Source organism: Adiantum capillus-veneris, chromosome 14 (assembly GCF_014529385.1).
Source record: "Adiantum capillus-veneris isolate H3 chromosome 14, ASM1452938v2, whole genome shotgun sequence".
In the NCBI taxonomy this organism is placed as follows: Eukaryota; Viridiplantae; Streptophyta; class Polypodiopsida; order Polypodiales; family Pteridaceae; genus Adiantum; species Adiantum capillus-veneris.
In genome coordinates this window covers 135,986,054-136,130,232 of record NC_140944.1, presented here as the reverse complement: position 1 = coordinate 136,130,232, position 144,179 = coordinate 135,986,054, and the positions used below count along the sequence as shown (strand labels likewise).

Below are 144,179 nucleotides of genomic sequence, written 5' to 3'. Positions count from 1 at the left end.
GAGGGGAAATTGGGGGCAACTGGCCTAGGAGCCTGCCATGTGTCCATTTCTCCCTCTGGGGAGAGCTTGGGAGTGTGTGTGTGTGTGTGTGTGTGTGTGTGTTTCTCTCTCATCCCGTACCATTAGGGTCACCCCCTCCTCCCTAGGGATGTGGGAAGCCTTTTTAGTCTTCCCATGACCATCCAATTTTCCCCTACTTTGGCCTTTGGACAATTGATTTAAATTTAGGAACTTTAGCCTATGGAAGTCTTAATGGAGTTGAACCTTAGGTCTTTTAAGCCCCATTGAAGCACATTGATCTTTTGCGGACTGTCCCCCTTTGGATCCCTATTTTCTCTCCATTGGATCCTTGGAGAGACCAGTCTAGCAGCCTTACCAATATTCTAGCTTTTACTCCCCTGGTATTTCCCTTATTAAATGATCAGTTTAACATGAGAAAATCATTTGGGAGAAATTTGATGTTAGTTTTTATGACACATCTATATTTATTTGTTGATCTCTTGCTGGATGTTGTACATGTCTCTCTATTTGGGATACACCACTATTTGCATCAATGAATTTCTCAACTTGAACAGCCTATGGAGCGCCAAATACATATAGGCAAACCCGGTTTTTGAAGGCGGCGCCATATCTGACAAGATGTCGCTCCTGAAACTCTCGTTTGATGCTTCTTGCAAAAGGTGGTGGTTATCTTTGTGACATCCTACACAATAGGATGCACTTAGGGGAGCTTCCCTATCCTCTCCATGATTAAATCAAGGCAATGAGTAGTAGAGGGGGTCCAATCAATGTTGGGAAACGTTGCTGACACGATGTCACCCATTACCTTGCAATATAATGTATTGATCACAATGTGTACCACATTTTCTACACCAACCTCAATGATAGCATGCATGATGCGTTTATTTAAACTAGCATGTGATATGTTTCCTGCCTTCCCTACATCCACAATGCACAAAAAGTAAGTCCCAAGGTAAGATGACACAATATATTGATGATGTGTCATCTCCGTATGTCACTCCATCATTTGAACTGATGGTGCACCTTGAAGTGTGTGTGCACATGTGTGTGTGTGTGTGTGCGCGTGCAAAAATGGGAAACAGAGAAGAAGAGGACACGCGTGTTTGGAGGGGAAAAACTTACCTTGTATATGTGAGCCCCTTATTCTATTATGTATGTAATTGGATAAGTGAAGTGTGGGTAACGCTTGGCCTAACCAATCACATGGGGATTTACCCCAACAATCTCCCACATAAAGGCCAATGTGGCTATGAGGGAGAAAACGAAAGAAAACTGTACAAAACATGTACAAGGTCATCATCAAGTATGACCTCAAACAATGCCCAGTGGGTCACTGCATTTGTGTGTATCTAGCTCATATTGTAGAGGAAGTATAGATCAATCGATCACATACTCCTCATCAAAATCACAAACATCCCGTAGGTATCTCATAATACGCTACAAAGTGCCCCCATGCTCAAAGCCAATATCATCCATTGCACGACTGCTTGCTCCCACTGCAAATGCACCCATTGCAAATGCAATCTCGGGTCTCGAGATCAGTATCTCATACATGAGACTCCTGAATGCTGATGCAATCCTTGCAATCTTTGCCAACTTGACCATCTCACCCCAATGATGGCAATCATCGTGACACCCTGACTCCGATCCCTAGAGTCCATCCTCGTCTCCATTGCATATGAAATGCGTACCAAAAGCATATATCTATCTAGAATTTTGTGTGTCAAGAGCAATATCTAGTTCCAACTCACATGCATTAGCAGGCCCATCACAACTGAATCGTCTACATGGCATATGATGTCTCATAACTAACTCTTAGAGATCAAGCTCTACATCAAACGTGATACATGGCGTACATCTTGCAACACGTATGATGCACCACTCAACAAGGATAATTTGTCATCTCTTGCGTCGACTATGTCATGCATTGAACCATCAGCTAGATACACACATCCAAGTATACCACTAGCATATATACTAAACCACTCACGAATTGATGTGACATGAAATCTAGTATCCAATGCAAAGATAATGTGTCATCAATCTACCTAAGAAAGTCACGAATAAGCATGGAAGCAATTTTGACATCTCACTAGCCTTATACACTACCTCTTCTCCCACGTCGCTTGAAGTGATAGTGTAATGGAATTTGCCTATTCAATTTGAGAGTAGCGGAATTTAATGAGAGTATTTTCAAGAAATGATTTTGTGAGCATAGCGGGTAGACATAATTGAAGATAGCAACATAATCATAGCAATTAGTTAACTTGGCATAGACAATACTTTTGCAAGAGAGAGAATTTAGAGAACATGACAACAGTTGAGGACCGGATTTATGTGGAGCCGGTCCCCCCTCCAATAGGCATTTGTATTATGATTTCTCCCATAAAGAGAGACTTGTTACAATACATTCTTTGTGTTCCTTGTGACCTAGGTGAAGCAATGAAGATGGAAAGCTTCATGCATCACCATCATAGCATAACCTAAACTTGAAGAAAGCTTTAACTATACCAAGCCTCAGTCCCAAGACCTCAAACACCTTCGAAGGTGGAGAGAGCTAGCAGGGAACGAGGGTAGGGAAGAGGAAGAAGAAACATTTCATACGAGAAAGAGCTAGTTCCTCACTTATCATAACTCTTGTGCTAGCATACATAATAGCATAGTAATGAAGAAGAAATAGATGGCAAGCTCAAGCATTGAAGCATGGCTCTTGGATGGATTTGCACTCCATAGCCAAGAGTGTTGGTGTAGGCTCTCAACCTCTACTTGCTTGGAGAAAGAGAGGGAGCTCTTGCACTTTGCATAGTACACAATGAGAGTGTTTGTGAGTGTGTGTGGGTGAGTATACCCCCTAAGCACCCCCCTAGCTTACTTGGGTCGATCCCCCCTGGTAGCTCATGCTTGAAGCTCATTGGACCCCTCCAGGCCTAGCCAATCACAAGCAGGAGCCATTACAAGCAACAGGGATAGCCTTGGGACAAGTGTCCCCCTTTCCCCTTTGAGAGAGAGGACTTGATAAATGCAAAATCAATTAATTAAATATCCTTTATTATCATTGGACCCCTTGGGTGGCCAACCAATAGGTTTTAGGCACACCATGAGGGCAACATGAGGAGGAACTTGACAAGTGTCCTTGCTGCCTCTTCAAGCTGGGGCTTCCCTTGTGTGTGTGTGAGTGTGTTCTCTCTCATCCCCCCCCCCCCCCCCCCTTGTAGGCTCGCCCCCCTCCTTGTAGGGATCTTTTTGACTTTGGATGAGCAAGCCCCTTAGTCATCAAGCATGACTAAGCACTTGAAGTAGGGGGTGTTCCCACAAGCATCTCAGGCAAGCTTCTCAAGGCACCTCAAGCACCTTAATCATGCACCAAGTCAAGAAACTCAAGCATGGAGCCAGTCAAGCACCTCAAGCATCTTAATTAAGCACCTCAAGCATGACAAGCACCTCAAGCAGGACAAGCACCTCAAGCACGACAAGCACCTCGAGTTTGGGCCGGGTTCCCACCTCAAGCTCAACCCTAGCTTACCTAAGGTCAAAGGACTTTTACACACATTATTGGAGGTCTTCAATGAAGCTAACCCTAAGGTCTTATGCTCCATTGGTTAGCCTTGCTCTTGATAGACCATCTCCCATTTGGGCCCCTTTACTATTGGCCCCGTGTTGAGATAGATCTGTAAGCACATATCTATATCTTAACACTTGTTCCTGTTTATTCTCCCACACTAAGTGATCAAGTTAATATGAGAAAATCATTTGGGTTGGTTAGATATTAGATTTTATGACAGATAGCATCTCACATCAATCAAAGTAATTGCGCCTGTCTTGTGTTGCCTCATCTGCCAAAAACAATGCTTGCGTACATGCCCTGTATGAACACAATACCATCATACAACGTCTCTGAGTCTATGAGATCATTCTCTTACTGTAGGCATCTCTCTACTCCTCTGCCAAAATCACTGCACAATCTCTTCCATAAATCTATAGTTGTACATGCATCCAAACTGATGTGATAGACAAACTCACCAAGGTGCAACATGATCATCAAACGTGCAAGCTCATCCAAGTCTTTCCACTCATCATTAGTCATAGAATTTGGCCTATCATCCATGCCCAATAGTGGCCCAAATGAGTCAATGCATCATGCATAACGTGCTTTCCAATGCTCAAAGTTTGAGCCATTAAACCTCGTATGGAAAAGCATAAACTCTGACAATGATTTACTTGCCAAATCCATGGCGATTACCTGTGAACGAGATAAACACAAATCGATCTACTAACAATAGCCAAAGCTTGGCGAAATGAAACACCAAGCACTGCCAAAATACATGAAGTAGATAACTCCCAAATTGTGCCGAAATTGTAGAAATTTTCTTCTGCAAAGTTGTAGAGCATGCAAAAAGGTCAAGAGCCGCGAGAATTGACCTGAAATGTTGATTCTAACTAGGAGAAATTTGATATGTAAAAATCTATAACATGTCTTATACAACTTGTAGGCAATCTCAGCAATGTAACTCAAAAATCGGTGATAATTTTGAGAAAGAATTCTTTTGCAAAATCAAAGAGCACAAAAAATCAATGAAGAATTGTGAGAATTGGGATGAACGGATTTTTGAGAGATGAAAAAGATATGTTAAAAAAATGCTGAATTTTTTGTTGTGTTTTGTCTGCTCCCATGGTGCTCTCCAATCCTGATGCTTTGATACCAGTTGAAGTGCGAACATGCACACGCACGCGCACCGTGCGCGTGCGCGCACGTGTGTGTGTGTGTGTGAGAGTGTGTGTGTGTGTGTGTGCGAGAGAGAGAGAGAGAGAGAGAGAGAGAGAGAGAGAGAGAGAGAGAGAGAGAGAGAGAGAGAGAGAGAGAGAGAGAGAGCAAAAATAGAGAAGAGAGAAGAAGAGGAGACCTATGTTTGCAAGGGCAACAACTCACTTTGTATATGTGATCCCCTTATTCAAGTACCCAAATTATTTCCATCTAGCTTTCATTTGCAGAAATGCACTAACAATCATTGGGGAGAAGGCCATCATTGTGCGCATTTTCTTACACTCCATGTCTTTATGGGAATAACTTGAGCACTATACTTCACCATCCGTTTCCCTTGGTCAATCCCTAATATAGTAAAGGAGAGATGTTGCACTCAATAAGAGTGCGAGTATTTGTCGATCCTTGACCCAAGACTTAGTATGTACATGCGAGTGCAAGGTTTTCTAACAAGGTCCATTGGCATCCCCCATATCATTAACATGTGACAAAAAATCCTTGTCCTCCTCATGACATGGACCCTCTTCCTGCTAGCATGAGGCCGTGAATTAAGCTCAAAAGTTCTTGTTGTCTAATCTCGTGTGGACGTGTCCCCAAGATCTCCAAGACGAGCATCATGAGGAAGATCCTATGGTGTATAAACCTATGCCGTAGGTTGCTTCTACAATCATTAGAAATTTTCTACAGTCAACTGATCTTTCACTGTGGGAGGCACATTCTTGCATGTTCCACAATTGGCAATTATACCTATTCATGTCAAGTGTCTGACAATGCGAGTGATAGTGCTCGTACACTTAGCCCACAATACTTGCATTGCCAATGTCAAATACGTGATCCAAATTGGCATGATGTAGTCATAATATTGAGATCGTGCGCACACACACACACACACACACACACACACACACACACTAGTAAAACATGTTTTCAATCGAGTCCCACAAAATTCTGGCTATTTGGTCTTGTTGATACTTGATTCTTGCATTTTATGAGAATAGGGCTATCCCTCTGATTGTAGACTATCTTGAAGATCGAGTTCTTCTTGGTTCAAACCTTGAACTGGATCCCTACACATCTTTATAAGGTATGTCCATTTTCCATATGTTAAGACCTCTCATGTGTTTTTTTTTATGTGAATGCCCCTAGGTTGGGCTCTACTTTACCTTACTAGTTCTTGGTTTTAAAGCCTCCTTAATAATACTTTCCTAAGGGAATTATCCCCTCCCTATAATCTTCTGGCCATTCCTCCTTCTAAAGGTACTCTTTTTTGTGGGATCCTATGGCCCGTTGTAAATTTGAGAAGGCTTTCAAAAATATCCCATAGAATTTGCTTAAGGGTTTTTTTCTCCCCTCCAAAAAATACATCACAGTACTATCTTTATTGGAGTTTCTCCCCTTGCTTCACTTTTTTGATTGATTCTATAAACCCTAAGAGGCGAGCTTATTATTAGGTGGGAACCTTGCCTTGGGGCGTCATTCTCTTGGTCCACCTTTAAATACCTCGGCCTCTACTCGTGGCCTTACACAGGCTTTCTTTCAGAGTTGATCTGCACAGTGGTGTCTATCCTTGAGAGATGCTCTACTCTACTCATTATGCATGCCTTGAACATTTCTCTCTCCATCTGCACAACCGACTGGCCCCTCCCCCTCAGATGTGTGCTATTTTTCATTATTGCCCCTTGCTTTTAATGAATTTAATTGTGATGGGCATCCTTTCTCTCGACCCCCTCACTTACATTCTCTTATGGCTATGTAGTGGTGCACTAAGCTGTCTTCCTCCCACAATGGACCTTTTAGATTTTGAAGGCTATGTTGATGGTTTAGGCATCTTCTCTCTTGCTCTTATCAAATCATGTTGATCTTATTGTTATCTTGTCTCCAATACACTAGTTTTTCACTTGCTCCCTTGCTCTTATCAAGGTCTGTTGATTCTATTTTCATCTTGTCTCCAATACACTATTTGATCTAGCTTGAAGCTCACGATGGTAGGGTCTTATCTTACCAATAGTTCTTTGGTTGCCTCATTTACTCTTTGTTTACTATTGGCTTGTAATGCAGCTAGACAAGCTAAAACTGTGCAACGTGAGGTAGTGGATTCAAGCATTCATGAGATCACTACCTCTATTTAAGGTGAGGGATCTTTGCCCCTCACTTAGACTTTAGGTTTTTTGGTTTTCTTGTCTTGTTAGAGCTAGAGAGAGAGAGAGAGAGAGAGAGAGAGAGAGAGAGAGAGAGAGAGAGAGAGAGAGAGAGAGGGGAAGCATGGTGTGTTGTTGTTGTCTTGCTAAATTCTATATATATTGGGCCTCACCACTCTCCAATATGCATGGAGATTATGGAGAATGCCTCGTCTTCATAGGTTTTTCCTCAAAATTTGGTTCATGCATTAATTATTTGATTTGCTAGCTATTTCCTTACTCTAGGAGACTACGTAATAGCTTGTTTTGGCTTTTTTGAAGGTCAAATCAGGGAGATTCATGGATTGACTTGATTGCACAATTTTGATTGGACTTGGAAGCCTACTCACTTTGGGTCTTCTAATTGGTTATTCCTAGGGGAAGGAAGTACTAGAATCTTAGTACATTGTACTAATTGTGGCCTTAATTCATTTTTCTTTGATTATTTTCATGCATAAGAAACACTTCATATGATAGTTGACCTAATTGTCTTAGCATTTTGCATGTTGTTGTCTTTAAAATTGATTGTGTGGACGGAGCCGGTTGTACTCGATTGGTCTTAAGTAAAGGAAAAACAATCATTGCCCGCTTTCTGGCGTCTTTTCCCCTTCCCTCCCCTCTATTCTGTTGCTCTTATGTCCGCGGTGTCAGGTGTGTGTGTAGGAAAGTGTGCCCTCATCAAACCGGCATTGTATCGTGGCATAGAGAGAGAAAGAGGATCTTGGTGTGTGTTGGAAGCTGTGGATTGTGCATGTGGCGGGTGTGTGTTGAGTTATGATTGTGTAGAGGGTGTGTCGAGTTGAGAGGTGTGCAGTCGTGGTTTTCTAGTAGAAAAGTGTTTTTTGGAGATGTTTTCCGAGAGGACAGGGTGATGTGAATACCATGAGCTATATAGGGGCAAGTTTGTGTGTGTTGGGTGTGTTCCCCCATTCCCCCTCTCCAACGTGACATCTTTTGTTTGGATTATTGCAGTGACTTAGAAGTAGCATGCCATGAAAGAACCTATAGTGGCATGTGTTCTGTAACCTAAGCAATTGGGACTCTTTCCCAAATCCAATCCTTGTAGAAGTAGTCTCTTTCATCATGTGCTTAAACCTGAAATACTGTAAGGATGTCGTCTTAATATTGTATGCACATTGTTTCCCTCTTACAATAATTGAAAGATTACCTTTGCATATTGATTAACAGTCTCATCTCTTACAAGATTGATATAAGCTCATTGCTATTTAGTTGTTCTCCCTCTTACAATAATTGAAAGATTACCTTTGCATATGGATTAACGGTCTCATCTCTTACAAGATTGATATAAGCTCATTGCTATTTAGTTGTTCTCCATTACCACAAACAATTTTTCCCATCACTTTCTATTTTGCAAGGTTCAATTGCAAATGCCTAGGGCGAGTTGTAGCAACTTCGAAGACCACGAGGGAAACAAGCTCTCTTATCCATTGAATTGAAGATCTCAGTACACCCTTGGCAATCGAGTGGTTGTGGCTTTCTAGCTGGATGAATAAGCAGGTCCAGTAGTTGTTGGTCAGAGGATAATAAATAGTGCTAGGGCAATCTTGAAGTAGAATTGGACTTTGTCTACAGTAAACCACTTCAAAATACCATTGAGTTTAACATGTCCACAAAACCAATTGACATCATCGACTTTCCCATCCATGGTGTTTCATTTGGTCTTTCATTTATTGCTTCAAAGGGGCATGTATTTTTGTTTTGCAGATGAAGTGACCACCTCATTTACTACACCTAATGATAGTTGGATACTTCATTTTATTTGTATAGGTTTCACCCAACAATGACCATCATATGTTTGCTCCATTCCAACCATTTTGGAGACACCATTTGAAAGAGGTGGCAGCTCGTAGATGCAATTACCATTATATTCTTGTGCCACTTCATTCACAAGTTCCCTAACTGTGCACCTTGAAATCATATTGCTTAACTTGGGGTATTGGTTGCTATTGAGTACTATGTGCTCTAGAGTACTCTGTACTAACTGACTATCTTATAAAATCCCTAGAAAAATGTGGTCCATGTTTTCTTCTTTGATCCAAACTTCTTCCACAAAAGCTTTGCAATAAGAGGAAGAATCTTGTGCATTTGTTCTGTTTTGACCTTATGAAGGGCTAGCATAAGGATTTTTTTCTTCAAATGATGAACTGTCAGAGAGCTCTACCAACTCTCTATTTGGAGTATTGGAGACCAATTTTCGCACATTGTTAGATGAGCCCTTATTTATTATTGAGGGAAATATCCTAGACAACAATGACTCCAATACAAATTGGAACTAATCCCCAAATAGCACACCATCTTTCACTTGGGCTTGAATCACCCTCAGGGGTATACAAGATTGCAAACATTTCACTATTATTGCATCCCCCAAAATCTCTAGTGTTCACCATTGCAAAACTTGTTATGGTTCACATCCAATCCAAAGTAACGAAGGAAGAGAAAGTAACTATTCTTGCAAGCCACATGGGTTGCTTTGTCCTATGAAATCTGTAAAATCTCCACATGTACAAATTGGAGTATTTGCAATGTGAACTTCATAAAACTTGCCTTGAACTTTAGAACTAGTTATACCAACCAAAAAAATTTGATGCATGTGAACCTTAACAACAATGTGCCCCACAATTTGAGCCTCCATTGAAATTGTTGAGGCTATTTGCTTTGAGGATGTAATTGAGATGCCTGGTCGATGACACACACTATGTGATTTTGTCATTGTACTCTTCTTCATTATGTATCCTACACCTCTAAAGTCATTAATTCATTTAGTGTTAAGTTTTTTCCCTTCTCAATGGGCCATATGCTTTGTACTCTCACTAGGCACTATGTGATGGTGTTACAAATCTATTGTGTGTGATCCACATTCTCATTGCAAAATCACATGAATGGAGCATTTGAGCCTCTTCTCATTGCATTATCTATCATGATCCCCTATAATGATGGTGCTATTTCCCCTGTACGGATGGTTTTGATGTTCTTTTTTCTTTTCTAAGCTTATGCACCAAACCATCCTTAGCACTATATTCTAGTGTCCTTTGATATGCGATGAATTGCCCACATTGTCTTATGTATTTCAATCTCCTCTGCCATAAGTCCCTAATTGTATTCTTTGCATTGTTGAGTGGTCATTCCATTTGTTGCTTGTGTACCTCTTTGATTCCTAAGAACATTTTGTGTCAGGTATTCAGGTTGGTGTGAAACATTTTCTTCCTTTTTGTTGACATGACCTGTTTATTTTTTCTTCCTAGATACTATAACATTATCACCTTCAAAAAATGATCATTGATAGAGAAGAGTACCTGTAATGGAAATTAGAGAGAATACTATTGCGGAATTACTTTGTGAGCATAACGGGTGAACATAATTGATGGTAGCAACTTAAACATAGCATTTAGTTAACTTGGCATGAACAATACTTTTGCAAGAGAGAGAGTTTAGAGAACATGACAATAGTTGAGGACCAGATTGATGTGGAACCGGTCCCCCCTCCAACAGGCATTTGTATTATAGTTTCTCCCATCAAGAGAGACTTGTTTTACAATACAATTTTTGTGTTCCTTGTGACCTAGGTGATGCAATGAAGATGGAAAACTTCATGCATCGCGAGCATAACATAAACTTTGTGGAAAGCATTAACTATCCCAAGACCTCAAACACCTTCGAAGGTGGAGAGAGCTAGCAGGGAATGAGGGTAGGGAAGAGGAAGAAGAAACATTTCATAGGAGAAAGAATTAGTTCTTCACTTATCATCACTCTTTAGCTAGCATACATGATAGCATAGTAATAAATATGGAGAAGATGGCAAGCTTAAGCACTAAAGCATGGCTCTTGGTTTGATTTACATTCCATATCCAAGAGTGTTGGTGTAGGCTCTCAACCTCTCTACTTGCTTGGAGAAGGAGAGGAAGATCTTGCACTTTGCACTTTACACCCTAAGAGAGTGTGTGTGTGTGGGAGAGTATACCCCTCACGCGGGCCCCCTACTTGCTTTGGTCGACCCCCCCTTGTAGCTCATGCTTGAAGCTCATTGGACCCTCCAGGCCTAGCCAATCACAAGCAAGAGTCATACCAAGCAACAAAGGTAGCCTTGGGACAAGTGTCCCCCTTTTCCCTTTGAGAGAGAGGGCTTAATAAATACTAAAAAAAATTAAATCCACTAAATTATCATTGGACCCCTTGAAAGGCCAACCAATAGGCTTTAGACACACCATGAGGGTAACCCAGCTAGGGGCTTGACATGTGTCCTACTTGCCTCTTGTACCAGGGGTGCCCTTTCGGAGAGAGAGTGGTCAAGCAACCACCACCCCTTCTTGCATGGCTTGCCCCCTCCTTGTAGGGATTAGACTTTTGTGCCACCTCAAGTCCCTCAACCTTGGGCCTAGTTCTCACCACAAGCTCGGCCCTTAAGCCCCTCAAGCTTGGGCTGGGTTCCCACCTCAAGTACAGCCTTAGCATCTCAAGCATGACAAGCACCTCAAGCATCTTAATCATCAAGCACTTCAAGCATCCAAGCATCTCAGTCACATCAGGCATGACAAGCACCTCAATCTTGGGCCAGGTTCTCACCTCAAGCACAGCCCTAGCTTACCTAAGGTCAAAGGACTTTAACACTAACTATTGGAGTTCTTCAATGAAGCTAACCCTAAGATCTTTATGCTCCATTGGTTAGCCTTGCTCTTTGATATACCATCTCTCATTTGGGTCCCTTTACCATTGACCCCGTGTTGAGATAGATCTATAAGCACATGTCTATATCCTAACCCTTGTTCCCATTTATTCTCCCATAGTAAATGATCAGTTTAATATGAGAAAATCATTTGGGTTGGTTAGATGTTAGATTTTATGACATTACCTCTCTCTTGAAATCATAGTCGTACTTGACTATGAGGTAGAAGAGATAAAGCCTTAGTCATTACTCAATATTACTTAGCGGGCAGAGGATCCCCTTTTACCCTACGACATCTTTCCAAGATGGATGACTAATCCATTTGGTGCTTGGGAGACATAGGTGCCGCAAGCATGTCTGCTCTTTAGTCCATTTCATTCTCCCAAGTAGAGTGACAAATTCTACTTGGTGTTTGAGAGACGTCGTCATCACAAACATGATTTTAAGCATGCATACTATTAAAATTTGTGCACAATAAAAAGAGACTAGTCTTATAAGTCAAAAACATTGGTCATTTAAAAGAAATTTGTACATGTGCTTACTCTAATGTAGCATTTTAAGCATTGACAAGGTTCATACTATCCTTAAGTTGTATTCCTTGCATCCATCTAGCATCTTCAAAAGGATAATTTTTGAACTTAATAAGATACCGTCGGATAATCTTACCATGTCGTAGTACCTTGTCTTCATGCCAAAGAATAGCTTCGGGTTGTAGCACCTCTTCTTGATCTTCAACTTCAGAAAGGTCTTCAATAATTGGTTCACTTGGTGGCTCTCCTTTGTAGGGCTTAAGTAGGCTCACATGAAAAGCATTGTGTATGAGCCAATGGTTGGGCAACTTGAGTTGGTAAGCCTTCTCATTGATAGGCTTCAAGATTTGGAAAGGACCATAGTATCTTTTTGCTAGCTTAGCATAATACTTTTGATGGCCCGTAGGATTTATACCCGTCATTTGCCTTAATTGAGCCTTAGGAAACTTAAGTAAGACCCAATCATTTTCTTTGAATGTTAAGGCCCTTCTATGCTTGTCAGTAGCAGCTTTTTGCCTTTGTTGAGAGATGGATATAGCCTCCTTAATCTTTTGAAAAGATTCTTGTAGGTCACGGCTATACTCATCGGCAAAGCAAAGATCTTCCCATGTACTTTGAGTAGCAAGGGAATTTTAGGTCTTCCCTCAATGATCTCAAAAGGTGCTTTTCCCATATAAGTATGCACAGTATTATTATAGGCATACTCTACAAGAGCTAAGTACTTTTCCCATTGTGAGTGTTGATCTACTTCTGTAACATAAGTCTTTAGTAGATCGAGTATCATAAGATTGGCTATCTCACTTGGCCATCCGTTTGTGGGTGATAGACCAAAGAGAAATTCAATCTTGTTTCTAGATTTTCAAAGAGACCTTTCCAAAAATTACTGGTCATTCTAGGATCTCTATTTGACACGATGGATGTTGGTAATCCATGGTGTTTGAAAATCTGTGATATGAAGAGAGTTGCCATTTTGTGTGCCTTAATAGTCTTTTGATAGGAATAAAGTGTGGTTGCTTGCTAAACTTGTGGACTATTGTCTATATTCTCGTATTTTCATGGATAGACTTGGGTAATCCAAAGATGAAATCCATGGATATACTCTCCCATGGTGAATTTGGGATAGGCAATGGCTAGAGTAATCCAGGTTGCTTCCTTCTATCATACTTGGTCTTTTGGCATACTACACATTTTGAAATATACTCTTGTATGTCCACTTTCATGGTAGGCCAATAGAAATACGTCTCTACTCCTCAAAGAGTAGGCTGAATGCCTCTATGCCCCGCATAGGGAGGAGCATGGGATTCATACATAACTTTCTCATGAAGGGAATGGTTAACACATAGCTTTTTGCCATGGAGAAGATATCCATCTTTCAAGGTGAATGGTTCCTCTTTCTTCCCCAAAGCAAGGGCTGACATTATGTCTCTAAAGTCAGGGTCAGTAGCATACTCATCTATCATAGAAGATAGATCATTGTGAGTAGCTATAGACACCACATTAACTTTTGGTCATCGTGAAAGTGCATCCGCCACAGGATTGTGCTTACTAGTAATGTGAGCAATATGGAAATTAAATTACGAAAGAAAATTTGCCCACCTCATTTGTTTGTCGGAAGGCTTGGTTTGCGTCATGAAATACTTGAGACTTTGGTGGTCGGTTCGTAGAATAACCATCTTGCAAGGTGAATGGTTCCTCTTTCTTCTCCAAAGCAAGGGTTGACATTATGTCTCGAAAGTCAAAGTCAGTAGCATACTCATCTATCATAGAAGATAGATCATTGTGAGTAGCTATAGACACCGCATTAACTTTTGCTCGTCGTGAAAGTGCATTGGCCACTTGATTGTGCTTACTAGCAATGTGAGAAAAAAGGAAATTAAATTGCAAAAGAAAATTTGCCCACCTCATTTGTTTGTCGAAAAGCTTGGTTTGCGTCATGAAATACTTGAGACTTTGGTGGTCAGTTCGTAGAATAAAAGGAGTCCCCAATAAGTAGTGCTTCCATGTGTCTAGGGCATGTAGAACAGCTAAAAGATCTTTCTCATAAATGCCCAAGCCTTGTTCATCGTGTTGAGCCTTCGCCTCTCATAACTATGGCATGCCCTTCTTGAAGCAAAACTGCTCCAAGGCAATCACCACAAGCATCACATTGGGACCTCAAATGGCTTTGAGAGATCCGGAAGCATGAGGACTGCTTGGGAGGTATGCTTCTCTTTGAGCTTGTCAAAAGCATTTTGCTCCTTAGAAGTCCATAAATACTTAACGTTCTTCTTTGTTAAGTCATGTAATGGTCCTGCTATTTGAGAGAATTTTGCTATGAACCGTCTATAGTATGCACACATACCAATAAAGCTTCTTAGCTCATGTAGATTCCTTGGATTAGGCCATGATTTTATTACCTCTAACTTTGTTGGATCCATATGGATACCATCTTGAGAGATAATATGACCTAAGTATTGAATCTCTTGATGAAAAAATTCATTTTTCTTTTGGTTGAGAAAAGGCTTGTTCTCCCTCAATGCTTGAAAAATCACTTGGAGATGTTGCTTATGTTTCTCCAAAGACTTGGAGTAGATGATGATATCATCAAAGAACACTCCATTGAATTTGCGGTAGGGTCTAAAATTTTTCTTCATTAGATGATTGAACATGGTTGGTGCATTAATCAAGCCAAAAGGCACTAGTCGAAGAGCGAACAGCTCTAACCAATGTGATTGCCAAAATGGAATTGGAGCTGGTCTCTTCAGATAGCTGATTCCAATGTTGGAATTTATAGCTACTGGTTATGTCGTCAGTTTAGTTAGTGAGACTGGAACAGAGAACTGATGGGACTGAAATAGATAACTGAACTGGAATGTTATACTAAAACGAGAGACATACTGAAAGACTGGAAAGAGTATTTGCAAATTCAGATTTATAACTCAAGGACAACCAGTACAATGTATAATGGGTTTAAGCTCAAATGATTATAGAAGTAATGATTACAGAGTGAAGCTAGAGGCGAAGAGCTCGTAAACCCGAAAGTGCTTAGAAAGCTAAAGCCGAAAGACAAGCAGCTACAAAACCAAGAAGCCCAATTACAATGTAGCGGGTCCTATTTATAGCTCCAAGGAGTTACTACCTTAACTACCTGCTATGATTATTGCTAGTGTGACTGATCCGCTGTTCGACCTTCTAAGGGACAATTCCCGCCTGTTGGAACTATCCTCACCTTCTACATCGTGTCTTTGATAGTGTCCTCTTTGTGGCTAGCTTCTCAAAGATAGTGCAAGAAAGCAAGGAGCTCCTATTTGTGTTAGGAAAAAGGCAAAGCTCGGGTCATTGGTTTAGGGCAGCCCTCGCCATCTGCTCGAACCTTGCAGGGTGAAGGATTGGGCTTTTGATAATAATACGTTAGTAGATACTTCACTGATGTAACCATTTGGCACTCAAGGCTCGGCATGAGCTTGAGACTGATTTGTACCTTTTTGGTGGCATTCTAATACAATCACTTACATTTTTTAGTTTTGAAAAAAAATAAAAAATTTCTTTGCACCATGCACTTTGCAAATGCAGGCAGTGATTTTTTTTTGAAGCAATTTCACGCAATAAATTAGTAAAAAATTATAAAATTTATCCAAAAAATTATAAAAATTATATAGCAAAATAAACACAACCTTCAACACTTATCAATGTCATTAGACCTTTAAATCAATCACTCATTAGTGTGCTAATCAAATTTGAACCGTTTTGGACCGTTTTTTAACGTTTTTGACTCAATTTTGACCCCAAAATTTTGTCTAGTTAGTGGTTTCATTAGAAAATTTTTGCATGTTGGCCAAATAATCACAATCAAGTCATCATTTGAATCATTTTATTTGCACATCAATTCATTCATTCAACTCAATTTTCAAGTGTGTAAATATGCACAATTAGCACGCACTTAACAAGCTTACACACACATAATTCTAGAGAAATTTTGACGACATAACAACATAATTTGAAAATCAAAACCATATACCATAATCGATTTAACAATCAAAAACATCCAATTGCTTCACATCAATTGATTGGCATCAAAATAGCCATACATTTACACTCAAATGTGTACACTTTGCCTTCACATAAGCACACACTAATGCACATGAAATTGCACCAATTTTGATACACTTAATCTTCAATAAAAACCTACACATAAATAAATAAATGAGTGGGTTATTGCACTCATAATTGCATCAAGAATCGCAATATGTGTGTACTTAGCAACCACTTAACCGCAATTCACCTCCAAACAACCAATCACCAAAGACTTATGGGTAGCATCAAATCCATGAAAATTAAACATATTTGAACAATGAACATACATCTAATGCTTAATTTATCTATGCATAACATTAAAATCACATGCATTAGTGAGTAATTAGAGAAGATAATTAGTTTTAAAAATCCCTTAATTACACATTTAAAATCATCAATCCGTGGATGGTAGCGACCCGGCTAGGGCATGGAAGCATCACACATAGGTGAGTGTGTGAGAGTAATGAGGAAGAAAAGAGTGGGGACATCATGAGAGTCCATCTAGATTAGAAAGAAGAGAAAACTAGCGAAGGGACTAGTGTCATGAGAGTCCATCTAAATCATGAGAGTCCATCTAGAAAGAAGATAAAACTAATGGAAGGATTAGTGTCACACACATGCTAAACCTTATCATAATCACACATTGATCTTTGTTGCATTTTCTACTCATGCTTGTAAGAACACTCTAATCACGAGCTCACCTAAGCTCATGGGGTCACAAGTAGAGAAGTGTATACACGAATTCTAATCTACACACTAATCTAATCATGCACACAACACCATAACCAAACACACAATAGGCAGTCAAGCAGTTAGAGGGCGATTAGTTCTTAATACACACAAAAATCAAGACACTAATACACAACTTGAAGGAAAAGAAAAGAGAGAAACAATAGGACACAACTTCATAGCTTGCTTAACGGGTTTGTGAAGAGAGTACATGCAACTCCAAGACTCCACCTCCATGGCCTCCTCCTTTTTCTTCTCTACTTTAGGTTTTCTCACAAAATGATCTCTCCTCTTTCACATGACCTACAATAATGGCCGCCTACCCAAGGCACATAAAGTAAAATAATAGATACAATCTAGAACTTGTAGAGAGCCCATGAACCTATACATGGTAAATGGAAAAATATGCTCATGGAGAAGAGGTGAACGACTACTAGTGTTGGACACTGCCAACAATCGTTGGGTGGTAGCACTCCCTACTCAAGTAAGTTAGAATGTTGAGTTTTGAGATAAAGTGTTGAAAAATCAAACTCCACTCTTACCAATGTACTAAGGCCTAGTTCTCATTCTATGGGAAACTCCTCCAAGCATGGTATATCCATATGACATCATTGCTAAGTTCATCTTTTATTTTCATAATTGATTATGCAGTTCCTCTATTCATTTGTATATTACCCCCCTACTCTAATGAAAACAATCCAGTTTTTTAGTCTATCGAGTCTACGTTTTGATAACATGGTATCAAAGAAGATGATGGATAGTGCTTGCCACACTTAATCGTGCTATGCATTGTGGACTCGGAATGAAAACTCCGCTATATGGTTACTCTCTCAATAACATTCTTAGGGTGATACAAATTTAATTTTTAGTGTCATAAGCCCCATGTTTAAATGTCTTGGATAAATCTTTGGTAGTGTGATTCATCAATATTTTTTGTGATGCAATCATACACAAGACCATGCAATGTATGCGTTCTCTTACTTTTACTGCCCTACACAGGACTAAAGCACCTCAAGAAAGGAGTTTGTCCCATGTAGAATCTCTTTTGGTCAAATTTTCCACACTTAAGATAGTCATTGCAATACTTCTAGTAGCCATTAGAAAATGCAAATGGAAATATGTTCCCCCTTGTTCTAATGCATCATGTCCCCCAAGCGGCCCTTTTCCCATGAACTTTTCCAAAGTTCCAACAAAATTGGATTGACATCTAAACCTTCAACTACAACTAGTACATTGAGCTTTAAAACTTCAAGTGGTAACTCTTTTGGTGAATTATTGAGTGATTTCTAGGCCTCTTGTTGCATATCTCTTGTCACCACCCCTTTGCATTCGAGGGAAGAATCTCTACTTCAATCGTGAATTTTTATTTTGCATGGAAGTTTTATGTGATTGTGATTGTGTGTGTGTGTGTGTGTGTGTGTGTGTGTGTGTGTGAGAGAGAGAGAGAGAGAGAGAGAGAGAGAGAGAGAGAGACTTTATTATCATCCTTGAAGGTCAAATATGACACCTATTGGACTAGAGATACATGTGATGTACTATGTGTAGGCTGACCCTCGATGCTCAAGGATCATGATGATGAGAGTTCCAATTGAGAACCCACACCGTGGCTAGGTGAGGAAAGTATGTAGGTCTAGTTCATGGGGCTAAAAATGTGAAGGAAGCAAGTTCAAATGTGAGTAACGTGCGGTACTTGGACTCAAACTTGTAGAGAGCATAATGTGCATTGTTTAATGGTCTCTTCTCCATTGCCCCAATGCCTTGCCTCACATTGAAGAGAGTGGAAGCTAAGGTAAATGGTTTAGATAGTATGTATTTTTTACAAGGGGATATGTTCAAGCATATAAGGGTGAGTAATGTTTCCTCTTTTGGTGAAGAACATGGTTTTGTCATAGTTGGGGGCAATATTGGTGGGGTGAAGTATGAAGCATGACCCATCAAAATTTCTCCAAAGTAGTAGTACATTGGAGTTGTAGAAAGCTTCATTCACATGGGAGTCTATTGAGACATCAAGCAACAAATGTAATGCATCCCATCTCCCAAACCACTTTCTTTATGTCTTGCATTCATCTTATGCTCAAGATCTTGCTTTTATGTGTCTTTTGACTTTTTTGCTTATTACTTATGCTTAAGAAGTAGGAGCATATTTCATGTAGAATTTCTTTGTGCAATTGCTTGATGAGATCATAAACCAAACCTTTGTTTCCCTCCAAGAATGATAGCCATGGGATTTTGGAGATCCATGGTTTATGATACATTATGATGTATGCAGCCATCATTCAACATATCTCTCGTGAGCATTTGATAGGAAATATGGGCAAACCTTCATACTGTTTTTACCATTCCAGTGAGGGTGCTGAGGATAATCTTTCTCATCTAATCTTTCATTGTCTCTAGGACCTGGCAAAGGTGGGTAATTCAACCAGTTGTGATGCCTCTTTTGTAGTGTCCCATGTTGATTCCAAGTCCTTACTAATGGCACTGGGCAGAAGGTGACATCTTTCTCAAGTGGAGTGGGCGACCTCATCATGTGAATTCACCACTCAAGATGTTTTTCGAGCCATGCCATTCTACATTTTGGTTGTTACTCACTGGGTTGAGCTTCGGACATCTCTTTCTCAATGGCAGCTTTTTTGCGAAGACACTCAAACCGAATCATGGGAGTGGGAGAGATCAAGTATACTAGTCTTTGTTCAATGTAGTTGGCAAGTGATGTAGAATCCTAATCTCCCATCCCAGTGCTCTCTTCCAGTGTTCTTCTTCTATTCTCGCAATTCATTCCTTCATTTTGTTGATGGACATATCTATCAACTTGCGTGCCTTTTCAACAAGAGTTTCTGGCACTGTTGGCTTGCTTGTGCCCCCTACTCTTGCCTGGTGCAATGCTTGTCTTAGGGGCTTCTTGGGTTGTGTCCATGGTAGCTTGTTGTTTGTGTGTGTTTTGACCACTCTGTGGTGCTGTATAAGCTACTTCAAAAGAAGACTTTTTTTGCTCTGGTTGTGGTTGTCCTTGCTGTCCTTTAGATTCTCTCTATGTATACCCATGGCCCCAATGGTCATTACGACCATGATTATCCATTTGTGTAAACTCTGGCTATATGTAGTTGAGCTTTGCTTGAAGTGCAGCCACCAAGGCCCGTAGGTCTTCATTTTCTTTCTTGAGAGCTATATTCTCTTTTTGGAGATCTTATTCACGTGGTAATGCAGTTGTTGTGGTGTCTTGTGGCATGTATTCTTGAACCCAAATAGCTCTTTCCACTTCAATGATCCTGGCATTGGCATATGAACTTGTAGCACCTGTGTCTGCAAGTTGAGTCAATCAAGCGTTGGCCTTGATTTCTCAACAATGCTTCTTTGGGCGATTAATTCCTCTTCTAGGCTTTCCAATTGCACTTCCGCTATAGTTAGGTGGTTCTCAAGTGTATTTGCATGTTCTATCATGTCCTTGAAAAATGCTTGAAAATACTTTATCACACTTTTGTGTGTATCTATGGCTCTTTGAACTGTAGCTAAGACTTCATAAGCATTTTCTAGCTTCCGTTGCTGCGGTAGTAGTTGGGTCTTGGACTCTTGCACTTCCTATCTTACTACTTGAACCTTTATGATTATTTCTTCTTGCTCATTTCACAATATGTGCAGCTCAACGGCATAAGCTTCTGTTAGCTCATTTTGTAGAGCTAAGATGGTGTTCATGTCTTGAGTGTGTTCTTGCACTACCATCACCTGCCACCCTTTGCAAAGCTTAATAATAAGGGGCGGTCATGATCTATTGTTGGGCTGAAGCTTCCAATAAGTAAGAATATCACCGGTTACTTTTAGAAGAGGGAGCTTTTCTTACTTGTTTCTTATATCATGGCTCGTACTTACTTTGATTGAAATCTTTACTGAGATGACTTGTCATACCACTACTTACATGAGCTCAGTTGGTGTGCGATGATCGCTAAGATTTTTGGTATATGCTTCCACATTCCAATCTATTCCAATTTTCATATCAAACAGGTCATTTATTTTTCACTTTTTTTTAATGCCCTGCCTAGTCCATTGGTCACGGACACACAGATTCGTCGATTTAGGCAGTGTGTAGATACTCGTCCTAGTACAGATCCGCCGATTTAGGCAGCACATTGATACATTCCGGATTCATGGTTTTTACACAATACCCAATGCAGATTTGCCAATTTAGGCAGCATTGGTGTAGATTCGCCGATTTAGGCAACACCAATCACAAAATCATGCTGCAGTGGCTGGCCTTCGCTGTAACTGGCATGATTTTGTTACCCGGGGATTTTGGATTTTGGATTTGAAATGGATATATGTTGGTAGATATTTGGACTCGGATTTTTTGTGTGGGTTATCACGACACTATTTATGAAATTGGATTTGAGATTGATGAGAATTGATTATGATGATGATGAGTGTGACCAATGATATCCTGATTCATCAGGGTATGACATATACTGCTTATTCTAGTGGTATGCGACACTAAAATAGATAGTATGTGGATGACGGCAAGCATAATCTATGCTATTTAGTTTAATAATTTTTTTCTTCTACTATGACATGTTTATAACACAGAATACTAATCACTATTTTTGAGAAGTATTGTTTGCAGATTTTTATCTTCGCAACTGAGGACAGTTGCTTTCCAACAAAGAGGTATGTTATAGAATTGATATTTTATTATTTATCGTAGCTGACAGGTAGAAAAGACTTGACCGAGATAAGCTATTGCAAAAGGATATCATATTTCATGTACATTTTATTATTCAAGTGCTCTTTATGAGCTTTGGCCATTTATGATCGGCCGGCCAGTTTGTAACCAATTTGACCATTCAAGAAATCTATAAAACAAATACGTGCAAGAGGGAAATGGTCACTCTTGCACGGGGGGAGATTGCACCCAGTGTCTGTGTATTCTTCTCTCCTCTCTTCTCTTCTCTCTCAGCGTGCCGGCGTAGCACTCCGCTCTAGGAGGTGCACCTGTACGTGGTTTTCCTACTCTCTGTCGCCCGCTGTCTTTTCTCTGTTCGTGTATAGCTTGGGTTATGTGCTTGTGGATCTGCCAGGTATGCATATTTATCGTTTATTGTTTGTAGTGCACGATTCTCGGTATTTTGCAGGGTTCTCCGTGCCTCCGTTTGTTGCTTTGACCTCTGATTTGCTGTAGAGATTCATTTGTGGCCTTCATACTGACCAAGTTATGCTAGTTAGCGCCCATTCACACGTGAGATCTTGACTTGGCTTGATTTTAGTCGTTGTTCACACGCTTGCACATGATTAGAGCCCGATTTGACATATTGACTGATTTTTTATCGCGACTTGGACAAAGAGACAATTTTAGAGCTTGTTCACACATAGTGACCCCAACTTAGTGCTTGGCTAGCCTTTGATTGTCAAATTCCAAAAAAGTAGCCAGTGCACTTACATATAGACCTCCTTCACACCAGATTCGACCTAGATTGGCAGATTTTGGCTATCATGGATCAAGAGGCTCTATTTGATAGACTATTGTGGGTTCATGGTGAGTTGGACATGTGGCCTATATACACACACATGTAGATACCTAGTATCCAGCTCCAGCCCACAGACTATCAGACACATCGTTTTTAGATGCTTAGGGCCCAAGCACATTTGACCTTGCTAGATCATGTTCTTGATGGTTTTGGTACATCGTACAGACAAATGATGAAGAAGATTCCATAGCATGTCACGCTAGCCCTTTGTTTACCCAGACACCTTTGAGCTACCACGGATTGTATCTTTGGACGTGTTTGAGACTCGACCCTTGTATGTTGTTGAGGATCAAAAGATGTATATGACGAAGAAAGTTAGATTTGGAGAGTACCCTCCTTATGACACGGCGAGTGCTACCCAACCAGGTTCCTTACAGGATACCTATAGGAGGATTTATGACGAGGCTACCTATATGTTGTTGTGTGGACTATGTTATTCCCCTGCTCAGAGTACTGCTACTGAGCCTATAGTAGACCCAATGACTACACCCTCTACATAGCCAACATGACTTAAATCAACTCCAAGATTCATATCATCCACACCATCTAGGAGCCAGAGCCTTACTAGTGCACTTTGTAGAGATAGACCTTTGTTGAGATCTTGGTAGAGACGAGGCCAAATATGAAGGGTAGGAGCCAGAGCCTTACCAATGCACCGCGAGAGTTCCCATTGTGGGTGCTTTTCTTTGAGATCCGGCATACAAAATAAGCACACATGCCAAATGATTTTGAATAAATGTTGAAAAAAAAAGGGGAAAAAATGACATGAAAAAGACTTCCATTGAGCTTCAACTGCAAAATTCAAGCTTTTGTTTGGAGTTGTGAGAGTTAGTTAGCTGATCAATGTCAAAAGACACAATTCGGAAATCTTGCATTTATATAGATTTCCTAAACTTAGCTAGTGCTAGAGTGAGTGTTTTAACCCTTAGTCATAGCTAACTAATTGATAGACTCATCCATAAGCCCAAAACTCTTGATTAATTAATTTCAACAAAGTGCAATTTATTTGTCCTTCATGGCAATGTAGCATTTCATAGTTATTTGCGTTCACTCATTTCCACATTGCTTTGGTTTTGTCAGGGATGACAAAGCTTAGAAAGGGGGGAATGTTGGTAGCATTCAACACCAGTAATCGTTTACCTCTTCTCTATGAGCATATTTTTCCATTTACCATGTATATGTTTAGGGGTTCTATACGAGTTGCAAATTGTATCTATTATTCTACTTTATGTGCCTTGGGCGGTCGGCCATTTGTTTTTTAAACCCTATGCATATAAGTGAATTGTAGGTCATGTGAAAGGGGAGATATCATTTTGTGAGAAAACCTAGAGTAGAAAAGAAGGAGGAGGAGGCTATGGAGATGGAGTCTTGGAGCCACATGTACTCTCTTCACAAACTGGTTTTCCTTCAAGTGGTGTATTGGTGTCTTGATTGTGTGTATTAAGAACTAATCACCCTCTAATTGCTAGATTGCCTATTGTGTGTTTGGCTATAGTGTTGTGTGCATTCGTGTGTAGATTAAGATTCGTGCATAGATTGCTCTAATCGCTCTCTTATCGTAACCCATGAGCTTAAGTGAGCTCGTGATGATTAGGATGTGCTTACAAGCATTAGTAGGGAATGCAATGAAGATCAATGCGTGATTAACATAAGGTTTAGCGTGTGTGTGACACTAATCCATTCCATTAATTTTCTCTTATTTTTCTCATTTTCTTGGGCACTACCACAATCGGTGAAACCCAATCTGTGTGCTCAATCTCGTAGATTAATTTTGCTTCCTTAAGCTTGTTTATCTCCTCCTTGACCTTTTTAGCAAAGGTTTTGTTACATGTATAGGGATGTTGTATACAAGACTTTGCATCTCTCTTAAGGGGTATCATATGTTGACAATTGCTTGAATCTACAGCCTTAAGGTCCTTGTATGACCACGCAAACACATCTCTATACTCTTTGAGTGTGGATATTAATAGCCGCTCTTCCTCCTCCTTGAGGTCAGTGGCAATGTATGCGGGCTTTGGTTCCTCTCATTCAGCTAAGTCAATGCGCTTTATGACTTACATAGGGGTTTATTTGCAAAATAAGCAAAGGGTAGTCTTACTACATGTTAGAGACATGAGTGATGTCTAAACCCTTAAATGCGATAGAAGCGTACATGATATAATTGTAGACCCAAGGTAAAAACCTCAAGGGGAAAAAATTGTTGACTTTTCATTCGTGCAATGCAAGCCTTTTTTTTAATAGAAGAATTATGAAAGATATCTCTTGGGAATTTTGCAGCTCCATCATCTGTGATCTCTCTATCTTCAATGCTTATATCTACAATTTCAATTGCTTGCTTTCTTTCTTGCACAATATGTGCCCTCCCTCAAGCAAGGAATGTTTGATAACTTGTGTTTGAAACCACTTAGCTATGCCATATATGCCAGGTTGAGCCTGTGAAGTATCTTCTAGAAATTCACCCTCTTTAGGGTGATGGAGCCTTGAAAATTAAAGAGTCAACATTACATTGATTAAGTGAGCAATTTTGAAAAGTAAATCTTTGAAGAACTTTAGTTTGCTGCATTAGAGTTTGTAGATTACAAAGCACAATTCTTTTGCCTCAAATTAAAAGGCTAATAAGGACTAAGAATCCATGTTCAAATCACTAGGACTTTGTTAGTGTACGAGTTATGCCCACCTATCAGTTTTGCCCACCATAATGTATGTTGCATAATTTGTAAGGTCCCCATATAGAGGAGAAGCCAATAATACACATATATTTGGTGGATTCAAGCTTGCACACTAATGGGGTCTTTATTTGTCATCATGGATGGTATGGAGAAAATATTGGTCCCCAACCTTGGGGCTTAGAGGCACAGTGAGTTGCCCCGATTGGGGGGTCTAGGGGTCAGTGGCCCCCTAGGCAGAGGTTCAGAGGCAATGGTCCTTGATGAAAATTTTGAGGGAATATTCTTAGAATAATCCCTATTATACTAGACCATATGCACATGCCTTTATTGCTATGGCCAAATGCTTGAATGCTTCAAAGATGCGGTTGTTCTGCTACTTTGAACATGCTTTGGGTGCTCTTTTGATACCTTGGAGCCGAGGCCTTAGAGCCAACAAATAGCTTAAATGAAAGAGAGCTTTGGGAGCTGAACTCAAGAGGGTGCAAGGCCAAGGTGTGATGCCAATGTCGAGGGAGCTCATGGGCTTGGCCACCAAAAGGAGGGAGTAAAATGAAGCATGGGAAGGTGCCCTTGGGTTTGGTGGAGCAATCGAGTGAGGGTAAGTGAGAACAATTGCTGATAAAAATAAATCCCAAGATAAAACAAAAAAATTCAATAACTTGAAAATAGGGTTGCAAGGCCATTGACAAGCAGGGTGAGGTAGTGATGGGATTATAGGGTGGAGTTTGTGAAGGCATAGGCGTGTGTGGTGATGACAAGGAATGATATTTTATGTTGATGAGCTTGCAACGGGCGACGCAAAACAGGAGCTTCAATCGTAGGCTGCAACGAGATGAAATGTTTGTAGGCGTTAACGGGTAGCAAATGACGAGGCTTGTGAGCCTTGGGTTGTGATTAGCAAGGTTGTGGGCTAGAGGTAACTGTGTCTGTGCAAGGACATTGTAGTAGCGGTGGGACGATGATCTGAGCACTGCGTTCCAAATGATGATACATCAAACAAGGCTTGCAGTCTCTCAAGGACATTGTAGTAGCTGTTGGACGATGATCTGAGCATTGCGTTCCAAATGATGATACAGCAAACAAGGCTTGCAGTCTCTCAAGGAGCAGTGTGAGTAGCAGATGGGATAAAAGCTGCAAGTTGTGGCAGGCCAAATGATGAGTGTGAGCCAAATGATTAGAGTTAGTGTATTCAATATAATGAAAATGAACTTGCTTGATTCATTAGAATTGAGAGAGAAATTACAAGCTTGGATAGTGGCCATTTATAGGCTCAATGTGGAGCAATGTTGTCTCGGGGTCCACAAGGGTCAACACCTATGACATCTCTGAAAGGGATAAAACCAAGACAAAATGTCAATCGTGGGAAGCAAGTGATGCAACTAGGGTATGGAGGCACGCCAAGATGTTTTTAGGCTCTTGTTTAAACACAAACACACTCCACTTTGACAATCGATGTGCACTCTATCTATTGAAATCTTTGATTCTCTTCTTTTGTCCTCTCACCTATCCACATGAAAATCCTTGAGCAATTCAACTCCGACTGATTTCAAACTTCATAAGCAACTTACTGAGACTGTATAGAATAGTTTTGGGTTGTTAAACTTGCAATACGACATTGGAAAAAAACATGATTTTCTTTTGGCTCCCAGATGCAAGTCAACTTTTGGATTTCAACCGTGCCTATTAGGTTCTTCTAAGTGCCGGGAATCGCGTGCAATTGACGAACTTTCAAAATGACACTTGGACTCCACTTAGATATAGAGAAATATCACCTGGAAGGTCCTAGATGTAGACGATCGATTCTCACGTGACGCTTGCAATATAGATGTCCACACGTAGAGCTTGACAACACAAACACAATGATGCCCTCAAAATTCCAATGCGACAACCGGGCGGTGCAGTGTAAGCAATTGAAATACACAGTACTAAAGAGATGGCATATGATGTACTGAGAAGATCCTTATCCGCTCATTTGTTCATAGAAAACGATTGTTCAAAAAAACTTACCATGTTGCCTTTCATACCCTGGCTCCGAGTTTTACATTACAAAAGCTAGGCTTGCAATAATCGCATCAGAAATCACATTTTTGGCCTCAAAATACATTTGGGTAACAGATACAGGTTGTGGGAGAGATGTCACTATCAATTGGGATTGCCATTACAATTACATGAGGGATGCAATAAACTAGAATCTTTGTTGGAATCTTCCAAAACTCATCCCCTCCTATTTCATGTCATCCTTGACATGAGTCAGAATCGAGGTTGGTGGCGGATGTAGGGTCATTGTTTGAGGTTTCACCTTGCTTTTTCTTGTAATCCTTCTTGATATCCCATTGCTAAAGCTCTATCTTCAGGAGAAAATGGCCTCATAGTGTCTATTGAAAGGACCTCCATTACATGGTAGCTCACAAATTAGCGCACTCTCATGTCGTTGACTTCAGGCCCAAAATGTGTTGTGTTCAACGTGAAGAATCCTATATAAAAAGCTTCTTCAATGTTACCTTCCAGGAAGGACATTCATGGCGTTTTTGCAACCCATGGTTTATGATACATAGTTATACATGCAGCCATCATTTTACAAATCTTTTTTAGCATGAGAGATTTTGACATCCTTCATACATTTTGACGATTTTCATATAGAGTATTGAGCATATGCTTTTCATCCAATCTTTGTTTGTCTTTGGGTCATGGCAAAGCTGGGTAGTTTAGCCAATTGGGGTAATGTTTTTGTATGGCTTCATGTCGGATCCATGTCCGCACTCTAGGCACACTGGGCAAAAAATGACATCCTTCTCTATGGACATTGGCACTCTCATCATATGGATCCTCCATTTGGGATCCTTTTTACCCATGCCAATCTCCATTTGGGTTGTCCCTCTTGTGGTTAAGCTGACAACATCTCTTGCTCGATGGTGGCCTTCTTCCAAATGCATTCATACTTTATCAAAGGATAGGGGAGAGAGAGGGTATATCATTCTTCATTGATGGTTGTGGGTCGAAGGAGTTGCAAATTGATGGAATGGAGAAGAAGGATCTCCCATTCCATGGAATTCTTCCAACACTCTTCTTTTGTTCTTGCAATCCTCTCCCTCATTTCATCTATGGCCTCTTTTGTTAGTCTATATGCTTCTTTTGCTATTATCTCAGGCTCAGTTCTTTCTGCTACTCTTGCTAGTCTCTAGGATCTCTTGGGTAGCATGTTGCATTCCCTTACCCTGATCTCTGCTTATAGTTGACCGCGTGGCTTGAACGGAGGGCCCTTGTTGCTGGGTCTATTGTGGTCCCTGTTTGGCATCTTTCTTTATGTGTTATCATGTTTACCCTAGTCATCGTCACCTTGATCACCAATGCCTGGGAAATTTGGTTGTTTGAAGTCAAGTTTTGCCTGGAGAGCAGCTACTTGTGCTTTCAGATCTTCATTCTCTTTTTTGAGGGTAGCATTTTCTTCTTGGAGAGCTTCCTCTCTAAGTAGAGCAGATGTAGTGGTGTCTTGCCGCATCCTCTCCTGGATTATAACATCCCTCTCTAGCTCTAAAATCCTTGAGCTAGCATTAAAAGGTGTTGAACTTGTCTCTGCTAGCCTTGTCAACGGAGGATTTGCTTTGATTTTATCTACAATGCAACGTTGGGCCAGTAGCTCTTCTTCAACACTCACTAGCTATATTTTTGTCATTGCCAATTGATTTTTCAATGTATCCAATTGGCTAAAGACATCTATAAAGACTGATTGCAGATCTTTAATTACTTCTTTATGTATTGCAATAGCCCGTTTAGTGGCTGCTATCTCTTCATGGGCTTTAACTTTTGCTTTTGAGGGAGTAACTGACTTCTTAACTCTTGAGCTTCTTGCCTCACAATTTGAGCCTCTATGATCAATTCCTCTTGTTCATTTTTTAGCGTTTGTAGCTTGGCATAAACTTTTGTGAGCTCACCTTGCAGTATCAAGACTGCATTTTGATCATGTGCATGCTCTTGCATCACCACCTTATACATGTCAATTGCTACCCTCTACAAGGCTTGGTAGTGTCAAGATTGCATTTTGATCCTGTGCATGCTCTTGCATCACCACATTATACATGTCAGTTGCTACCCTCTGTAAGGCTTGGTAGTAAGGCTCGCCCATCGACATGATCAAGCACGTGTAAAAAGTTTGTAGTATGGCTATCATAACTTTGCCCTTGAAAATTTATATGTGCAAGGGAGGTGACTATGTCTGAATTAAGGAGCAAGGTCCAACAAGAATAACCTGTCCAAATATTTTAATGACAAGGCAAGGTTGCCTAGTAGTAAAAGCAAGTTAGGCATGGTTGATTACTTGTAAGACAAAGGTAATTGGCAAGGCCGATCATTGATTCCAATTCTAAGAAGTCTGTAGGCATATTTTTCTTCTAGTTTAAAGTTTTGCGACATGGCACCTATACCAGTTTACTAAATCCGATGCAATAAAAAACGATCATGCTCAACTCATTTCCCAACGGTATTTCAAGGGTAGATGCTAGCGATATTAGGAAATCTGGGTACGCTTTGTGTCTACAATTACTGTAGATGTTTTTAATCTTTTAATCTGTATATTACTCAACAAGGTCGATAATCAACACGGCTAATTTTCTTTTACCTATCTCAAGTATGACAATGCTATGAGATGCATCACGGGAGCAAGGCTCCATATAAGATACTCAAGAAAATGGCTTGTGCAATACGTCAACTAGTCTCTCTTTCATGTAACCTCTTTGTGCTATCATGCGGAGGGGGAAAGCAAGGCTTTTAGGAGCACGGTTCCCTACATATATTTATGCATTGGGGGCATGGTTACTCCAAAGCAATTACAACTATTACCGTATACATGTGGTAGTGATGTGTGTGAACACACTAGGACCGCCGGGGCATTTTTTCCCTCTTTAGGAGGTTTTTTCCCCCAAGCATCGTATACACAGATGTGTTCAAGATGTTTGCTTCTGAGGACAGGTTGGATGGGGACAATTACCCTATGTGGGATTTATATGATGCAACACGTTCTTGTGTCGAAGGGCGTCTGGAATATTGTGCAGGGCATTGATGTACGTCCTGGTTTTGAGGATGTAGGAGATGTTGAGGATGTTGCAGGTCTTGCTGCAAGGATTGCCGCTATTAGAGTTGTTTTGCCTACGACAGAACAAGCTCGTTGGGATGTAAAGGATGTGCAAGCTCATGCATTGATTGCATTTTTTGTGAATTGCACCATTGTTCCTCACATCCATTCAGCAAAATCTGCAAAACAGGCTTGGGATATTTTGGCTGGTCTTTATGCAAGTCGCAATGAGGCTAAAATTGCTTTGCTGCGTAAAGAGCTGGAGTCGAAGATTATGCATGAGGAAGATGATATGGCACTTTCCTTGCTAGTGTCAACGATATCAATGAGAAAATTATTTCTACAGGTGAAGTCATTTCAGACAGTTCCCTTGTGCAGAATTTTCTTGATGCCTTACCAGATTCTTACCAGACTTTTGCTAGTACTTGGAGACTTATGACCCAAGGAAATCCTGAAGTTGTCAAGTTTGATGCATTATGCACATTACTGTTGCAAGAGTCACTTTCCAGAAAAAACAGGACTAGGCAGCATGCAGTTGAACAGGCTTCTATTGCTTCTCAAAGAAAGGTGGTAACAGTAATGCAACCACTTCTTATGATTCTGCTGCGAGTGGCAAACCTTCTGATCCTAATGCTTCTGCTGGCAGCACTTCGTCTGGAAATTCTGGTGATAAGGGCAAAAAGAAGATGCGTTGCCATTATTGTAAAGATAATGATCACTTGATCAAGTCGCGTCCTAAGTTGAAGGACAAAGAGGCTAAGAAGAAAGAGGGTGGTTCCATTGCAAATGCTGGTTCCACTACAAATGCAGTCATTGTTGAGTCTTCTGTAAAAGGAGACTGTAATGCTGATTTTGATGCAGAATGGGCTTTTAGCGCACAGTGCACTTACAATCCTGCTGTCCATGATGCATGCTTGTCAGTTGCAGATTCACATGTGTGGTATTTTGACAGTGGTGCTACAAGGCACATTACCTCACATCGTGAATTGTTCACCTCTCTCGAGTCTGTCCCTCATTGGGATTCAGTCACTTGTGCCAACAATGCCTCTTATCCGGTTCATGGGAGTTGGAAAGATTGTGCTTACTGCTGCAAATGGCAGTTCTTTCACACTTGTTGATGCACTTTATGTACTTGGGATCAAGAAGAATCTTTTGTCTGTATCTGCACTTGCTAGACTTGGACTTGTAGTCAAATTTGTGGATGACAGAGGTACAGTTCATGATCTCAGTTTTGGTGATGAAATTGTTGCAACTGGCCTTTTCTATCGTGGGCTGTATAAGCTCACTTTGTATGAAAAGTGTGGACAAAATTTTGCAAATGCTGTTGCAGATTCAAGGGCTATTTCATATGCAAAACTTTGGCATGCACGTTTTGGTCATCTGAATTTTGCCAGTTTGCTGCGTTTTGCTGAAATCTGATATGGTTGCTTCTTTGCCGCCTCTTGAAGCACCTGTCAAACATGTTTGTGAAGGCTGTATTTTGGGTAAGATGCAGCATTCTAAGTTTCCAAAGGATGGTTCAGTTCGGGCCACATGTAGGTTGCAACTTGTGCATAGTGATGTTTGTGGGCCCATGCAAACTCCGTCCTTGGGCAATTACCTTTACTTCGTGACTTTCATTGATGATTACTCCAGGCATGCATGGGAATTTCCGCTTAAAGCGAAGTTCGAAGTTTTTATGGGCTTCAAACAATTTCTGGCTATGGCTGAAAATGTCTCGAAATGTAGTATGGGCACCCTCCATTCCGATCCAGGGGGGGAGTATATGTCTCATGAATTTAATGCATTTCTGGCTAGTCGTGGGATAAAACACCAATGTACAGTGCCTTATACACCTCAGCAAAATGGTGTTGTTGAGAGGAAAAATAGGTCACTTACGAAAATGGCACGATGTATGGTCAAAAGTCAAGCTTTGCCGCATTCTTTTTGGCTTGAGGCCATCATGTGTGCCACTTATGCACTTAACAGGTGTCCTACGAAAGCTTTGCAGTCTATTACTCCATATGAAGCATGGCATGATAGAAAGCCTTCTATTGAGCACATGCGTGTTTTTGGCTGTTTGGCATATGCTTTGGTGCCACAAACACAGCGCAGAAAATTGGATGATAAGGCTGCCAAATGTATTTTTGTTGGTTATAGTGCTGAAAGCAAAGGTTACCGGTTGTATCATCCGCAAACAAAACGTATTCTGGTTTCACGGGATGTAGTGTTTGTGGAAGATTCTGTTCAACCCTTGCTCTCATGTACTAGAGACAGTAATGTAAGCTCACAGGACATTTATGACACTTTGTTGCCTCTTTTTGGTGGTGGAAATACGAAGGTAAGTTCCAATGAGGCAAATGTAAAGCCTATGGGGGTTTCTGAGAATGTTACAGATCAGCCTGTATTGTTGCAAATGTACATGATGTACTTGATGAGGAAAGGGCTGAAATGAGCAGGCTAGAGGTATGCCAAAATGGCTGGTGCACACTTTACGTGATAGTAAATTGGATGCACCTTTGTCTAGTCGTACTCTTTCAGGCTCTCTCCATGCATCTTATGCATCAGATTGTTATGCTTTGGTTGTGTCTAGCTTACATGATGTTGAGGAGCCTCTGTCTTTTGATGAAGCACAGAATTCAGAAAATTGGATGGCTACCATGCAATCAGAATATGATGCACTTATAGAAAATGACACATGGACTTTATGTGATTTGCCTCCTGGCAAAAAGGCCATTGGTACGAAGTGGGTTTACAAGTTCAAACGCAAGCCGGATGGTGAGATCCATTGCCATAAGGCTCGACTTGTTGCAAAGGGTTATGCACAACAAAAAGGCATAGATTATGAAGAGACCTTTGCTCCCACTTGTCGTATGACTACTGTGCGTTTTCTATGTGCATTGGCAGCTCATTTTGGTTGGATGTACATCAATCAAACATTGTTACTGCTTTCTTGAATGGTGACATATTTGAGGAAGTTTATGTAACACAGCCTCGCGATTTTGTCATAAAAGGACAAGAGGACAATGTGTGCAGATGTAAGAAGGCTTTGTATGGGTTGAAGCAATTTCCTCGTGCTCGGTATGAGAAAGCTGACACTCATTTGGTCAAACGAGGCTTCCGTAAAACAATCCAACAGAAAGCACATTATATGTAAAGCGTGAGGGTGATGTACTTCTCATTGTGGTCCTTTATGTCGATGATTTGTTGATCACTGGACCAAATGAGAGACATATTGCTGAGTTTAAGGTTGATTTGAATTCTACTTTCAAGATGAAAGATTTGGGGCTGTTGCGTCATTACTTGGGTATACAGTTTAAGCAGTGTGATGGTGGTCCTTGTGTCAGAAAAGTTACATAGAGACATTGCTATGTAAGTTTGGACTTGAGGATTGCAAACCTATTGCCACTCCCATGGAAACAGGTTTGAAGTTGAGTCTACATGATGCTGGTGATCCTGCTGATGTCACTCTTTACCAAACTACTGTTGGCTGCCTCATTTATGTATGCAACACGAGGCCGGATATTTAATTTGCAGTCTCACAGGTCAGCATATTTATGCATAGCCCAAGGTCTAAGCATTGGCAGGCTGTCAAGAGGATTTTCCACTACCTTAGTGGCACTTTACATCTTGGCTTGTTTTATCCCAAGGGGGGATCATTGCCGCCAGACTTGCATGCTTTTTCGGACTCAGATTGGGTTGGTTGTTTTGACATGCGAGTGTCCACAAGTGGTTTTTATTTCATGCTTGGCAGTTCATGTATATCATGGTTGAGCAAGAAGCAACCTACTGTGGCCACTTCGAGTTGTGAGGCTGAGTATAGGGCAGTCTTCACAGCTACGGTTGAATGTGTATGGCTCAGACGCCTTATGGCTGATTTGGGTGTTGGACAGGACACTGCCAACACTATCTACACTAACAGTCAGAGCACATTGGCAGTCGCAAGGAACCAAGTTTTTCATGCTCGCACAAGGCACATTGAGGTGCATTACCACTATGTCAGGGAGAGGCTCTAAGCAGGAGAGATCAGCTTGGCTTATGTGCCAACGCAGGACAACCTTCCAGATCTTTTCACAAAGGCATTGTCTCGTGAGAAGCTTGAAGCTTTCCACAAAGCTTTGGGCTTACACCCCTTGTGGACTGACCATGTCCTCAGGGCATGGCACTTCCCTTTACTCATGTGCCAACTCTCGTTCACCGCATCACTCCAGGGGGGATTTGCTACCATATACATGTGGTAGTGATGTGTGTGAACACACTAGAACCGCCGGGGCATTTTTCCCTTCTTTAGGAGGTTTTTTCCCCCGTGCATTTTATATACACCCATCACTCTAGGGCTATCTATCTTTCCATTTGCACACTAAGTAATACACTCTCTATTGTGTGCCTTGAGCTTCCTTCGTCTTCTCCAAGCTGTGTGCATTTCTCTGCAACCCTAATTCCAACAACAGTTTGCCAAAGTGCAGGCAAAATAAGGACATGAAGTACGTTGTAAGCACAATCATGCCACAAGATGCTCTGACTTTTGATGCTAGGGGTGGTGGCTACAAAAAATCAATTTTGGCAGTTCGATGATATTTGATAGCTAAGATTCAAGAGCTATCTCTTGTACTATTGGGCAATCTCATGACTCTCAATAAGCTACAAGTTTCAGCAATGTCATTTCTCTATAAAAGATTGACAATGTCGATTCTCTTTTGCTTTGACATTTATGTGTCAACCCAAGCACCTGTTAGCAAAGAGCAATTAGACTCCATTCTATCTCGTCTCCTTGATAAACTTATGCGAAGCAAGGCTCCAAGTTAGGGCATATTTCTTAGAAGCTTCCAAAGTTTGAAATATGCTAGTAGCATACGCAATTTGGCAACATGTATGTCTACTTATTACTGAAGGATTGTATGAATCAAGCAATGAGGGCATACAAGGTATAATCAAAAACTCTAAATTTTCCCAGTATACATAGCTATGAGCTAGATTCATCAATATAGATGGCTATGAGCCTGCTTCAAGTACAAGGACGACATATATAGATTGAAATTCACTCTCAAAAGAGAAACTCCCTCTGCATTTCAAGATCACGGGCCATGGAGACTTTTTTTGTTTCACCTTTTAATTGGACATTTTTTTGGTTGGGCAAAGCAAGTGATTATAATAGTTTTAATGAGAATCAAGGCTTCCATTTCGTACCAAAGTACTATCCATTGATTTAGATTCAAGGATCATGGCACATAGATTTGGAAAATTGGCAATAACAGGATATATGTTGGGCAACAACAAACTGTGATGTATATGTGCCATTATCGTGCAAGGCATGCATGCTACCGACTCAAACTGTTGAGACCGTCAATGACACCAAGGGCTTATCACAGTAATTTTATTATATGCATGCATGTCATGCCAACATTGCGCACTCAATTCACTAAAGCATGGTTTATGCTTCCACTATAACATCAGCTACTTTGTTCAGAAGGAGTTGAAAGAGGCTAGTATAGTTGCTCGTGATTGTTGTATATGACTAGAATGATGGGCAATTTTTGTGCACAAGGTGTTGGCATTACATATGATGCTTTTTGTGGATAGCAAGTAGGCATGGCCTCGCTATCAAGCAAATAATTCATGGGACAACATGAAAAGACTAAGAGAGCCTCAAAGTAGGTGATCTCATGTTTGAACTCCCAAGAAACTTTAGTAGGACTCCTTTGTTTGGGGTATTGACAATTTTTCTCTTCTGTTCATGGAGAGATATGATTCCTTCTAGATTCAGTAGTGAATAAGATTCCAACTATGAGAGACGATCTATGCTTAGTTGCAGCACTAATTGTGTCTCTAGGAGTGGCAATTTTAGAGGTATGACCCAACCAATATACAATCACTCCATAGGTGTTTAGGGTCACAGTTTGATCTCATCACAGTTACACTTTCAAGGAAAGAAATTTGCAATCTACCAAGGGGTAATAAAAACGTTCAATTTTCCAAGTTGATTCCAATCACTAGCAGACACAGTAGACTGTGTTGGTCACAGTTGCCTTGTAGTTTGAGCATTTTTCATATAGAGCCTAACCAAGGGGTTTGTATTGCAAAGGAAACACCCAAGGTTACCAATTTACAATGCTTGATTTTCACTAATCTTTCACTTAGTATTACTAGGCCTTTTAAGGCGGGAGATTTGGTCATGTGTAGTTGACTACGGGTAAGTGAACATATGTTCCACCTCCAGATACACATTTGATCTGGTTTTATTTCATTTTTTATTACGGTTTGATTGATTTTTCCAAGTAGGATGTATACGCTTTAATGATTTCATCCATTTTGCTCTTCAAAGACGTGACACGATCATGTAGGAGCAAAGTATTTTAGCATATCCTTTAGCACAAGATTAACACTTGCAATCTGCATGTCGTCTCTGGGTAAGTGACATTACTGAGGTGTCTTTCCCACTTACAAGTGACTCTCTTTGCACATATTTCCAAGAGGCTACACTCAAGTAATTTTGCAACAAGCAAGAATATCGTCGTACTATTTTAGAACATAAATCTTTTACTTGTCATCATTGCGTTATAACCTATAAAATCAATTATCTCTAACATCATGGCTTGTACTTACATTGATTGGAGTCTTTACTGAGATGATATGTCATGAAACTATACAACCACTCACATGAGCTCAGGTGATTTGGGATGATTGCCAATATTTTTACATACTTCAATACTCGAACCTACTCCATTTGCATCAAACAGGTAGTAATTTCTTTTTCCTTTTATGCCTTGTCTAGTCCATTGGTCATGTGCACACATATTTTCCAATTTAGGCAATGTGTAATGCTCATCCTACTGTAGATTTGCCGATTTAGGCAACACCAATTATCTATGCAGATCTGCTGATTTAGGTAGCACGAGTGTAAATTTTCCAATTTAGGCAACACGATACTAAATGTAGATTCGTCGATTTAGGCAGCATTAGTGCCGATTCACTGGTTTACGCAATAAATCGACAAATTACAAATTCACCATTTAAAGCATTTATATTCGTCGATTTAGGCAGCACTAATAAATTCGTCGATTTAGGCAACACAAACTTAAAGTGTAGATCTACCAACGTAGGCAACACATGCAAATTCATTGATTTAGATAGTACGCCTCATTGGTGTCGATTTGCCCATTTAGGCAACACCGATCACAAAATCATGTTGCAGGGGCTGGCCACCACTATCTTTAGTGTGATTTTGTCACCCAAGTATCTAATGGAAATAATTTTGGATTTGAAATTGGATTTATACTTGGTATATGATTTCCTATCGCTACGGTGTTTATGGAATTAGAATTGAAATTTGTGGAAATTAATTTTTGAACGATGAGTGTGACCAATGATATTCTGATACATCAAGATATGACATATATTGCTTATTCTAGTGGTATGAGATAATAGAATATGCAATATGTGGATGACGACATGCATAAGCAAATACACTTGTTTAAATTTAAAAGTTTTATTTTTGACACATGATTTTAACCATTATTTTTGACAAGTATGGTTTGCTGAAAACTTAGCAATTGAGGACAATTGCTTTCCAATGGAGAACTATGTAATGAAAATTGATTATCATTTATTTATTGCACCTGACAAGTGGAAAAAGCGTAAGCAATCAATGGAGTATGCGAAAGGATAGCACATTTATGAATATATACGTCCAGGTGGACAATCTGTATTCACTTTGAGCATTCAAGAAATCTATAAATAAGTACGTGCAAGGGGAAAATGCTCACTCTTACACAGTGGGAGATTGCACCCACTGTCTGTGTTCATCTTCTCTCCTCTTCTCTCCTTTCATGCCGTGTCGGTGTAGCATTTTGCTCTATCTCGCTCCCTATTTCTCTCTTGTCAACCTCGCTTTGGATTTCGTGCGTCTATGGTCTTTTCAGGTATGCATATTTGTTTTTTTGTATTTTTGCAGCATGGTATTTTGCACGTGCTCCTATACTGTATCTCGCTCCCTATTTCTCTCTTGTCAACCTCGCTTTGGATTTCGTGCGTCTATGGTCTTTTCATGTATGTATATCTATTGTTTTGTATTTTTGCAGCATGGTATTTTGCACGTGCTCCTATACTCTATCTCGCTCCCTATTTCTCTCTTGTCAACCTCGCTTTGGATTTTGTGCATCTATGGTCTTTTCAGGTATGCATATCTGTTGTTTGTATTTTTGCAGCATGGTATTTTTGGTATTTCCCAAGCCCTCTGCACCTTTTGACTGTATTAGTCTTCATGTCAAAATTTATTTGATTTGTTCACAAGAGGCACCCGCCTTTGCTTCTAGACAATGTTGAGAGCATTTTCAAAGCTTTGATACCTTTGTTAGCCTCTTGATAACTTCCCAACACTTTCAACTCATTAAAACAAAATAATTGAGCAAAGCAATTGACCCCCGGGGGATTCACTCTATATACGAAACGGGACGCCACCTACGAGAGCGGACAACTTTGATAAAACCCTATATACGATTTATATTAGGGCATATGACCCCCCTTTCTACGCTTATACGACAATCCATGCAAAACTATCATACCCCTATCTTACATATAAAATTTAGGCTTTACATGATGTAAATGAGTAAAACTAGTCAAAGAGCGTATAGCATAGTGACTGGCAACGTACTAAGGAACCACTTCTATTGATAACTAGATGTACCCTCAATGTGTCTTAGCTTGACTTTGAAACTATGTGCCCGTTCAGCCTGCACTCTACCTATTCGTTCAATTCGGGTCCAATTTTGACCCATCTAAATTACTCAAAAACCATGGTTATAAAGTTATGTTAGGCTCTCCGTGTAAATTTACATCTATACAAACTTTTTATAGCTTTCATCCCTCAACAAATGAACTATATACAAAGCAATGTTAATTCTTGCATGTATCTTTGTAGCTATTGACTCACAAGTTCGAGGGAAGAATCTTTTGGGAAGCCATGATTTTGAAACAAAAAAACTCCTGCGATGTTTCCATTTTCTCACTTCCCCCCCCCCCCAATAAATATGATACCCCCTGCCTTATTTTTAAGCTTGGGAGATAAATTACTGGGGGGGGCCTACCCCTAACTTATACGCTTATGTAACTTGTAAAAAAAACCCCCTCCCCTGCACTTATGTGGTGCGATAATTTTTCCATGGTGAATCCCCCGGGACTTGACCGAATACTCACTACACACAAAGAGAACAATGTAAACAAAAATCAAAACACAAGACATCATACTGGGTACCAACCCTCCTCCTCAATCATTATAATTGAGTATTTGCCTTCCGCCTCTTTATTCATATCGTGGAGTATGAATCGTAACAAGATAAATAAATGAAAGATAAAAGAGCATGAGCTACACAATCAAGAGAGTGTATGCCATAATTAAGAGATAAATCTAGCATAGAAGAGAACAAAAGTGTATCTTCTATAGATTTGCTCTGATGGACTTTGCGAAGAGTTAAGAAGATGGTTCCTGCTAAAAAAGTGTAGTGGGCATAAAGACACGATTTCAAGATTCTCTTTCTCTCTTTATGCATGCACCCAACATAAAAGTGGTTGCTTTTCACTTAAAATTTAAGAATGGTAGGCAAATGAGAGTTCTATTTACATTGCTTCTTTTGAATGGTTTTTGAGAATAAAACATAAGCAAGATTGATAAAATATCCAAAAATAGTAACAGTGACAACATACTCCATTTACTTGCATAACTAATAAAGAAACTCATTATTTGTGCGATACTCTTGAATATTCCCTCTAAATCTCCCCCACATGAAACTCAACACTGCCTCTGCTTTGCGGCCCTCACCTACCAATGTTGGGTGCTCACCTATACCATCTTCCCCTCCATGGTCATCAAGAGTACATAGCTCGGCAAGCCAAAACAATGCATGCATAAAGAGAGAAAGAGAGCTACACGTTGGTTGCGAGATAGAGAGAGAGTTGTGCGTGCCAAGGGAAGAAGGCATGCCCTCCTGTTGCATGGGGGGGGGGGAGAGAGAGAGAGAGAGAGAGAGAGAGAGAGAGAGAGAGAGAGAGAGAAGCTTTGTCGGGTTTGCCTTCTTTGCCTGCCCCTTCTCCTCCTCTGTAGACCCAAGGAAGGCACATGAGGGTGCATGTGTGAGAGAGAGGGAGGGAGAAGTCGGTAGAAGTTGAGAGAGAGAGAGAGAGAGAGAGAGAGTAGTCAATATGCAATAGACGGGGGAGAAAGAGATAGACTGTCGGCATGCCACCGACAAGGTAGAGAAGACAATTCCTCCCTTTAACTTACGCTTGCCATCTCACCCTCATCCTTTTTCCATCCTCTCTAGATTCTCTCTAATCATCCATTTTTTGGACATCGTGCACATTTTGGCTTCATACTATACTGGCTCCTCTGTTATTTTAATCCATTAGAATCTCACGAGATCCCTCTGCTCCTCACCTTTTGCTGCATTCATTCAAAGATCTCTGCACAATGTTTGAACACAGACACATGGTACATTGCGCTCTACATTCTCTGAGCTATACCCTAGGACTGGGTTTGTACGATGCATAGTGGTTCACTTATTCCAATTTAAAAAAGAAAAAGTCGGTTTGGTCTTGGCCCTGCTCCCTCCTCCTGTCGTCCCTCAACTGTAAACGCATTGCGTGCAGGAAAGGTGAGCGAGAGAAGGAGCCCTCTCAATGCGCGTCCTACTAGCAAGGGTCTCCTTGCTGTGAAAAAGCATGCGAAGACTTGAGGAAGAATCCTACAAAGATTACTAAAAATGGGAATTTTTGAAAATCGTGCTTGCATATAGCTACCTACATACCGGCTAACACTAAAAGAAACCCTATTACTCAATGGGATTCGGGCTTCCACATCAGCGTGAGAGAGAGAGAGAGAGAGAGAGAGAGAGAGAGAGAGAGAGAGAGAGAGAGAGAGAGAGAGAGAGAGAGAGAGAGAGAGAGAGAGAGAGAGAGAGAGAGAGAGAGAGAGAGAGTCGTGTAGGGACGCAACATCAGCTACCACCTCCTTTTTTGAGACCATGCTGATGCCATTTCCAATGGCGGCCTTGCCCTTGAGGGAGACGACGCATTTGTGGGAATCTGCACCATAGAAGCATAGACGCAACACCTCCCTTTTTCCTCAGCCCCCGCCCCCACCCATTCGTGCTCCCCTACCTTCCCTGGCTGCCTTCCCCATCTCCTCTTCTCTCCGCCCTCTTCTGCAGCCTGCTGATCGAGAGAGAGAGAGAGAGAGAGAGAGAGAGAGAGAGAGAGAGAGAGAGAGAGAGAGAGAGAGAGAGAGAGAGATTTTATTATCGTCCTCGGAGGTCAAATATGACATTGGGACCAAAGTTACATGTGATGTGGTATGTGTGTGGTTGATGAATGACTCGATGCTCCAAAATTGTGGTGATGAGAGTTGCAATGGAGAGCCCACATTGTGGTTGGGAGAGGAACATGTGTAGGTCTAACTCATGGTTAAAAATGTGAGGGAAGCAAGTTCGGATGAGAGAGAGAGAAATGAAATGTTATATTAATGTCTTCGAAAGGCCAAAATGACATATGAGACCAAAAAGTTACAATTGGTGAATCTGATATCATGTCTGAGAGAGAGAGATAGTGTGCATGTATGTCGCACGTGTCAATGCAAGGAACTTGCTGATACACAGTGTGCGAGCCACAAATGGCTCCAAGCACACAACAAGCCTAAACTAGTAAGCTCAAAGATGGCGTTAGTGTGTCACTCACCGCTCTACGCTTCTTGTCGTGGAGGATTCCTCGTCGCGAAGAAGAGGGAGACGCTGCTACGCCGCGCTCAACCACCTCGCCGCCGTCGTGCCGCCACAATGCTCGATCGCACACTCTCTCTCTCTCTCTCTCACACGCATACACACACATAAGGAGATGAAGAAGAAGAAGATGGAGATGGAGATGGAGCACTCTTCAATTGCACAAATGAGAGAATGAGTGATTTTTAGGTTTAGTTGACTTTTATATGAGCTTGCCCCATTCACACTTGGGCGCCCATGCTTAGCCAACTAATCCCTTGAATGTTCCAGTTAGAGTGCGCCTCTCATCGGCGATCACTCTTACCCTTTTCTATTGGACCGACAAGCCCGGTACCTGACTCTACCAAGTAAATAATACAACGTGCGTCGTAGGTGATAGGGTGTCTGTGTATGTCGCACGTGTCAATGCAAGGAACTTGCCGATACATTGTGTGCGAGCCACAAATGGCTCCAAGCACACAACAAGCCTAAACTAGTAAACTCAAACATGGCGATGGTGTGTGACTCACCACTCTACGCTTGCTGTCGTGGAGGATTCCTCGCCACGAAGAAGAAGGAGACGTCGCTACGCCACGCTCAATCACCTCGCCACCGTCGTGCCGCCGCAATGCTCAATCGCACACACACACTCTCTCTCTCTCTCACGCATACACACACACACAAGGAGATGATGAAGAAGAAGATGGAGATGGAGCAAGAGCACTCTTCAATTGCACAAATGAGAGAATGAGTGAATTTTAGGTTTAGTTGACTTTTATATGACCCCCATGCTTAGCCAACTAATCCCTTGAATGTTCCAGTTAGAGTGCGCCTCTCATCGGCGATCACTCTTACACTTTTCCTATTGGACCGACAAGCATGGTACCTGACTCTACCAAGTAAATAATACAACGTCCGTCGTAGGTGATATGGTGTCCGTGAGCCGTGAGGGTTAACGATAGATAGATTTTATTATCATCCTCGAAGGTCATATATGACCTATGGGACCAAAGTTACATGTGATGTAGTATGTGTATGGCTGATGAGTGACTCTCGATGCTCCAAAATTGTGGTGATGAGAGTCGCATTGGAGAGCCCACACTTTGGTTGGGAGAGGAAAGTGTGTAGGTCTAAGTTATGGCTGAAAATGCGAGAGAAGCAAGTTTGGATGTGACCAAAATCTGAGCACTCTAGTAGTGTGTGGTACTTAGACTCTCAAACTTGCAGTGAGCATAATGTGCACAATTGATTTGACTCTTCTCCATTGCCCCAACGCCCTATCTCGCATCGAAGGAAATGGGAGCTAAGCCGAATGGCTGCGATAATGCATATCGCCGTCAAGGGGATAGGCTCGAGCATGTAAGTGTGAGTATGGTTTTCTCTTTCAGCGAAGAACATGGTTTTGTAGTTGGAGGGCAATATGTGTGGTGTAATGTATGAAGCGTGACCCACCGGATTTCTCCCAAGCCGTAATACATTGGTGTTGTAGAAAAGCCTCATTCACTTGGGAGTCAATCGAAGCATCATGTAGCAAGTGTGATGCATCCCATCTCCCAAACCACTTCTTTATGTCTTGCATCCATCCCGTGCTCAAGATCTTGCTTTTATGTGTCTTTTGAACTTTTTTGCTTGCTTCCCATGCAATTGTAGGAAGTCTATGTGAGGGGTTTTGACGCATCTTTATCATGTACTCCATAACCCTTTCCATGCCCATAACCTCAATTGGAAGACATCCCGACTCAAGAAGTAGGAGCATATATGGTGTTTGTGTCTTCAAAGAAAGTTTGTAAGAAACCGCTTTTGGACATTCTCAAACTCTTTCCAAGTAGACTTTGAGATGCTCCCGGCCCACACTTCAACTCCATAAAGAAGAACCGGTGTCACCAATGCATCAAAAATATACTTCTTGAAAACCCAACACTTGATGTTTCCCGCATTACCATGTTTTCAAATGCATAATATGCTCTCTTTCGCGCTTCCAAACGACGCATAGCACATTCATGCCACTTGTGATTGGAAGGAACCTCAAGGCCAAGGTACTTAAAGCTCTCAACAACTTCAAGTGTCTCTTTGTTGTACACAATGCATGGCTTCTCCTTATGGTTGTTTTCACAAGCATAACCTTTGTTTTGGATTCATTCACAATCAACCCACTATGCAAGCAAAAGTTCTCAAGGACAACCATAAGCTTTTGTGCATCTTCTAAAGTGTGTGCTAGAAGCACTACATCGTTTGCATACAACAAAAGCATGATTACCGCATTGAAAATAGTGACCTCTTCAATGCCTTCTTCTTGCATAAAGTCAAGTACCATTTGTTCCAGTTGATCGATGCATAGACCAAAGAGAGTTGGTGACAATGGACATCCTTGTTTAACCCCAATAGTGCTTACAAAAAATTTCTAAAATTTATCTTCCCATGCGCAATTGACAAATCACCTTCTCATAGATTCGTGAAACCGCAAGCATAAACTCACTTGGCACTTGGAGTTCTTCCATCCTTCTCCACAGATTGTAACGTGGAATCATATCAAAGGATTTCTTAAAGTCCACAAAACAACAGTCGCCTTTCTTTCAATCGACTTTTCTTCATGAGAACACGAAGAGTGACAAGATGATCAATGATGCTATGGCATCGACGAAAACCCGTTTGTCCCTTTACATGCTTGTCATTATCTTCAGCCCAATCACTCAATTTCATCTCCATTATGCACCCAAACAACTTTGCCATAAGATACCCAATCATTATAGTCCGGTAGTTGTTTACATTCTTTACATTCCCTCCTTTATGCAAAGGCTTAACCCAATTAGTACTCCAATCATAAGGGATACCATGTTGAAGTACAAGGTTGAACATATCACACATCCACTCATGGGTAAAATCCCCCGTCCATTTGATAATCTCCAGCTTGATATCTTGAAGATCTCCCGCTTTGCGAGTGGCCAACTTTTCAAGCCCACCACATACATCCTCAATAGTAAAAAAAGAGGGCATACATGGGAGTGAACCATAGAATAGCATTTTTCCAGTATTTGCTTGGTCATATAATTGCTTACAATATGTGTACATATCCACAAGACTCAAGTTACCAAAATTTTCAACCCGCTTGTTCCTCAAGTTTTTCCAAAATGTTCCACATGCATGTGCCTTTTCTTGGACTTGAAAACGTTGTTGCTTTACTTCCCATCTTCTTATCTTCTTTTGAATCAATGCTTTATATGTATGCAAATGACTTTGATAGTTGTCTTTGTCCATAGTTGCATCACGCTTTATCAAGGACTTTTGAGCATCTTGACATTCTTTATCAAACCACCTTTCGCGTGATCTATCTTTGTTGATACCATGGAGATGCTTTATAGCAAAGCATTCTTCGGCACAAGAACAAATAACTTTCTTGAAAGCTTCCCATTTAGTTTCCAGTGGTGCATCGTATTGAAGCTTCTTCATCCATAATTTTTGCTCAACCATTCCAATGTACATTGGTGCCCGTTTGAAATCCATACATAGTGATAATTTCTCTTTCCTTTGGCTGAGATTATCGTGCTTAGTTGCTTCTCCACATGAAAGGTCAATACATAAGATGCGATGGTTGGATCCCAGGGTCCATTGGCCAAACATAAAACTCTTTATGCAATACATGATGGCTTCGGAGAGTAGCATATAGTCAATCACACTGTCCCCATTATGTCTCCTACATGTAAATCCATTGGTTCCACTCCACAAAGATACACCATTGGTAATGAGCATACCCGTGCTATTACACATGTGTAAAAGTAACTTTCCATAGTGATCCGACTCTTTCTCATCCATTGAAGAACGATCGTACAAGTGAACTTCCTCCAACTCCCTTGAAATGTACGGCATATCAAATTGTTGAGTATCATGTTGCAATGTTTTTGTGCGAGCATTCATATCCCCAAATACAATAACATTACCTTCACCTTTGAAATAAGCAATGTCCTCTTCTAAATCAAAAAATGGATTATCTCTATCCATACAAGCATAAAAGGGGAATCATGATGAGGAATGCAGCAACCGGCTACAAAAATGGGTGCTCTTTTTTGTGTCATAATTTTTAGCCATACATAACGTTTGTACTTGTCATCTTTCACAATTGATACAAAATCTTCCAATCCCTTCTTAACCATACATACTACCCCTCCTTGTCCTCTTTGTTGCTTAAGATTCTTTGACCACATTAATGAATGTACGTTGTAATTCTCCAAGCCGTTAATCCTTTGTGTATCATGCTCCCAAGTTTCAACAAGAAGTACAACATTGGCTTTGCTTGTTAGTTCATCAATGCCAACCCCCGCATTCCATGGGTATCCATTACAATTCCAAAAGCATTTTCAATTGTAACTCGATCTCATAGGTTACACATCCCTATTTGCTCGAGGGACTTGCCTCCTCCTTGGGCACATTTTCTTCATGAGAGATCTCCTTGTTTTTCTTATTCTTTTCCTCATATGTTTTGCGACGCATATTTTGTTGCTTAATAGTGCGATTTTCACATACAAAACATTTTGTATCCCTCAAATAGATTCAACTATTATCAAGGATAATCTTTCGCTTAGTCTCATCCGGCATGGTGCATACAATTGGTCGTTCTCCCAAGCGAGGAGCTCCTTGCTTCCCTACTCTATGTGCTCCATAGACCATAACTCCAGACATGCCAAAGTGGATTTTGAAGAAATCTTCGATAACAATGGCAAGAGAAGGAGGTGTCTCTAGCTTCTCTTCGGGAATTCCACGAATAACAATGTTCTTGGAACGTCACTCCCTTTCCTTCAACTCCTCCACATCCACATTCTCAACATTCTTTGTTTGAACTATATCTTGCATGAGTGAGGAATTAGAAACCCCATTGCTACCACATACATCAGCCCAAGACTTGTTTGTGTATACATTTTTCATGTCGCATACATCCCAGCTCATGATGTCAAATTTCTCCTGTTCCAATACATGGTCATGCTCTACTTTGCTCATCCGCTCCTTCAAAGCATTCAAGTCCATAAGAGAGCGTTTACATTCCTTGAATTCTTCTTCAAGGTGCATCAAATGTGTTGTTTGCATCTCAAGTGTCCTCTTGAGATTCTCATTCTCAACCACAAGTACCCTTAGTATGCCATTCTCCATTGCAATTGCTCGTCGTAAGTCTTTACCTTGTTTGTTTACGGTCTCTTGCAATGATACCAAGTATGCCATGATCATGGTTTCTGATGTCGCTGGTTGGGTGGTTGTGTTGCTATCTCCACACTTAAGAGATTTTGAATCATTTTTCACAATGGTTGTGGACCTTGTTGAAGAAGAAGAACCCTTGCGAGTGCCGGAAGACATTGCATGTAAAATAAGAGATGAGAGTCAATTTTTCTGAACTTGTTCACTTCGGAAATACTGTTATAAAAATGCATTTCATAACTCTGAAAATTTCTATGTTTACATCAATGCATAGAGGGCTTTGTGCTCTTCGATTGAGGCTATAGATTACTTAAATCGGAGTTCGGATGAAGAAGTTATGATCAAAAGAATGAACTGCTGTCTACTATGTAAAAAAAACAGCTACGTTTTTTTATTAGAGAGAGAGAGAGAGAGAGAGAGAGAGAGAGAGAGAGAGAGACGAAGCATTCGAGGCGCTCTCCCTCTCAACGTGGCCCACCACCCCTTTGTTGCCCTGCTCCTTTACCCTCCAAAAAGGCACTGCTTTGCGCTTGGCCAATATCTACAACAAAAAACTGCTCAAGACTGCGAAAGAGCATGTTTATGAAGGAGAGAGAAGTCAATGAGCGATAGCGAGAGCTTTTTGGATATGATGCAGAGAAGGTCGGTGAAGGGGGGCGAGAGGGTTTGGAACGACTAGAAAGAGAGAGAGCTTTGCCTCGTTGGTGTGTTTTGGGGGGGGGGGGGGGGGGGGGGGGGGGAGAGAGAGAGAGAGCATTCTCCCTTGAAATCACCAAGCGAAGATCTCAAAAGATGCCTCAACTTAGTCTTTTTCCAAAATTGTTCACACATACAGCCTCTACAATTACTTTGCTTGCTTCTCGCGTCGAACTCAGCCTTCAGGCTTCATACCAGCACAAATTCCCGCGTTCCCTGTATGAAAATTTTGCTGCATTTTGTCATGCTTTCATTTGTATCATCATTTGTATCATCAGCATTTTTCCCAAGTGTTTCCATGGCTGCTGACGCTTCTCCTTCTCCTTCGCAGAAAGAGTAGTATAAAAGAAGTTCTTTGTCGCAAACGGGGCGCTTTCTGATCACGGCGATGGTGATTTTATTGGACGTGGTGGCGGCGCGCACCCTCATCAAGCTCTGCTGACAGCTCCGGCCAAGCTCCGCCATCCTCAGCGTCTTCTTCTTGCATTTTTGGCTCTCGAGATGCGAAAACTCGCGCAGGCAAGCTATCATTTGTCTGTTCGAGTCGACAGAGTTCAAGAAAAACCGCAATTTTTTACATTGTGAATTGCACAGCGATCTACCTCCGCCAGCATCCTCTCTTGTAAATCTGTTGAAATTCTGCAGTGGTTAGGGCTACCTACCATGAAAAGTTGCATATGGTAGCCGCTTGAGAGATCTTTTCAACGTGAATTGAAACTTTTGCGCCAACCTCTCTATTGTAGGAGGAGGTTTTGACGCTAACATCCGACTTCAAAACTCAATATCAACTTCTTTGGCGATCTGCATAGTTTTCATGCAGCAAGCTTTCCCTCAAAAGTGCAATTAACTTTTATGGTGGCAATCTTACTTTTTGTGTGGGGATTTTGGGGTCATCTGTGCATTAAAGGGAAAGATGTACTTGTTCTTCCCGAATTGCATGTAGACAGTTGCAAACAAGCCTCTTTTTGTGTGGCTGGAGGAAATGTCACCTGTGCACACTCGTACTGGAGGGAGATCAGGCCATCATCATTTCCTCCGCCACCAGCTCTACTACCCTAAATCGAAGAAAAGGGGTCGTGATAGGAGAAGTGCATCTCAAATAGCCAAGATGCTTCGTCGGGTATGGACTGGTCTCTTGGTGGTTTGCTTTTATTGCAGTATTATTTCTTTATCTGTTGTAGCAAGATAAACTATAGAGTTATAAGTGGAGTGGCAAATGAAACATCGATACCGCTTTGGTCGACATATTCCTTGTATGCTTGCTCGGTTTTAATTTACAACTTTTCCAATGCTTCTGAGAAACACGACTTAGTGCTTTGTATGCTTTCCACCAACTTGAGAATCTTAAAATGAGTCTTTCGCAAAGTTGCATGGGTTGGCTGGGTTATTGCTGGAAATGTTATCAATGTATTCACAGTAGGCTATTTTGTTGGCAGCAGAGTCCAGGTTCAGAAGGGATAATTCTACAGAAATGCTTTATTTATTGCATGTATTTGACTGAAGCTGCAATAAAGTTCTTGGTTTCAAAGGTTATTTCGTTTCAAAGGTTATTCAAGAAAAATGCTTTTGGACAGCTCAAGTGTGTGGTGGGCTCTTGCGTTTACAGCAATAACCACGTTCTTCAAGAGTGTAGCTAGCTAGGTGAAGAAGTGTAAGCTGTATATTATTTGCGGTTCATTATGGAGGGTACTTCCTTATTAATTCATGTGCTATGGGACATTTTAGTGACCAGGATAAATATATCTACCTGCTTGCTCATCAGTGTTACCTCGTTCTTTGGAACTAATCTTATTAATGCTTGGCATTTAATTTGATTGGCTGTTTGCTAGGGACGCGCTGTGTCATCCACTACTTCTACCCGGGAGCCAAATGCTCAAAATCAGGTTGAGTTTTCTTTATGTAGCATTGTAAAGACCTGTTATTTACTTGAAACTTTGCCTTGCTTACCGGGCTCCCAATTATTCACTCCCTTTATTGTGGACTGATCCATGAATTTCACAGCCAGCAGCCAATTTGCGGCGGTCTTCTAGAAAAAGGAGGCCGGCTACTCATAGAGAGTACATTTCATATAGTGACAATGAAGACGACTTTGAGGTGGTGAGTGCTTTTCCTTTGTGGCAAAGATTTAGTTTTTCTGGACTGTCTGAATCAAAGAGAGGGGCAAAAGCAAACCCGACTTGCTGATGTATGTAGTTACATTTCAACAGTCGAGATATCTTTTGGTAATAGTAGTTAGGTTTAGGTTGGTGCTTGGTAATCTATTTGCAGTTAACAAGGGTTGAAATCTAGTATCAGCTAATGATGCACCGATATTCTTTGCAGACCAGGACATATAGGCAGCCCCGTTCTGGAAGGAATGAAGCAAAGTCTAGTCAAGATGAAGATCAGGCCCAGCCAAGAAGAGAAGGGCTCAGGCCCCGCAGAGAAACTAGACGTTTAAGTCAGAGCTCTCCTCAATCCTCTGAAGAGGAGGAACAAGGCTCTTCTGAGGAAGATGATGTTGAAGACGAGGGTGAAGATGATGGTGACATTGGTGATGAGGAAGAGGAAGATCAAGACGAGGATGAAGAAAATGAAGAGGAGGAAAGAGAGGAGGAAGAGAGGGAAGACGAAGAAGATGAAGAGGGAGAGGGAAGAAGACGCTATGCTTTGCGCAATCGAACAGAGGTTCAACGTTTCTCACCACAGCACGAAGATAGGCCAGTCCATCAACAAAGACCCATCTCCAAGCCATTTTCCTTTCAAACCGGAGTGAAGCGCAATCGAGATGGAAAGCGACTCACTTCAAAGGCTGAGAAGAGGTATCGATCATCTAGGGATGCTGACTCGGACGACTCTCTGTTGATTGATGAGATTGTTCAGAGTCAAGGTCCACCATGGTTGAAGGGAGGATCTCTCTCTGGTCCATCATGGCCTTTCGGTGGCCTTGATTTATCAGGGTTTCAAGGTAGAGGTATGAGTGCCGGAGGTACTCCTTGGGGTCATTCTGGTGATCAGTGGGCAGGTGGAATTCCTACGGCGGGCCTGAGTCACAAAGGTGGAGCTGACATCCAACCTTTGCAGGTAGATGAATCTGTAACCTTTGATCAAGTTGGCGGACTTGCAGATTATGTGCAGTCTTTAAAGGAAATTGTGTTTTTTCCGCTCCTTTACCCAAATTTTTTCAAACATTATGGGATTAAACCTCCAAGAGGCGTTCTGCTTTGTGGACCTCCTGGGACAGGCAAGACATTAATAGCAAGAGCACTTGCTGCTTCAGCATCTCGTGCAGGACAAAAAGTCAACTTTTACATGCGTAAAGGAGCTGATGTTCTCAGCAAATGGGTCGGTGAGGCCGAAAGACAACTGAGGTTGCTTTTTGAGGAAGCTCAGCGGAATCAGCCTTCCATCATCTTTTTTGATGAGATTGATGGCTTGGCTCCAGTTCGGTCAAGCAGACAAGAGCAGATCCATAATTCCATTGTCTCTACGCTTCTTGCTCTTATGGACGGTTTAGATGCCCTTGGGCAGGTAATAGTTATCGGTGCTACGAACAGAGTTGATGCTATCGATGGAGCTTTGAGGAGACCTGGAAGATTTGATCGAGAGTTGACGTTTTCTTTACCTGATTCAAAGGCCAGGGAAGAAATTCTGAAGATTCATACAAGACCTTGGAAGGAGCATTTGGATGATGAGTTGTGTAAGGAACTTGCGGGTGCTTGTGTTGGCTATTGTGGAGCGGATCTCAAGGCTCTGTGTACTGAGGCAGCTATTGGAGCTTTTCGGAAAAGGTATCCACAGGTTTACACAAGCAATGATCCACTGCTTATTGATGTAAGTTCTGTTCAAGTGAAGCGTCTGGATTTTCTAGAAGCAATGTCTACTATAACACCAGCTGCGCAAAGGGGTACCCTTGTCCAGTCTATGCCCCTGTCTTCCATTGTGTCTCCTTGCTTGCAAAATCAACTAACATGCATCCTGGATAGCGTTTCGCGAATTTTTCCGATGAATAAAAACGAAGGTAAATCAAAGTTTCCTGCTGACACTGAGGATGCTGATCAGCTAGCTGCATTTTCGACCCTTCGATATGGATCATCATTTCCATTTGTCTATCGGCCGAGACTTCTGATATGCGGAAAAGAAGCAGCTGGCATGGTGAACATTTTGGAAAGACATTTCTTGCAAATAACATGTTGCAGGTACACATTAGTGGACTAATATTTTGTGCTGGTTCAAATAGGAACACATTGGTCCGGCTGTCCTGCATGAGTTGGAAAAGTTTCCTATCCATTCAATCTCTTTGCCTTCTTTGCTTGCGGATATGAGCTCAAGATCTTGTGAAGAGGCACTTGTGAGTATTTTCCGAGAAGCCAGGAGAACAACTCCTGCTGTGCTGTATTTACCGCAGATTGATTTATGGTGGGATACTGTAAGCATCATTTACCAAAAATATGTGCTTAGCTTCCGAGCTAACTTAATGGTATGAGAATGTGGATTTCATAAGTATATATCTCATGCTAAAGTCCATGTGCATGTAGGCAAGCTCTCAACTGAGAGCAGTTCTGTCGATGCTTCTAGCAGAATTTCCTTCAAATTTGCCAGTATTATTTTTGGCAACAGCAAAGATACCTCAAGTTGAAGTTGAAGAACAAGTGGCCACTGTCTTTGGTAGCTCCATGTAGGTATTTCAAGATTTGTACACTGTTTTAAGCTGTATGCACATTTGTTAATAATCTGGTTACCAATGAGTTTGTTTGTTTTTATCATAGGAAATGATACTGGTAGTCATGCTTTATGCTAGTAGAATTGTACCAGGTTTATGCCAAAACTTTTATTTGCCTCCTGTGTGGCTTGAAATCTGGTAACTTTCCATACATTGCTTAGCCAGAGCGACTGCTCCTTGTAGGGGGCTATTAGTTACTACATGTGACCAACCGAGGCCAAGGCATGTGGCAACTCTGTATCTCAAGCAACCTGCAGCAAAATAAGTTCCTTAGTACCCTCTTCCACATGTGTGAATCCCAGGAGGTTTCCTTGTTTTGTTTGCACTCTACTAAAAAGACTCAAGTTAAAGAGTTGAATTTCAACAGCCATGCTACACGTGGTGGCCTTCCTATAGGCTAAAGACTATGAACCATCTGTACCATGGCTGAAGGTGCCAATATGAATGTCAAAATGCATGAAAGCTGTGTCAGCCTTAGAACATGGTAGAATTCCATATGCTCTTATGTGTATGTAGGGTTTGCATGTGGGAGCATATACTAGCTCTAAGTTCTAGTCCGCTGTAAGGCCTTCTAAAAACATTTTTAAGTTAATAATGCTTTGTTTTATCTAGTTTTGTTTTGTAGCAAACAAAGTGATTTAGTTAGTTTGTTTGTTTGTTTTTGTTTTTCTTTTCTTTTCTTGTGTCCCTTGCTTTTATAGTTTTAGGAGTGCTTTATTCCCTCTTATAATTTGTGAGTTCAGACTATTCTGAACTTATGAAGGTATATATAGTGTTATGCATGATGGAGCTGGTGGCGATTATCACAACTTGGTGACGTGGCATGACTTGACTGTATCAAAAGAGGAGAGGAAGAGACGACTGAGCCTGGAGAGGAAGGGCTGATTGAGACTGGACCAGAGCTGGAGCCGTGCTCAGCCTCCTCAAATTGCGGCGTCTTTCACGCTGCTGATGACATGGCACTGTATGGCAGGGCTGACGTGGCACTATATGGGCTTGGGTGACCTGGCAGGACCTACGTTGGGTTGCTTTTGGTGCTAGTTATGAAAGAAGTGCACTTTTTAAGCTTTTGGGCACTAGTTTTAAAAGCTTAGAGCTTTTCGGGGGCTTTGTAAAGCGGACCCACTTGCCTTTAAGTATGAGCCGAGTGTGAGGAGTAAGTTTACGAGCGGGCCCACGCCGGCAGTTGTGCACACAACTCAAGCTAATAGAAAGTACCGCAAGTGCGCCTATGTTAGGGGCGAATGCATCTGAGTGGGGAACTCTCTCCACTATGTCTTGTCTCCTGTCCCTTTCAGTTCAAGTTTGTTGTTTTCGATGTGTTCGTCATGTTGTTGTTCTGTTTTACAGCCTTATTTGGTGACTTGCCAATTTTAGTGGTATTGGAGAACCAGTTGATTCTTCTCCTATGGAGAGCCCAATCTGATGATTGATTTCTACAGCAATCGAACTTAGTTCCAACCATTGAATTGAGAGCTTTTGCTACGCATGGATCCAACACATCCTTGAAATTCCAACGAAGAGGAGTATGAGTATGTGGAAGAGGAAGTCAAAGACGAGGAGGCAGAAGCGGATGATGATGAGAAGAAGTACACGCAGAGCATTCTACGGCATTATTAAATCCTGCTGACCTTCAAGATTGGGCTAGGCAAGCCAAAGTCTACCTTTTTGATCGAGCGTCTTTTTACTTATTCTGATGATCCACAAGGTATGCAAAACACATGAAGGTTCAACAGATGAACATAGTCATCGGCAATGGAAAAGATTGGTTCACCCAAAGTCTAAAGTCAAAGCGAAGGGGAAATTGACCAAGGCTTCAAGGAATAAGAAGGGATTCAACTCAATTGTTAGCCAATAGCAGATTCAACAGTCATTGCAATGAAGATGCAGCCGATGCGCAGTTGCCAGCATTGGGCATCATTGTTTCTCTGCTTTTTGGTCAAGAACCTTGCGTACTCAGATATGGCAGCCAAGAGTTGGATGTTTCAATTAGGTGCGTCGGGCCTTGTGGAGTAGGTGCGGTGCTTTTGGACTATATGGCACAAGGATGTGTGATTTTGGACGATATCACATTGGTGTGTGTGCTTCTGGGCCACATGGCATGGGTGCTTTTGGCACATATGGAGCAAAGATGCTTGGTTACATGGGCCCCAAGAACGTATGGAGCTATGCCTAGTATGTTCGGGAACCCTCATACACTCTATTAGAGTGGGTTTAGTTTAGTGTACGGAGGAGGAATGCCTCCAACTTTTGGCACGACTTTTGAGGCTGCATACGTACGATTAATTGACACCTTTGAAGACATAGAAGGATTAAGGATTTAAAAGGAGAAGATAAGAGTGTACAGTTTGATGCTTTTCTAGGGCCTCGTGATGATCCTTTTCTTTCTCGACGATAGTCCTGCGATCTTTGGAATACATTAATGCCTCTGACTTGAGCTTTAAGAAAGTACCTGCTAAAATCGTCCACTAACACCAACATGAATAAAAATCCATTGAAGGATGAAACAAATATAGGTCCCCATAACTCTGCATGAATTAGCGCAAGTGGCTTCAAAGCACGATTCTAGTCCTAGTTTTGGAAAGGCCTTTCCATGTTGCTTGCCCAACTAATAAGAATTGCAAATGCCTGATTGAGAGCGAATGTTTGACAATTCCTCCATGGGAGGCTCCTAGCTACCTTCTACAATTGCATTCTGTAGTTGTTTGTAGTTCAAATGGCCAAATCTAGCAAGTGACAATGAAGAAGACCCTGCTCCATGAGAAAGAAGAGCAGTGAACTTGAAGAGAGACCGTTCTCGCCCACCATGTGCAAGAACAAATGTGTAAGGTGTAGCGGAATGAATGTTTGAACTTTGCTCAAGATGAGTGCTCTGAACTGTGCTCAAGGTTCCTTTTCGTTCTTATGGAAGGGAGAGCCTTCCGTTCTTAATGAGAGAGTGCAATGATCACAGACAAAGTGAATGGACACTGTGCGTGCAAGTGTATGAGACTGAGAGATAGAGAGAGAAGAGAATACGACACCAGAGACGTTGTAAAACGCTCCTCCGAAGGCCCCACTCTCTATGGCCAGAGCGGTCTACTTATGATTGCACAAATCTCTACAATGCTTGGACTTGCCGACGATGTTGACGACGATGAGGACGACAACGAGACGGGCTGAAATCTGGAAACTGAAATTTGCAAATCTTGTATCTGCTGAATTCTGACTCTTATGTCAGTGACAATGTCGATGGCGACGATGCGATGACGACGCGTTGAAAACGCAGATGCTGAAATCTGCGTTTTTTCGGGCTGAAACTATAAACCTTGCGGAAACTGACCGTGCGGCGAGGAATTGCTGCGGGAAGGTGAGATCTGCGAGGTTTGGGACTTTATCTGCGGTGTCTAAGGGCTGAAAACTGAAAACGCTGATGGTTCTTGATGTTCCGTCGTGGTGAATCTGCAAAACGCTTGGTGATGATGCAGATGCAAAAACGCTAGGGCTGAAAATCTGCAATTTGTCGCCGGTTGTTTTGCAAATGCAAAACGCTAGGCTTCTTGTTAAGTCTTCTGTCGCCAGGGATCTGCAAAATCAAAAACGCTGGCTGATCTGCTCCAAACGCTAGGTGGTTGCTGTGGAGCAAAAACGCTAGGGCTTGGGGTTCTGCTGAGAAGTTGCATCTTGAGCGAACGCTCCTGCTGCCTCTTCTGCCAAATAGTGCTAGCTTTGATTTGCTTATATACAAACTTAGCAAAATTGCCCTACCTACTTTCCAACAAAAGTCACTTAAAAATAATAAGTGAAAAATGTCAAAAATAGGGAAAATAGGTTAAATGCACTGGAAAATTCCCCTGAAGGATTTTGATGGATTTTGATGGGAATGCTTATGATCATGCTCTGTGCAACTAGAGAATATGCATCTACACTAGGCGACTGTGTATGCATGGTCTACGAATAGACTCACAAAAGTGCCAGATCACTTCTAATCTAGATTGACCGGATTGTCTGAACCCTTGTCGTGCTGTAGCTTGTCCACGGACACATAGGGTTGGATGTGTCACGTGACATCCCCTCCTTTTCAAAGTGAGGTGAAACCGGCCTGTTTAATCCAAAAAGGGCGGTAGACCTTAGACTTAAACCTTATTTGCTTTCACCCATTTAATTTGTCGCCCACTTTACCTGTACTTTCAAGACACAACATAGGGGAAAGGGATACAGGCTGCTAGATTGCACCTGTATGAGAAGACCGACACCAAATTGGCCCCTAAATAGGCGCCCCTTTCGGTATTTCTTTATTCTTTAAAAGAGGGAATAAACGTTATGGTTCCCTACAAGCTGCCCCGCACAACCTTGGCTGAATTTCAAATGTTTTGGCCTGATGTTGGCAGCATAACTCTACTAGGACCCTTCACAGTCAGTATTCCCACGCATTGGATGACTTTCCCGACGCATACAGACACTTTGCAAAACCTGGCGAGAATCTGCAGCACGCTGAATTCTCTGTTTTCTGCCCCGATAATGTGCCAGATCACTTGTACAGCGGTCCCCTCGCGTCCCCAAACCTCCTGGGGGTATTAGGGTCCGTTTAGGGCCAAAACCCTAAACCTGCAAAAATACACAGCAGGCTGTAATTCACTGTTTCGGGCTCCGTTTTGCGTGCCGGTCGCATTCGTAGCAAGTCCTCGAGCTCCCGCACCTGTAGGGCTACTTGCCCTTTGAATCGGACGAGATTTCGCACGTGAAACCTCTCCGAATCACCTGTACCTGCGGGGGATTAGCCGCTAGCTAATCCAGTACTTGTGCAAGAGGCTCTTGCCTCCGCAATCGTGCATGAATCCACACAACTGGACATTGGTCAATTGAAAAACCCACTAGAGGGGCATAACATACTGCCATAGGGGAGAGAGAGGGTAGTACGTAGCGTGCAGGGCATCACTCCTGGCACCGCACTGTACATAAGAGGGAAGGGAAGCACTCCATAGCTCTCAACCTGTTGACAGAAGCTTGAAAATGAGCCTCCTTCCTCTAAAATCAGCGCCACTTCTTCATGCATGAGGAAAGTGCACAAAATGTGCCACTTGGCACATTTACAGGCCATTTCACGTTTCGGGGTTGCCGCCTAAAAACCTCCCGACCGGTTGCCCAGTTGACTTCACGGCAGAGTAATAAAATGTTCCCCTTGTCATTCCGGAGATAATGACGCGAACACATTTTCAGGTCCCAAAATAGCAATTCCCTAAATTTTAGGAGATGTTGCCATTGTATCTTTCTAGGTCATCTGACCCTCTTTGTACACTGCAGCCACACCAGGAACTGAAATGTAGCCTCTGTAGCAAAGGATTCCACTTTGGCTAGTCAATGACCCCACTTTGGCTAACCATAGTCCTTGTCCAACCTTAGTGCTCGCTTGCCCTCAGGCCTGGACTCCCTCTGAACAGTTCCACACTAGCTATGCAATGCAGGGCAGTTAGATTTCCTGAGGGGTGTTTCCAAAAAGTGAAAATAAATAAATAATAAGAAAGAAATCAATAGAAAGGATAGATAGTAGTCACACGCTGGTGACATACCCCCCTCTTGAAATCTCAAACGTCCTCGTTTGCATCTATGTCGTACATGCTCACAGTCAACACTGGTGTATTCAACACCTGTCGACACATCTACGACACATACATGCTCATTGTCAACCCTGGTGTATTCAACACCTCGTCGACACATGTATTGCCTGCGTGTGAACCCTGTCCCAATGACATAGTGGTAGCTGCTTCGCACTCTGCCATTGCTTTGAGTCATTAACTTTCCAATGACAAAATGGTAGCTACGCATTTTGCCACTGTCTTTTAGTACACGTTGGATCCATTAACACTTTCGAGCATATCCAAACCGACAGTTTAAGAATGCAGTTACACATGTACCCTTTAATAGAAGCAATTACTGTATCCTTGACAAACTGACAAGAAATACTCACTTCTATAGCACTAACGAAACTTTTGGACTTTCCACAAGAGCAATTGCCAAACTGACAATCTGTACAGCTCTAACATTCATGTAACATGTACTTGATTTGAGCTCACTTAAAATACCATGTACATCATTTCTTTCAGAAGCCATTGTCACACTGACAATCCATGTAGCTCTGAAACTCAAGGGGTCAAGGTAGGTTGTAAATCGAAGGCTTCAAGGTAAAGTGATAACACAGTTGGTGACTCTGCAAGTTCACCTTCTTCCATCTACTTAGCATCCATTGGTGGATAGTTTCTGAACTTCACCAAGTAACGCCTAGCAACCTTGCCTTTCACTTTTCTTTCTTTATGTGCCAAAATCTGTTCCGGGACCAAGATCTCGTCAAGTTCCTCGACTTCCGGCTGATCTTCAGCTGGCATATCCTCTGGCACATCACCCACATAGGGTCTGAGAAGACTCACATGAAACGCATCGTGAATCTTCCAACTCTCAGGCAATTTTAGCCTATATGCAACATCATTGATTATGTCGCATACTTGAAAAGGCCCATAGTAACGCATGCTGAGCTTTGGAAACAGTCTTTCCTTGCCCTTCATCTTCTTTAACCTTGCCTTTTCAAAGCGTAGAAGCACTCAATCACCAAGTGAAAATACCACTTCACGACGGTGACGATCAGCTGCTTTCTTTTGCTTTGCTTGACTCTTTTCTAAGGCCACTTTGACCTTCTTGTACATTTCATCCATGTCCTGAACATACTTGTCTGCTTCAAATATCTTGTCCTTTGTATGCAGTATGGGAGGAACTTTCTTGCCACCTTCAACTATCTCAAAAGGTGCCTTGCTAGTTGATGAATGCACTGTATTATTGTATGCATACTCCACCAATGGCAAATATTGCTCCCACTTTCCTTTATGCTCTGACACATAGCACTTCAGCAGATCTAAGACAGTAGAATTTTCCTCTTCTGACTGCCCATCTGTTTGAGGATGAAATGACGAAGAGAATTTGAGGGTTGTGCCCATATTCTCAAACAAGCCTCTCCAAAACAAACTTGTCATGCGTGGATCACGATCGCTAACAATCGATTGTGGCATGCCATGATACTTGAGAATATTGCTAATAAACAAGCGTGTCATCTGATCTGGCTTTATCTTCTTCTTGACAGGAATAAAATGAGCCTGCTTGCTGAATCTGCAAATGATAGTCCAAATACCATCATTTCCTGTCTGCGTTCTCGGAAGATCAAAGATAAAATCCATAGCAATACTTTCCTATGGTTTATCTGGAATAGGCAGTGGTTGCAATAACCCTGGTGCCTTTTGCCTGTCAAACTTGACCTTTTGGCATATTAGGCATTCTCGCACAAAGGCATCCACATCTCTTCTCAATGTAGGCCAATAGAAGAATGTCTCAACCGCTTTAACTGTAGCATCGATACCATGATGCCCTGCATACGGTGGGACATGACTCTCTTCCATAACTTTGCGTCGCAATGGCTTTGTGACACACAATCTGCCATGCATCATCATGAAGCCATCTTTGAGGAGATAGTGTTCATGACGTTGTCCATTCATTAGCTGCTCGAAGACCCTTGCAAAATCTTCATCATTTGCATACTGTTCCCTCATATCATCAAGCTCATGATGATAAGGAATTGACACAGCTGAAATTTGTGGCTTCCTTGACAACGCATCAGCCACAACGTTCTTCTTGCCTTCCACATGCACAATCTGAAAATGGAACATGGACAAGATATTTGCCCATCGCATATGCTTCTCAGATAGCTTTGCCTGTGTCAAGAAGTATCGCAAGGTCTGATGATCCGGTTGGACAACGAAATCTGCACCTAGCAGGTAGTGTTTCCAACTTAAAAGCGCATGAATCACGGCTTGCAGTTCTTTTTCATAGACCTGCATAGTCTTTTCTGGCCCTTGCAAGATTCTACTCTCATAGGCTCTACTACCCTGCCATCTTGCATTAGCACTGCACCAATGCTACTACCGCAGGCGTCGCACTGGACCACAAATGACTTCCTAAGATCTGGCAAAACAATGACTGGATCTGAAGTCATCTTTTCCTTTAAGAGATTAAAAGCTGAAATCTCTTTCTGTGTCCATCTAAAGGTGACTGTCTTCTTCGTAGAGCATGTAAAGGCGAAGCAATCTCAGCGAAATTTCGGATAAACCTTCTGTAATAGGAGCATAGTCCCAAGAAGCTTCGGACATCGTGCACCGTCTTCAAATCTGGCCATGACTTGATCGCTTCAACTTTTGCAGGATCCATTCTGACACCATCCTTTGAGACAATATGTCCCAGAAAGTGAATCTCTTCCAGAAAAAATTCACTTTTCTTTGCATTGATGAGCAACCTATGGCTGCGTAGCTCTTTGAACACAATGGCAAAGTGATGCCTATGCTCCTCTTCATTCTTTGAGTAACTATCATGTCATCAAAGAATGTACCAACAAACTGCTAGTGTGGACGGAAAATTCTGTCCATCATCCTATTAAACGTAGCAGGAGCAGTTGTGAGACCAAAGGGCATCACTAAAAATTCGTAAAGGCCAAACGTTGTTCTAAAAGCAGTCTTGTGCACATCCTCTGATCTAATGCAGATCTGATGGTACCCACTCTTTAGATCTATCTTGCTAAACATAGCTACTCCTTCTAATTTGTCCAGAATATCATCAATTCTAGGTATAGGGAACCTATTCTTGATGGTATTCTTGTTCAGTGCAAGGTAATCGATGCACATATGCCATGAGCCATCCTTTTTTTGCACCAAAAACATTGGAGAACAGAATGGAGATGAACTGGGTTGAATCAGCCCCTTTTCTAACAGCTCCTGTACTTGGCTCATTATCTCTTTTTGCTAAGCCGCACTAACCCTGTACGGAGGCTTATTTGGTGGGCTATTGCCTGGCACCAAATCTATCGCATGGTCCTCGGGTCTCTCTGGCGGTAATTGAGACGGTAATGAATCGGAAAAACAGTCACTATACTGTTGTAAAAACATTGACCTTTCTTTATCTAACACAGATAAATTTGATTCATCACAATCTGACACTTCACGTGCAAAAACCAAGTACGTAGAAAGATGCTTTTTCATTACAGAAGTAATAGCAGAAGCTGATACAGTGGGAATAGACTCCCCTTTAAGCTTTACATCCAGAATGTGAGTCTTTCCCCTGCTCTGTACAATGATCTTTTTGTTGTAGGCATCCATGATTTCCTGTACACGAAACAACCAAGGAATACCTAGCAACACATCACATCCGTCCAGTGGCTTGATGTAAAATTCTTCAACATCTACATAGGATTGGATATGTAGGCGCAACTTTTCGATGATAGGTGTCACAGCCTCTGTATGGCCAGGACATGCCAAACCTGCCTCTGCTGTATACCCCATCTCTTCAGGTCTGATTCCTAACTTTGAAGCCAATTCTGGGGAAATGAAGTTGGCTTTGGCACCTGGATCAAAGAAGATAAGCACTGTTTGATCCCTGACCTTTCCCCATGCTCTGCAAAGCTCACTTGCATATGAATTTGGCTTGTCGTCCACCATATCTGGCACTAGACGAGCCATGGGCCTCTTTCCTTTCCTGTCCTCCTTGTCTTCAGAATCAGCTGGCCTTTTCTTTTGAGGACAATTGTAAGCAATGTGGCCAGGCTGCTCACAGATAAAGCATTTGTTCTTTGACCTCAAGGCCTTCTTTTGCTCTTCCGACTTGCGAGGAAAACGTCTTTTCCATTTCTTTGCTGGTCCCTTTTCTGATTCAGTCGTAGCTTTGCCTTTCCCTGCGTTGGCTGGCTCCTGAGTCCCTTTAGGAACCTCATTGGGAACGTACTTCTTCGCTGAATTTTTCTTGGCTGATCCTTCCTTGACACCAGTATTAAATTCACAATCTTCTTCCTTGAGCAAACCATTGCCAGTGTTTGCTACCTCGATGAGCTGCGTCAAGGTAGTGACTTTGGTCTTCGTGCAGTACTTTCTCAATCCTTTGGGTAGGCCACAACAATATTTTTCAATCTGTTCTATCAATGGCACAAACCTATAGAAAGTTACTGGAAGTAGAGCTTTCCAAAACTTCCGGTTGTAGTCATCCAGATTCTTGCAAGTAGCAGCATTAAGCTGGTGCCATTCTGTCATGACATCTGCTTCAAAGTCATCAGATGACCATGCTGCTGCAAAAATATGCTTGAAGTAAATCCATGTGCACGGAGCTTGTTGCCCTTGAAGCAATAAAGTTGTCCACCATTGTCCCGCATTCCCTGTCAAGAAAGTGGCTGCCTTGCGGACCTTTGAAGCCTTTGTAAAGTTTCCCCCTGCATAGGCCTTGTCAAACTGTTGGAGGAATGAGAGAGCCTTCTTCCTATCATCAAACCCTGTAAAGATCGTGAATGTCACACCTTTGTCACCTTCTTTGTACGGAGTTGGCCTCTCCAGTGGCGTTAAGTTGTCATATGGAAGTGACTGAAACATGGGAACACTGGTAGGGTTCATATGTGTTCCTTGACCGCTATTAAGTTGACCTGGAAATGCCATATTTGGCTGTTGATTCGTAATTCCAGCCATACCAAAATTTGCCTGTGGCATCAAATTGGCCCTGAGTGCTTTGAAACCCTGGTTGCATGCCCATGACACCATACATGGGGTTAGGCATCATCGTTTGAGCACCCCCGAACACTGTTCTTGGCGTGTAAAACTGATTTCCAGGTGAAATGATCCACCTCCAAAATAGCCAGGGTGTATTGAAGGTGGTGGGAAGACTTGTTGCATAGCCTGTAGGTTGCTTCCCTGCCCATTAGAACCAACTATAGGCTGCTGAAAGGTGGCTGGCTGAACTGGTACAGCTTGAAAGACTGGCATTTCAGCCACCTGTTCTTGCACCGTAGGCACAAGCTTTGGAGATTGCATGGTCTTCGTCAAGTGTACAGGTGTTTCCATTGATTCTGCGGTATGAATCACCTGTGCTTGAGCCTTAACAGGCTTTTGAATATGATCCAGCGACCCAACTTGCTGAGACGAAAGAGGAGGTTGTAGAAAGGCTAAAAACCTCGGGTTCTGCATTACCTGTGTGAACATAGCCACAGCAGTAGCCAACTGGGTCCTGAATATATCATCATCCGTCTGTGGTGGTCATGAAGACTCACCCACTTCATGTGTCTGTTGACCCTGTGAGGAGGAAACTTCTTCAGTCACATCATCCGGTCTGTCAACCATAATTGCAATTCCCTGTGTCTGGTCTATGATCCCCTGTGTCTTCAAGCCCAAACTGACCAAGGCTCACTTCTATAGGAAAAAGTGATTTAATCCTGGCCATGGAACCATGAAACCGGCCTGCTTAATCCAAAAAGGGCGGTAGACCTTAGACTTAAACCTTATTTGCTTTCACCCATTTAATTTGTCGCCCACTTTACCTGTACTTTCAAGACACAACAAAGAGGAAAGGGATATAGGCTGCTAGATTGCACCTGTATGAGAAGACTGACATCAGATTGGCCCCTAAATAGGCGCCCCTTTCGGTATTTCTTTATTCTTTAAAAGAGGGAATAAACGTTGTGGTTCCCTACAAGCTGCCCTGCACAACCTTGGCTGAATTTCAACTGTTTTGGCCCAATTTCGGCAGCATAACTATACTAGGACCCTTCACAGTCAATATTCCCACGCATTGGATGACTTTCCCGACGCATACACACTTTTTGCAAAACCTGGCGAGAATCTGCAGCACGCTGAATTCTCTGTTTTCTGCCCCGAAAATGCGCCAGATCACCTGTACAGTGGTCCCCTCGCGTCCCCGAACCTCCTGGGGGTATTAGGGTCCATTTAGGGCCAAAACCCTTAACCTGCAAAAAGACACAGCAGGCTGTAATTCACCGTTTTGGGCTCCGTTTTGCGTGCCGGTCGCATCCGTAGCGAGTCCTCGAGCTCCCGCACATGTAGGGCTACTTGCCCTTTGAATCGGACGAGATTTCGCACGTGAAACCTCTCCGAATCACCTGTACCTGTGGGGGATTAGCCGCTAGCTAATCCAGTACCTGTGCAAGAGGCTCTTGCCTCGGCAATCGCGCATGAACCCACACAACTGTACATTGGTCAATTGAAAAGCCCACTAGAGGGGCATAACATACTGCCATAGGGGAGAGAGAGGGTAGTGCGTAGCGTGCAGGGCATCACTCCTGGCACCACACTGTACATAAGAGGGAAAGGAAGCACTCCATAGCTCTCAACCTGTGACAAAAGCTTGAAAATGAGCCTCCTTCCTCTAAAATCAGCGCCACTTCTTCATGCATGAGGAAAGTGCACAGAAATGTGCCAATTGGCACATTTACAGGCCATTTCCCGTTTCGGGGTTGCCGCCTAAAAATCTCCCGACCGGTTGCCCAGTTGACTTCACGGCAGAGTAATAAAATGTTCCCCTTGTCATTCCGGAGATAATGACGCGAACACATTTTCAGGTCCCAAAATAGCAGTTCCCTAAATTTTAGGAGATGTTGCCATTGTATCTTTCTAGGTCATCTGACCCTTTTTGTACACTGCAGCCACACTAAGAACTGAAATGTAGCCTTTGTAGCAAAGGATTCCACTTTGGCTAGTCAATGACCCCACTTTGGCTAACCATAGTCCTTGTCCAACCTTAGTGCTCTCTTGCCCTCATGCCTGGACTCCCTCTGAACAGTTCCACACTAGCTATGCAATGCAAGGCAGTTAGATTTCCCGAGGGGTGTTTCCAAAAAGTGAAAATAAATAAAGAATAAGAAAGAAATCAACAAAAAGGATAGATAGTAGTCACACGCTGGTGACATGAGGTATTGGTACCGAACTGTATGGCGTCGAGGGAGATCGCCAACAACATCCGGAATCCGGGAAGGGACTCTTCGCCGACTCACCCGGATGTGTGGGTCGTGCGGTACTTGAACTTCATAAAGGTCTGCAATGCTTGCTTCTCTGGGCCGCGTCGAAAGCGACAAAGTCTTCTGTGGCTCCTTCAATGCTTCAACTTCGTCTAGAGTCATGCTTCTTTCTTCTTCAAGAATCTCCATGGCTGAAAATTCCTGAACCCATTTCCAACACAAAAACATGAACATACCTATTCCATGTAAAGCGAGTGGGAAAAATCTTGTCTTCCTCAAAGACTGTGCATGCAATGTGGATGAACAAATAGACGGAGTGCCAAACCGTTCATTACATACACGCAAACAATGAGATCGAATCTTTCTCTTTTGATCTAAAGCAATCAACTGTGGCAATTCACAATGGAAATGCCCATGTTTGGTTCTCATACTTTCATGTGCTCTTTCTACAAATGTGTCATGCCAAGGAAGAGACATGGAATGTGACTTCCTTACATACTTACTTTTCAGCTTTTCATGAACAATCCGCATACATTCGTGCTCATTCATGAGTGAAACGTGCTCAACGTACAATATGTCATGCCTAGTAAAAGGGATCACATAAAGACACTGACGAAAATACAGGAACCGATCACGAATGAAACACTCGAACAATGCGTGTTGACTGATCATGCGAACACATAATACTTCCTGTGAGGGTTCTTTGGACCGAGGGTCGAGAGCCAAGATCGGTTCTTCCTGAGGGGGTTCTTTGGACCTAGGCTCGAGAGCCAAGATGGGGTCTTCGTGATTGATCGTCTTTGCAATGAGGTTAGCTTCACTAGAGAAAGTATCAACTAACACATCATCCTTCTTGTGAACAATCACATCCTTTTCATGCAACTCATCATGCTTGTGAGAAATCACATCTTGATCATGCAAATCATCATGCTTATCATTGTCATTCAAATCATCATGTAAATCATGTGTGTCATGCTTGGGAGAAGAAGAGACTGAGAGAGTCTCCTTTTCCCGAATCTCTTGTATCTGTGCCTACACTTAAGAAAAGAGTCGCAACATCTCTTTCGTGTGTCGGTCGTTCATTGCTTTTCTTGCTTTGGTCTCTCCATCAAATTCTGCTTTACTTTCTTCGGCTTCCAAGCGCGCTTGCTCGTGCTCACGGTCTATGGTTGCCATTCTTTCTGTATGTCCTATCTTTCTTTCTGCTTCTCTTGCTTCGCGTTCGAACTTCATGTCCATCACCATCTTGTAGAAAGTCTCCATAGCAGTTAGTGCAATCCTTGACGTAGATGGGGAAGGGGCAAGGTCGGAAAAACCTCCTGGTAGGGAAAATTCTTCTTCGCCTCTCTCATGCTCATCACCTCTAAGCGAAGTATCCATTCTGCTTCGAGTGATGACCATCCACTGAAGTCGTGGGTTCTTGCGGGTTCTTGTTGTCTTGGATTCTTAAGTTCACGAGGAACTTGGGTTCTTGTGGGTCTTGAGTTCTTGAGGTTCTTGAGGGTCTTGAGGTTCTTTGGTTCTTGAGGGTCTTGGGTCTTAAGGTTCTTCTTTTGCTTGCAATCGGTGTTAGAGAAGGATCTTCTCTTCACCCGAGTTCTCCTCCTTTCCGCGGGCCCACCCCTTGGTGGCCTTGCGCTCACATCAAGGTTGCTTTTTCCCACCATACGTCGATTGGCCGGCCGCTAAGTGCACGGTCTGCTCTCAATGAGTGAAAAGAGGCACAAGGGGAGGCTGGACAAGCCCTTCTTTCCTGGGATTCCTGTCACTCTTCAAAAACACGATTAGGAATCGACACGCCCAAGCGAACTTGGGTTTGTGCGACCGCAATAAGCAAAAAAATTTATGTGATTCTTGTGATTCTTTCCTTGGAGTGATACACTGATACCAATGTTAGGTGCAGCGGAATGAATGTTTGAACTTTGCTCAAGATGAGTGCTCCAAACTGTGCTCAAGGTTCCTTTTCGTTCTTATGGAAGGGAGAGCCTTCCGTTCTTAATGAGAGAGTGCAATGATTGCAAGCAAAGTGAATGGACACTGTGCGTGCAAGTGTATGAGACTGAGAGATAGAGAGAGAAGAGAATACGACACCAGAGACGTTGTAAAACCCTCCTTCGAAGGCCCCACTCTCTATGGCAAGAGCGGTCTACTTATGATTGCACAAATCTCTACAATGCTTGGACTTGCCGACGATGTGGACAACGATGAGGACGACGACGAGACGGGCTGAAATCTGGAAACTCTAAGGGCTGAAATCTGCAAATCTTGTATCTGCTGAATTCTGACTCTATGTCAGTGACGATGTCGATGGCGACGATGCGACGGCGACGCGCTGAAAACGCGGATGCTGAAATCTGCGTTTTCCGGGCTGAAACTGTAAACCTTGTGGAAACTGACCGTGCAGCGAGGAACTGCTGCGGAAAGGTGAGATCTGTGAGGTTCGGGACTTTATCTGCGGTGTCTAAGGGCTGAAAACTGAAAACTGAAAACGCTGATGGTTCTTGATGTTCCGTCGCGGTGAATCTGCAAAACGCTTGGTGATGATGCAAATGCAAAAATGCTAGGGCTGAAAATCTGCAATTTGTCGCCGGTTGTTCTGCAAATGCAAAACACTAGGCTTCTTGTTGAGTCTTCTGTTGCCAGGGATCTGCAAAAGCAAAAACGCTGGCTGATCTGGTCCAAAAACGCTAGGTGGTTGCTGTGGAGCAAAAACGCTAGGGCTTGGGGTTCTGCTGAGAAGTTGCATGTTGAGCGAATGCTCCTGCTGCCTCTTCTGCCAAATAGTGCTAGCTTTGGTTTGCTTACTCACAAACTTAGCAAAATTGCCCTACCTACTATCCAACGAAAGTCACTTAAAAATAATAAGTGAAAAATGTCAAAAATAGGGAAAATAGGTTAAATGCACTGGAAAATTCCCCTGAAGGATTCTGATGGGAATGCTTATGATCATGTTGTGTGCAACCAGAGGAGATGCATCTACATTAAGTGATTGGGCATGCACGGTCTACGAATAGACTCACAAAAGTGCCAGATCACTTCTAATCCAAACTGACTGGACTAATTGAACCCTTGTCGTGCTGCAACTGGTCCACGGACACATAGGGTTTGATGTGTCACGTGACAAAATGAATTGAAGATTGTAACCTAGCCCCTGCCAAAGAGAACTTGTGCTCCTTGGGAATCTAAGCTAGCTACAAAAAGTAGGTTGAAGGCCATGTTTGGAACATAAAGCTCCTTCTCTATACTTTATTTTGTATTGATCAAAGAACTAAAGATCGGCATCAGAGCGTAAGCTGTTTGCTTTTTCGACAAGTAAACTGATCGTACATCAGTTTACAAGTGGAAACTATGGAATCGGAAGAAGATACAAAAACAGAAGAGGATGAAGAAGCTTTCTGTGTGATCAAAGAGAGGAAAATCAATATTTTTTTTAAAAGAATACATATAGTTATTATATATGTAATAGGCTTAGACACTCCAAGCATGAAATCTACAACAACACACGTGAGAAACCGCAAAACAACCGCACATAACTGTGCTCAAGGGTTCCTTTTACTTACGGAAGGGAGAGCCTTCCGTTCCTTTAGTGAGAGAGTGCAATGGACACAAACAAAGTGGTGAACACTGTGAATGAAGGTGCATGAGTCTTAGAGATAGAGAGAGAAGAATATGACACCAGAAAGTTGTCAAACCCTCCTCCAATGGCCCCTCTCTCGATGGCGAGAGAGGTCTGTGCTATTGATTGCACAATTTGATACGAGGGGTTGATGCAATGAGTCTAAAGGCTGCTATGCCGAGGTCAATAGTGCGGACGACGATGACGAAGCTAAGGCTGAAACTGAATGCTTTGTAATGCTTTGCTACTGTCTTACTGCTGAAGAAAAATGCTGTTATGGTGCTGGGAAAAACGCTGTTTTGCTGCCCTTTAAAAACGCTGAATAGCAGTCCATGAAAAACGCTGAGATAGGTTGCTAAATCTGCTGCAAACCCGACTGAAAAACGCTGCTTTGATGCTATCCAAACCCCTGCTTTTCACTGGCTGAAAACGCTGCCTCTGCTGTCCTTTAAAAACGTTGGATTGGCTGATTCTGCAAGTGCTGAGATGAAGGCTAAAAATGCTGACGTGCAGGGCTGAAATCGCTACAAGGCAGGGCTAGAAAACGCTGGTACAGGGCTTCCAAAACGCTGGTGCTTAATGCTGAAAAACGCCAGCTTCACCTTGAGGAGAAAAACGCCAGGTTTTGCTGGTTCTTGCTTGAGAAGTTGCCTGTTGAGCAATGCTCCTGCTACCTCTTCTGTTGTGGAATGCTAGCCTTGGTTTTCTTATATATTATCTTATGGAATTTGCCCTACCCAGTTTCCCAACAAAAGTCACTTAATAAATAAGTGAAAAATGTCAAAAATAGAAAAAATAGGTTCAATGCACTAGAAAATGATCCTAATGGAATCTGATGGTAATGCTGATGATCATGCTGTGTGCAACCAGAGGATATGCATCTACTCTTAAGTGTCTAGACATGCACTGTCTGCCAACAGACTCACAAAAGTGCCATATCACTTTCTATTCTAGACTGACTTGACTGAATTGAACCCTGGTCATGTTGTAGCTTGTCCACGGACACATAGGGTTGGATGTGTCACGTGATATCCCCTCCTTTTCAAAGTGAGGTATTGGTAACGAATTGTATGGCGTCGAGGGAGATCGCCAACAATGTTTGGAATCTTGAAAAGGACTCTTCGCCGGCCCACTCTGATGTGTGGGTCGTGCGATACTTGAACTTCATAAAGGTCTGCAACGCTTGCTTCTTTGGGCCACGCAAAAAGCGACACAAAGTCATCTGTGGCTCCTTCAATGCTTCAACTTCGTCATGCGTCTACCTTCTTCAAGAATCTCCATGGTTAAAAATTCCAAAAACCACTTCCAACACAAAAACATGAACATACCCATTCTATGTAAAGTGACTGGAAAAATACTATTCCTTCGAATACACTGTGTATGCAATGCAGATGAACATATAGTCGGAGTGCCAAACCGTTCATCAAACACACGCAAACAATGGGGTCAAATCATGACTTTATGATCTAAGTCAATCAACTGTGGCAAATCACAATGGAAATGCCGATGCTTGATGCTCAATCTTTCTTGTGCTCTTTCGGAAACTGTGTCATGCCAAGGAAGAGACATGGAATGTGACTTCCTTGAATGCATACTTTTCAGCTTTTCATGAACAATCCGCATACATCCGTGCTCATTCATGAGTGAAACGTGCTCAACGTACAATATGTCATACCTAGGAAAAGGGATCACATAAAGACGCTGAGTAAAATACAGGAAAGCATCATGAATGAATCACTCGAACAATGCGTGCTGACTAATCATTCGAACACATAATACTTCTTGTGGGGAATCTCTAGACCTAGACTTGAGGGCCAAGATTGGTTCTTCGCGTGGGATCGAATCTGCAATGAGGTTAGCTTCACTAGAAAAAGTATCAACTAAACCATCATCCTTGTGGACAATCACATCTTTTTCCTACAAATCATCATGCTCGTGCGAAATCACATCGTGATCATGCAAATCATCATGCTTGTGATTGTCATCCAAATCATCATGCTCATCATTATCATTCAAATCATCATGCTTATCATCATGCAAATCATTATCATGCTGATCATCATGCAAATCATGTGTGTCATGCTCTGGAGAAGACAAGACTGTTAGAGTCTCCTTCTCCTGGTTCTTTGCAATCTTCGCTTGCACATTAGAAATGAGAGATGAAGAATGAACAACTTTCTCTCCACGAATGACAATGGGAGAATCACTTTTGGCATTGAAAGTGAACGTATTTTCCGCCCAATCAATGAGAGGGTTATGCTCACGAAACTATCGAATGCCCAAAATCATATCATATCCTGAGAGAGGAGAGACTAATTTTTTTTTAAACGGAAAGCAGCTTGTTGAACTGTAAACAACACATCAAGGCACTCTTTCGTGATGAGAGAGTCCATACCGGGAGGGAAGCCAGAGACCTCGAGAGGAGATTTTTGACTAACCTCTAGGCGGGCTCTCTCAACAAGAGGGACTAATCACATCATGCATATTGCCTGGGTCAAACAATATGACAAAACGTTGCCCCGTCATATGACCATAACATTTAATGAGAGACTCATCAATGGGAGGGTCATGAGAAACTTGAAGCACACTCATGTTGTCATTTATTGCATTGACAGAGGAAGTGGCTTTTGTGGATTCTTTAGAGTCATTAGAGTCAAGCTTAGGACATGTTCTTTTTATGTGACCCTTAATGTGACAATGATAACGACCTTCCTTAGAATAAATGCTTTGCTCTCTGACGTGATGTATCCTCCTAAAATTCCTTGTTCTGCTTTTTCATACGGAGTGAGCTTAGGTTTAGTAATTTTGTTACTTTACCCTTAGGTTCATTTGGAGAGTTCTTTTTTGAGAGACTAGAGGAAGATTGGCTAGAAGAGTTACCATTCTTACCGTTCTTATCATTTTGCCGGTTCTGAGAAGTCTGTGTGGTACTTGGAGAAGTCTTGTTTTCCTTAGGCTTTCCCTTGTTGTGCTTCATCTTTTGTGCGAGTGCAATCGCTACTGCCTTGTTGAGATCGATTGGGTCAAGGACTTCGAAATCAAACCTGATATAGTCGTCCAGCCCGAAAATGAAAGCCTCCTTGCGCTCATCATCCAATTTGCGTAATTGGGTGCCGAGCTGCACAACACGATTAGAGAAAGACATAACTGGCATACCATTTTGCTTGAGAGCACGCTAATCGTCCTTCAAACATGCCAGGTACCGTGGTGGCATGAACCGCTCCTTGAGCTTGTCTTGGAAGTCAGCCCAATTGAAGGAAAGGGGCATGTCTTCGTCGGCTTCCTCTGGGTGCGCGGCCAACTGTGCCTCTTGCCATGCGTGGTACCAATTTATGGCATCACCGGCAAGATACATGGCTACCGTCAAAACCTTGCTATTCCTTGTCTTCTTAGTTGTCGCAAAATAAGCATTAAATTGATGCAACCAAGAATGAATAATCGTAGCATCCATCTTACCATCATACTTACTGAACGTGATCTTCTCTGTCACGGGGTTGTTGGAGTTCGAATCGCGGCTTGCGCCACTTGCAAAACCACCAACATCTTTGACTGGCTCGGGTTTCAAGGTGAGGACATGTAGGACCAAGTCGTTCATGCGTTGTTCTCTTTGGGTCTCACGCTCTAACTTCAAGGCCGCTCTTCTTTCTTCGCGTCCGTTGCGCTGGCGCTCCAAGGCCACTCTTCTTTCTTCGCGTGCGTCGCGCTCGCGCTCCAAGGCTGCCATTCTGTCTTTGTGTTCACGATCCAAGTCTTCCTTCTTCTTTTCGGCTGCCAAGCGCGCTTGTTCCAGGTTAGCCTTTTTTTTTTTTGCTTTTCTTTCTTCTCGTTCCTCGGTCGCCAAGTGTGCTTCGCGATCCAAGGCACGGAGATCCGCTTCTTGTTGTGCCATCGCAACGCGATTCGCTTCTTAATGTTGAGCCATCCCAACGCGATTTGCTTCTTGTTGTTGTTGTCACAAAGTGATGACATGGCAGATAGCAGAAACCCTAATTTCTGGCTGAAACCCTGAAATTCCTGCAAACCCTAAAATCTGCCAAAAACCTTAATTTGCAGCAAACCCTAATTTCAGGCTGAAACCCTGATTCAGCAAACCCTAATTCTGTCAGGGGTGCCACGCGGCAGCAGTAGTGTACGGCGCTTTCGAAAATTGCGGCGGAAAAAGCGCTGAGAAAAAGTAGTGCGTGGGTTGCTTTTTGGACTCCACGCAATGAGAAAAAGAGAGAGAATGCTTTTTGTTTTTAGTTAAACTCTCTGAGAGAGAGAGAGCAGATGCTTTTGATTATGAAGCTTTATGGGGCTCTGCTTTTGGGCATCCCTTGTAAACCTTTAAATAGTGGCTTGGGCTTTCACTTCTCACAGCATCTGGACGCAGAGTCTGAGAGTGAATCCCGAGCCACTCTCTTGTACTTTGAACTGATTAATACAAAAAGAAATACCGAAAGGGGCGCCAGTCTTTGGGGCCAATATCTCTAGGCACGGAACTCCGCGGGGCCAGTGCAAATCTATTGTGATCTGTGAATTGTTTTGAAGTGGTTATTTGGTGCTGTCGCGATTGATTCTTGGCTTGGGAGTGTCCAAGTCTGTTACAGTGGTATCAAAGCACGGCCGATTTCTCTTCTATGGGAAATCCGATCCCCAAATTTTTTTTCCGCGGCACCTTTGGCTTGAGGCAATGATCAGTCGACTCCCTCTGCATCTGGAGATGCGGGCAAGGATCACAACGAAGATTCCAGCACGGAGTATGGCCCGCCTAGGCCTACTCAGGCGGAGTAGCGAGAGATGGAGCGTCGTCAATTGATTGGCGATGCAACAAAGATGATGCTCAATTTTGCCAAGGACCCGAAGATGGCAAAATATATGAACCAGACCTCTTTGGAAGAGGTACAGATGGAGTGGCAGAGAACCACAACACCACTCCCGAAACCCGCTCTCAAGAAACCTTCTGCCTCCAAGAAATATATGGAGAAGGAACTGGAGAACGTGGTTAATGCACTGATTGCTTAGCTTTTCGACGTGCAAAAGAAAGACAAAAAGCACGGCAAAAAGCAGAAGAAAGGCACTGACTTCCCGGGATATTTGGGTCGTCGATCGACATTCGACAAGGCAAAGAAACAGAAGAAGCGTGTCAAGTTTGAAGGCCTACCAAGTTCTTCTTCTTCTTCTGACACTTCTTCTAGCTCTTCAGACTCGAGCGAAGAAGACAGAAAAAGCAAAAAGCGAAGCAAGAAACAACGCTTTGGAAAGGGCAAGAAAAAGGCAAAGAAGTCTAAATCTCGCTCAGTGAGTGACAATTCTACAGAGGACTCGTCTACGGACAGTTCAGACTCTGACAAACGGAAACTTCTATGCGAACAAGAAGAATTTTCACAAAGCCAACCAGTATGACTTTCTCGAAGATAAAAGCAAGAAAGTTTGAGAGTTTAAGGAAGGTGGCCAAGCACTCAAGTTTTGATACTTTTTCGGGATACTCCGATGCTTCGAAGGCTTTGTCTTTTATACAGCAGTTTGACATCGCTTTTGCAAGAGGACGCTATTCAGAGCACTCCAAGATTCGGAGAGCTGCTTCTTATTTTAAGGGGAATGCTCGCACTTGGTGGTCCACGCTTCTATTAAGCAAGACTGTGCCAGTTACATGGCTGAAATTCAAGAGGCTTTTTATTTCTTCTTGGTTGACTCAAGAGTTTGAACGAGATATACGAGCTGCTTGGAACCATCTTTGGATGACCAAGAGCGATACAATGAATTCTTACTGTGAAAGATTCTGGAGCTCTTTTCTACCCGTCTCTTCATTCAAGAAGATCTCATTCAGAGAACAGATTGAGCGGTTTACCTTGGGTCTACCTACAGAGATCTGAGATCACTGCTTGGAACAGAAGTCAGCTTTTATTCAAGAGTTGATGAGTCATGCGAAGCGGGGCGATGCACATTCTCCAAGATCCATCTTTCTTCAAATGGAGAGCAATACGGTGAAGTACTATGCTGGACAAGACCCTTTTCGAAGAGGTCTTTCACTGGGTTCATAATCTTTTCATTCTGTACTCGGCTCACACGGTACGGTGGCCAGTTCGGTAGCATGCTTCTAGGTATCAGATCAATGGTTTGATCTTCAGGCCCTCTAAAAAGCAATCGGCATGAGTGTGGAGAAAAATCTTGGCGTTCTTTCAATCATGTCAAAACATATTCAACCTTTATCCATCATTCATTTCTCTCCCAAAAGAATGAGTAAGAAACTGAAGTTCATCAAGTACAATCTCTGAGCCCTTCATTTATCAAAGTCACTTTCTCGGCCCGGTAGTCAAACCACGGCGTAGTTCTTGTGGTACCAAGGGATCTTGAGTGAATGTCACTCGCGTGCCTTGAACACCCCTGTCATTGCAAACGAAGTTTGCCAATGTTCAGTGTAATGGCAACATCCCATCCGGGTGCCAGTCGAACTACCTCCGCCTGTGGCGTCAGTCTGTCAGGCGTAATTCCAAATCGAGCCGCCAATTCCAAGTGAAAAGAAGTTGGCCTTGGCTCCTTCAAAAGAACTTCCTGATCCTTCACTTTGCCCCAAAAGCGGCAAAGTTTGTACTTTCATTCATTGGATTCGGTGCAGGTCCCACGCCATGTGGTACAAGTTCTGCTTTTCTATCTGCCTTTTCTATCACGTTCCTCAGCTGCTCTTGAACTCTCAGGCCTGTCGTCGTCTTTATCCTTTTGTTCTTTCTGTGCCTTTTTAGGGCACTTCGCGGAGATATGTACCTAGATGAATCCAAGATATACCCAGATTCACCCTTGAAGGAAAGTGCAAGGTATAGACTCATGGTAGTCACCCACGAGACAATATAACCATCAGCTCCATCATGCATAGTATTGACTAAATACCACGACATCCCCACTAACGTCGTCAGTGGCCAATAGTGGGTGTAGAACTAGGTACAAACATATGCTCCCAAACACAACACACACCACACGCACACACACATGAGCATACATCAACACAAAGTTCAGCGTGCTGAGTTTCTGTCATGACTCCGGAGATCAAGGGCAGACTCAGCCATAATGAAGCCATGTTCCCCGCATCCAAAGCACTTCCCCTCTCTGATGAAGCGAGCTCTCTCCTCAGGAGTAAGCTTGGGTCGTGCATCCTTTTTCTCTGGGTTGCTCTTTTTCTTTCTACTTTCATTCCCAGAAGTCTGTTCGGCTCGTTGTGTCATGGCCTCGTCTGTGGGGTAGGTCAGACTGCCAGAGTGAATTGCAAAGCCCCGCTTCGCATGACTCATCAACTCTTGAATAAAAGCTGACTTCTGTTCCAAGCAGTGATCTCAGATCTCTGTAGGTAGACCCAAGGTAAACCGCTCAATCTGTTCTCTGAATGAGATCTTCTTGAATGAAGAGACGGGTAGAAAAGAGCTCCAGAATCTTTCACAGTAAGAATTCACTGTATCGCTCTTGGTGAACCAAAGATGGTTCCAAGCAGCTCGTATATCTCGTTCAAACTCTTGAGTCAACCAAGAAGAAATAAAAAGCCTCTTGAATTTCAGCCATGTAACTGGCACAGTCTTGCTTAATAGAAGCGTGGACCACCAAGTGCGAGCATTCCCCTTAAAATAAGAAGCAGCTCTCCGAATCTTGGAGTGCTCTGAATAGCGTCCTCCTGCAAAAGCGATGTCAAACTGCTGTATAAAAGACAAAGCCTTCGAAGCATCGGAGTATCCTGAACAGACTTCTGGGAATGAAAGTAGAAAGAAAAAGAGCAACCCAGAGAAAAAGGATGCACGACCCAAGCTTACTCCTGAGGAGAGAGCTCGCTTCATCAGAGAGGGGAAGTGCTTTGGATGCGGGGAACATGGCTTCATTATGGCTGAGTCTGCCCTTGATCTCCGGAGTCATGACAGAAACTCAGCACGCTGAACTTTGTGTTGATGTATGCTCATGTGTGTGTGCGTGTGGTGTGTGTTGTGTTTGGGAGCATATGTTTGTACCTAGTTCTACACCCACTATTGGCCACTGACGACGTTAGTGGGGATGTCGTGGTATTTAGTCAATACTATGCATGATGGAGCTGATGGTTATATTGTCTCGTGGGTGACTACCATGAGTCTATACCTTGCACTTTCCTTCAAGGGTGAATCTGGGTATATCTTGGATTCATCTAGGTACATATCTCCGCGAAGTGCCCTAAAAAGGCACAGAAAGAACAAAAGGATAAAGACGACGACGGGCCTGAGAGTTCAAGAGCAGCTGAGGAACGTGGTAGAAAAGGCAGATAGAAAAGCAGAACTTGTACCACATGGCGTGGGACCTGCACCGAATCCAATGAATGAAAGTACAAACTTTGCCGCTTTTGGGGCAAAGTGAAGGATCAGGAAGTTCTTTTGAAGGAGCCAAGGCCAACTTCTTTTCACTTGGAATTGGCGGTTCGATTTGGAATTACGCCTGACAGACTGACGCCACAGGCGGAGGTAGTTCGGCTGGCACCCGGATGGGATGTTGCCATTACACTGAGCATTGGCAAACTTCGTTTGCAATGACAGGGGTGTTCAGGGCACGCGAGTGACATTCACTCAAGATCCCTTGGTACCACAAGAACTACGCCGTGGTTTGACTACCGGGCCGAGAAAGTGACTTTGATAAATGAAGGGCTCAGAGATTGTACTTGATGAACTTCAGTTTCTTACTCATTCTTTTGGGAGAGAAATGAATGATGGATAAAGGTTGAATATGTTTTGACATGATTGAAAGAACGCCAAGATTTTTCTCCACACTCATGCCGATTGCTTTTTAAAGGGCCTGAAGATCAAACCATTGATCTGATACCTAGAAGCATGCTACCGAACTGGCCACTGTACCGTGTGAGCCGAGTACAGAATGAAAAGATTATGAACCCAGTGAAAGTCCTCTTGGAAAAGGGTCTTGTCCAGCATAGTACTTCACCGTATTGCTCTCCATTTGAAGAAAGATGGATCTTGGAGAATGTGCATCGATTATAGCGCTCTCAACAAAATCACCATCAAGAACAGATTTCCGATTCCTAGGATCGATGATATACTCAACAGGTTTCATATATCATCGACAGGTTACAAGGATCCTCGTGCTTTAGCAGGATTGACTTGAAGAGTGGATGTCATCAGATCCGAATCGCGCTGGGAGACGTCTATAGGACAGCCTTTGGGACGACTTTTGGGTTATTTGAGTTTTTGGTGATGCCTTTTGGCTTAACCAATGCTCCTGCGACATTTAACCGGATGATGGACATGATTTTTCGAGAGTACAGGCTATTTGTTGGCACTTTCTTTGATGATATCATTGTTTTCTCCAAGAATAAGGCAGAACACAGAGATCATCTGCTTCAGAGATACACTTTTTGGGACACATTGTGTCAGCAGAGCAGGAGTGCAAATGGATCCGGCCAAGATAGAGACTATCCGTGATTGGCCCGATTTGAGGAATGTCCATGAAGTTAGAAGCTTCTTGGGACTGTGTTCGTACTACAGGCGGTTCATAAGAAAGTTTGCAGAGGTTGCTTCCCCTTTGCATATCTTGACACAAAAAGGAGTACCTTTTTCGTGGGGACCCACAGAGGTGACTGCCTTTCAGACATTGAAAGAGAAATTGACTACAGGACCTATTTTGACTTTGCCGGACTTGTAGAAGTCATTTGAAGTATATTGTGATGCTTGTGGTCGTAGTCTGGGTGCGGTCTTGATGCAAGAAGGCCATGTCATAGCTTATGAGAGCCGTTTGTTCTCTAGGCCGGAGATGACAGCACATATTTATTTGAAAGAGCTTTTGGCGGTTATCCATGCTCTTACTCAGTGGCGGCATTACCTACTCGGAGCGGATTTTACTGTCTTTATAGACCATCAGAGTTTGCGCTACTTCTTGTCACAGAAGCAGCTTTCGGAAAAGCAGATGCGGTGGGCGAACATCTTGTCACAGTTTCACTTCCAGATTGTCCATGTGCAGGGACAGAAGAATGTGGTGGCAAATGCTTTGTCTCGGAAGCCGTTGGTTCTGGCTATTTCCGCGATACATCATAGGAGCTTCGAGGATATGGTCGATCAGTATGCCACAAATACAGATTTTGTAGATATTTCCACACGGATACAGGATGGGGAGACAGTAGCTGGATACTCCCTTCGAGAAGGCTACTTGATGAGAAAGACTATGTCGTGCGTTACTCAGCCGTTGCGGGAAAAGGTTATGATTGAATGCCACTATCCACATTTTACGGGTCACCGCGGCATTGCTACCACCATGAAGGGGTAGAGAGATACTTCTTTTGGCTGAGACTCAAAAAGGATGTGGAAGAGTTTGTGCGCAATATGCCAGAAGGTCAAGTTTGACAGGCATAAGGCACAGGAATTGTTACAGCCTTTACCCATACCCACCCACCCCTGAGAAAATATTGAAATGGATTTCATTTTTGATCTCTCGAGAACACTGAATGATCACGATGATTTTCCGATTACATGGCATGTCTGAGACGATTGTCTCCGACAGAGACCCCAGATTTATGAGTTTGTTTTGGAAGGAAATTTGGGAGAACATTAGCACGTGGTTGTAGTTCTCGTCATCGTTCCACTTGCAGACTGACTGGCAATGAGATTGGCAATTCAGTGGTTTTAGATTTATTGAAGTCTTGTATCTCGGATCAGAAGACTCAATGGGAAAAGAACTTACCTTTGGTGGAATTTGCCTACAATAACAAGATACACTCTTCGACGGGGAAGACGCCATTTGAGATTGTTGAAAGTGCTGCGAAGGTTCCATCCTTCCTGAGCACGAAAGATTAGATATTTGAAGCGGATGAATATTCGCAAGATTTGGATACCGCTTTTGCCAAGGTTCGCGAGACTTTGCAGAAGTCTCAAGAATGACAAAAAAAGGCAGCGGATCGCCATCGTCGCGACATGAAATTGAAGGAGAATGATTGGGTTCTCTTACATTTTGAGAAGGCACGCCTACGAAAGAAAAAGGGAAAGGAGAGGCTTTTTCCAAAGCTTAGTATGCAATACTACGGATCTTTCCAGAGTACTGAAAAGATAAATTGTAAGGTGCAGCGGAATGAATGTTGTATTTTCTCAAGATTAGTGATCTTTATTGCTCAAGGTTCCTTTTAGTTCTTAGGGAAGGAGAGAGCCTTCCGTCTTGTGGAGAGTGCTATGATCACGAACAAAGTGAGTGGATATTGTGCGTGCAAGTGAATGAGACTGAGAGAAGGAGAGAAAAGAGATACGACACCCGAGAGGTTGTAAAGTGGTCTACTTTGATTGCACAAAGGTGTACAATGCGTATGCAATGGACTGATGCATCTTGGACTATGCCGATGACGACGGCGGTGACGACGACAACGACTTGATGGCTGAAATCTGGGATCTTCTAATTGCTGATTTTCATGGCTGTTTCGGTGGCTGAAAATGACTGTTTTGGCTGTGTTTTCTTTGGTCAAAGATGGGGGAACTTCTGCAACCAATCTGGGGCTGATCTGCTAGTTTGCTAAAGGCTGAAAACCTGCGTTTCGACTGCTGAATTTTTGATCCAAAAACGTTGGGGTAGATGATCCCAAAAACGCTAAGATGGCTGAAGTAATTCTGGCGTTTTTGGCTGAAATCTCTTCTGCTCTGCTGAGGTTGAAAACTCTAATGATCTGCAAGAGTTTGCTGATGTTGCTGAGCCAAAACGCTGCATTGGCTGAAGTGGCTAAGGGAAAAACGCCAGGCAAATGGAACTTGATGGCGATGCTGGCTGTGGGAGGAAACGCCAAGGATGGGGGAAGGATGGCGATGGTAATACTTGAAAAACGCTGAGCCAAAACGTTGCATTGGCTGAAGTGGCTAAGGGAAAAACGCCAGGCAAATGGAACTTGAAATACTTGATGTTGCTGAGCCAAAACGCTGCATTGGCTGAAGTGGCTAAGGGAAAAACGCCAGGCAAATGGAACTTGATGGCGATGCTGGCTGTGGGAGGAAACGCCAAGGATGGGGGAAGGATGGCGATGGTAATACTTGAAAAACGCTAGGGGGTGCTAAGGGGGGGGAGTACTGCTGAGAAGTTGCCTGTTGAGCGGGAAGCTCCTGCTGCTCTTTTGCCAGAAAGTGCTAACTTGGATTTGCTTATATATTAACTTAGCAAAATTGCCCTACCTACTTTTGTTGGAAAGTCACTTAAAAATAATAAGTGAAAATAACCAAAAATAGGGAAAATAGGCTAAATGCATTGGAAAATTCCCTTGCCTGAATATGATGGATTCTGAAGGGAATACTGATGATCATGCTATGTGCAACCGGAGGATATGCATCTATTGCTAAGTGACTGGGCATGCACGGTCTACGAATACTCACAAAAGTTCCAGATCACTGCTAATCTAGACCGACTGGACTGACTGAACCCTGTTGTGGTGTAGCTTGTCCATGGACACATAGGGTTGGGATGTGTCACGTGACATCCCCTCCTTTTCAAAGTGAGATACTGGTATCGAACTGTATGGCGTCGAGGGAGATCGCCAACAACATCCGGAATCCTGGAAGGGACTCTTTGCCGGCCCACTCTTCTGTGTGGGTCGAGCTGTACTTGAACTTCATAAAGGTCTGCAATGCTTGCTTCTTTGGGCCGCGCCGAAAGCGACACAAAGTCTTCTGTGGCTCCTTCGATGCTTCCACTTTGTCTAGAGACTTGCTTCTTTCGTCTTCAAGAATCTCCAGGGCTGAAAATTCCCGAAACCATCTCCAACACAACACCATGAACATACCCATTCCATTTAAAGTGAAGGAAAAAAATATTGTCTTCTCTAAAGACTGTGTATGCAATGTAGATGAACAGAGAGACGGAGTGACAACCCGTTCATCAAACACATGCAAACAATGAGGTCGAATCTTTTCTGTTTGATCGAAATCAATCAACTGTGGCAAATCACAATGGAAATGCCCATGCTTGGTGCTCATACTGTCATGTGCTCTTTTGGAAACTGTGTCATGCCAAGGAAGAGACATGGAATGTGACTTCCTTACATACAAACTTTTCATGAACAATCCGTATACATTCGTGCTCATCCATGATAGAAACGTGCTCAACATACAATATGTCATGCCTAGGAAAAGGGATCACATAACGATATTGACTAAAATACAGGAAACCGTGACGAATGAAACACTCGAACAATGCGTGCGTATCAATCATGCGAACACATAATACTTCCTGTGAGGGTTCTTTGGACCAAGGCTCGAGAGCCAAGATCGCTTCTTCGGGATCTATCGAATCTTCTTGTGGGGGATCTGTGGACCTCGACTCGAAAGCCAAGATCGGTTCTTGGTGATTGATCGAATCTACAACGAGGTTAGCTTCGCTAGGAAAAACATCAACTAACTCATCATCCTTGTGAACAATCACATCATCTTCATGCAACTCATCATGCTTGTGAGAAATCACATCTTGATCATGCAAATCATCATGCTTGTCATTGTCATCCAAATCATCATGCAAATCATTATCCTTCAAATCATCATGCTTCTCATAATCATGCAAATCTTGTGTGTCATGCTGTGGAGAAAAAGAGATTGAGAGAATCTCCTTATCTTGAATCCTTTCAACCTTGTTCTGCATATTAGCAATGAGAGATAGAGAAGGAGCAATGTCCACTCCATGAAAGACAGTAGGAGAATCACTTTTGGCATTGAGAGTTAAAGTGTTAGCCTCAAAATCAATGAGAGCGTTAGTCTCACGAAACCATCGAATGCCCAAAATTTATCACATCCTGAGAGAGGAGAAACAACAAATCTTCTAGTGAAGGTAGTCTGTTGAATTGCAAACAACACATCAAGGCATTCCTCTGTGATGAGAGCGTCCATACCGGGACGAAAGCCAGAGACCTCGATAGGAGATCTCGGAATAACCTCGAGGCGGGCTCTCTCAACAAGAGAGGAACTGATCACATCATGCATACTACGTGGGTCAAACAATATGACAAAACGGTTCCCCGACGTACGACCATAACATTTAATGAGAGAATCATCAATGGGAGGGTACTGAGAAACTTTGGGCACAATCGTGTTATCATTCATTGCATTGACAGATGTAGTGGGTGCTCTGGGTTCTTTAGATTCATTCGATTCAAGCTTAGGACATATTCTTTTTATGTGACCCTTAATGTGACAATGAAAACGACCTTCCTTAGAATAAGTGCTTTGTTCTTCTGACGTGATGTATCCTCCTACAATTCCTTGTGCTACCTTTTCATCTGGAGTAAGCTTAGGTTTAGCAATTGTGTTATCCTTACCCTTAGATTCATTGGAAGAATTCTTTGATGAGAGACTGTTGGAAGATTGGTTAGAAGAGTTATCATTCTTACCATTCTTACCGTTCTTACCGTTCTGAGGGTTCTGAGGGTTCTGAGAATTCGCGGGGTTTCTTGAGAAGTCTTGTTTTCCTTAGGCTTTCCTTTGTTGTGCTTCATCTCGTGGGCGAGAGCAATTGCTACCGCTTTGTTGAGATCGATTGGATCGAGTACCTCGACATCATACTTGATATACTCGTCCAATCCGTAAAGAAATGCCTCCTTGCGCTTCGCATCCGATTTGCGTAATTGAGTGCCGAGCTGCAAAACACGATTAGAGAAAGACATAACCAGTATATCGTTTTGCTTGAGAGCTCGCCAATCGTCCTTCAATCGTGCAAGGTACTGAGGTGGCATAAACCGCGCCTTGAGCTTGTCTTAGAAATCAACCCAACTAAAAGAGAGGGGCGTGAAATCGTCGGCTGCCTCTAGGTGCGCGGCTAGCTGTGCCTCTTGCCATGCCTGGTACCAATTAATGGCATCACCGGCAAGGTACATAGCTACCGTCGAAACTTTGCTATTGCCTGTTTTCTTAGTTGTCGCAAAATAAGCATTAAATTGATGCAACCAAGAATGAATAACAATAGCATCCATCTTACCGTCATACTTACTGAAAGTCAACTTCTCTGTGACTGGATGGTTGGAATCCACATCGTGGCTTGCTCCACTTGACAAACTCCCACGATCTTTGGGTGGTTCGGTCTTCGAGGCTAGGACTTGGGCAAGCAATTCTTGAGTGCGTAGCTCTCGTCGAGCTTCACGCTCGGTCTCCAAAGCCAATCTATGAGCGGCACGATCAGCCTCTAATGCCGCGTTTCTTACTGCCGCTTCCTCCTTCCTTAGTTCTTTTCTTTCTTTTCTTGCGTCGCGCTCGCATTTTAAAGCAAGGCGCTTGTCTTCCTGTCTATCCATTATGGCCATCATGTGCTTGACCATTGCCTCCATAGGGTCGGGTGCACTTGGTGGCGTAGATGGCGAAGGGGGAGGGTTGAAGAAATCATCTCCGGGTGGGGACGAGTCTTCGTCGCCTCTCTCATGCTCATCACCTGTATGCGAAGTATCCATTCCGCTTCGGGTGACGACCATGCACTATGATCTTGGGGTCTTAAGCTCGCGAGGAACTTAGGTTCTTGAGTGTCTTGAGGTTCTTGAGGTCCTTGATTCGTGAGAATCTTGGGTTCTTGAGGTTCTTGAGGTTTTCTTTCGCTTGCAAATCGCGTTGAGAAGGATCTTCTCTTCACCCGAGTTCTACTCTTTTCTGCGGGCGCACCCCTTGGCGGCCTTGCACTCACACCAAGGTTGCTTTTTCCCACCTCACGTCGATTGGCCGGCCGCTAAGTGCACGGTCCGCTCTCAATGAGTGAAAAGAGACACAAGGGGAGGCTGGACAAGCCCTTCTTTCTTGGGATTCCTGTCACTCTTCAACAAAACACGATTAGGAATCGCCACGCCTAAGTAAACTTGGGTTCGTGCGACCGCAACAAGCAAAAAAAATTCTTGTGGTTCTTTCCTTGAGTAATGCAGAACACTTCCAAAGCTCTGATACCAATGTAAGGAGCAGTGGAATGAATGTTGTATTTTCTCAAGATTAGTGATCTTTATTGCTCAAGGTTCCTTTTAGTTCTTAGGGAAGGAGAGAGCCTTCCGTCTTGTGGAGAGTGCTATGATCACGAACAAAGTGAGTGGATATTGTGCGTGCAAGTGAATGAGACTGAGAGAAGGAGAGAAAAGAGATACGACACCCGAGAGGTTGTAAAACCCTCCTCCAAAAGCCCCACTCTCGTCGGCGAGAGTGGTCTACTTTGATTGCACAAAGGTGTACAATGCGTATGCAATGGACTTATGCATCTTGGACTATGCCGATGACGACGACGGTGATGACGACGACGACTTGATGGCTGAAATCTGGGATCTTCTAATTGCTGATTTTCATGGCTGTTTCGGTGGCTGAAAATGACTGTTTTGGCTGTGTTTTCTTGGGTCAAAGATGGGGGAACTTCTGCAACCAATCTGGGGCTGATCTGCTACTTTGCTAAAGGCTGAAAACCTGCGTTTCGACTGCTGAATTTCTGATGCAAAAACGCTGGGGTAGATGATCCCAAAAACGCTAAGATGGCTGAAGTAATGCTGGCGTTTTTGGCTGAAATCTCTTCTGCTCTGCTGAGGTTGAAAACTCTAATGATCTGCAAGAGTTTGCTGATGTTGCTGAGCCAAAACGCTGCATTGGCTGAAGTGGCTAAGGGAAAAACGCCAGGCAAATGGAACTTGATGGCGATGTTGGCTGTGGGAGGAAACGCCAAGGATGGGGGAAGGATGGCGATGGTAATGCTTGAAAAACGCTAGGGGGTGCTGAGGGGGGGTACTGGTGAGAAGTTGCTTGTTGAGCGGGAAGCTCCTGCTGCCTCTTCTGCCAGAAAGTGCTAACTTGGGTTTGCTTATATATTAACTTAGCAAAATTGCCTTACCTACTTTTGTTGGAAAGTCACTTAAAAATAATAAGTGAAAATAACCAAAAATAAGGAAAATAGGCTAAATGTACTGGAAAATTACCCTGCTTGAATTTGATGGATTCTGAAGGGAATACTGATGATCATGCTGTGTGCAACCGGAGGATATGCATCTATTGCTAAGTGACTGGGTATGCACGGTCTACGAATACTCACAAAAGTTCCAGATCACTGCTAATCTAGATTGACTGGACTGACTGAACCTTGTTGTGGTGTAGCTTGTCCACGGACACATAGGGTTGGGATGTGTCACGTGACATAAATGATGTCTCCTTTCGATTGAAATTGCCAGATACTTAGAGGATTCACAATGCATTTCATGTGAGTCTCTTGAAACCTTTTAAAGGTGATGTGCCTGATGATGGGGAGCTTGATGAGCAACCCGAAGTGGAAGAAAACGAGGAGATCCTTCTTCCTGAACAGATTTTGGCACATAAGGATACGAAGAATAAAGTTAAAGTCCGAAGGCGGTTCTTGGTTAAGTTCAAGAATTATCCTGCACTAGATGCGAAGTGGATGGAGGAGGAGAACCTAGCAGATACTCCTCAGATTGTGAAACTTTACCTCGATGCTTTTGGTTTAGAATAGTCTACTCCAAATGGAACCCAGAATTCAGCTTGGCCGGAGATCTGCTGCAGTGGGATGCACAAGAGGGGAGTCACTCCACTCCTTTGTCAACAGATGCCTTGATTTAGATACTAGAGTCACTGATGTCTCTTTGAGCTTCAGGGATACTGAGAGCTGACAGTATTCTGCTATATGACTTTATGAAATGGAATTCCTGATAATGATACTGATTTGTTTCTTCACTTCTTTTGAGTGCAGGAACTGATAGACGAAATGACTGCAGCATTTTGGTCTACTTGATCTCAAATAGACATGGTTGCAATAGGGGTTAGTCAATCGAACATCGATGAGGTCCCGATTGGACCTAGATGTGATTGCTAGCTACATTGCCGATAAATCATGGTTTAAGATCCGAATGAATGTTGAATGTTATGTGATGTCCTGTGATGTCGTGTGATGTGACTGTCGATTTGGTACATGTGTTAGATGTGTGTTCCTAGTACGTAGGTACTAACAGTCAGTGTCTGCTAAGACGGTTTATGGCTTCTGTTGGTTTTGCAGGTGTAATTGCGGTCGATTACAATGCTTTCAAGAGGGGGTATGTCACAAAGTGATGACGTGGCGGACAACAGAAACCCTAATTTCTGGCTGAAACCCTAAAATTCCTGCAAACCCTAAAATCTGCTAAAAACCCTAATTTGCAGCAAACCCTAATTTCAGACTGAAACCCTAATTCAGAAAACCCTAATTCTGCCGGGGTGCCACGTGGCAACAGCAGTGTACGACGCTTTCGAAAATTGCGGCGGAAAAAGCGCTAGTGCGTCGGTTGCTTTTTGGACTCCACACAATGAGAAAAAGAGAGAGAATGCTTTTTGTTTTTAGTTAAACATCTGAGAGAGAGAGAGCACATGCTTTTGATTTTGAAGCTTTTTGGGGCTCTGCTTTTGGGCATCCCTTGTAAACCTTTAAATAGTGGCTTGGGCTTTCACTTCTCAGAGCATCTGGACGCAGAGTCTGAGAGTGAATCCCGAGCCACTCTCTTGTACTTTGAAGTGATTAATACAAAAAGAAATACCGAAAGGGGCGCCAATCTTTGGGGCCAATATCTGTAGGCACGGAACTCCGCCGGGCCAGTGCAAATCTATTGTGATCTGTGAATTGTTTTGAAGTGGTTATTTGGTGCTGTTGCGATTGATTCTTGACTTGGAGTGTCCAAGTCTGTTACAGTTGTGCCATCATGTCCATCATCGTCTTGACCAAAGCCTCCATAGGATTTGGTGCAATCCCTGGCGTAGATGACGAAGGGGGACGGTCAAGAAAACCTCCATGGTGAGGAAATTCTTCTTCACTACTTTCATGCCCATGACTCTCATGCGAAGTAGCCATTCTGCTTCGGATGATGACCGTACACTGAAGTCGTGGGTGCTTGGGTTCTTGTGGTGTAAGGTGCAACGGAAGTGTATGTTGAACTTTGCTCAAGATGAGTGCTCCGAACTGTGCTCAAGGTTTCTTTTACTTACGGAAGGGAGAGCCTTCGTTCCTTTAGTGAGAAAGTGCGATGGACACAAACAAAGTGGATGAACATTGTGAATGAAGGTGCTGAGATTGAGAGATAGAGAGAGAAGAACACGACACCAGAATGTTGTCAAACCCTCCTCCGATGGCCCCCACTCTCTATGGTGAGAGCGGTCTACTATTGATTGCACAAATCTCTACAATGCTTGGACTTGCCGATGATGTCGACGACAATGAGGACAACGATGAGACGGGCTGAAATTTGAGAATGCTAAGGACTGAAATCTGCAAATCTTTATCTGTTGAATTTTGACTCTATGTCGATGATGACGATGCGACGAAAACGCAGATGCTGAAATCTGCGCTTTCCGGACTGAAACTGCGAACTTTGCGGGATCTGACCGTGCGACGAGGATCTGTTGCTGCAGGAAGGTGAGATCTGCGAGGTTCGGGACTTGTACTGCGGTATCTGACTATTGAAAATTGAAAACGTTGATGCTTTAATTGTTCCGTGTTGAAGGATATGCAAAACGCTAGGCTGGTATGTTGATCCAAAATCGCTAGGGCTGAAAATGAGTCTTGTTGCAAAAACGGTGTGAATCTGCAGGTGCAATCCACTAACGCTAGTGCTGATCTGTCCCTTGTTGTCGCCAGGCTGATGCAGATGCAAAAACACTGGCTGATCTGGGTTCTTGATCCAAAAACGCTAGGTTCTGCCGTCTCTTGCAAAAACGCTAGGCCTCTGTGTGGGTCTTACTGAGAAGTTGCCTGTTGAGCAAGGTGCTCCTGCTGCCTCTTCTGCCAGAAAGTGCTAGCGCTAGGTTTCTATATATATAAACTTAGCAAAGTTGCCCTACCTAGTTTCCAACAAAAGTCACTTAAAAATAATAAGTGAAAAATGTCAAAAATAGGGAAAATAGGTCTATGCACTATAAAAATGCTCCTGATGGATTCTGATGGTAATGCTGATGATCATGCTGTGTGCAACCAGAGGATATGCATCTACTTCAAGTGCTTGGGCATGCACGGTCTGCGAATAGACTCACAAAAGTGCCAGATCACTTCCTATTCTAGACTGACTTGACTGAACTGAACCCTGGTGGTGCTCTAGCTTGTCCACGGACACATAGGGTTGAATGTGTCAAGTGACATCCCCTCCTTTTCAAAGCGAGGTACTCGTACCGAACTGTATGGCGTTGAGCGAGATTGCCAACAACATTCGGAATCCTTGAAAGGACCCCTCGCCGACCCACTCTGAGGTGTGGGTCGTGCGATACTTGAACTTCTTAAAGGTCTGCAACGCTTGCTTCTTTGGGCCGCGCCGAAAGCGACACAAAGTCTTATGTGGCTCCTTCAATGCTTCAACTTCGTCTATAGTCATGCGTCTATCTTCTTCAAGAATCTCCGAGGCTGAAAATTCCTGAAACCACTTCGAACACAAAAACATGAACATACCCATTCCATGTGAAGTGACTGGAAAAATACTATTCCTTTGAAAAAACTGTGCATGCAATGTAGATGAACATATAGACGGAGTGCCAAACTGTTCATCAAACACATGCAAACAATGAGATTGAATCTTGACGTTCTGATCTAAATGAGTCAACTATGGCAAAACACAATGGAAATGCCTATGCTTGATGCTCAATCTTTCTTGTGCTCTTTCTACGACTGTGTCATGCCAAGGAAGAGACATGGAATATAAATTCCTTGAATGCAAACATTTTATCTTTTCATGAATCATCCGCATACATCCGTGCTCATTTATGAGTGAATTGTGCTCAACGTACAATATGACATGCCTATGAAAAGGGATCACATAAAGACGTTGACTAAAATACAGGAAACGATCACGAATGAAACACTCGAACAATGTGTGCTGACTAATCATTCGAACACATAGTACTTTGTGTGAGGGTTCTCTGGACCTAGGCTCGAGAGCCAAGATCGGTTCTTTGTGATCGATCGCATCTGCCTGTGGGGGTGCTGTGGACCTTGACTCAAAGCCAAAATCGATTCTTCGTGATTGATCGACTGTGCAACGAGGTTAGCTTTGCTAGAAAAAGCATCAACTAAACCATCATCCTTGTGAACAATCACGTCTCGATCATACAAATCATCATGCTCATGAGAATTCATCATGCTTGTCATTGTCATTCAAATCATCATGCTTATCATTATCAGGCAATTCATCATGCTTATCATCATGCAAATCCTGTGTGTCATGCTTGGGAAAAGAAGAGACTAAAGAGTCTCCTTTTCCCGAATCTCTTCAATCTTCGCCTGCACATTTGAAATGAGAGAGGAAGAATGAACAACGTTCTTGCGTTCAAATTTTGTTTTCCTTTCTGCGTACTTGCGATCAAATTCTTTGGCCTCCAAGCGTAATTGCTCGCGCTCACGCTCCATGGCTACCATTCTTGCTTCATGCCACGTTGTCATCATGTCCATCATCGTCTTGCACCAAGCCTCCATAGGATCTAGTGCAATCCTTGGCGTATATGGGGAAGGGGGTGGGTCAGAAAAACCTCTTTGGTGGGGAAATTCTTCTTCGCCACTTTCATGCTCATCACCTCCATGAAGTATCCATGCCGCTTCGGGTGATGACCATACACTGTGATCTTTGGTTCTTAAGTTCACGAGGAACTTGGGTTCTTGTGGGTCTTGGGGGTCTTGAGTTCTTGTGGGTCTCGAGTCTTGAGGTTCTTGCAGATTTTGAGGGTTTTGAATTCTTGAGGGTCGTGAGGTTCTTGAGGTTCTTCTTTCGCTTGCAATCTGTGTTAGAGAAGGATCTTCTCTTCACCCGAGTTTTGGGGCGCACCCCTTGGCGGCCTTGCGGTCACACCAAGGTTGCTTTTTCCCACCTCACGTCGATTCGCCGACTGCTAAGCGCACGGTCCGCTCTCAATGAGTGAAAAGAGGCATAAGGGGAGGCTGGACAAGCCCTTCTTTCTTGGGTTTCCTGTCACTCTTCAAAAACACTATTAGAAATCGACACGCCCAAGAGGATTTGGGTTACGTGCGACCGCAACAAGCAAATAAAAATGATGTGGTTCTTGTGGTTCTTTCCTTGAGTGATACAGAACACTGTCAAAGCTCTGATACCAATGTAAGGTGCAGCGGAAGTGTATGTTGAACTTTGCTCAAGATGAGTGCTCCGAACTGTGCTCAAGGTTCCTTTTACTTACGGAAGGGAGAGCCTTCCGTTCCTTTAGTGAGAGAGTGCGATGGACACAAACAAAGTGGATGATCACTGTGAATGAAGGTGCTGAGACTGAGAGATAGAGAGAGAAGAATACGACACCAGAATGTTGTCAAACCCTCCTCCGAAGGCCCCACTCTCTATGGCGAGAGAGGTCTAATATTGATTGCACAAATCTCTACAATGCTTGGACTTACCGACGATGTTGACGACAATGAGGACAACGACGAGATGAGCTGAAATCTGAGAATGCTAAGGGCTGAAATCTGCAAATCTTTATCTGCTGAATTCTGACTCTATGTCGATGACGACGATGCGACGACGACGCGCTGAAAACGCAGATGCTGAAATCTGCCTTTTCGGGCTGAAACTACAAACTTTGCGGGATTTGACCCTGCGACGAGGATCTGTTGCAGGAAGGTGAGATCTGCGAGGTTCGTGACTTGTACTACGGTATCTGACTGCTGAAAACTGAAAACGCTGATGCTTCTAACTGTTCCGTTGCGAAGGATATGCAAAACACTAGGTTGGTATGCTGATCCAAAATCGTTAGAGCTGAAATTGAGTCTTGTGGAAAAAACACTGTGAATCTGCAGGTGCAATCCACTAACGCTAGTGTTGATCTGTCCCTTGCTGTCGCCAGGCTGATCAAGATCAGTTACCTGGCAGGAGGGGGATTCTAGTTTCGGGACTCTTGAGATCGGATCATTGACAATGGTGTAATTAGACACATGACTTCTCCTGATTTGATATACGATCTGAGGCAGTATGAAGGTCTAGTTATGTTTGGAGACCGATCACTAGCTTGTGACACAATGAGGGGGTTGTGGAGCTTATTCTAGATATCAGAGGGGGAATGTACATCTCCTATGTTCTTTTTGTGCCCTGTCTTGGTTACCACATTCTGTTAGTGTATAAGCTTTGCAGACTTTGGCATGGTGGTTGTATGTGATGAGCACAGGGTGTTGATTCAAGATAAAGCTTTCGGCCTAGAAGCCAAAGGGGTACAATAATATGTGGATTGTATTGACTTGATCCTTTTCCTTCAAACTTGGACTCACACCCACTCTCGGGCAAGTTACTTTGGACTAGATGTTGCATGGTGTGCCAGAGAAGTGTGGTTGCATTCGTTTGGAGCAATAGAGTGCTCCAATCGATATAGCGTGGATGGTTGGAGATACTCGAATACATGTGGGCTACTCTGTGGAATTTAGGCATGTTAGATTTGCGACCAAATGTGCGAGCCAATGTTGACAAACGCCAGCTACAGCTACCCAGAGTTTCTGATAGAGAGTAGATGGAGGCGTGCCTTGCTTTGTTGTCTTCTTGGACTTGGGATAGATGAGCTTTTTGTTCAGATGTCATCTAGTAGCTCTGCAATTCGACTAGGAGGTGAGAGGGGGTGTTGAAGTTTGTCACCTCTCCGGCCTGTCATGGCGGAGCTGCTAGTGCTACAATATCTCCCAGGGGCTCGGGTGATCATAGGGATTTAGGGCTACTTTGTGGTTGTGACTGGCATATGTCAGTAGTTTGCTCATTGTTGGCTTGTTCCCACCATTGTTTTGTCCATCCTACAATATCTTCCAGGGGCTAGGCTAATCATAGGGAGTTAGGGCTATTTTGTGGTTGTGCCTGGCCTATGCTACTAGTTTGCTCATTGTTGGCTTGTTCCCGCCCTTGGTTTTGTTTGTTTAGTAAAGATGGCCATTGGCATGTATGCACGAAGTCGGTGTTTGCTTAAGAATCGGATTTCTTTTTGTGGGTGCAATTGGGGGCAATTACCTTTTCTCTACAGAGGGAGGAGGGGGTATGCCACAATTTGGTTGTAAGGATTCTAGGTACTTATCCTTAATTAAGTACTTAAACTCATGATTAAGACTTAAGAAACTTGAACTGTACTCAGAAACAAGACTCAAAAGACTCTCTGTTTGATTGATTGAATGATTGCTTGAGACCGAGTACAATGGGCTCCTTATATAGGAGACAAAGAGACACAAATGAAAGGACACGTCTCCTGGTGAAGAGACATGACTTTAGACGTAAAAACACATCCTTTCGGCAAAGAGTTGCAGCCATAGGACGAAGAGTCGCACTCGTAGAGCGAAGGGGTGTGACCAGTTGTCGAAGGAGTGTGGCTTTTGTCGAAGAGGTACGTCTCTTGAGCGAAGGGGTGTGACCATCCAAGCGCAGGGATTCTCCTTGGTATGGCACTTCGCATATCTACAACCAGGAGTAGATATATTGTTGTTAACATAGTCACAATCGTGACATTCCCTGCCTCTTTGAATGAAACCCAGGGTAGTTGAAAAAAACTCCGGGAGAAGGAAATATATTTTTGTAGTGCTTCTGCATCCAAAGCTCTTTTTGTTAAGTCCCATGTCATGGCATTGTTATTGACCATGACTATTTTGCCAAACTAAAAACTAATCATATCTTCAACTTGATAAGTGCCTTTGTCAAAGTCTTTTGTAAGTTCGAGCTTTGTCCAATAAAAGATTGAATCTATATCTGCTTCGAGTGAAATTATTAGTAAACTGACTTGAGTTTTCTGTTGAGTGATGATCATTGGTTGGAAATCTGTAAGGTATTCCATTGGTTTGTCTGAAACAGTAAAATCCTCGTGAAGGGATGTTGTAGACTGAGACAGAGTAGTGTTTGGAGGTATATCCATGTGTAAAGGTTTATCAAGAGAACAAGTTTCGTCCAAGTATTCAATTGCAGCGACTGAAGTTGTGCTGCAAGATTCTGTATCTGTTTTATCCTTTGCACAGGTAAGGATTGGAATCTTCAAGTTTGAAGAATTATCATTCACCATAGCATCTGGTATCTGTTTAGAGACAAAGACTGTATTCTGCAAGGGCGGTGACGAGGCGAATTTTCCTGCCTGGATCACGGCCAAAGAAGGGGTTATGTGCTTGTTGGTTGTCACATAAGAACAGGAATCGTCTGAATCTTCAACTTTCTCAGCGTGTATTAAGGCTTCCAATTGAGAAGGGGGAGGTCGAGAGCTGTTGCCTCTTAGACCTCTGAAGGATCCTCTTGCACAAGAAAGGATCAACAAATCTTCGACTTTACCACCATCAGATAAGAAAGACTTAAATGTAGGGCATGGCTCCCGAGGGGGAACTTGTCCAGCATCGCGGTGTTCACGACCGAGTACTTGACTAGGGTCGGATATCTGTGCCACTAAGTAAGCCCATCTTGATATCGTTGATGATCCTTTGGAAGCTTCATATTGTTGCTTTTGTTGTTGATGATTCGAATAAGAAGTTGGTTGCTCAAAACTGTAACTTTTCCAAGAATATTCATGCTGAGACTTTTGCTGCTCGCATGAAGGTACTTTGTATCTAGTTGTCTCTGAGAAACCATGCTTTGGGTGAGCAAATTTCGTTTCCGAAGGCTTATGTTTGAGTGGTTCTTTCTGGTCAACCACTGAAGCGTCGGAAGAAGATGCATGTATTGTCCGAGAAGTTGTTGGTTGACTCCGAGAAGGGGTTTGCATTTGCATCTGATCCAAGCGAGTGTGAATCGATGCGAGGCTTGATGAAATTGCTGCCATCTCCCTTTGAAAATTGCTATCGGGTTCTCGGGTAAAATATTGTCGTCGCCATCTTGTGATTCGGCCATGCCAACTGTTTTGCGAAAGTAAGTGTTTCTCTGAATAAGTTGGGAGCGAAAACTGCGTGTGGAACCGGTTTCGGCTTTGGAGTCGGGGATCGAGAATAATGATAACCTCTGGCTTGGGTAGGGTGAATCCGGAATGACAAGAATCTCGTGAAGGGAACAAATTTGCCACAGTTTGCTTGCGGGAACTTTATCTATGTACAAGAGATAGGGTACCGGAATGTCGAAGTCCTTGTCCATGGTAGAGGGGAGCCCCATACGTGCCAGGAGCTAGTGGCGAGGGCTATGCGGGAAGAGAACATACAAGGAATAAGGTTGCCCACAAGGAAAAAGCCACATTGTTGTCCCATTTTCTTTTAATATAACTCTTAGTGAGTTCACATTGGGTAAGGTTAGAGGTAGTCACTTAAAAGGTGTGTCCACATAAAAAAATTGGGGCTGGTTGGCCAATTTAACTGAAAACCTTTGGCCTGAGTTTTTTAAAAGTATTACGTTGCTGGAGTTTACGCAAAAGGCTTGCGCTACTTGTTTTAGACGTTGCACGCTGTTGAGGTTTTATGTATAATAAAGGGCAGCGAAGAGGTATGCCAACGAAAGGTCACAAGGGGTAGCCAACGAAAAGGCGAAAGGCAGCCGGTGTTTTTTCAGCCCAGCGATTCAGAAATTGCAGCCAGCGCCTGCAGAAGTCAGCCCAGCGTTTGCAAAGTTCAGGCTAGCGTTTTCATAATTCAGCCCTTCGGGTTGTGCGGGGAAGGGTGCCGCGAAGGGGCACATCACCTTGGGAAAAGGTGCGAGCAAGGGAGAGGTGTGATGCTTGGCAAAGGATGCAACGCGAGGAGTCTCCAGCGAAGGGGTGCAATTCAGCCAGCTTTTCTGTAATTTTGCCAAAGGGTGCTCAACTGAAGAGGTACACACTGGCGCTTGAAAGGGCACACTCTTTTGCATTAACCCATGCATCACCACGGTCCACGAGCACGATCGGTACGGGTACACACAACCATGCTGCTGTCTCTGGTGTGTTGTAGTATGTATTATACGAGAACATAAGTAAATTAAGTCACCTCATGTCGAGATGTGTGCGTAGGCCACCGTTCTTCGGATTCCATACAATGCCGGGACAGGGGTAGAGTGTAGCGTCAAGGGTGAGAGGCTCACAACCGTAGGGTCTCGGGAATTTTTTTTGCTCTGATACCAGTGTGAGGATTCTAGGTACTAATCCTTAATTAAGTACTTAAACTCATGATTAAGACTTAAGAAACTTGAACTGTACTCAGAAACAAAACTCAAAAGACTCTGTGTTTGATTGATTGAATGATTGCTTGAAACTGAGTACAATAGGCTCCTTATATAGGAGATGAAGAGACACAAATGACAAGACACGTCTCCTGGTGAAGAGACATGACTTTAGACGTAAAAACACATCCTTTCGGCCAAAAGCTGCAACCATAGGGCGAAGAGTCGCACTCGTAGAGCGAAGGGGTTTGACCAGCCGTCGAAGGAGTGTGGCTTTTGTCGAAGAGGCATGTCTCTTGAGCGAAGGGGTGTGACCATCCAAGCACAGGGGTTCTCCTTGGTATGGCACTTTGTGTATCTACAACTAGGAGTAGATGTATCGCTGTTAACATAGTCACAATCATGACATTGGTGATGTGACATGCAAACACTGGACCGAAAGAGAAGAGGAAGTGCCTGGCCGGTGCGACGCCCGTTCAAAGGACCAAAATCTATGAGGAGCTGCTTGTAAATCGTGGCTGATTGTCAGACGGGAATCGTAGTGGAATTTCTAGGGGTCTGTATGGGGAGATGCCGATGTGGCAATTTGGGTGTTAGTAGCTTTTTGGGCGTCCTTTTTTTGCTGTTCAAGCGAACAATCTTTTGTGGCTTGCCTGAGCTATTTTTATAGGCTTACTACCATAAGATGCACTTCCCTTGAATGATGAATCAGGGCTTTCCCTGGATTCATCCAGGTATGTGTACATATGTATAGGCTGGTAAAAACATAAGCATGACCTGCTTTAGCTTTTCAGATGTCATTTCTCTATCAATGTACATCAAATCAAAGCAAGAAGACTATGGAAGACTCATCCACTGCAAGTCATGCAGCATTATTTTGCATGGGTGACTTTTGAACATAATCTGTAGGCGCACTTAGGTCCTGAGAACTCAGGGTGATCGCTCTTAGGTGAAACGTACTCTGCTTTAATGTACTTGGTTCAGTCTTTTTGGTTTTATGAAGAGAATCACATTATTTACTTAAACTGTGTTCATTTCTAGTTATGAAGTTGAATATCCAAACTCTGAGGACAGAGCAAAGTTCTTTTCTCAGTTGCTGGATACGGCAGTAAATCTTTCTGAGCAGAAGTACAGCAAAATGACAAAGCCAGTTTTTCTGCCGGAACTTCCAAAAGCACCTATTTTGGAAACAGAGAGAAGTGAAGCTCAGCTGCAAGCTCAGTTTGAAGAGGAACAACATATTTTGAGGCGGATGAGGATGTGCCTTCGAGAAGTCTGCAACAGGTCCAAATCATGAGATGAATAAGATTTGAAGTTGTGAAGCGTCTTCTGCAAGAGAGATTTTGTTTAGAGCAGGATTATTTAATTTTTGGCTTTCTTTTATTAGGTTGCTGCGGGAGAAATCTTTTAATGTTTTCCATTATCCTGTCACTGAGGAGGACGCTCCTGATTATCATACATTGATCCAAACTCCTATGGATGTTTCAACTTTGCTTTATCGCACAGATAGTGGACAGTATTTGACAAGATCAGCCTTCTTACAGGACTTGGAGCTGATCCCGTTGAATGCCAAGGTATGATTTTAAACTCAAATACAGTTGTGAACTTAAAGTACATTATGGGGTGCTTTTGCACATATTTTTCACTTCATTGTAGTTTTAGTTCAGGTCAGTACATTAAATGGTAAAAGTGAGTTGGCACTTGGCAGGCATATCACAAAGATGATTACAATGGAGCTCGCATTGTTAGCAAGGCTTGTGCACTTCGTGACGCGGTATGCTGAGTTCCTTCGTGGAAACTTGAATTACATTTCTGAGAGAAAAATTCGCTCATGCTTTTGTGTTGTATGAATTGTGGTTCCAGGCACATGCAATGCTTTCACAGATTGATAAGGATTTAGTAACTCAGTGTGAGGCAATCTTAGCTCGGGGTGGTCCTTTAAAATTGGAAGGGAAACTAAGTGGGACTGAGATGGTAGGTTCTTATATCCTACCAGTTGGGCAGCCATCAAATTCTACTACTCGTGCGAGTGCAAGATTGCGTGGAGTTCAGGCGGAAACTGGTCTCTCTTTGAGTGCAGATGTCCATGTACGGCGATCACGGCGTAACAGTGAAGGGGACATTGGAGGTATCTGAACTGCTTGCACACTCTTAAGTTTTTTGGGGGAGTGCTGATGCTAAATGTACCAAGACTGCAATTGCCCAATTATATTTGTTCTAATAACATACTTTGCATCAAAGAGTTCGATTGCACCCCTCCCGTTGGGAAAGATGTAACGTGCACAGGGCTCAGTTTCTAGGAGGGCTTTCATATAAATCATCGGTCACAAAACTTCAGCAAACTTTATGATGAAAACTACACCCAATGAGGGTCATTTCAATCGGAGCTTTGGAGAGATTGAAAAAAAGGCCCAATGTGAATATGCGTAATTGAGGAATGGCAAAATTGAAACAAAGCCCACTTGTCCAAGTAATGCTTGACAAGAGGTCCACCACTTCTCCACATTGAAGTCTATTGAGGCATAATGTTTATTAACATCTGCAAAAGGCCTAAAGGCCCTATGAGACCAGAAAATACATCTTCGTCATATGATCCAAATGTCCAGTATAGAAAATACAAAAGGTTTAAGGTAACGAATGCTTAAATTAGAAAAAAGAAGTGAACCAGTAGAGCCAGCTGGTGGAGTAAAGCCCTATCTCCTCAGTGGGCTGCCCCTTGTGAATATACAGTCTTGTGTGGATGGACATTGCCATGTCTGCATTGAGTCAGTGGCTGCTGATTATTGGTGCTTTATCTGTTTCGCATGCGTAATCAATGGCGACTACTCTTCTTTACTGGGGGTTATGCCAGAAAATGAAGATATGGCATGACTGTACCTGATCCAAGCAAAGTCAAATGGAGCCGACTAGAGTAAAAGCCAAAGACTTGGGCTGTCGTCCGTACGGCTTGGATGTCACGTCATGAATCACGAGCGCCCCTATGCCTGCCGGTGTGGTAGGCTGTACGCATGGTGATGTGGCAAAGCTGACATGGGATCCTTCTACCTGGGCTGCTTTTGGGTGCTGGTTGTATTCGGAGTGATGGTAGCATCATTTTGATGATGCCATGGCATGCTCAACAAATGCATCACAATTTTCCAACTTCATAATGTGGGTGTCACAAAGTGATGACATGGTGTGCCCAAGAAATGGCCGAGAGGACAAGAGAACCTGACACGAAGAACAGAGGAACATCTGAACCCAGAAAGAATTGCCGAGGGGCCTCTACTGAAAAGAATGGGGATTTTTAAAATCCTAGTCCCACCCAACTTATGGAGCACCGGCTGAGGGACCTAAAATCCCAGCAGTAAAAAGCTTGATCTTTGAGAGGGATTTCCGTGAAACGCGCTGACTGGTGATGTGGCAAGGCCGCATGGATGCTGACATGGCAGATTGTACGTAAATTTCGGTTTTTGCACTGACAGTAAGGGTGCCAGTCTTTGGGGCGAGTACATGTGGGCGCACAACTCCGCCGTGTTGTGTCGACTCTCTCTCTCTCTCTCTCTCCATCACCGGAGCAGAGCTAGCTGCATCGCCTATGCTGGTAGAGGCCCTTTTCCAGACAGTATGCTTCATCCAGAGAGTGCGACAGCTTCCATCCGAAAGATTATCATACAGAGCACTTGAGGCATCCCGCCAACTAGCTGCGATTGGAGAGAGTGGATCATGGTATGCACAGATGACACAGTGGTTTAGCACACATGGCTTGGATATCGAGCAGCTACCACCATTTCAGTACGATCCCAACTCACCATACATTCGCCTCTCTCATGCGGAGAGGAATCTGATCCTTAGGCAGGATCTCTGGCAGCTGTATATCAGAGAGACTTGGATCACACCGAGACAACCTCTTCCACTGAAGATGTTGTACTATAGGGATCAGTTCTTGACTACTTTAGAGGATGGCTTCATTTAGAGGCCTAGATACATGGATGTTTACATGTCTCATAGTGCCAGAGTAGCCATTCAACAGCTTAGAGTTTCATCACACAGATTAGAGATTGAGACAGGCCGAGCATCACATACTCCCAGAGACGAGAGGATATGTAGGGTATGTACAACAGAGGCAGAGAGCGAGGAGCATTATGTTTGTAGATGCCGAGCTTACCAGGATATCCGCAGGCGCTACCCTGCCCTGTTTTTAGGGCAACGTACACTCAGAGAGCTTATGGAGTACAAAGACTAGAGGCAGCTTGGGCGCTTTCTCCTTGAGATTTAGAGACATAGAGACCTGATACTACAGTCATCCAGTGGGAGTAGACAATCCCAGCGTATAGATTTCTTTCATCGAGCGACTCCAACACCACTTGCTACGACTACACAGAGAGGGGTCACTCTCCAGCAGGCAGATGTGATCCGAGCCAGGAGACGACCTAGAGCAGAGGGATACCGTGCTTGACGAGCACACCAGAGGGAGATCTACTAGATTCGGACACAGCATGAGCGGGCCAGACAGAGAGAGATACAACGAGTCTTCTCCGACCCAGCCCCCATACTACAGGGGCTCTTCACACCCTACCCTCCTATGCATGATATCCTACACCCTGAGTTTTCTACCGAATGGACCTAGATTGCATCTCATCATTGTACCCCTTGAGCATATAGTTTCACATCTATTAGAGATAGAGCTCCATGCTCAATATACTGGCACATGTATTACCCCACCTCTTATCTAATTATTGCAGCACTGTACCACCTCACCTCTAGTCTTGTATCACTTTAGTTCAGTCCCGCTTTATTACTTGCACAAAATACTGATACAATGATGCTAAATGGGTACTTGATGCTGGGTACTCGGTACTGTTGAGGTGCTGAAGGGTACTACGATGGATGCTTGGTACTTGAGAGGCTAAGTGTTGGGTACTGTGGGTACTTTGGTGCTTGGTATTTTTTATTGATATTCCCTACACTGAGCTAGGCAAGAGACAAGCCAAAACGCAAGGGGTGCTAGATGTTGAGGTACTGCGTCGACGACGACGATGACAATGAGGGGTACTTGTGTTGCGGTATTGCTGAGGTCATTGTAACAGGGAACAAGGGGAACACATCCCAAACGTTCCGAAATGGCGTTTCGGACGAGTCCAGTTCCCAAAACGGAGATGGGAACGGAACGCTGTTCCGTAACGGAGTGTAACTGGAACGGTGTTCCGGAATGGGCGGAACATGAGGCGGAACGGCGAAACGCGGGGCGGCCCGGGCAAAGGTAGGCACTTGGGGGGAAAAAAGTGGGCTTTTGGGGGCAGATTCAGGGCTGTTCGGGGAGCATATTTGGTGCAATTTGAGGGCAGGTTAGGGGGCAGATTTGGGGTTGGTTAGGAGTTTATTTGAGACTAAGCTGAATGGAGGTAATTCAATCCTTACTTTAGGTGGACCGTTCCAGCCCCGTTCCCGTTTCTCACCCCCCCCCCCCCCCCCCCCCCCCCCCCCCTTGCCCGGGTCCCCGTTCCCGTTTTGGGTTACTATGGCTGAGGTACTAATGGGTACCGCAGGAGATACTTGGTACTGCGCCGACGACGGTGACGACGAGGTGTGGGCTGATCTGCTATCGCCGAGGATTGCGATGGGTGAAAAACTAAAAATGCCGGTTCTGCTGGCTGATCTGAAAACGCTGATGATCCGCAAGGGTTGATCGCTGAATTCAGGGTGCTTAGGGATGAAAAACGCTGGTAGGAGTGGCTGAGGGAAAACGCCAAGGCTGGCTAAAAACTTTGATGGTTGCTGGGTACTGCTAAGAAGAGGTGCTGTAGATACTTCTTCTTCTGCCTCTTCTGCCTTCTCTAGCACCCATAGGGCTTCTTTTATAGGTCTTTTAGCCATTTTCCCTACGTACTTCTAATAAATTTCATGTCGAAGTCACTTATTAATAAATGACTTAAAGTGATTGTTTATATGCCTATAGTGACTGTTTATATGCCTATATGCTTAAGTGACTTAACTGTGCAAGTGAGGGTATGCAACTATGACCGGCGTGGACATGCAGGTCCCGCTAAAGGCTCACAAGGGTGCTAGGCTAGGTCCTAAGCTCAGACTGATGCTAGACTGTAGTAGTAGCTTGTCGACGTGGCGTAAGTGCAGTGCATACGTTAAATTCCCCCCTGTTAAAGGTGAGTCACAACTGCCGCATTTCTACCTGCACTGTTGATGTTGAATGCTTCTGATGCTTGTGAATGCATAAACCGATGAAAACTCCTCCAAACTTGTGGATATTGCGGATGTAGGTATTGTTGCAATGTAAACACCGACCATATGAGTTACTAGGTAGCCTTACTATTGTCGCAGAATACCAGCCTTGGTGTTGACTCTGCCTTGCGAGCAAGTACTACCACTCGAATAGTCCTGTCGTGAAAACATTACAAGTGAAGATGAAAGGTAAGGGTGCTCGGAGATATTTCCAATGGTTCCATGTCGACGGAAGTGGATGCACGCTACATGCAAATGCGAATGCAAAAGAAGGTAAGGGTTCCTTTCTCCAACTCCTTCCATATCCACATAGGAGAATCTTGGTACTCAAGATCTGGATTTTCGTAGATCTGATGTCGATCTTCGTTCAAAGACATAGCGATGAAGACGGGAGCACGCCCGATGCACGATGGACCAAGGGTGGGAGTGGCTATTAAGTTCTGGATCAGGGCATGAAGATTCTTTGAGGAAGAAAAAACTGAGAGAGGTTCTCTGGGTTCTTGGTGGTTCTTCCCTTGAGTTCTTGAAGCCGAAGCACACACAAAGCTCTGATACCAATGTTAGGTGGAGCGGAGAAGTTTAAGGATTTAGCTCGGATCTAGTACTCCGCACGAACACAAGGTTACTTTACTTGACGTGACAAGAGAAACTAAAATGAACTGAATGAAAGAGAGAGATGCAGAGACAGAGAGAGAAGAGACGACACCGAATGTCGGGTTCTAACCACCCTCAAGAGCCCCCTTGCTCTATTGCCAGAGAAAGTACTTGTTTTATTACTTGCACAAAATGCTGATACAATGATGCTAAATGTTGAGATAGTGAGATGCTAATGGGTACTTGATGCTAGGTACTGTTGAGGGGTACTGCGGTAGGTGCTGAGGGCAACATGACATGACACGTTTCGAGGTTTTGTGCGTTTCGGGGTTTCGAGGTTTCTAAAACATTTCGTTTCGGTGCACAAAGAAAGCGAAACACAGGTTTTGTTTTATGTGTATGCACCTATAATTATACAAATTCATCTGTCAAGACATTTGAAATACCAAAATCTAGATGTAAGACTTGAGTCACGAGTAAACAAGGTATCGATTTTTTGAGACGGCCTTTGTTACATGGCTTAAAAAATCCCCAAACAGGTAGTTTGAGGTCAACTAGACAAAAGGGGGCAAAAAAAAAAATCAACTCGTTTCGTCCGTTTCGCTGACACTTTTCGGGATTTCGGAGGGCCGAAATGTGTTTTTATGTCACTATGGAGTCTGAGGGATACTGCGATGGATGCTTGGTACTTGAGAGGCTAAGTGTTGGGTATTGCGGGTACTTGGGTACTGCTGGTGCTTGGTACTGTGGGTACTTTTGAGTACTGAAGGTACTTGGGTGCTAAGGACATGGAGGTCCTAATGATCCCTACGCTGAGCTAGGCAGGAGTCAAGCCAAAACGCAAGGGGTGCTAGATGTTGGGGTACCTCCTCTTGGCTGATTTGAAAACGCTACTGATCCACAAGGGTTGATCGCTGAATTCAGGGTGCTTAGGGATGAAAAATACTGGTGGGAGAGGTTGAGGGAAAACGCCAAGGCTGGTTGAAAATGTTGATGGCTGCTGGGTACTACTGAGAAGAGGTGTTGTAGATACTACTTTTTCTGCCTCTTTTGCCTTCTCTAGCGCCCATAGGGTACAAACCACCTCTACGAGAGAGGGCTACAACAGAAACATGGGGAGACTCTCCCAATGAGAAAAATTATGTACAATGAGGGCTAGATCACGAGACGGGAGGAGGAAAAAGCCACACTGGTGGCTAGTAGTGCCATCTAGACTCACCGTGAACCATGGTGAAGAAAGGCCCTGGGTGCCAAAGTCGCAAGAAAGCGTCTCGGCGCTCCCGCATGCGGCCGGAGTTGCCCATAAGTCTTTCAAACTGACCCCTGAGATGTGTGTATCAACTCTGGCCTGAAGTCGTGAATAGTCTCTGCTGATGGAACATGCCAAGCCTCGAAGATGCGAAAGCAGAGGGCCCGCCAAGTGAACCAGATTGTTAGGCCGCAGATGAGCTCCCAACACCACTCTTTGTCACTGCACCACTCCTGGGGAATGAGTTCTGTGGCAAGCTGTAGTGTAGGTTGTAATGTGCAGTGGAAGTGAATGATGGTGTATGGCTCAAGATGAGTGATCAGTGATGCTCAAGGTTCTTGTTAATACTGACGGGAAGGGAGAGCCTTCCTTGACTTAATGAGAGAATGTGCAATGACCAAAACAAGAGAGTGGAATGCAAACTGTGAGTGAGTGCGAGAGTGCTAGAGAGAGAGAGAGAGAGAGAGAGAGAGAGAGAGAGAGAGAGAGAGAGAAAAGAGACGACACTAGATGGGATCCTAGACCCCCCTCCAAGGGCCTCCCTCTCTATTGCTAGAGAGGTATTTGCTTTAGATTGCACAAAGTCTGGTACAATGCTTCTAGATGTTGTGGGACTTGATGACGATGATGTCGACGACGACGAGGACGATGCCGACGACAACGATGATGTCGACGACGAGGATGACAATGGCTGAAATCTGAAAATGGTAAGATCTGTTGCTGTGGATGTGCTATTGATGCCAAGGGCTGATTTGCTACCGCCGAGGCCTGCAAGGCTGAGGACCGCAAAAATGCTGACTGCTTAATGCTGAAAACAGAAAACGCTGGCTGATCTGGGCTGAATCTGCAAAATGCTGGCTAGTTTGTATTGAGAACTGAAAACGCTAGGCTGATCTGGGTGCTGGGGTCGTGACGGCGAGGATCTGCAACAGGTGCTACGGGTTCTCATGGGGTTAATGGCTGATCTGAAAATGCTGGTTTAATGGGTTGAAAACGTAGGTCTTCTGTCTCTTGAGAAAATAGACAGAGGTGCTACACACAAGCATAGGATAAAGCCCATAAACCTAACAACTGGCAGTGGGTAACATGTAGACCTTTTTGATGATGGCCATTTGGCAATGCCATTGAGTATGGCCGAGCGGCTGATCTTTACCCTTATCCACTTTCTCATTTTCGATTTCCACGATCCAGAAGTACCAGGCAAATGATCCAATTTCTTTTGCACCATATATTCCATTATCTTCACCTTTGCTCTCAAATCAGTGGTGAATATGTTTAACAAAGCGTTATGTGAGGGATTTTTTTTGTAAATTTTGTGACCGCACCATAATCCCACTTTTTTGAAGTGTGGAAATCCATTTTTCCTGAGCAACTAGAGACTGTTATGGCTTTTCACACACTGGCCAAGATATTGGGATCCATCTTGGAGATTAAGCTTAGCGTGTGGGTTGATATGCACAGGGACATGGCGAATTCAGACACAGGTACACCACGCTAAACCATGACAAGATTTGCCACTAGGTACACCAGTGACAACAGTAGATCATATGGTCATGTTCAGACTGAGCATTCAGCTAGCAGTGTTGCCCATTGACGAATTTGCAAAAGGGATTGTAATTGCGACATGTTTGAAGAAGCCAAGAAATTTGAACTTGAAAACGTTTTGTCATTGGATTTGGACGTTTTGTAATTTGGATGAGGAAGGTGTGTGAAGGTGAATGAAGCGTAGAAGCTGAGAGAGGGTAAAATTCTCAACACACAAACTTAAAATCACACTTAAATACTTGTGGAAATATTCCAGCTGGCTGAAAGTGGGTTTTTTGATTGTCTAAGATTGTGATCACAATTGTCTTTTTTATTACAGGTGATACTGAAGCTGGTGTTTTTGCCCAAACACGGAGCATAAATTCTATTGACCTTAACATAGATCTCGCAGAGAAAACCACAGAAGACCCTGACTCTCCTGCAGTCCACATGGAAGTGGATGGACCCAAAGAGTGGTCGAATCCAGCAAATGCAGATAATGAAAAGGAGCAGCAACCACCTGCTACACCAAGCTCTCCTGATTTGGGTGGAAAAGATCCGATGGATTTCGGCCATGAACAAAGTCCGGTGTTGGACCCTGATCACCCTAAGGCAGCTGTGTCTGCAAGTTATATTGAAAAATTGAAGAAGCGGTTTGTGACACGTACAAATGGGCTTGGAGTGTCAGACCTTGAACTGATACATGCAAAAATATGCCAGGATGTTCGACTTGAATGCATGACCAAAAGCAGGACATGGGTGATAAAGCTTTTTAAAAGGTTTATATCTGATATGAAATCCAGAGATTGTAAAGGACGGAATGGAAAGATAGCTACATCACATGATGCCTAAACAGTTGAGGGTGTACCAATGAGCAATTCTTGCTTTCTGCTGTGACTCTCTCTCTCTCTCTCTCTCACACACACACACACACACACACACACACACATTGTACCCTCCATCTATAGTTCGATCCCAAATTGCCCCTTCCCCTCTCTCCCTTTTGTGACATGATGTATGTACTGCATCTTCCTCATCCTTGTACTTTTTTTGTTCTAGATGTGTATTACACACGAGGGTCATATTTCTTGGCCTCATAGGTCATTTTGGCCTCTTGCAGACGTTAATGGTACATCACATTTGATTTTGGCCTTATACAGATGTTAGTGGTTCAACAAGAAAATTAATTATACAGGGGCGGATCTACTGTAAGTGATGAAGAGGGGCTTGTACTCACAACCAACAACCAAGGATTTTGTAGCAGCAGTCGCACTGCCTTGTTCTGCAGCACAGTTGGTGTCTTCAACTTGAGCCTAAATTTTGGCCATAATGAGCACATTTTCAAGGCAGGTGTTGCACATTGTGCTGGGTCATAGTCTCTGTACATGTATGCCAGTTGTGGTGCTGAAGTGTCCTAGCAAAGCTCCCTTTTCACGAGTTCTCCTCCTTGGTCTGATATTGAGGCAGGGGTTATATGAGCATCATGTTGTGCTATGTAGTACTCTAGTTGACATGTATGAGCCCTTAACACAAACACCATGAGCAGGTTTTGCAGAGGTTGCATGGGACTCGGGAATGCCCTGGTGGACGGGCTTGCCAATCGTGGTTCAATTCCTCATGCATAATGCGCCTCTGGCAAAGCTCCAATCTTGTGAAGCTGTCTGTTGCAATATCTGATCAGGACAGCAAATTATGGACTACACTCAAGATGAGTTGTTTTGGGATTGGCTAAAACTTTTGTGGACATGTGTCTTCAAGTATGGTACTCTCCTTAGGCAGTGTCCTGCTGCTTATGCTGTTCTCTCTTGGAGTAGAAATAGCAGGCTTTCTTCCATCAGTTTTACGGCCACAGGCTATGAAATACACTTTATATGACCATCAAAGCTACATATGGGCAGTGCGCCGTCTGATATGCAGCAATAAGTTGGGACACATAATACTTCTATCACGAACCTCAACACTAAATACTACGGACGGGGTCTTGAATGAACCCCGAGCGGTGCGATCGACCTTGGTGAACTGAGGCACAATTCCCGTGACGGGCGGCAGCCGTTGTGTTTGTTTGAGTTTACTTTTGCCTGGATCGGGTTACTTTATAGCGAAATGAAGTGGCAAGGGGGACAAGGAAATCCATGCCGGCACCAGGCTCCAGCGGGAAGATAGGGGTTCAAAACCACATTTGTGAGGGGGGCAGGTCAATGCACTGACGCTTCCAAATGCGTGCAATTGGTTGCTCACCGTTGATCCCACCGCCCAAGGGTCATTAAGATCCCGTGGTATATAATGTCATGGCATGGCGAGGGCATGCCTCCTAATGCGGTGATCTGTGTATGCATCATTGGAGCATTGTGAAGCAATAATTGCTGGCAAGCATTCATAACCTTGAAACATTCCAAAATGCTGCTCTGAAGTTTTTGAAGTGCACTTAGGTTTAAGCCGTTGTATGATTAGAATGCTGCCACAATGCCCTCTTTAACACTACTCTCCGTCTCCCATACAATAATGCTGCTAAATAACACCCTCTATAACACTGCTCTCCGTCTCTATGTGCTATTTCTCATGGTTGCACCTTTGAAATTTTGGACGGAGTAGCGTTAGAGGCTACTATAGCATACCGGGTCTCGCTATGCAATGGCAGCATTAATGTTATTAATATAATCACTCAAACATTGTCACACAACTTTTATAAAGATTTTTAGTCGTATCCACGCAACACACCTCAAAAATCGTAGTGTTGCAAATACAAACATTTTCACTTGTATTAAGAGTTTTAAGGCTGAAACTAACCAATGGAAAAGAAGATCAAACGCGTGATTTCTTGGGACTCACTTTTTTAATGCAGTGTCCTGAATTAGTAAACGCTCAAAATGCTTAGGTTTCTCCCTCATATTTACAATTGATGCGGAACCACTCCATAAACTACATACCACTAATACCCTTGATCTCATGGGGGACTCGGCTCTAAGGTACTTTAACACCGCCATTCGAGTGGCCAACAATCTCTCTCTCTCTCTCTCTCTCTCACACACACACACACACACACACACACACACAGGGCAGTCAATGTTAAGGTAGCCTCAAAAACCTGAATTTACGAGCACGCTTTAGAATATAGGACCGCTTGCAATTTTAAAATCAATAAACAAGCACCTTTATTATTTATAGAGGCACTCTTTACTGGTTTGCGTTTTTTCTTTTGTTGGGTGTCATATTATCCAATCTCTTGTATGATCCATCATGAACCTTGTGCATGCATCCTTGGAATGCCTCAAGACTATATGTGATGACAACTTTTGAAAGGCTGAAGTGGGGCTGGAAATGAGATGTGATCCATCATCCACGTGGCGAATTGATGGGCGCGTGCTAGGGTTTACATGGAATACACTGGACAGGGGCACCACATTCTTGCATTTCAAATGGCATGCATTAATAACAAAAAATAAAAAAAGGCAAGAGGAAAAGTGATTATGCGGGAGGGGATGGTTGTTTGCATGCCTGCAAGTTGGGGATTTAAGAGCCTTCCTTGATAAGGCTGGAGCATCACCTTCTCAAGTCAAGGGAGACTACTGCCAAGAAAGATAAACATGGGCAATCAACAAGGATACACAGGTAATTGAATGGGGAGGTAGTTGTACAAGTGGATGTCCATTACTAATCCATCATTACTAAATACTTATTCTTTACTTGAATATAGGATAAAGAACGAGAGAGGATAACTCACTCTTTGTGCTTTATCCACTTCCTGCTTTCCATCCTCACATAGAACTGCACTCACATATCCGCGCAAGCGTACTTTTTAAGTGGTATCTGAGTTGCAATATTCCTCTCCCGGCGTTTCCCTCTTCCTAGCGAGCTTCCCATCGGCAACGGATTGATGCTCGGAGCTTCCATGGCTATGGAGGCATTGTGAGCTCGGCACATAGAGTTCACATATCCAAGTGGCAAGGGTCTAAACTCCACAAGCTACAACAGGAAAGATTGAGCTTTCTACGAGCTCAAAGAAAGAGAGAATCACCACGCTCAATTCACGACAAATCGATAGCAAGTCACGGTTTTGCTCATAAAAACTTGTTTTATCAATATGAAGTCCTTTTCAAGCTCTACAACTTTGTAGAAGAGCTTGTCAGCTGATTTGTAGTGCATCACTTATGCATGATTGGATATTGTCAAAATTGGATTTTGATATCATAATTTGTTGTTGGTCAGACTTATTTTATGCATAAAAAGTTCACGTCCTAAGGGCCATGTGTGTGGGCTCATTTTGATGACAGTGGATATGTCGCACTCTAAGTGGGAGTCTATTCAATATGGAATATGGTTTATGGTCAAGTCCTGAGATCCTTCATGGATTATGGTTGTGACTTTGATTATGGGAGCCAGTGTGACTCTGGGATATTTTTTCGGGGATATGGTTCTGCTGCCAAAATGCTGCCGGCAGTTTTCTAGCTATGTTATGTGCTAAATGTAAAGAATGAGGATGCAAGAGAGCTACACAAGACAAGCACAAAGCACACAGAGATGGAAAGCTTCTTCTTCTTCTTCACAGAAAAGAGAGTACAAAATGACTAAGTGCTAAAGCTGAAAAGTAGCACATATGTACATGCGGTCACTAAGTGTGAACTCGCTAGAAGCGTCCTATGCTGGCACTATAAGTGTAGTCCAACTGTAGAATCACTGGCAGAGATCCTCCATGTCGGTCACCTAACGCGCCAGTGAGTAAATGCCGTAAGCGGCCAAGACCCGTAGTGGATGCCAGCTCAAGGTGTAGAGCTCGACATCTCAACACTCCCCCTCGAGCTCTGCATGTCGCAGAGTCCAAGCATAGTCCGGAAACGTTGAAGCTTCTCAGCTCCGAGGGCCTTGGTAAAGATATCCGCTATCTGCTCCATCCAAATGTGGCTTCCTCGGAAGTTGCATGAACTGACTCTCCAAGCCTACTGTGTAGCTCAAGTCTGGCCTCGTGATAGTCAAGTAGATTAGACTACCCACAATCTTCCTGTACATGTTGACATCCTCAACAACATCACCCTTCTCTGCACTCAGCTTTGCATTTACATCCAAGGGAATAGAAATTGGCTTACAATCAGCCATACCATACTTTGACAGCATGTCCAAAGCATACTGTCTCTGTGATAGCCATACACCCTCTGGAGTCCTGATCACCTCAATGCCAAGAAAGTAGCGCAACTCGCCTAAATCTTTCATTTCAAACTCCTGTTTGAGAAGACCCTTCACATGGTCAATCTCCATAGCATTGTCACCAACAATAATAAGGTCATCTACATATATGGTAATGACCATAATCCCCACATCACTCTCACGTACATAGAGTGAATGATCAGCATGAGCTCTCCTAAAACCAATACTGACAAGATACTTGGTAATCCTGTCATACCATGCTCTAGAGCCCTGCTTCAAACCATACAAAGCTTTGAGAAGTCTGAATACATAATCTGGGTAACCTGGATCGACATAACCAGGTGGCTGATCCATATACACTTCCTCTTGCAACTCACCATTCAAGAAGGCATTCTTTACATCCATTTGATGCATAATCCATCCTCTAGATGCAGCCACTTGCTATGACAGCTCTCACAGTCGTCATCTTTGCCACTGGAGCAAAGGTCTCCTCATAGTCTATGCCATACGTCTGTGCATAACCCTTTGGGACCAGCCTTGCCTTGTGACGCTCAATGTTACCATCAGCCTTATGCTTGGTTTTATACACCCATTTACAGCCAATAGCTTTCTTGCCACTTGGAAATGGCACCAACTCCCATGTGTCGTTTGCTTCCAATGCAGCCATCTCTTCATTCATTGCATCATCCCAATGCACATTTCCAACTGCATCCTCAAAACATGTGGGCTCCACATCCTGTATCACCTTAGCCATGTAGGCTTGGTGATGCGCTAGATACCCATCATAAGTCAATTTCTGAACTGGATTTCTGACTATTAGATCTGCGCGGTCCTGGGTCACTCCTTTGCCCTCTAGCATCTTCTTGTACTTTCCTTACACCAGGTGTCCTGACAGCCGGAATTCCAAATTCCTCATCAAGACTTTGTTCAGAACCATCTGAATCCATGTCTACATGTGAAAAACTTGATGATACATCAGCCATAAAGGGAGGTTCATCAACCTTTTCCATTCCTTTTCGTGATACATTCCCTGTACCTGTTGGTGGAGTAACCTGCGTACGTAGTCTACCATTCCATGGTTTCTCAACAGAGCCACGAGAAGAGGACTCTTGTGGTCCACTCAAAACTTGTGACTGTGGCCTCACATTTTGTACAACCACATCATCTTTTACGTCAGTCCCAATAGTGCCATGTGCATTACTGTACCAGCTGCTCATCTCATCAAAGACTACATCTCTGCTCACTCGTAATTCTCGTGTAGTAGGATTGTAGCACTTGTACCCCTTTTGTTCAAGGGAATATCCCACAATAATACATTTTTCTGCTTTAGGATCCAATTTCCTACGCAACTCATCTAGTACATGCACGTAAGCTATGCAGCCAAACACTTTCAAGTGTGCCAAATCAGGCTTTGTACCTGTAAACTTTTCCTCAGGTGTTACATCATGCACCGCAGCTGTAGGTGTCCTGTTCATAATGTACACAGCTGTATTTACGGCTTCAGCCCAGAAATGATGAGGCATGTTCTTCTCATTCATCAATGCACGTGCAACCTCTGCAATGTGCCTGTTTTTCCTTTCTGCGATCCCATTCTGTTGTGGAGTATATCTGCATGTAAACTGCCTGCGTATACCATGCATTCGTAGAAAATCTGAAAAATCATTGGAGAAGTACTCTCCCCCTCCATCTGACCTCAATGTCTTGATTTGCATATCTGTCTCCTTCTCAATCATGACTTTGAAGTCTTGAAAGTGACCAAACACTTCACTTTTGTTACGCATGAAGTAGACCCATACTTTCCTTGTATGGTCATCAATGAAAGAGACATAATACTTGCAACCATGTATACTTGCAGTATCGGTTGGACCCCAAACATCTGTGTGCACCACCTCAAGTGGCTTTTTACATACATTGCGCTCATGTGGAAATGAGCCCTTTGACTGTTTTCCAAACTGGCATGCTGCACACACTTTATGCATACCATCCACCTTGAATTTGGGCAAACCTTTTACAATCTGTTTTGATTGCATGCTGCGCAATCTCTGCTCATTGACATGGCCAATGCGTTTGTGCCAAATGTCAACATCAGCCACAACACCTGTGCCCTGTGCAAATAATGCAGCTTTTACCTCAGGCATGTCTACATTCAGCGTAAACATTCTGCCCACACATTTGCCCTCTGTGATCAGCTTACACCCATTCTGAAAATCTTCTACATAACAACCATTTGGATTGAAGCGAACCTGCAAACCCTGCTCAACCATTTGTCCAACAGAAACAAGATTCTTTGTAATGTTTGGGACATGAAGTACATCTGCTAAGTACTTTGATTTCCCACTCTTTGTATTTAGAGGTATGTCCCCTACATGAGCAATGGGGTGAGCTGTGTCATCTCCTGTCTGCACATAGCCTGACACATCTGGTTTGCGCATATCTCTAAACCACTCTCCACGAGACGTCATGTGATTAGAGGCACCTGCATCCACATACCAAACATCATCTTGGGTGGAATTCTCTGCAGTCATTGTATTCATTACATGCTGCATAACAAACATGCGCTCGTTTTTGCTGTCATCTGCATCTCTGCTAGTAGATGCATAGTTGCCCTGTTCTCTCTTTCCACTTGCTTTTCCCTTTGGACAGTCACGTGACATGTGACCTCTTTCACCACAAGTCCAACATTATCTTCTATCTGGAGTATGTTGCTGCCTGTTTGATCCTGCACCACGACCTCTTTGACTCCCCCAGCCTTGAGATTGGTTTCCCCTGCCACCTGTATTGTTTTGATTTGATTGAACTTCTAGAAATTGGCCCCTGCAACCCCTTGGGCCTCGACCACGACCTCTACCTCTACCTCTGTTGGAGTTAGAATAGAAGGACTGTTCAGAATTATTTCTGCCATGAGAAGAAGATGTGTCAAGGTTCTTCTCCTCAAGAATAAGCATAGAAATCAAATCTTGGAACACGGGGATGTCGTCTCTTGTATTCATGGAAGACCTAAAATGTACATACTCATCTCCTAGACCATCCAAGCATGCACGGACAATGTCATCGTCTTCCACTGAGACTTTAATAGATCCAAGAGCCTCAATGATACTCTTGATCTTCAAGGCATAATCATTGATTGAGAGGTTGTTCCTCTTAACCTGATTTAGCTCCGACTTTAGTTGAAGCTTCCTGGCCTTGGTGTTCACCTCGAACACTCTGCCTAAGTTTCTCCATGCAATGGCGGGGGTTTCAGCATCCTGTAGATAGCCCATCATGACATCGGTGATGCTCATAGAAAGCCAATACATCACTTTGCTCTGGCCTTGTTGCCAGTCCCTCAAAGCTTTCCTTTGTTCTGCTGTAGCATTTGCCTCGGGAATCTCTGGTTCCTGTTCATTGTCTCCTTCTACATAGTCCCAATAACCTTTTCCTTTTAGGAAATTTGTTATTCTGAACTTCCATGCAAGGTAGTTATTTTTCTCAAGCTTCTCAGTAACAATCTGACTGAAACCGTCAGACATCTTGAAGCACTAAGACAAAATAGCTGCAATCTGCAAAAACCTTCAAATTTGCTGAACCTGCTATCGTGGTACCTGTAACGCTTTCTACACTCAACGAGTGTCGACAATCAAGCGTACATACAACCACTATACTTGTACAGTAAATCTCTGTACAGTGCACTTTGGAGACCTGTTCAGAAACTTGTGCGAAAAACCCCTAAAATTTTTTTCACTGCGCGAGGCCCCTTCTGTTAAGTATGGAGCCTGATTTACCCTTGTAATTTTCTGTGGTAAAAGCGCACATTTGTAAGGCCCCCATTATGAGGAGAAGCCATCATGCGTGAAGGAAAATCACTCACCGGAAACCAAAACTTTCACGGACAAGAATCAGGGGCAACTTTAAAGGCCTCGGGAACGGAGGCCCCCGAGACTTTTTTTTCCCTCCAGAATATTCTTTTTCGCCGGAATATTATGGCCAAACGACGGTCGGAAAGTGGTCGGAAAACAACCGGTCGGTTGGCCGGTGGTCAGAAGTCAATGGCCGGTGGCCGGTGGCCGAATTCAAAAGCGGACTTGTCTTCTCAAGGGCGGCCACACATGGGCGGATTGGAGGGTCCGATTTGGACTTATTCGCACAAGGGCGGCTACACATGGCTGTCTCTCATAAGTGAGGGCAGCCCTTTTGGCCTATTAAAGGAGGCCATTTCTACACACATTTCATAGTGTGAAGTTGATGCAACAAGGTGAGTGTGAGGTGGTGAGAGTGAAGCAAGGCGGGAGCTCCATTAAGGGTATAATCCCTTTGTAAACTACTTCTTGTTTTGAAGTACTAAAGCCATTGAGTGGCTGCTTTCCCGTGGACGTAGCCCACATTGGGTGAACCAAGTATATCGTGTGTACTCTCTCTCTCTCTCTCTCTCTCTACTCTATAATCTCGTGTATATAAATCTGTCTCTCTCCATTAAGTAATCTACTCAATTATCTATTTAGCTACGTCTTATTTCCTAACAACTGATATCAGAGCAAGGTTTGCTCGTAGCTAAATTATCTCAAGGAAAGGATTTCTTGAATTGAGTGGGAGTTATGGCGGAGGAAGGGAAGCTCAAGATTGAGAAGTTCAACGGAAAAAACTACCAACATTGGAAGATGCAGATTGAAGACTATCTCTACCAGAAGGACCTCTATTTGCCACTAGGTGGTCTTGTGAAGAAGCCCGCAACAATGGCAGATGAAGCATGGATTGTCCTTGATCGAAAGGCACTAGGAACAATCCGGTTAAGCTTGGCGTCAACGGTGGCCTTCAATGTTTCGGAGATGAAGACCACGGAGGACTTGATGAAGTCACTTGACGACTTCTACGAGAAACCATCGGCATCCAATAAGGTATTTCTTATGAAGCGCTTGTTCAATCTAAAGATGGCAGAGAATGGTTCAGTTGCAGAACACCTAAATGACTTTAACACAAACATAAGTCAACTTCGATCAATGAAAATCAATTTCGATGACGAAGTGCGAGCTCTCCTTATATTATCATCTCTACCGGATAGTTGGGACAGCCTTGTGATGGTTGTAAGTAATTCTATCTCTGGCACAAATACTCTTAAGTTTGATGATGTTGTGGGTGTTCTCCTAAGCGAGGAAATGCGAAGGAGAAGCACAGGAGAATCATCAAGTGCTGCACTATCTGTGGAAACAAGAGGAAGGCTTAAGGAGAGGTTCAAAAACCAAAAGGGTCGTGATCGCTCAAGGCGGAGCAAGTCAGACACAAAGTCAGTTCTTGAATGTTGGAAGTGCGGCAAGAAGGGTCACATCAAGAAGGATTGCTGGTCCAATAAGAAGAAGGAGACAGAGCCTCAAGACAACAAGCCAACATCGGAGGCCAATGTGGCAGGTAAAGTAGAGCAAGATGCTCTAATTCTCTCATTAGACAATGTGTCTAATTCCTGGATAGTAGATTCCGGGGCTTCATTCCATGCGACACCACACAAGCAACATTTCCAAGACTACACCAAAGGTAATTTTGGGTATGTATACTTGGGAGATGATGAAGCTTGTGAGATTGTCGGCAAAGGTACAGTTTCTGTCAAAACTGCTAACGGAAATGAATGGAAGCTTAAAGATGTTAGGCATGTTCCTTCTCTTCGCAAAAATTTGATCTCTACAGGACAATTGGACGATGAAGGTCACAACATTGCATTCGGAAACAAACGGTGGAAGATCTCAAAGGGATCTTTGGTGGTTGCCAAGGGTGAAAAAGTCGGTACACTTTACTTGTGTACTGTTAGCACGCAACCTTCAGCTTGTGCAGCAACTACAGAAGTTGACAGTGCGGTGTGGCACTACCGACTTGGGCATATGAGTGCCAAAGGAATGCAAATCCTTCAAACAAAGAAGCTTCTACCAGGTTTGAAAGAAGTGGACTTAGAGTTCTGTGAAGATTGTGTTTATGGTAAACAAAAGAGGGTAAAATTTCAAAAATCAGGAAATGAAAGAAAAAATAAAAAACTTGAGTTAGTTCATTCTGATGTTTGGGGTCCTGCAAGTACACCATCACTTGGTGGCTCATTGTACTATGTAACATTCATAGACGATGCGACTAGAAAAACATGGGTTTATGTCATGAAGAATAAATCCGATGTATTTTTCATATTTCAAAGGTGGAAAGCCTTTGTGGAGAATGAAACAGGTACCAAGGTTAAATGCCTCAGATCCGACAATGGAGGCGAATATTGCAGCCAAGCTTTTGAAAGCTTTTGTGCTAGCAATGGCATTCGGAGGCAAATGACAACCCCAAGGACACCTCAACAAAATGGGATTTCGGAAAGGATGAACATGACAATCATGGAACGAGCACGAAGCATGTGGCTACATGCAGGCCTACCGCTTGAGCTTTAGGCGGAAGCTGTAAGTACGTCTGTGTACTTAATCAATCGGTCACCCTCAACGGCATTGGATGGGGGAGTTCCAGAAGAGGCATGGACAGGTAAACCGGTGAATCATGCATTTCTCAAAGTGTTTGGGTGTGAGGCTTTCATGCACATAGGTAGAAGCCTAAGATCAAAGTTAGATGCAAAGTCCAAAAAGTGTTTCTTCATTGGCTATGGAGAAGGAGACTTTGGGTATCGCCTATGGAATCCTGAAGATGGTAAAATCTTAAGGAGTAGGGATGTAATTTTTAACGAACAAAATATGTACAAAGATTACTTGGAAAGAAAACAAACAAAAGAAACAGGTGATGAGTACATGGAGCTTGAGGATGGTGAAGACTCAAGGACTGCAAACGGTGACAATGTGCAACAACGTGAACCAAATGAGGAGCCTCAACCTATTCCCCGAAGATCTACAAGAGCAAGTAGACCTCCAGAAAGGTTTGTTCCTTCCTTCAACCATCTCTTGATCTCAGATTCTGGAGAGCCGGAATCATATGAAGAAGCTATGCAACATGAATCCAAAGAAGAATGGACGAAGAGCATGCAAGTGGAGATGGATTCACTACATCGCAACCAAACATGGGAGTTGGTTGAGTTGCCTAAAGGTAAGCGGGCACTTCAAAACAAATGGGTGTACAAGCTAAAGGAAGAAGAAGGTGGGAAGAAAAGGTACAAGTCTAGGCTTGTGGTAAAAGGTTTTTTTCAAAAGAAAGGTATTGACTTCAATGAAATATTTTCTCTTGTTGTAAAAATGAACTCAATTAGGCTTGTCTTAAGCTTTGTGGCTGCTCATGATCTAAATCTCGATCAAATGGATGTAAATACGGCATTCCCTCACGGTGACTTAGAGGAGGAAATCTACATGCTTCAACCAAAGGGGTATGAAGTAAAAGGTAAGGAGAAAATGGTTTGTAGATTAAAGAAGAGCTTGTATGGTTTAAAGCAAGCATCAAGACAATGGTACTTGAATTTTGATCGATGGATGTTGGATCATGGATTCACAAGATGCAACTCGGATCACTGCGTCTACACGGAGAATTTGGGAGATGGGAAATTCATCATCCTAATGTTGTATGTTGATGACATGTTGATTGCAAGTGCTAACATGCAGGACATCAAAGACCTAAAAGAGGAGCTGTCCAAATCTTTTTCAATGAAAGATTTAGGTGCTGCAAAGAGGATACTTGGTATGAAAATATCAAGGGACAGGACGAAGAAGACAATAAAGCTATCTCAAGAAGATTACATCAAGAAGGTACTAGAAAGGTTTGCAATGCAAAATGCAAAACCAGTTTCTACACCTTTGGCTGGTCATTTTAAACTAACGAAGGATATGTGTCCAAAGACACAAGAGGAGATAGCCTATATGTCTAAAGTTCCATATGCTGCAACGGTAGGTTCTCTAATGTATGCTATGGTCTGGACAAGGCCTGACATTGCACATGCAGTGGGAGTTGTGAGTAGGTTCATGGACAACCCAGGTAAAGAGCATTGGCAAGCTGTGAAGTGGATACCACGGAAGTAGAGTATGTAGCAATGACGGAGGCAAGCAAAGAAATTCTGTGGCTTCACAGATTCTTAGAAGAGCTTGGATTCAAACAAGACAATTGTGTCTTGTACAGTGATAGCCAAAGCGCTATCCATCTTGCGAAGAACTCAGCCTTTCATTCAAGGACAAAGCACATTGAGGTGAGATATCACTTCATACGCACTCTTTTGGAAGAGGGACAACTAAAGCTAGGAAAGGTGCATACAAGTGAAAATCCTGCAGACATGTTTACAAAGGTGGTCAACAAGGAGAAGTTGAGCTTTTGCTCATCTTCAATCGGCATTCAAGGATAAGAAGCCAGAATGGAAAGCAGTCACAGGTTTGGTTTGGAGATCAGTCTCCAAGTGGGAGATTGTTAAGTATGGATCCTGATTTACCCTTGTAATTTTCTGTGGTAAAAGCGCACATTTGTAAGGCCCCGATTATGAGGAGAAGCCATCGTACGTGAAGGAAAATCACTCACCGGAAACCAAAATTTTCACGGACAAGAATCATGGGTAACTTTAAAGGCCTCGGGGGCGGAGGCCCCCGAGACTTTTTTTTCGCCGGAATATTCTTTTTCACTGGAATATTATGGCCGGACGGTGGCCGAAAAGTGGTCGGAAAACAACCGGTCGGTTGGCCGGTGGTCGGAAGTCAATGGCCGGTGGCCGAATTCAAAAGCGGACTTGTCTTCTCAAGGGCGGCCACACATGGACGGATTGGAGGGTCCGATTTGGACTTATTCGCACAAGGGCGGCTACACATGGCTGTCTCTCATAAGAGAGGGCAGCCCTTTTGGCCTATAAAAGGAGGCCATTTCTACACACATTTCATAGTGTGAAGTTGATGCAACAAGGTGAGTGTGAGGTGGTGAGAGTGAAGCAAGGCGGGAGCTCCATTAAGGGTATAATCCCTTTGTAAACTACTTCTTGTTTTGAAGTACTAAAGCCATTGAGTGGCTGCTTTCCCGTGGACGTAGCCCACATTGGGTGAACCACGTATATCATGTGTACTCTCTCTCTCTCTCTCTCTCTACTCTATAATCTCGTGTATATAAATATGTCTCTCTCCATTAAGTAATCTACTCAATTATCTACTTAGCTACGTCTTATTTCCTAACACCTTCGACATCTGGTCGTGGATTGCGAACGAAGGGATTGTGATGCTCTTGCTCTCTTAGCCTCTCTTGCCTGTACCAGGCTCTGATACCATGTAAAGAATGAGGATGCAAGAGAGCTACACAAGACAAGCACAAAGCACACAGAGATGGAAAGCTTCTTCTTCTTCTTCACAGAAAAGAGAGTACAAAATGACTAAGTGCTAAAGCTGAAAAGTAGCACATATGTACATGCGGTCACTAAGTGTGAACTCGCTAGAAGCGTACTAGGCTGGCACTATAAGTGTAGTCCAGATGTAGAATCACTGGCAGAGATCCTCCATGTCGGTCACCTAACGCGCCAGTGAGTAAATGCCGTAAGCGGCCAAGACCCGTAGTGGATGCCAGCTCAAGGTGTAGCGCTCGACATCTCAACACTAAAGTGGTTTTGCAAGATTTGATGTGCATCACTCTGAGTTAGGTGGAGTGCTCACCCATGTGATGTGATCGAATTATGGTTTATGGTCTGGAATGGAATATAAAGTGGTTTTGATGGTTAAAAATGGATGTGTTAGGGTAGAGACCCTGTATAGTCTGAGTGTTTGAAAAAGATTATTTGTGCATATAATATATGCTATTGTGATTGGATCCATGTCTTATGTTTCTCATGGTAGTGTCACTACAAGACTGGAATCACCCAAATCGCTTAGCCTTTGACAAAAGGGTCGATGACTTGGGGCTTTGCTGGATCGGGGGTGTTGCATAGGTGTTCTTTTTTGTTAGGCTCATCTACATGGTTAGTGCATCGGGGATTGAATGATGTACATGTCTAACACGTCGGGGATCTTGCCTTGGCTTTGCCTAAACACTCAATGCTGGGAATCAAAGAGGCATGGCATCTAAACTTGTATGGTTGGTGTTGATACCATACCACCTGTTGGTATTTGGGATCCTTTCAGAGCTCGGGTTCACGGAGGGAGGCAAAGGGCCTTTAGCACATGTCTAACTTAGGTAGGTTGGAGGTGTTCTGGCTCGCTCCCGACGAAGTGAAACTTTCTTTGTTTATAGTAGATTGGAAGTAAATGGGTTGATTCATCGATCCCTACATAGGGTTCGCTGCTGTGCTAGTCATTATATATGTTTTTTGATGTTAGGATTTACCCATATTTTTTAATTGCATTAATACATGGTTGCTTGTTTCATATAGATGGGACATTTAAAAATTGTGTTTTGTCTTTCTCTTGTATCTCTGCGTACTCTATTTCACAATCCACTATTCTCTCTCTCTCTCTCTCTCTCTCTCTCTATTTTCGCAATGCAATGTATATTCACTTTCTACAATGTTATTTTTCTTGAGTATGTGTATGAGAGGAAGAGACAGGTGTAGAGAGAGAAAGGTAGTATCACCCATTAAAGGTAGCACTAGTCGCTAGGTACCTCTAGATGCAGTCTGGATCATGGCCTAAACTCCATGCTAGGTCAAGCGCTGAGAACTCCTCCCCTATGCAAACTCTTCCGCAACTTTGATGTATATTGAAATTATATATTAAAAACTGTATAAAAGAGTAAAATTTCGAATTTTGTGCATAGACCCCTGGGGAGGGGTATCTCTCACCTAGTATCGGAGCGTAAGGTTATGGGGATAGCTTGAAGCCTGATACTAGCCAGGTTGGTTATGCATCATGCACGCATTCATGCATGCTATTTGAGAAGAAATAATGTATTCACAATGCACCTATGAGTGACATTGATTGGTGATACCTGCTTGACTTATCTTCTTGTATGGGATTATGTAGTCTTGAGTTATGATGAAGTGATTTAAGTGTTCAACAATTTTATAAAAAATTATTTAAATGTTTGTTTTGTAGTAAAAAATGGCTCCTAAGGTGACGTCTAAATGCTTTAGCAAGGGGAGCAAGATTTTGTCCAAGTATTCAACAATATGGCAATTCGATTACCGAGGGATGCGAGGGGACTCTTTTATCTAGAGATTAAAACTAAAGTCATTGCAATACCAGGAACCACGACTTGTTGAAAGAATGTTGAGGTCACCTTACTTGTCACCATTAAGAGCCTTTCCGCCAATTCTTTATCTATATTGATGATAGTTAGAGGGATTGGTTTGCCAACCTCAGACTACTTCAACTTAGGATGTGGTTAGGCCTAGAAGTTATGTACTACTACTTGGAAATGCGTTAAAAAATGATTAGGATTGCTGAGGTTGCCAAAAAGTTTGAAACACTTGCAGCTATCATCATAGGGAAAGAAAAGCTAGAAGATAAATATAGACCACGCTGTAGTGTGGGAGGTCTAAGGGGATATCTTATCATGAGAGTTAAAATAGTATTTAAAGAGTTAGCCCCAAATCATCTGTAATATTGTAAGAAATCTTAAAAATTAAAATTTGATGAATAAAGAGCATAGACTCATCTTTGGTATACATGGGTACTAAGTCTTCTCTCTCCTTGCCTTGTTTTTGATGGATCTTCTTAACCATCTAGATGAACTTCCAATCGATTTTGCACAAAATATCTTTTTCAACTATGCGATTGGATTCAATGTTCATTGGGGAGTTGAAGTGATTTGAGTGGTTTGAGATTCAAAGGGAACTCGAGATTATCTTGTTCCAAGCACCTACGTAGCATGGGAACTATATGTCAAAGCACAACCTGAACACCGAACCCAAGTGCTTGATAGACCTACATAGTCGACCCACAACTATGGGTCAAGGAGAGGATTTAGGAGAGAGTGACATCAAATTACAAGGATATGTTCTTTATCTTAACCTATACTCACTCCTGGATATACCACTTGGCAAAATCATCATTAGTAAGAAGGCACTCATGCTCAACCAAAGATATGGCTTCTGTGAGAAAGTCATAATCTGGGTCTAGAAATCAAATAATGGCTACAAATTCTATTATGTACCTCAAGATTGGTTTAATAGAGTCTATGGACCTATCCTTAAGCTCAATCCTCACAACATCACTATCACTTTTGATGACTACGAGAAGCCTAGATGTGTTTGGGATTTCGCTCAAGCATACCAATGGCGGTGAAATCAAGTACAAATTTCTATAGAGATGATGTCAATGAGCGACACGTCCATGTAAACCACTTTTATGCATTACCACCAACGGATACCTCTCAAGGGGAAGAGTGGTATGAGAAAGAGGATGTAAATCTCACTACACAGGTATAATTTCTAAACTTTGAAAACCAAGATGTAAGTAAATACAAGGGTAGAACGTCGATTGTAGGAACCAATAGTTGGTTCATTGGACCTTTTCGCATCTCCGCACCTTCTTCAAAGTAGCAAGTAACCTTTTATCATTTATGATTAGGAGAAATTTGATTTTGATATGATTTAAATTTTTATAAGGTCATGATCTTTGAGTTCTAACATATGTTTATAAGTTCTAACTAACTTGAGCGATGGGTGTGTGTGTAGATGACTGACATTCTACCTCAAGAAATATGGGCGGATATACTCTCTTGCCTTATGGTGGAAGAGTATCTTTAGACATGAGTAAAAGTACAATGGCTTATTATATACGACCACACATGGTGGAGTAGAGAAGAAGAGGTTACTATCAACAGATTATATTGTGCCAAATACATTTAGAGCATGGTACCATTACACTGTAGGAAGCCCAGAATTCAGACTGCCAGGACATAAACCTTCATATGTGGGGAGTATCAAATGGGTACAATCCAAGCTAGGGAAAGAAATGATCATTAGTAAACAATTGCTATATATAAATGCCATGAACCTATCCTGAGACCAACAAAGGAGACATGAATAGCTAGGAATTTTATTTCCTTAGTAATGGCAATGTGATGCTTCAATATTGTCATGTACGCCAAAAAGGAAATGTTTTAGCCAAAGATCATGTAGGATGACAACCCATCAGACATACTTCCAGAGTGGGACCACTGTGATCCATTAGTCAAAGGATGTCACAATGGTTATTACAGAGTACATTATATTAGAGCCATTAGGAATTATTAAAGAATTTTGCGACACATGTAGATTTTTGAACCTCAATTTTTGCAATATACAATTTATTTAATTAATCCGTTATTCTTTCTTCTACTCTCTTATCTTATTCTCAATTGTCTGCCTTATTTCACTAAAAGAGACTTCGAGTAGAGTGGGATATATTGTACTAAGAATGATCTTGGTTGATATGGTGCAGGAAGTTACCATGCCTCTTAGAGGAAATGCGGTGGCTACAAATGCCAATGTGCTAATCGCACCTCAACAAACAATCATTGATAGAGACATAAATGCTATGCTCCACAAGCCTCAACCTGGGGACTTTAGCAGGGGAAGACAAAGATGTAGGTAAAGTTCTTGAAGATTGGATTGAGCGTATGGATGATTACTTCAAATTGGCTCATTCATGTGCAGAGAACAAGGCTATCATTGCTAAATTCAAACTAGAAAAGACGGCCAAGCATTGGTGGAAGGACCATTGTACTGAGAATATTGTTGACCCTAATGCAACAACTTTGGATTATAAGAAGACTCAACTAAATAAGAACTATCATAACAAGGTATATCATTCGGACTGCATGATTGAGTTTCTTAATTGCACTCAAGGAGCTAGAGACCTGGAGTTCTATTATCAACATTTCTTGATTCTTGTCAAATATGCTCCAACAAGAATGAGTCAGGAAGTCAAAGTAGCACGATTCGTGTCAGGATTACATAATCCTATGAAGACTAGACTTCATATCTTATGGCTTACCAACTTCGTGGATTTCCTTAATGCAGAAAAATCTATTGAGTTGAAGTTATCGAATAGTGGAAAGCAAACAATGGAACCTGATCCTGTTCGTGAAATCAAAAGACTTTGTCCTCAAGAGGAACAAAGGTCTCGAAAATTACAACAAAGAAGGAAAAATCTATTACATATGAAGGCCATGCGAGATCATGTACCTTATACTTGTCTTGATCCTGACCATGAATCCTAAGATTTCCCATTCAACAATTCAAGCTTCATAGGATTGGCGGATAATATGAACCCAGAAACTTCAACCCAAATTGGATCTTCAAAATTTTTAGAACTAAACTACCTGCAGCTCAATAAACTTCAACCAAAATTAGAGACCTCCTCAAAACTAAGGGAACTTTAGATCAGGAAACCCACCTTTTGTGCGAGATGGGCCACCCAACAACAACTGGCAACAACAATGGGAATAAATTCATTCGTCAACCTTGTCCAAGAGGAGGAGGAGGAAATCAAAGACCTCAAGGAAGAGCCCAGGCCAACAGACCTCAAGGTGCTAGAGGTGAAGGAAATCAAGCAAATGCATATCTTCATGTTACGATAAAAAATCAAGGAGTGAATGAATAATTTTCAGGAACAACGGAGTATCAAGGTAACCATTTTACCTTATTGATTGATTATGAGAGTATACATTCTTTCATCTCTTCTAGATGCATTAGAAACCTCATTCTACATGAACACTCTGATTCAGACCTTACAATGGAATTAGTTATGGGTAGGAAGGTTAAGTCTTCTACTTCAATTAATAACTTGAATTTTGTTTTGGATGGTTACAATAACTCAACTCACTTTAGAGTCTTACCCATAGGAGTCTATTATGGATTCTAGGAATGGATTGGCTTAAGGGGCCAATGATGCTCACATACAATTCAAAAATGCTTCATTGACTTTTAGGAAAGAGCGAAACTCCAAAGTTATAGTTAGATACAAGAAAAACCTAGACTTCAACTACTAAATATACCAAATTAATGAAGGGCTACAGAAAGAAAGAAATGATTTATACAGTAAAACATAACCCCACAAAAAAGAAGGCAGGCATAGCTGAACTCAAGTCACTGACAGAATTTGATAATGTATTTCCTGAAGAACTTTCACAGTTAACACCCATGCGTGAAGTTGATCATGCAATAGAGCTTATTCTGGGAGTTCAATTAGTTTCTCGTAGACCATACAAGATGTCGGTGCTTGAGTCTGTGAAACTGAAAGAGCAACTAAATCAACTTCTTGAACAAGGCTTCATTCGACCCAGTGTTTCCCCATGGAGTACTCCTACTCTTTTTAATCAAAAGAAGGATGGTACTCTACATCTTGGTATTGAATATTGTGGATTGAATTAGATAACATTAAATAATAAGTATGTAATGTCAAGGATTGATGACTTGATCGATCACATGGAGCTTCTATTTTCACAAAAAATGATCTTAAGTCAGGGTATTTTCAAATCCAGATCAAGGAGGAAGATACACCAAAGACATGTTTCAACACTTGATTTGGACATTGTGAGTTTACAATCATGCCTTTTGGACTTACAAATTCTCTTGCAACTTTTAATCATCTTATAACCGATGTGTTTAGAGAACATCTTGGCAATTTTGTTCTTATCTTCTTTAATGATATTTTGGTTTATTTAAAGAAAAAAGAACAACATGTACGACAAGTACTTGAACCTTTACGTCAAAATCAACTTTACACTAAGCATAGTAAATGCATATACCAAAATGGATTACTTGGGATTTATTGTATCCAAGGATGGTGTTTCTACTGATCCAAGTAAGGTTGAGGCTATCGTAGCTTGGCCTACACCTAAATCTATCAAACAAGTACATGGATTTCTTGGCTTAATAGGATGGTATTGTACTTTCATTGAAGGCTATGGATCATGTATCATGGCTTACCTCGTCGTATAATTTTAGATCGTGATGCAAAGTTCACTTCCAACTTTTGGAAAGCCTTGTTCTCAGCTTCAAGAACCCAATTGGGCTTTAGTAATGCTTATCACTCTCAAACACATGGGAAATTGGAGAGAACCAACCAAATATTGAGGATATATTGAGAGATTATTGTATGCATGAACATAGCAAATGGATAAGATATTTGAGTTTGGTTGAATTTGCGTATAACTCCTCATTCTAACACTCAGTTGGAATGTCTCCTTTTCAAGAATCGTATGAACAAGAGTGTCTTACTCCATTAAAATGGACAGTTCCTCTAATATCTTACTCCATTTTTATGATGACCTAAATTAAGTTTATTCACCTTCGGATTAAAAGATGACCACCTGAAAAAAAACAGGATTAAACGAGATTTTTATGGAAATTATTTTTATAAAAAGCGACATCATAAATAGATTGGGGCAATACAGGAAAGTCAAAATTATGTCAGGGCATCACGATGCAGCATAGTCTAGTCATGATCACATTAGTTGCCAAGATATTATTTGATTAGTCAATTTTTGCTATAAGAATTGAAGGAAAATTGGAGAGTTGATTGCAAAAACCAAAGGCCATGTTTTTAGCAGATTTGCATAAAAGCTGGGGGCTATTCTAGGCTGAGAAGTAGCGGTACCTGTTGGCTTGGGGATTACTCTGGCTTGGTAAAACACCTATAAACTGGCATAGAGTGCTCAATTTTTGGTACTGACAGTTACGTCTACTACCACATGGTAATACATATCTATTATATGGAGTGGTGCAAACTCTCCATCACCATCTCCATAAGATCTTCTCTCTCATTCGTAGAAAGAAGGAGAAGAAGAAATTTCTCTCTCTACTTGCTTACTATCTCCTCTTCTCTTTTCACGGTGTGTGTGTTCCCTAACGGCTTCGTGCTGAAAACCTCTACATAGCTCTCATCATCGCTCTCTTGTGTGGCAAAGCAAGAAGCATTTTGATAGCCGGTAATAAATCCTAAAGCATGATAAAGATCTCTAAACTCCATAGCCATCATCTCTTTCTCTCTCTACTCCGTTTTCTGAGTAGCTACTCTCTCGACGGTTGCTTTTTTGTATACGAGGGTATGTATGGACTTGTCAGGTATGTATGAGGTTGGTCCATGTTTTTTTTATCATGTTTAGCACACTGATTTATGCACACGGTGTGTTTATGGTCACATATGTACATAAAAAGCGCTTTTTGTTTCATGTCACGTAAGCGATATGAGCAATATTTTGGTCATATCTCAGAAATCCCTATGAAACATGTCAAACCCTTCAAAATAGATATTAAACACATTATTTAGAACATTTACTCTCTGAAGTGTCATGTGAAAATTCCGCACGAGCTAAGAGTTATGGTAAAAAAAAAGCTTGCTGTCCACTACACTATCAAAATTTTGGACCTTAGGCTCCTTGGTCACTTGATTAAACTTATTGATAAATGTATTTAGATCTCTAAGATCACTCCGTGAGTGTGAGTTATTAACAGTTCCATGTACGGGTTTACCTACGTGTGTAGGGGTGCTATCGCAGGGGAGTACCATATGATGTCTTGAGTTGGATGAGATCTTCATATATGGGTTTCTTTGGTGAGTTGATTTCAAGTGTTTGATGTCCATAAATTCATATGGGGGTATATGGTTAGCCAATCGAAACCGTACACGTATATATGATTAAAGTGGCTTTCTTTATGTGTTACCATTTATTGCACGAGTCTCATATGGGCGAGATGATGTGATAAAATGTTAGTATATATTATGGGGCTGAGCTTGATGCATTGGTTTGAGATCAAATACTTTCATTTATGTGTTATGCATGCACTCAAAAATGGCAAAAAGTTTTTTTTTGCATAGCATGATTGGACATTGTCAAAATTGGATTTTGATATCATGATTGGAGGCTCGTTGGATTTATTTTATGCATAAAAACTTCATGTCTTAAGGGCCATGTGTGTGGGCTCATTTTGAAGGCAGTGGATATGTCCCACTCCAAGTGTGAGAGTTGTTCAGTATGGAATATGGTTTATGGTCAAGGGCTAAGATCCCTCATGGATTATGGTTGTGATTTTGATTATGGAAGCTAGTGTGGCTCTTGGATTATTTTTTGGGGATATGGTTGTGCTGCTGAAATGCTACCAAAATTTTGGCAGCCATGCTATGTGCTAAAGTGGTTTTGCAAGATTGGATACGCATCACCCTTATTTGGGTGGAGTTCTCACCCATGTGATGTGATTGGATTATGGTTTCTGGTTTGGAATGGAATATGAAGTGGTTTTGATGGTTTATAGTGGACGTGTAAGGGTAGAGACCCTGTACAGTTTGAGTGCTTGAAAAAGATTGTTTGTGCATATGGAAAATGCTATTGTGATTGAACTCATGTGCTATGCTTCTCATGGCAGCATCACTACAAGACTAGGATTACCTACATCGCTTAGCCTTAGACAAAAGGGTCGATGACCTGGGGCTTTGCTGGATCCACGGTGTTGTCTAGGTCTTCTTTTTTTGCTATGTTCATCTACACGGTTAGTGCGTCGGAAGTGGATGGGACAGATTGATCCCGACAGAGGGTCTAATGCTCTGCTAGTCATTTTATATATTTTTTGATATTATGTTATACCCAAATTTTGTTATTACATTAATACATGGTTGCTTGTTTCATATAGATGGGGCATTTAAAAATTCTCTTTTGTCATTCTCCTGTGTCTCTGTGCACTCTATTTCACCCTCCACTATTCTCTCTCTCTCTCTCTCTCTCTCTCTCTCTCTCTCTCTCTCTCTCTTTCGCAATGCGGTGTACACATATATTCACTCTCCACAATGCTATTTTTCTTGAGTATGCTTTCATTCATATCACCCATTTAGAGGTAGCACAAGTCGCTAGGTGCCTCTGGATGTAGTCTGACTCATGACCTAAACTCCATGTTAGGTCGAACGCTGAGAACTCCTCCCCTATGCAAATGATTTCACAACTGTGATGTATATTAAAAAATGTATGAAAGTGTAAATCATGAATTTTGTGCATACACCCCAGGGGAAGGGTATCTCTTAATCCAAGATGCACAAATACACTTCCTAAAGCTATATATTGCATTACAATCACCAAACCGGGTATAGTGTGCCTTCCCACCAAAAAAGCAAATACTAGTGCACCATTTATTAGCAAAATATGCCAGGGTTGGGAATCCATCAAGTAAATCATCATCCATGGAAGCTTATACAAAACAAAGTTGTAAAATTGTAAAGTAACAAGAAAATCTCCATTCCATTGAGTAGACTCCATGTTTGAGCCAATGGCTTCAAAATAAGCTTCTTTGTTTTGCAAACAAGCTTCAACATTCTTCAACAAAAAATCCTTTGCTTCGACACATACTTTTTCAAATACATTGATCATCATGCACAAAAATAAGCATTGGTTTACTCAAAATCACATCATCACCAGTCCTAGCATGGATAAGCATGCAAGGCCCATCGTGCTTTACATAGGCACAAATTATGTGGATAAATACACATATCCCATCACATAGCATTGCCTCAAGCTAACATCCATTCAACCCAACATCAATTTGTGACATAGGTTGCTTTACACACACTACATTTTGTTGCTGCAACATTCATCAAGATGAACATCATTTTGGTTAGTCACCATTTCAACATCAGGTACAAAAAAATCTTTTTCCAATGTGAGAAAATTTAGAAAAGTGTTGATGACATCATTTTATTCATTATGAAAATACGAGAGATTATTTTTGTCATGATTTTTCTTCAATGTTTCATCAAGAATCTTATCAAAGTATTCATTTACTTTAGACCTGCAAACATTCATTTCCTAATCCATCTCATGATAATCAACAAGAAAATCTATGCCATCATTATCATTTGAGACAATCCCCATCCTGTGTTCAATACTGTAGGTGGCTACCGAAGGCAATTGGTTTTGTCGCATAAAAATTTGCAACAAGAGTGACTTGAACATGTGCCATGCACACAAATAGCCTTCATCTCTCCAATGTAACCACCTCGCCACTTCTCTTAAGATATCTTGGTAGCGTCCCATCTCTATAAAGAGACACGCAAAAGAGATTTCCATGTGTTTAGGGGAGAGATAGATGGTGGTTAGAGAGAGAGAGAGAGAGAGAGAGAGAGAGAGAGAGAGAGAGAGAGAGAGAGAGAGAGAGAGAGAGGAATATGCACAAGTAAATTCCTATCACATGATGGATTGATTCCATGATTACAAGAATAAGTTTCTTTTTGAATTTCCCATGCCCTTTGGTGATTCCTCCTAGGTGACTCTTGATTTGGTCCCAAGCCTTGACCGGTTGATCCATTAGCACCACTTAATCAATTCACTTGTTCTCTTTTTATTTTTCCTAGACTTAAGTGACCAAATTAAGATGAAAAATACTTTTAAAAGGTTAGAAATTAATATTCATGACAATCTCACTCTCTAAACTATCACGAGTTGTTCCCTGTAATTTTAGAGTTTTTAGGTTCCAAATTTTTAGTTTTTAGGTGACCTGTCTAAAGTTTATACATCTAGTGAAGACCAAGAAAATGGTAATTTTTTTCCAGTATAGTTAATATCTCTTGCCATAAAGTTTTAACTTTTTACACTTTTTTGAGGGGGAATTGATCAATTATAGTAATGGCGTGCATGTGTCAAATTTCAAATGATTTGGAAAAGTTTTGACTGAGTTTACTACTTGTATTGCATTAGAGTTTGTCAATCACAAAAAACGGTGAGACATTGTGCAAAACTTGTTCAAATTTGTTAACAACTAATTCATAGATCTTTGAACACACCCTTAAATAGTGGGTATCATCAAAAGTGCAAAAATATACCGTTTTATTGTAGTAGATAATAATCGCGCTTATTATCTCGTGTTAGCCAAAGGGGGATTCTTGCAATTTTTTGGGTGCCAAGGGTAGAACACTTATCCCCTAGATAGCTTGAAAAGTTTGAAGTCATTTGGACATTGTTAGCTACTAGAAATTGAGCTTTGCGAAAGTGAAAGTTGCAAAATGGTCCTTTGGCTATTTTTGCAATTTGGGACAAAAAATGTATGGCTAGCATTTACTACACATACTTGTAGCTAATAGACAGACTAGCAAGCTATTTGATTTTTCAAGATTTGGTGAGATCAAGCTTGAACTAAGAGGCAATGTAGAAAAGGAGAATTATGATAACTAAATTGGGTTGGTATTGGATCAAAATATAAGGTATTTAATTTCATTAAGCATTATTGATCTTTATGTACCTTAGATCATACCGTGTACTAGAAAAATATGATTCTAACCAAGAAATAGAGAGCAGAGTATCAATGGAAGATAGTGTTAAACAAGGGGGACCCTTAGAGACCCTTATTGAAGAAGTGCCAAATACTTCGACCCGACCTCAGATATGTCTTTACTCCTTTGGGTGTCGAGACCGTGCTATGGTTTAAGAATATATTGACCTTTTACGAGATCAATACTCATGGGGATCATATTTATCTGGATCCGAATGATGAATATGTGGTTAGAGTTGATGACCATAATGTTGAGCTTGAAGAGGAGGTTAGAGCCAACAAGCAAGAAACCTTTTACATGGATCAAAATGAAACACAATACTTAAAGATTGTGAATCTTGACACTGTAGATAAATGGGGACTAAAAGTCGATACACTGATTCCAAACATGACCACCAAAGAGGGACCACTTATGCTTCAATTGGAAGGTTATGATCAGTTGAACATAAAGCCTTTAAAGTGCATACTGAATGATTATCATAGGCTAGGTGTCTATTGTTGGGAGGACAACAATGCTAGAGATGTGTTGTGGACAACTCATGCCAAACCAGGGAAATTAACCCCTTGAATATCATGTATATTTTCAAGATTAGGGAGAAAGGTGCAACAAACCTTCTCGTACCTATCTTTAGGGATTGCTTCAAATTTTTTTTTTTTGATGACCTTGAGGGAGTTTGAACAGACCAATTATGAGGGCTGCTCGATTAGAGATATGATCTTGGGAATGAGACCTAAAATGGATCAAAAATTGGTCCAACATAAAAATATTTTGGTAGTATGGGCAATCAATGGGATAGTACAATAGTCCACAAAACTCACTTTAGAGATGAAAACTAGGTGAGAGGAGCAGAAACCATCCTAAGCCAAGGATAATTGGGTGGCACTAGAGCTAATAAAGGGCCACATGAGTCACCACTACATAGCAACTAGTTTGAAGGCTTAGATGGAGGACCATTGGCCATGAGAGCAGGTGTTGAGCATAATCAAAGAGTCAGACTAGTTGATTTAAAAAAAAAGTGGGTCAAAAAATATAGTGGATCTAGGGATCCATATGACCACTTAGTAAGCTTTAGGCGAGTGCTAAGAGCAAAAAGAATTTTTTATTTTTATACTGAGCTCGAGGGATTTGGAATGACTTCAAAGGGAAAGGGTTTGACTTGGTTTCAAACCACACCTCCTGGATCAATTACATACCTACCAAAATTAAGGGACATTATCTCAGGGACTATCCTAGGAATCCAAAAAATAAAGAAAAAATGATAACTAGCATAGTAAATGTCTTGCCAGTTAGCTCTTTAGACAACCAACAGTTCTAGACAAAGTGGTTACAAGGACATAAGCCAAAAAGAAAAAAAAAATAGTGCTAGTGAATGGGAAAGCATTAAGAAATATTCTAAAGATTCTAAGAGAAGGAGATGACAACAATATGAGCTTTACAAAAACAGAGAAGAGAAATTGAAGAGAAATCTCAAAGGTTACTCCAGGAAAGAACAAACTCAACTTTGCACGACAGAGTTCAAGGAACCCAAACCAAAATTAGGAGGTTTTGTACTTGTGGATAAATTCAATGAACCTATGAACATAGCCTTGGAAGCCTTCCAAGTGGGTTTAGAAGAAAGTAAAACCACGGAAACTAAAATGAAAAAATTATCAAACTCCTCATATGGAAGCAACAAAATTGAAAGCCTATCAAAATTTAGTGAGAATCCCGCAAACAATGCTTGAAGCATAGAAACCAAAAAAGGGAACACTTGAAAATCCTACAAGTGACAAAACAAAATTGGGATCAAGAAAAATAGAAGACACTAAAGACCTGAGGGAGTATTTAGCTTGAGAGGAAGAACTTGGAATCATAGTGCCGGACAATGAAGACAAGCTAAAGGGAATCCCTTTAATGGAGAAAGATTGGCCTAAACACCTTTGGAAAAAAGTAAGGGATGTTAACAATGGAAGCCTAACATTAAAATCAGTTCCAATTGAAGAAGTATGGCTAGACAATCCACCTATGGAAGTGGATGGACAATCTTTATACGGGGACTAAGGATCAGAGCAGTCAAGTCTACCCTCATACCTAGGAGAGAACGAAGAAAAATCTTTGTTGTGTAAGACCATGAAATTGAGTTAAGAAAATTAGACTTTAGATGTGGAAGATCTTCAGTTGATAATGTCAACACCCATCCACTTGTACCATGACATCGAGGGAACTATTGAAGATCATACCACATCTATGGAAAGATCTACAGAACACTTTAGAAAACGTGGAAATCATGGGACTGACGGAGGAGAAAGATGAAGAGTTACAATGAGAAGAATCTCAAGGCAAACTTGTCAATCTGCTCCCTAATGAACAAAGTAGGAGATTACTACAAAGCTTATGAAGGGAACACCACCATAACCATGTAAAAACTGTGGAAGTAATGGATAGTGGACAAAGCAAACTTGTCCAATCTATTCCCCAATCATACAAAGTAGGGGATTACTGCAAAGGTAATGAAGGGAACACCAATCTTCTTGTGCAATATAACTATGTAAAAACCATGGCAGTACTGGACAACAGGCTTGGCATTGCCATAGCAACCAAAGCAGTATGGGAAGCCTAAGAAAGTCTATTTGGAGGATGCAGCGGAGGACAGGCACCTAAAGAGCCGGCTACAAGCCACACTTCATTGTTCTTTGAAGCCTCATAATTAGAAACTAATGATTCTTGAAGTGTATTCATCTAGCCCATTATTTTCTATTTCCCGCTTAGAACCTACAAGCCTTGTAAATTGGCGAATGGTCGTGGGAAAGGGTCCCAAGTCTTTGGGTCAAACCCTTAGATTTAAAAGTAACATTATCATTATCTAGAGGGAGCTTTTGGGCGTCGACTGTGAGCTGCAACTCTGCTACAACTTGTAATCAACTTTTCTCTTTGCTTGTTAATCAGAAATCGTTTTGCGATTAGTGCATTGTGTTCCTTGTCTCCTTGATCTTGAATTTAAGTATAATCATTCTCAGTTTTATTGTGGTTCACGACAACCTGTTTGTGAGCTAAATACATGGATTTGAGTGCTAAAATGGTCATTTTTTGATGTTTTGACCTTGGAAGAGTGTTTCTATGCCAAAGAGCTACCTTTCTAAATAGTTATGTTGCATTTTTTTTTGCACATTTCAAGGGATGGATTGTGATTTTGGTAGCTCCTCTGATGACCACATAACTTGGTAGGATTGTGCCCTTAGGTGTTGTAACACCCCCCCTCAAGTTTCGTTGCATTCCGACACTATTTGGATGTCAAAAAGGCGTGATGACCTAGAGTGGTGAGACAGGAGATAGGTAGATTTTCGGATTAGAGAGTGATATATTTTCTATAGAAGTTGATTGCGTACTTTTGTAGGTTCACTTCTTGAGATTGACAGCCTCAAAGAGTCTTTGTGCCCCATCCCAAGTTGCTTCTTGAGTGTTGACATATGTTGCAGGTGTCTGTCGTGGCAGCGACCTGCATTGGTACCATTGCCAAGGATACGATCCTTAGGTGGTGAGTGACCTAGTCGTACGGAAAAGTCTCCTTTTCAGAGATTTTGACACCCATTCCATTTACAGTTAGGCAATAAAGTAGCTAGACGGGGGTTTAGTGCTTGGCAGAGACTGGAGTTGAGGACTGGCCACTTCTACTTTTTAGGAGCAAGGAGAGTTGTGAGTGAGATAAAAAAGACATTTCATTCTTTGGTTTTCTCTATGCTTGAAAAGGACTACCTCTCCATCCATTACATTACTATTTTTGCACTATTTAATTCATTTCTGTTCATAGATTTATTTCAGTTCATAGGAGTAGGTTAACTTCAACCATCAAATGGTGTTGAAAGAATCAGGGTAAAAACCGTCCAAAACCATATCTTGGTACAAAAGACCATAACTTTGAAAAAGTGAAAAATTGATGGCCAGAGAGCACCAAACCTGACTTAAACTCAAAAATACCTTGCAAAAAACGGGGTTAAGCAAGCTTGAAGGAATCAATCTGAACAATTCCTTTCCAATTTTGTTGAGGAACATGGATTGCGATCCATGTACCTCTGTGACCAGTTGACTAGAAACTGTCACCCATTGTTCAAGCTTGCTATCAGATACCATAATCTTGAGTTTGACCATAAATAGAGTGCCAAAGTACATCCAAAATCAGGAAATTGGACAAATATGAAAAAAACCCTTGGAAATTTAGTAAAGTTTGGGAAAATTAAACTTTTAATGTTCCAAATTCAGAAAGGGGTGAGATTTGGCTTCTACAGGGAGTAGGAAACCAGCATGACAAAAAATCACAACAAAGTGCTTCCCAACATGGATCGCTATCCATGTACCTGGTTGACATTGGGGACTAATATTTGACCAGTATATCCTTGATAACTAGTGCGATAACTTTTCCAAAAGAGACCACAACAAAAAAGTGCAAAAAGTTGATCAAAACACCAAAATTCTGCTAGATAGCCAAAAACCGCAAACCAGACAGCTTTTGGTTGGGCAAAAGGGACTCAAATTCAAAAAGATTTGGGGAAGAGTGTCACCATAACCATATCTATAAGATGACCAAATCTCATGTCAAAATCAACCATGGATCGTAATCCATGTACCTCATAAGGATTTAGGTTGAAATTTGACAAATGGGTAACTGATACAATTTGAACTACATTTCCCAAAAGAACCATTGGCAAAAACGTTTACAAAAGAGGTGAAGATGGCAAGAAACAAAAAATAGTCGAAAACCGCAAGAACAGACTTGAGTAATCACTTTTGGCTGACAAAAACTAGTTCAAGCCCAAAACCTTTGATACCCTAAGATCCAGTAAACATGATGATTCTAATGGTATCAAGAAAAGGCAAGTTGGCTTCCCAACATGGATTGTGATCCATGCACCTTTCTTGGAATTTTGAATAAGAATTGGACTAGTGAGGAGTTTAAACCATTTTGAACTGAAGTTCCCAAAGCAAGGAAGTGAAAAGAAATCCAGAAGGGGGTCAAAAAGGGCAAAATTAGTTCAGATAAAAAAGGACCAAAACAAGGCTAGGGTTTGACTTTTGTCCACCCTAAACAGACTCAAATTTCACAAAAAGCATAGATTTGAGATATTTAGACCAAGGGCTAGGTGTGGGATCAACATCACCCCATTTTTCCACTGAGGTACATGGATCACGATCCATGTTCCTCTGAGACACACTGAGACCAAAATTACACCACAGCCCGAGATAGTCTCCAGGACCCTGGTGGTCTTTTTAAAATTGAATTGGACTTAAGTTGTGGGTGTTACAAGTAAAATTGTGAATTTGGTGAAAGTGAGGGATAAAATTTTGTCGACTGTAGGCTTGAACTAACATAGTGATTGTAAACTCATAGCCATCAAGCATTTTTTATAGGTGCAGAAGCTAGAGGGTGCAACTCATCAAGTAAGTTAAACCCTAGAGAACAAAAAGCAACCAATGAGGTAACAAGATTTTGGTTTTGTAAAATCATTTCTTCATGTATTTGTATCAGAATAGAAATCCAAGCCTAAGAGACCAAGTGAGAAACATTTCAACTGAAGAGAGTGTGAATAAAAAACCGTTGCATCTGCTAGAAACCATTATAGAGGAAGGTCTATCTGATACATCATCAAAAATATCATACACATAATGGCCAAGGGTTTCAATAGGGTGAGCTTTAAGGAAGGAACATTCACGAGGGCGGGTCCTTCTTGACCCCGATATCAAGCTAGTATACCTAAAATTCCAATTGAAGAACGAGCTGAAAGCTAAAATTCATAAGGATGGTACGCACCAATAATTTATCAAATTAGAGAACAAACCAAGCGAGTTCAAGGATCTTGTAGATGTGGACTACAATGGAGATAGGTACTTTGTGTTATGGAATGGATTTTGAGAAGTTAGAAACTAACACTTATGGTCCTGTGTGCATGATGTAGTAGGTCAAGGTAGCTGAGTCTTGGGCAGGTGGTTGACAACAGATAGCAGGACATGGAACAAGCCAATAAGAATTATGGTTTTTAGTTAGTCCAATAAAGTCTTCATCCCCAAAGTGGAATGTAAATAACCTCATTTATGAGTTGTCCTCCTTAGGAGAAAGTTGGACTCACTTTTGGGCCCTGTATAAGAAGTGCCACGTCGGCTTAGAGAGAGAAAATGAAAATGTTAAATTGTGCATTTTATGTGATACTTTTTTCTGCGCAACAAAAAGCCAAAATGACATTCTTTGGTAGGTAGCCGCTGTCTTTATCATTCCTATCCTTCATTCTCTTGTCAGGAATCCATGTAACCGTATGACTCATGATTTGAAATGTCAACTTACAAGCGTTCCCTCCAGAAACATAAGCCACACGAACTCTATCAACTCTAAACTTGAGAATATGGCCTTCCCTCCCAAAACCTGAGATATTTCATGAGTTTCGAGTCTCCGTCTTCCTCTCTATCAACTCTAGGAATGGAGAACGCTTCTTTTCCTGATGAAAACACTAATTTGAACTTGCAATCCTCAGCCCCTTTATCTTTAACACTTACCCAAAGAAACAACACACATCATCTTCATGTTGATGTATTGCAAGAGTACGCACCGTTGCAGAAACGTAGGAGGGAGTCTTTCTTATCTCAATGGGAGAAAGAACTTAGAAGGACAAACAAGGAACATCATTTGGATTTGTGGACTGATGGGTCTATTTATCCAAAGGATCCTATGACAAATGCGCCACCTCCATTTGCTAATATCACTAACCTCTTACATTTCACAGGTGATGGCAAGGATGGGCTATTGGGATACACCAAACATTTGGAAATGAGAGGATTGAATGCGAAAAGGCAAAGAAACTTCCTGGCGATGGAGAACATGCAGCTGAAGAAACTTAATGAAGCATGCTCTCAAAAGATTTCATCAAACAGAGAGACAATCCAAGGCCTTGAGAAGAAGATCACAAGTTTGCGAGAGAAAGACACCGTGGTTGGTAGTCGGAAAAGAAAACGAGATCTGTGCAACATTGAGAACATGAAGGTTGGTAGTGGTGGCCTGAAAAAACGAATACAAGCTTTAAGGTAACTCGAAGTTTGTTTCTTCAATGTGCTTCATTAAGAAATGGATACACTTTCCTATACATGATCATAATGCATGGTGCTTTTTGGACAGGTCTTTATTGCATCCAAACTCGAACGGTGCAGGCTTCAATGCCGGAGTGCATTACAACCGTCTAGTTCCAAAAGAAGTAGTTGAAGAGATGATAACTCAGAAAAAATTTTGTAAGTTGAAACGGAGGCTACTTACCTCCTTTCATGAGCGAGAATCAGCTGGAACCAATGGAAGTGCAAGCAATACTTGATGAGAGTGGCATCTCGCACATGGGATACAGGGCACTCTTCAAAGAATTAGCTAAAAAGTGTCAAAATAAACTACAGAGAGGATCATTGCTGCCAAAGCCATCACATGTAAAGGCTGCTCGTCGGCACGTAAACGATGAGGTGTTTGAGAAACTTGGGTCACCATTCCATATTGAAGCAACGTTCTTAGGCAAGGGCGGCAGAGAGATATAGTTTAACGAGCACAAAAACCTCTTCGTTGATCTTGAAGCATTGCAAAGGTATGCAGTTCACTTCTTTGACATCGGTCGAGAGGAGTGCGGTGGGGTTCTCAAGTTTGTTTTGAAGCTCGACGAGTGCGAGATCCTAAAGAACAAGAAGCTGGAGAGAGTCACCATTACCCTCATGAACAGAGCTCTGGATCCATCAATAACTAAAGAAGATCCACGATACTTCAGCGTGCAATCCGAAAACAACATTCTAACTCTAGGATCATTTCAGGTATACTTCGTTCACTCTATGATAATAAAAATATTGATTATTTGGTTGTTGATTTGTGTTTTCATTTTTCGCTGCAGGTTGATAAGGAAAATTTTGAAATCCTCGATTGGGTTTTTAGTCAAACCCAAATTTCTTCTATCATCAATGAACAAAGAAACAGAGCCGTTCTTTCAGTGGAAGGATTTGGTGACTACACAGTGGAATGGCACGTGGCAGATGACTTAAAGACTCTTAAGTGTATGTACAACATAACACACGGAGTAGCTGTGGCAAATCCATGCTTATATTGCATGGCTGATGCACAATCTCTTGAGAGTGTGCAATGGAATAGAGCTCCCAACAGACATCTTCAAGATAGGACTTTTCAACCAGTGCTTGATATTCCTCTGAGTAGAGTTCACGTCTGTACACTTCATGCACTCTGTCGAATAATTGAAAAGGTGGTTCATTTGTACATATGTTTTGCATGGACATTAAAGCCAGAGAGTGAGTCGAAACGAGTGATCAAAGCATTAGAGGGACTGCTCTCAGACATTGGTTTGCATGGAGGCAATGTCAAATGGAAGAGGACCCTAAGATGTCTCAAAGTCGGTACAAGGTACCAAGGAAAGCATCGATAGGCGGAGTGAAGGCAAGAAGGTTTCTTGGGTTTAGCCTCAAATATTCAGATAGAGAAGAAATGAGAAACCTGTTCAACAAATGGAAACAATTACATAAAGTGGTTAAAGACAATGCTGGTGATGGGGCAATCCAAAATCACAAGGCGAACGTGTGGAAATCACTAGATAAAAATTTCCATTACGTTGAGCAGCATTCTTGGGACCAAAGTAAGCTTACATCATTTCAAGCAGCCTTGCTGGATTGGAAAAAGGCTTAACTTACAGGGTGGGGTGGACAACATATCACACATTACATGGTGGGTTGGCATTCTACGTATACAAAACAAAATTTTAAATTGATACTAACCATTTTGTTTTATTTCAATGCAGCACATACTGTTCAACCATGGTCCATATTTTGCCAATACATACGGCTCACTATCAATATGGTCCACACAAGGCATGGAAAAAACCCACTACATGGCAAGAACAAGTTATTTTAAGCACACTAAACATGGGGGAGAAAAAGAAAAGTCCAATAGCCTATTAGAGTTACACCAATGGACTTAGAGACGACTAATTCATAGAGCAAGGCAGAAGGAACTTCTTAAGAGTTCAGAAATTACACGGTCTTTACAACACATCCGCAAAGAGAAGAAACAGATGACTTGGGGAGCTTCAAATGCTGCGGAGCGCCATGCGAGGTGGCGACAGTCACGAGTCAGGAGCGGGAGAAGATGGACTTGAGCCCGTCATTTTTATCCTCTTCGATGCACCTCCTTCTTCCTCACTTTGTACCTCTTCGATGTGCAAGCTCTGTAGATGAGCTCGTTCCTCTGTTGATGGAAGCATCCCCACGGGCATCAGGTGTCTTCTTTCCCTCAGGAACAGCTGCTTTTTGTATGGATCTAAGCTTTCCGGGTCTTCAAACCCTGCAGCCAGAGCGTGAGCTGTGTAGGACATGAAATAGGGGGCTCTGAGTGCTTGGCACCCATACCCAATGCCAAACACGCGTAGAGCAAACTGTTTCTCAATCAAAATTAGTCTTTCTGCGTTTAGTGGGAGGGGGTGCCCACCACACAATCTTGTAATAACTTTCATTGCAAACAGTGGGAACTTTGCATTGTCATCGGAGTATTCCTTGTGGTATATTATGATCTACATAAAAATTGTAATGAATTTATGGGCCATAAGTGAGATGAGTACAATTGCCAAGTACTTGAATTGTTTCTACAAACCTTTTTGTGGTTGAAACACCCAATGTAGTGAGACAACGCTGGTGCAACCAAAGTTGGTCCGTGCTGAGAAGTGTGCAGTACAACGCTATGTATGTTGATAGGTGCATGGTAGAGGGCTAAAGCTAGTGTGGGAGACCTCAGCAGGAGAGTGGCATCGGAAATCTATGCTTAAAGTGGATTTTTAGCCCAGGGGGGCCTCCAAATTGGGATAATTGAGATGGTAGGTCACGGTGTTCGAAATGCGGGAAATGTGTCCCAAAATGTGGTATTCGAAATTCTCTAGAAGCTCGTCCAGACAGCTCGTCAAACAGGGCTTTGATGTGAAAGATATGCCAGTCCGAAGTTAGAAGGCTTCGCAAGTCCCGACGGATAGGGCAGGTACGGACAGGCGGACAGAATCGGGATTAGTGGATACACGTGAAGTGTTTGAGCTGTGGAGCACGCCGATCTTTTCGGATTGAGAATCGGGCTTCTGGATGGAAAGTTATGGACAATCAAGTTTTGACAGGGGCCAGTTTCGAGGCGGTTGAGAGCCGCATTGGAAAACGCACCATTTGGTGTTTTCTCGAGCTCGGCAGGTGTCTCTTGGGTAGCATTCAGCATGTGATGCTAGTCGGAGTCGACGGCACCCGAATCGGAGTCCGAAGCATAGAGATATGTTTGGTTGAGGTCGGCAGTTGGTAGGGAATGTGGATGATCGGAGGCTTTTTTCTATGTTTGGGACACGTCATTTGAGGCCCTCGAGGCGTCATGATTCGGAGTTGACAGATGAATTCCCATGCGGCATGATCGAGGAAGCTCATTTGGTGAATTCGACTCCATAGAAGCATCGACACCATAGTAAATGAATAAAAAAAAAGACCCTTGGGTATAAGTGCAAAAGAAAGAGGTGGCTGGAAGGTGGGATTGATAAAGAAAAGGATGGATGGAGTTTGGAAACTCAAAGGCTAAAGGGTAAAAGAAGGGGGTAGAGGGAGAGCCCCAGGCACAGTGGCGTCACTGCAAAAGAAGAAATTTTTTCTTTTTGGGGGGGGGGGGGGGAAAGGAAGAAAGAAATTGGCAGCAGGCTTCGAAAAGGAGGAGGGTTTTCTTTTTTGGCTTAAGGAAGGAGGAAGGAGATCCTCATACGCTCGCGCTCGGCGGTCGAAGCCGAGATGCGTTGTTCGCGAAGTAGCTCGGGAGGGTGAGTGCCCTGTTGAAGAGGGAGCCAACGAGAGCTGCCAAGAGGAAACACTGCTGCGGAAGTGAAACGAGAGGTGAATTTTTCCGTCGAGGTTTGTGTGGACGGATTCGGTCTCGAGGGATGTGTGTGCCCCTCTGCAAGGATGTGTGATGGCCATGGTGCGACCTAGAGCAGGCCATATGGTTGTTGTACATGGCGTTTTTTTTCTTTCAAAGAGAAGCTGTCATTGCCGATTTTTGCTGTCGTCTCTCCCCCCTTCTCCCCTCTCTTCTTTGCTCGTCTCCAGGGTGTGTGGTGCCAGTGTATGTGAGCGTGTGCATCCCCCGGGCCCCCTGTGTGTGTGAGAGAGAAAGAGAGAGAGGTGTCGAGTTGTGGAAGAGCTGGAAGAGGCCAATATCGGTGTGGTCGCTCTCTGAGGATTGTGTAGGTTGTGTGTGCATTGGGCAAAGTGCAAGCGAGGCCCTGCTAGTGTGAATCAACTTTTTAAGGTGTTTTCGAGAGGACACGGGTGTTGTGAATACCTTGAGCTATATAGGGGCCATTGCGTGTGTGTCGGGTGTGTTCCCCATTCCCCCTCTCCATCTTCTGGTGCCCCCACGGAGGAGCACATTGATGCTCTTGTTTGAAGACAAAGCGATGATTTTGGTGATGCCAAAGGTGCGGCCTTTGAAGAGCAGGTGCTACTAGAGAAGTAATGGCTTGGACGGGATTCCTCATTTTCACTGGGGTCGAAGATGCGGAAACTTGGCTCCAAGACTATGGGTTGTTCGTGCTAGAAATCGGTTTATCGAGGGAAGAAGGTGCGGTACAGCTGTTTCCATTCCTGGTTCGTGGTAAAGCGAGGCTATGGTTTGATGGCCTGCCTAATGAGGAAAAGGTGGATCATGAAGCACTGGAAGCGGCTTTTTGAAGCAAATATGTAGCAGATGCGCAGTTGGATGAAGTAAAGAGAAGGATCGGCAATTTGAAGCAAGGCTTGGAAGGTGATTTTCAAGCGTTCGAGTGGGAGTTCGAAGCCCTTTGGGGGAGATTAATGAAGGTAATTGCTGCAGAAAATGCTAGTTTTTTAAAGTTGAGCAAATTCATGGATTGCCTGCATGAGGAAGTGCATGATAAGGTGGAGATTGATGGCCCGGTGTCATACGAAGAAGCGGTGGCTCTAGCGAAAGGGCGAACCAAGAAGATTCTCAAGAAGTGTGAAGCTAGACAGGGTTTGCCAGGTGTTGTGATCCCAAAGCAGGTTGATGTAGTGGTAGCCGAGCTAAGGATGGTGCAAAGAGAAGTGCATGTGAGAGAGGAACCAAGGGTTCTGTGGTTGCAGAGAGATAGGGTGGTTCCTATGCCGAGGATGCCAGCTAGAGCGGCTCCAATTGTGGAAGATATGCAGGTTGTTCCCGATGAGGCAAAGGATGTGCTGCCAAGTTCAAGTGTGGTTGTAGAAGCTCCATGGAAGTGTGGTAAAGGTCAAGGGGTGCGGTTTGTAGATGAGATCGAAGCGGTGAAGCTAGAGGAGCTTCTTGAGCTTCAGACAGAGGATGAGGTTGAGCCAAGTGAAAGTAGCTCTTTGGATGTTGACACGAGTTGGCAGACCGAGTCGTCTCAGTCAAGGTATGATGAGTTTGATCTCTTGCAAATGGGTGGAGATACAATGAGTGTGTGCGAGGAGCAAGGAGCAGTGCATACCGTTATGCTTGAT

At 42.5% G+C, this 144,179-nt stretch overlaps 1 protein-coding gene across 3 annotated transcripts; it reads left to right on the top strand.

Moving 5' to 3' along the window:
* The first annotated feature begins 47,864 nt into the window (after positions 1-47,864).
* LOC147443198 (cell division cycle protein 48-related / CDC48-like protein) lies at positions 47,865-108,098 on the top strand. Of its 3 annotated transcripts, none has more exons than XM_086529099.1 (12): positions 47,865-48,015; positions 48,129-48,917; positions 49,627-49,680; positions 49,799-49,894; positions 50,120-51,931; positions 52,017-52,205; positions 52,315-52,454; positions 96,918-97,160; positions 97,264-97,450; positions 97,585-97,650; positions 97,740-98,004; positions 105,803-106,617. In XM_086529099.1, the coding sequence occupies exons 2-12, from the start codon at positions 48,780-48,782 to the stop codon at positions 106,312-106,314; spliced, it is 3,702 nt and encodes a 1,233-aa protein (XP_086385225.1). In that variant the 5' UTR covers positions 47,865-48,015; positions 48,129-48,779; the 3' UTR covers positions 106,315-106,617. The 3 variants fall into 3 exon arrangements, with proteins under 3 accessions (XP_086385225.1, XP_086385227.1, XP_086385226.1); XM_086529101.1 differs by lacking the exon at positions 47,865-48,015 and adding an exon at positions 106,658-108,098 and having other exon boundaries at positions 48,037-48,917; positions 105,803-106,241; XM_086529100.1 differs by lacking the exon at positions 47,865-48,015 and having other exon boundaries at positions 48,038-48,917; positions 52,017-52,127.
* Positions 108,099-144,179: the final 36,081 nt, after the last annotated feature.

What these genes read in the sequence shown, in the direction of transcription:
- LOC147443198 (XM_086529101.1), top strand. Translation starts at nt 48,780, where the DNA reads ATGTCACCTGTGCACACTCGTACTGGAGGGAGATCAGGCCATCATCAT. An exon ending in GAAAAGAAGCAGCTGGCATG is followed by an intron (nt 51,932 to 52,016) that starts GTGAACATTTTG and finishes TGGTTCAAATAG; the next exon opens with GAACACATTGGTCCGGCTGT. An exon ending in CAGTGAAGGGGACATTGGAG is followed by an intron (nt 98,005 to 105,802) that starts GTATCTGAACTG and finishes TTTTTATTACAG; the next exon opens with GTGATACTGAAGCTGGTGTT.